Source organism: Elephas maximus, chromosome 8, assembly GCF_024166365.1.
Source record: "Elephas maximus indicus isolate mEleMax1 chromosome 8, mEleMax1 primary haplotype, whole genome shotgun sequence".
In the NCBI taxonomy this organism is placed as follows: domain Eukaryota; kingdom Metazoa; phylum Chordata; class Mammalia; order Proboscidea; family Elephantidae; genus Elephas; species Elephas maximus.
The window spans coordinates 94,168,233-94,300,106 of NC_064826.1; the positions used below are offsets into that span (position 1 = coordinate 94,168,233).

Genomic DNA, 131,874 nt, shown 5'->3' on the forward strand with positions numbered 1-131,874 from the left:
TGGGGCTTTATCTTCTGTTGCTCAGGAGAGGGAGCTACATGGTAAGAGCTCTTCTAATACCATGCCGTATAGAAATACACCTCCAGGAAGCTGTGCCTCTGAGAAGGAGGATGTGAGAACAGACTATGGCAGTGGATCCCCAGCAGTACAGTTCTTAGAGACTTTTAAAGAAACCATCCCTCTGTATGACTTGGCCTGCGGCACAGCCATGCCAGAGGACAGGGCACAGCACAATCTGATTTCAGGTGAAAACATGGCTGGTGTGCACTATAACCCTCCAGAGGATAAGGATGACATTACATACATAGATGAGCAGAGAGCCTCTGTGGTGTTGGAGCAGTGTCCTGAAGGAGTACGAGACAAGGAGTCAGGATCTGGCATGGAGATGAGCTTGGATATAGAAAAAATAGGGTATGGGGCTGTTTCTAGAATCCTGTCACTGCCAGTTAAAGTAGAAGCTGCAGGTGATGGCCAGTCGATTGAAAACCAAAATACCCCGAGGTCAGAACTGTGCAAGTCTACTGAAGATGTGAATGAGCTCCAGCAGGGGAGTCCACTCTGCTCCAACAAGAAAGGTGTTAATGACCTGAGCCTGCAGTCCAGCACCCAGAACCCCCTCAGTGATGGGATAAGAGTCCCGGACATCAGCGTTGTCGCCCCTGAGACAATTATGTCTTCACCTTCCTGGCTGGCATGGTTCAAGTATGTTGATGAAGCAATCTCTTGTGCTATGTCCCGGTTCTCCTGGAATAATCCCCCAACTTCATCTGAGGACATGTCCACTCAAAGAACTGCCTTGGATAAGGAACTTGAAGCAGCTTATTACAAGGACTTTGACAAATTTACAAAGTGTTTCCAGCATCATACAGAGTATAAGCTAAAGAATGGCAAGAAGCCAGACATTGAAAAAGAGAAAGGCAGGAAGTCTGAAGCCCCTCTTAGCTCTCCGAATGGAAGGGTAACTAATGTGTTAAAGAAAAATGGTGCCTTGGACTGCTTACTCTCTGAGGATTTAGAAGACTGGAAGATAGAAGAGGAAAGTGAAAATGATGATAAGGAGATGTATGAGGTAGAATGTCTCTTTGAAGAAGTTTATCCACAGCGTTGTCAGAATTCTTCCAAAAGCAGGCTTTATCAAGAGGTTGGCAGGAGAATAATCTGGAAGCCCTCCGAGAGCTCCCTCTCTCCCCAGCTCATCCTCTGGCCCACCAGAAATAAGCTGAAGTTGAAGCTTGGTGCATATGAGAGCATCCCTCTGGTATACCAGGTGAAGGAGCAGGAAAGCTGTGAAACCACTTATAGCAGGCACCAGAAGAAACATAGCATGGACAGGCAGGAGTCAAAGGGAGCTTCTCATAGGTCTCTGGAAAGTAAGTGATTAATGGGCTCAGGTATCTTACTTGGTTGTCTGTAGGAGTTCCACATTGGGACCTGGAAGAGAAGGCAGCCTTGGGTTAATGCCATGTTTCTCAGTTTTGAAAATAAGTTCTCACTTGAGCCACAAGTGCCCCGTAACCGGGGGGCATACAGATAGAATCTTAAGCTAGGGTTCCTGGCTTCTAGGAGGTTGTATTGTAGTTTGAGACAAAGACCCCACGTAGGTGATGGTACAGAGCTGTGTGATGGTGGTAAATGAGTGCTGGTTTCAGGTGTTCTGAAAAGGACAGGGACACAGATGTAGCTGGGGTTGCTGAGCAGAGGCAGTCCACATGAAGGCAGTGACTGGTATGGACTTTGGAGATGTGGTTTGGAGTGGAAAGGATGAGAAGTGGGCAGTGGGAATGGAGACAGTAGCAGGCGTGAAATGGGCAGCCTGGGCAGGGCAAGTGTGTTCCAGGGTTCAGCCTGAGACCAGCCGGTCAGAGGGGAGACTTTTGGGGTTGGAACAGAAGCAAGGCCAAGCAGAGTTCTCCTTTCACTTCTATGGAGTTCTATCCTGTAGGCAATAAAGGGCCAGTACAAGCAGGGAAATGACACCAGGAAATAAGTTTTAGGAGTGTTAAACCAGCTGTATTATTTAGGAGGGTTTAGAATGGAGAGTGCCTATATGCCTGGACCCTGTACCTACAAGTCTGCTGGATTAATTGGATATAAATCGATAAGGGTCCTAACTCAGAGCAGATAAAAGATAACAGGATTCATTTATAGGAATGGATTCTTATTAAAAACAACACAAAAACATAGAGCTTTGAACCAGAGTAATTAGATAAAATGATTAATATCCATGAAAAATAGAGTTAACTTGGGAAGAGAAGTTGTTTTGCTTCACTGTGTAGTTGGGGTGGGAGGAGCATGAAATGGTGAGTTGTGGGACTGAAAGAGCAGAGCATCCAACCCTATGTGCCAGGAGGCTAGAGCACAGCTTTTTGCAGCTTTGTTACTGAGCAGGGATGGCCAAGAGTAGAGCTTTGGGGGCGGGTGGCATTGATCACGTCTGGGGTGCAGAGGATGAAGACTGAGACATGGGTTGTATAAGGGCCCTAAAACAAAAAAGCCAAACCCTTGTCATTGAGTTGATTCTGACTCATGGCAACCCTATGTGTTAGAGTAGAACTGAGCTCCATAGGGTTTTCTTGGGTGTATATTATAGAAGCAGATTGCTAGGTCTTTTCGTTCAGGGTACCAGCTGGGTGGGTTCAAACCACCAGCCTTTTGGTTAGCAGCGGTTTACACCACTTAGGGACCACCATAAGGACCCCAGAGAGGTTTAAATTAGGTTCTGGACTTAGCAACAAAAACTTCAGTTTTTTGCCTACCCCTTCCAGTTCTTAAGCTGGTTTTCCCTCGTAAGGGGAATGCTGTTTATGTTCCTTGTTTGCTGATTTCTGTGTCCAAAGATGCAGAAACTGCTCTGTGAGAGTTTGGGCAAGTTTGTAAACTTTTACTGCATCTGCTTCATGGTACAGGTCCCAGCTAAGGATGAACTCAAGGAATTCAGAGGCCATAGTCCTAAAAGAAGTCAGACTGTCATTTAAACTCTCAGCTGTTAGTGTCGTGACTGATTTCATACTCAGTGATATAGAAAGGACTTTTTTAAAAATGCAGACTTTAGGATATAAACCAGAGTTGTTTTTTTCTCTTCTGGCTTTGTCATGATTACTCCCTGTTTAAAAGGAAGAAAGAAGGCAAAAGGAATGAATGTTCTGGCCACTATTTGTGGAAACCCCTCCTGCTCAATAATTGGAAGCATTTTTCATTGGGAAGTATTTGTAAACCCTAGTGCACAGTAGCTTACATCATAAAAAGAAATGGAAACTTCATTCTTTAATCACTACTTAAAACAAAAACACTGCCCACCTTCTTTACCCTTGGTCTTCTCAAAGTCTTTTTTGCCTCTGCTGACTTTCTCAGTGTGTATAAATAATTTTTTCCATAATTGTGGAATGCCATTGGTTCTTAGCTTTATTCTCTGTACTACCTTAGCACTGTAGTTAAGTAGCTTCAGCATTTTCTCCCTTGGCTGTGTCTGAGAGAACTTAGTCCTATCAATAGCAGTAACTGAGTAGAATGCTCAACCGTATTTACCACAAACCACCACCCGTCTGTTGGTAAAACCTTGAGTGTTATGCTGAACAGGTTTAAACACAACTTCCAGAAGTAGAGGGACTAGGAAGAAAGGTCTAGCAATCTACTTTCAAAAATTAACCAGTGAAAACCCTACGGATCCCAGTGGTCCATTCCTCAGCTGATCGTGGAGACGGCGCAGGACTGGGCAGCATTTCGTTCTATTGTGCATTAGGATGACAACAGTGTTCTGGTAGTTTCAGTTACAAGTTCACTTAAATCCTCACAGTAGCCCTGGGAAGAAGATACCAGGAACTGAGGTCAAAGTTAAATAATTTACTCAAAGTTGCACAGTCAAAATTTAATTTCCAGGTGTGAAGTTTCTTTTCCTTGGATAATGTCTATTAAATAGTTACTCTGTTCTGTCAAGTGAAAGCTTTTGATGCTAGGGTTGTAGGATGGAATATAAAGATAGAAAAGTATCTTGAAAATGTCATTTTCTTGAGGTCTGTTTTTTATTTGTTTTTCCCTTCGGGTTTTAAATAATTTAGATTATTGAATGTCTGAATGTTTTCTTAGATAACTCTGGGAGATCAAACAGGAAAGCGTGTTCTAGGCCAACAAATAAATCAGAAATTTGAGGTTGATGCTGTGGAAATTTGGGACATACTTAGTCAATGCAGAGGTTGGTATCTAAGCTATACTGAATTTTGATAAAGATTTATGTTCAGAATATCATTTGCTTGGTTCCTACCTGGTGTATGGTCTGCCTTCCAAAGCTAGCACTGCTGTGACCGATGAAAAGTGACAGCATTCTAACTGTAATAGACGTATCTATAAATAGATGCTACCTAGCTTACCAGAAGGTTGGAGTAAAAGCCAAAGCCTTTCAATACTGTGGAATACCCAGTATGTTTATACTGGTCTGACATTTAATTCTGGATGCTGTTAATGATAGTAAATTGTGGGGTAAATGCAGTTTTGCAAGCTACCCCAGTGTTTTTTCTATGAAAATGTCCCGGGTTAGAGGTGGTTACTGGAAGCTCAGCATTGCCCTTGAGACAGATAGTAGCAGGAAAGGCCTCCCTGTGAGGATCCCTGCCATGCCTCTGCAATCCTAACCCCAGGGCGTTAGGGCTAATGCTCTGGGAACAGTCTCTGTCTGTAAAGGCCACTCCTGCCCTGCGGTAGTCAGAAAGGTAAGACTGAACTCAGGCAAAATGACAAGACCTTTTGCATTATACTGAGGATGCTATACGAAATGAAGTTTTTGCTGTTAAGGGCTATAGGATGGAAAAGAAAGATAGAAAAGTATCTTGAAAGGAGATCATTTTTCTGAGAGGGCTGTTTGTGATGTATTTTGTTTATCCCTTTTAGTTTTACACAACTTAGTTTATTGAATCTTTCCTTTCTGTAGGTAACTGACAGGCCAAAGAGTAAAGCATGTTGCAAGCTGACAAGCAAACACAGATTTGAAGCAGATGCCATGGAAATGTGAAAAATACAATATTCATTAAAGAAAGACTAGTAACTTAGGCAGTGACAACGTACACCTTTAGGAATATACTGAAAAATAAAAGCTAAAGATATACTGATAATGATTCTCTGTACGTCTTAATTTCCTAAGTATGTTTTAAAGCAGACTTAAGGACGTATTTTATATGTTTTCATCTCATAGGAAACAAATTGAACTTCAGCTATAAAGAAAAGCTTATCATTACATATGACTTGATGGGAAAGAACATGTGATCTCTTTCTGTGTTGGACCTAATAAAACTCTTTTCTATTAACCAATAAGTTAACAAAATGTGACATGCAAAGCCACTGGAGTCAAGAGTTGTAACACAGGAAATAAATGACACTGAGTATATGTGTGATTCTTACGCATTTTCTTCCGTCATCAGTAGTGTTGGATAAAATTGTTGTGTGTTGTCGTGTCAATTCCAACTCATAGTGACCCTATGGGAAAGAGTAGAACTGCCCCATAGGGTTTCCTAGGCTGAAACCTTTACAGGAGCAGATTGCTAGGTCTTTTCTCATGCAGAGCAGCTGGTGGGTTTGAACCACTGACCTTTTGATTAGCAGCTGAGTGCTTTAACCATTGTACCACCAGGGTTCCTATTTTGGGTAAGATTAGGTGCTTTCATTTCAGTTTGCCATGTGTACTTCTGTCTTTCAGGGAGGGTTAGATAAGGGGTAGATAAGGCCTGTGTCTTACTCATTTTTATAAATAATGAATGACCAGACATATAGTAGGTCCTCAAATGTATTCAGGCTGGGTCATAGATCATATGGTATCTCATTCTTCACTTTCAACCATTGTTGAAATTTTGTCAATTTTATTGATCTTTTCAAAGAACTAACTTCTCGTTTTTCTGTTTTTGATTTTGTTTTTGCTCTGATCTTTATTTCCTTTCTTCTGGTAGGTTTATAAGGTTTAGGCTTAGTTTGCTCTTCTCTTTCTAGTTCCTGGTGGTAATGAGTTACGCTGTTAATTTGAGATCTTTTTTCATGTAGGCATTTATTGCTATAAGTTTACCTCTGAGTACTGCCTTTGCTGCATCACATGAGTCTTGGTGTGTTGTGCTTTCATTTTGATTTGACTCTGAAGGAATTTGTGATTTCTCTTTTGAGTCTTCCTTGATCCATTCGTAGTTTAATAGTGTATTGTTTAATTTCCATATGTTTGTGTATTTTCCAGGTTTTTTTTTTTTTTTTTCTCTTATTGATTTCTAGCTTCATTCCACTGTGGTCAGAGAAAATACTTTGTATGATTTCAATTTTTTTAATTTATTGAGACTTGCTTTGTTACCTAAAATTTCGTCTATCCTAGAGAATGATCCATGTGCACTGGAGAAGAATGTATAATGTGCAGTTTTTGGGTAGAGTGTTCTATATATGTCTGCTAAGTCTAGTTGGTTTGTTGTGTCATTCAGGTCCTCTGTTTCCTTTTTTTTTTTTTTTTAGGTTTTTTGAGGTTCCTCCACATGCTATGGGAATAACACTCTAGGTGTACTGACATCTGGGTGTATCTGCATCTTTTTTTTTTTTTTTGTATTTTAGATGAAGGTTTACAAAACAAACTAGCTTGTTATTAAACAATACACATATAGTTCTATGACATTGGTTAACGACCCCACGACATGTCAACACTCTCCCTTCTTGACTGTGGGTTCCCTATTACCAGCTTTCCTGTCCCCCCACTTCTTCTAGTTCTTGCCCCTGGGCTAGTGTGCCCCTTCAGACTCATTTTGTTTTATGGGCCTGTCTAATCTTCGGCTGACAGGTGAACCTTGGGAGTGACTATTTAAAAAAGGGTGTCTGGAGGGCCATACTCTCAGGGTTTCTCCAGTCTCTGTCAGGCCAGTAGGTCTGGTCTTTTTTGCGAGTTAGAATTTTGTTCTGCATTTTTCCCCAGCTCTGTCCAGGACCCTCTGTTGTGATTCCTGTCAGAGGAGTTGGTGGTGGTCACCGGGCACTATCTAGTTGTGCTGGACTCAGTTGAGTGGAGGCCATGGTAGTTGTAGTCCATTAGTCTTTTGGACTAATCTTTCCCTTGTGTCTTTAGTTTTTTCACTCTCTGTTTCCTTCTTGATTGTCTTTCTAGATGTTCCATCCAATATTGAAAGCAGTGTATTGAACACTTCATGTGTTACTGCAGTACTGTTTATTTCTCCCTTTAATTCTGTCAGTGTTTGCCTTAAAGTCTACTTTGTCTGATAGTAAGATTGCCACCCCAGCTCTCTTTTAGTTATTATTTACATGGAATTTTTTTTTCCATCATTTGACTTTAAACCTATTTGTATCCTTGGTTTTAAGGTGTGTCTCTTGTAGACAGCCTATAGTTGGATCATGTTTTTTTATCCATTCTGCCACTCTCTACTTTTTGGTTGGAGCATTTAGTCCACTTATATTGCCTGTAATTATTGATAAGAAGTGACATACTTCTGTCATTTTTTGTCTGTCTGAAGCCTTCTTCGTACTTTACTACTGCTTGCTTTTGTGTTTTGTTGGTTTATTGTAGTGATCCTTTTTGGCTCCCTTCTCCTTCTCTTATGTTTTATATATATATACATATTTTTAGTGGTTACTGTGAGTATTACATTTAACAGCTTGTATTTATGACATTCCAGGGTAAGTTGTTACCGGTTTCACTTCAGTAACGTCATGAAATTCTGTATCTATACCATCCCCCCCCACCTTTTGTTGTTGTTATCACTAATGATGTCTTTATATTTTATGTGCCCTTTTTTATAACATAATTTTATCCTTGCCTTTTATATATTTGTTATTAAAAAACATGAAGGACAGAACATTTAGAATTATCAAGCATGAATACCTTTTACTAGCTCTTATACTTGTATGCTGAACAAATAATCCAAGAAGCTGGACTATATGAAGAAGAACATGGCATCAGGATTGGTGGAAGACTCACTAACAACTTGTAATACACAGATGATACAGCCTTGCTTGCTGAAAGTGAAGAGGACTTGAAGCACTTACTGATGAAGATCAAAGACTACAGTCTTCAGTATGGATTATACCTCAACATAAAGAAAGCAAAAATCCTCACAACTGGACCAGTAAGCAACATCATGATAAAGAGAGTTTGCAGTCGTCAGGGATTTCATTTTACTTGAACCTGCAGTCAATGCAATGGAAGGAGCAGTCAAGATGGTGAGACTTTGCCTCACGTACTTAGGACGTGTTATCAAGATGGATCAGTCCCTGGAGAAGGACATCACGCTTGGTAAGGTAAAGAGTCAACAAAAAACGAGATAGACTGACACGGTGGCTGCAACAGTGGGCTCAAAAGGATGGCACAGGACTGGGCAGTGTTTCGTTCTGTTGTACATAGGGTCACTATGAGTTGGAAATGACTCAGTGGCACCTAACAACAACATACTTATCCATGCATTTCCCTTTATTAGGGATCTTTCTTTTTATATACAGCATTTAATTACTTTCAAGTGTCTTTTCCTTTCCATCTATAAAATTCCCAGTAGTATTTTTGATAGGGCTGGTCTGGTGGATATGAACTTTTTCAGTTTCTGTTTGTCTGGGAATGTTTTAATTTCACTGTTATTCTTTGAAGGATAGTTTCACTGGATATAGTATTCTTGGTTGCAGGTTTTTTTTCTTTCAGACTAAATATATCGTTCCATTGCCTTCTGGCCTCTAATGTTTCTGAGGAGAAACTAGCACTTAATCTTATTGGGGATCTTTTGTGTATGACTTTTCATCTCTCTCACTGTTTTCAGGATTCTCTTTAATTTTTGAAAGCCTAACTATGATGTGTCGTGGTATAGATCTCTTTGGGTTTACCTTGCTTAGAGTCTTTTGAGCTTATTTGATTTGTAGATTCATGTCCTTCGTTAGATTGGGGAAATTTTCAGTCATTATTTCAGATAGGAAGTTTTAGCCAAACAAAATTATTTTATATTCTGGGACCTAGATAGCCAGTTTAGGGAATGAATCTCTCAATAACTACCTAAATGCCTCACTAAGTGACAAAAAAGTTTTAAATGTAGTTGAAGGCTCTTCCAGGGTTATTTGAAGGAATAGGGCATGTTAGGAATCCATCCTTAATTTGGGGGTTACAGATGTGTGAGAGGTTGAGGGTGCTTCCTAGGCAGTAGTATGGCCATACATATGAATGGGTCCACCCAATGTCACCTTGAAATTAGGCTGTGATCAAAATGTCCTTACCATATGTATATATTTTTATTTTGTTGCTGAAAATGTATTCCTTCCATATTTTTACCTCACTACAGCAACCCAGTATTTCTGAAGGTAATTCAAGGAATGATAAAAAGTGATAGGTCTGCTGCCAGATGAGATCCAGAAGGGTAAACCAAAGGTAATAATTTTTCCATGGCTAGTCTTAGGGGAAGGTCTGTGACTTTGCCTAACTAACCCCTACTTGAGGACTTGATTTAGATACTCACGAGAGTATTCTCTGACCTTTATCTCCACCCAGAGATGGATTAGGTATCTCTGCTATGTGTCCCATAGCACTTTCATAATCCATTTCATGACATGACATATGAGACTTGCTCTCTAGACAGAAGATGCTGGACCCCAGAAGGTGAGCAAAAAAAGTGATGCCAGTAGATGCTTCTCCTACTTTGTAATTTTGTCCAGGGGCAGACCTTTATCCCAAAGCCTAGATGAACAGTCAAGCATAAATTTGGAAAATGGGGTCCAAAAGGAACGGTAGTTCCCAACTACACCTAGCATGTCCTAAGGTGTTACTGCAGCCCTGTGGCCGGTAGAGTTCCTAGGGACGTTTAGGAAATTTGTGTGCAGGAAATTTAATGGGGAGTGCTATTGGGAATACCATCTCTGAGGCAACAAAGAAAACTTCATTGAGTAGAGGGAGAAGTTTGTTTTGGGCTTTGATGCAGTCACAACAAATACCTCAGCCAATTCCATTTAACTCTGGAGCTGCACTGACCCAGAAGATTCGTCCCAAATTGGAGGAAAAAGGCCACACATTATACCCCTGTATTGACCAGTCATTTCCAGGATGGTCCAGGAAATGGGGTATGAGGGTTGCTGGGGTGGCTCCCCACAGGAAAAGGGCAATCCTTGGAATAGGAAGTCAGTCGCAAGGTGTTAGTTGACAACACAGTTAACAGCTGGGACCAGGGCCAGGTTAAGGCATGTGAGGGCCCTAAGCACTGATAATCTGTGGTGCCCCCTCTTCTTTTTACTCACACATTCAAACAGGATATGTGCATTATATATATACATATATATATGGGTGTGTGTGTCTTAGCTATCCATGATGTAACTTCTTTTAAAAAGTGATTATAGTATTAGCAATTGAATGCAAAAGTGGCATATGCCATTTCAGCAGAATAAAATGAACCAGATTATAAAACTTCTGGTAGATGCTAAAATTTTTACTATATACCACATTTTCTACAAAAAGAATATCCCACATATTCTACAGCAAACAAAATGAGTCAGTGAACTTAGCTGTTTCAACCATCAACATAAAATTCTTGATCTCCCACAATGAAAAATTGACTCTTACCAATTTTGCTTTAAACAGCCTGTACTTCAATTTTGATGCTTATTTTGTAATAAATGCTATAATTATAAATGAGCAAATGAAAAGATGTCACAAAAGAAAGTGATCAGAAAATATTATTACAAATTTTATTTTTAGATAGATCTTTCGTCTCTAACATGTTATAATTAAAAACATTTCTTTGCTTTGGACAACTGGTGCCCCTGTTTTGTTGATGCCGTAAGCATCTGCTTACCTTACTGGGAAATCAGTTTCAGCCCGGGACAATGAATATTTAAGTCCTAAAATTGGGAGCAAGGGAGGCAGATAACCCAGTAAGCAAGGTAAGCACGGGATAACTTGTGCCTACTTACTGATCTGTAGTGAATAATCTCACACAGAAACCCAGATGAGTAAGTAAGCACACGTTAAGCCCATGCTTACCTTGCGTACTGGGTCATGTGCCCCATCAGGGACTATAAATTTGAAAAGAGGCTTTGATTCTGCAGGAAGGTGCTATGGGGTTGGGAGTGAGACAGATGCCAGCCATACCCAGAAGCAGAATCTTTGATATTGTGAAAAATATGAAATTGTTCACTACAGATGATCTGATAAGCAAGGTAAATACTGTGCTTACCTTGCCTATTGGATAATCTACCCCTGGGCACAACACAGCATCCGCTATAACTTCAGATCATTTTTTAAATGGGGAATGTACCCATATATAGAATAAATTTGTACTGAACACCACTATGTGCCATGCATTGTGTTAGAAGCTGAAAATAAACCGAAAACAAATATGGTCTTTACCCTCAAGAAGTTTCCAGACTAATGGTCCATTTATTATCTCATAGTTCTATAAATCAGAAGTCTGGGTGCATATCCCTGGGTTTTCTGCTTAGTACCTCATAAGGCCAAAATTAAGGTGTCTGAAGATTGTGGAGAAGAATATGCATTCGAGGTCATTGAAATTGTTGGAGCAGATTCAGTTCCTTGTGGTTATAGGACTGAGGTACCCATTTCGTTGCCTGGGTGTTAGCTGGGTACTACTCTTAGCTCTAGAGGCTGCCACATTCCTTGCCACATGGCCCCGTCATCTTTAAAGCCCATAAGGGCACAATGAATCTCTTTCAGGCTTGGAATCTCTGGTTTCTTTTTGCTACCAGACAGAGAAAATTCTGGTTTTAAAGGACGCATGTGATTTAGTTAGGACAACACAGATAATCTCCCTTTGATAAGGTCAACCATCTTATAATCTAATCATGGGAGTAAAATGCATATAAACATCCTGGGATTCGGAGACCATTTTATTTTATTCTTTGGCTTTAAAGAACAAAAATTTATTTTTCCACAATTCTGGAGAGGCCACTTTAGAATTCAGCCTAACCATGATGATGGGTTAGTAGAAGTCTTGGTGAAAGAGGTCTGAGGGCTTGTATTGCCCTGCAAGATAGGAGTAAAGAGTACTGAGCATGAGGGTGGAGGTTTGAGGATGAAGAAGGTTTGAGTAAAAGACTAGAAAACTTTTAGTTTGTCAGCTTTATGGCCTTAGGTTCGTTTAGAGATGATTGTGGTACAGTCTACATGGCTGTGTGGTTTTCTCCAACAGTCTGGATTTAGGAGCATGAGAGAAAGAGTTTGGCTTGAAGTTCTTAGATGTAAGCTGGGCAACAGGACCACAGCTCCAGGGTGATGATAGGTAGAAGTGATGGATCATGGAGTCTAGGCCAGAAACAGAAGGCAGACAAAATGGAGTGAGAAAAGAAGGGACAACAATTACTTGAAAGGGCTTCAGAGGATGATGAGATTCTAGTTAAGGCAGGAAGTGGAGAAAGGCTTCAGTCAGAGGTTAAAGAAATAGAGCTGTGGTGCTCCAAGCATGGTTCCATACCAACACCATCATATGGGAACTTGGAAATGCAAATCCTGAGGCCCACCCCAGACATACTGAATCAGAAATTGTGGGAGTGGGACCAGCAATGTATATTTTAACAAGTCCTCCAGGTGATTTTGATGCCCCAGAAGTTTGAGAATCACTGATGTAGATTTGACTTCATTGCAGAATACCATGTTTATCAAACAGTAGGGGTCCAGAAGGGACAATAGAAAAGTTAAACATTTTGGAAGAACAGAGGGAGGCTGGGACTGGGTAGGAAACACTGAGACACATGTGAGAGGACAGATGGCCTGAGAAGCTATGTTCTGCATCATGCCAAGGATGACAATGATGAGCGTAAGGCATGACTAGATGAACCAGCCTTAGAGTGTTTTAAAAAAAATCTTGGCAATTCCAATCTGGACCAAATGTGTTCCTGAGATACTTTTTCACGGCCAAGACCGGAAGCATTTACTGATGAGAGTTGGAGAAGGAGCTGGCCTGGGCCTGGATTGGTTATTTCTTTAAGAAGGGCAATCCAAACTCCAAGGGAGAAAACAGTAAATGGGAGTAGTGAGTTTCTGGGCCCCTAACTGACTACCGAAAGCATCAGCAGCCCATGCTGGATAGTGAGGGACAGTTGCTTATGAGCAAGAACTGGCTCCACTTGGGCTCGGCGAAGAACTGACTGAATGTCCCCTGGCTCCAGGCAGCAACCCTCACCTGCTGAGCTGTCTTTGCTGTGGCAATGTCAAAGCTTGAAGAGCACAGGTGATGTGCTCTGCCAACAGGAAGAGGAAGGAAATAAGGGATGTATTTTGGAATGTGAGTAGTTGAGCTAGTCCAGTAATACAACTTGATGGCAACTGGTTTGATTTTTAGATTACTATATTTACTAAACTATTCCCAATATTGAAATGGCTGTTTTCAATTTTATGTAATACTAACCTGAACTAGATTGTTTTAAGTAGTCAACTGTAATGCCCAGGACAATCACTGGAAAATACTAAAAAAAAAAAAAGTAAAAGAATTAAAATGATAGTCTGTAAAATGTGTATTTGAGACAAAAGAAGGCAGTGGCGGAGGAACTGAGGGGGTAAGAAGGATATCCAAACCAAAACCTGTTGTCATCAAGCTGTTCTGACTCGTGGAGACCCTATAGGACAAAACAGAACTGCCCCGTAGAGTTTCCAAGAAGCACCTGGTGGATTCGAACTGCTGACCTTTTGGTTAGCAGATGTACCCTTAACCATTATGCCACCCCTGTTTCCAAAAGGGATTTAAGATATGTAAAAAACAAATAGCAAAATGTCAGATATAAGTCCTACCTTATCAGTAAAAAAAAATTAATTTAGATTAAATACTAAGTAAAAGGCAGTGATGGGCAGAATGGATAAAAAAATGTTATTCAACTATATGCTCTCTACAAGAGAAACATTAGATTCAGAGATACAAACATGTCGAAAGTAAAAGAATGAAAAGAGATATACCATGCAAACAATAAGCAAAAGAGAGCTGGAATGATATACTAATATCAGAAAAAATTAGAATTAAAGACAAAAATTGTTACTTCGGACAAAGAAGGACATTTTATAATGATACAAGTTCAGTCCATTAAGCAGATATAAAAATGATAAACATCTGTGTACCTACCAACAAAGCCCCAAAATACATGAAGGAAAAACTGACAGAATTAAAGGGAGAAATAAAAATTGCCCAACTAACAATAGTAGAGACTTCAATATTCCACTTTCAATGATGGATAGAACAACTGGAGAGAAGATCAACAAGGAAATAGACTTGCACAACACTATAAACCAACTAGACCTAACAGACATCTATAGAACATTCCACCCAACAGCCTGCCAATATAATATTCTTTTCAAGCACACAACACATTCTTCTGAATGCTCTATAAAACAAGTATTAAAAAGTGAAAAATGGCTGAAACCGTATGAAGTATGTTCTGCAACCACAATGGAATTAAATTAGAAATCAAAAAAGAAAAATTGGGAATTCCATAAAATAAAATTAAACAACACATTTTTAAATAATCCATTGTGTCAAAAATGAAATTACAAAGGAAACTAGAAAGAACTTTGATCTGAATGAAAATGAAAATGTAACATCAAAATTTGCGAGATGCAAATAAAGTAGTGCTTAGAGGGAAATTTATAGCTGTTAATGTCAATATTAGAAAAAAATCAATCAAAGCTTTTACCTTAAAAATCTCAAAAAAGAGCAATCCAAATCAAAGGCAAGCAGACGGAAAAAGTAATAATGAACTATTGACACTTCTACCTCACGCATGAACTTCAGAAACATTATGCTAAATGAAAGAAGCCAGACACAAGAGACCACAGATTACATGAATTCATTTATATAAAATATTCAGAAAAGCCAAATCTATAGTAACAAAGTAGATTAGTGGTTGTCTGGAGCTGGAATGGAGATTGGCTTTAAATGGCATAAAGGATCTTAATGGAGGGTGTTTTGTGTGAAAATGTTCTAAAACATGGAGATGGTTGCAGATATTTGGTAGTTAGTAAAAACGTTATACATTTGAAATGGGTGAATTTCATGATATGTAAAATACACCTCAATAAAGCTGTTTTTTTTTTTCTTTTAAAGTCAAATTGAAAAGGACTGGGAAAACAGGAATAAAGTCAACAGCAAAAAAAGGAAGTTATAATGCAGATCGAAAAATACTAAATGAATAGAAGACATCAAAAAACTGAATTCTAAGGCAGCAGATGAGAGAACTGACAGCCAACTCAATTACTATTTACAGGACCCCCAAAAAGCTCAGGAATTGGCAGCACCAGGCACCAGGTATCTCTGGAAGTAGAGGTGAATGAGTAGTTAAATAATGATGATTGGTTAAAAGTCCACATGCAACTCTCCCTGGATCTGGTAGGAGGTTTATTTTATGGAAAAAGTAAAACAGAGGGTCCCTGTCCAGGAGACAGCAGGTATATCTGTGGATTAGGTGCTACAGTGAATACAGAGGATTATGTGAGTGAAGGAAAAGTGGATGCAAGACTTCCCAGTCTTCTTCCTCCAATCAGTTCCCATAACACTGGTAGTGTGGCTTCATCAGGAAAAAATAACCTGTGGAAAGAAGAAAAACCTATAGATAACTGACTTCAGAGGTTCCCTGACTGCCTGGCCCCGAAAGATCACTGGTGAGATCCAACAAGTCCTACTCATACTCTCAGAGCTTCCAATCAAATTTTTATCTCCCACTCATAAACAAGAATTGGTGTGGTAGCCAGTCTCCAAGATGGCCCCAATAATTCCTGACTCCTAGAAAGCATGCCTCTTGTGTAGACCCTATCACCCTGAATAGGGCTATCTGGATTAGGATATTGCAAAAATGATGACGTATGGCTTCTGAGGAAACCCTGGCGGTGTAGTGGTTAAGTGCTACGGCTGTTAACCAAAGGGCTGGCAGTTTGAATCCACCAGGCGCTCCTTGGAAACTCTTACGGGGCAGTTCTACTCTGTTCTATAGGGTCACTATGAGTTGGAATCGACTCGACGGCACTGGGTTTTTTTTAATGGCTTTTGAGGCTAGGTTATAAAAGATCTTCGCCCTTGCTCTGCCATGGATCACTGGCTCTGGGGGAAGCTATCATGTTGTGAAAATATTCTAACAGTTCTATGGATAGATCCATGTACCAAGTTAAGGCTTCCTGCCAGAAGACAGCATCAATTTACCAGGCATGTGAGTGAGCCATTTTGGAAATGGATCCTATAGACCCATCCCAATCAAGCCTTCATATGACTGTATTCCTGGCTAACATATCTGACCGCAACATCATTAGAAATTCAAAGCCAGAACCACCCATCTGCTCTCAAATTCCTGACCTACAAATACTGTGAGGTGATATTTATTTTTGTTTTAAGCCACTAAATTTTGGCATAATTTGCTATATAGCAATAGAAACTATCATAATAGGCAACCAAAGATTACCAGACATCCAAAATTCTCTTAAATGAAAGATCAAATTAAGCAAATGAAGATTAAAAAAAAACAAAGCTGAAACGTCTCAAGAAGAAAGCTTAAAGTATATACATATTAAAAAAATTTTTTTAATATATATATAGGCATATTTTATACATATGTCATTAATATCCTTAGAAAGATAACATTGCAGCCATAAAATAAGAATAGAATACTATATAAAAAGAGAACATTCACAGAAAAAGAAAAGCTTTTGGATTTTAAAAATACAAGAACAGAAATGAAAAATTTAATAGAATGAAAAATAAAGTTGAGGATATTTTTTAGAAAGCAAAACAATATGCCAAAAGATAAAAATAGGTGAGAAGAGATAAGAACGTTAAAAAAAATCAGGAAGTCCACTATCTGAATAAAAGAACTGTAAACACAGACTTTTTTCTTTCTCTAAACAGAGGGGCAGAAATAATAAAAATTTCTCACAGTTACAGTAATCAAAGCAGCCTGGTACTGGTGTAACAGTAAACTCATGAACCAATGGAATAGAGAGTCCAGAAATAAACCCTCACATCTATGGTCAACTGATTTTTGACAAGAGTGCTAAATTAATTTGATGGGAAGAGTCTCTTCAATAAACGGTATTGGGAAGATTGGATTTTCATATGCAGAAAAATGAAAAATGCCTCCAGAAGAATGAAATAGGATTCATACACAAAACACACCATACACAAAAACAAACTCAAAATGGATTAAGAACCTAAATGTACAAACTAAAACAGTAAAATTCTTAGAAGAATATGAGGGGCAATGCTGTTGGGTCTAGCTTTTAACCATGGATTAATAACAAAAGCGTAAACAGCAAAAGACAAAATACGTATATGGGACCTTATAAAAATTAAAAACTTTTGTTTATCAAAGACTTTACCAAAAATGTGAAAAGACAAGCTACTGACTAGGAGAATATCTTTGGAAAACATATTCAATAAGAATCTAATAACCAAATTATATATAAAACAAACAATTTAACAACAAAAAGACAACCCAGTCATAAAATGAGCAAAGGACTTAACTAGACATTTCACCAAAGAGGACATTCGAATGGTCACCAAACACATGAAAAGATGCTCACATCGTCAGATGCTAATCAAAACCACAATGAGATACCATTTCACTCCAACTAGGATGGCTCAGAATTGACTCCACAGCAACAGGTTTGGTTTTTGGTTAAGGATGGCTAAGATAAAAAAAAAAAAAAAAATGTTGGCAAGAATATGGGGAAATTGCAACCCTTATCCGTTGCTGGTGGGAATGCAAAATGGTACAGCCATTGTGGAAAACAGTGTGGTAGTTCCTCAAAAAAACTAAAAATAGAACTGCCATATGACCCAGTAATTCCACTCCTATGTATATACCCAGAAGATTTGCAAGCAGAAATACGACTTAGCCAGTAAAAGAAATGAAGTCTTGGTACATGCTACAATACAGATGGAGCTTGAAGACACTGTGCTGAGTGAAATAAATCAATCACAAAAGGACAAATATTGTATGACCTCACTTATAGAAAAAGACAAGAACAGGCAAATGTAAAAAAAAAAAAAAATAGGGACCAAAATTTCTTAGTTGTTACCAGGGGTGGGAGTGAGGGGAAAAGAGGTGGAGGTTATTGTTTATGTAGTACTGAGTTTTGGTTAACAGTGATAGAAAAATCTCATTGATTAAGGGCAGGGCTGCACAGCTGATTAATGTAATTGCGTTCTTAAATTGTACACCTGTAAAAAGTTGAATTGGCAAAAGTTGTGTGATATATTTACAACAATGACAAAAAAAAGTAATTGCTGAGGCTGCTTATGTACAACCAAATACCTCATAGGATTTGGTTCCTTTGTTTAGGGTCATGGATTCATGGGACATCTCAGTTAATTGACCTAATAACACGTTTACTGCTTCTGTTCTACCTCCTAGTTTGTTGCATGGTGCCTGTGATCTTAAAAGCTTGCAAGCAGACATTGAAGGTACAACAACTGATGTCTATTCACCTGGAACAACAGAGGAAGAATGAGACTCAGGAATGGTGGAGGATATGGAATATGTGGCTAATTAACTTCATGAACAACTGCCTCCTTTGCCATGATTCCAGAAGAACTGGATGGTGCCCAGCTATGATTACTAAACACTTTGATCAAAGAGTCTATAAAAGAATCCTGATGAAAACAGGAAAATGGAGAACAGGACCTCAAATTCTCATGAATTCTGAAGCTATGGAGGCTCAATGAACTCCTGAAACTACTGCCCTGAGAAATTAAACCTTATACCAAAAATACCCTCTGAAGTCTTTTTAGAACTAAACAATAATTTAGCTTAAGTAGTTAAAAAATGTCTGTCTTGAGCATTATAGTCTTTTTTTTAATTAACTTTTATTAAGCTTCAAGTGAACATTTACAATTCCAATCAGTCTGTCACATGTAAGTTTACATACTTCTTACTCCCTTCTCCCACTTGCTCTCCCCCTATTGAGTCAGCCCTTTCAGTCTCTTGTTTCGTGCCAATTTTGCCATCTTCCCTCTCTCTCTATCTTCCCATCCCCCCTCCAGTCAAGAGTTGCCAACACACTCTCCAGTGTCCACCTGATTTAATTAGCTCGCTCTTCATCAGCATCTCTCTTCCCCCCCCCCCACTGACCAGTCCCTTTCATGTCTGATGAGTTGTCTTTGGGGATGGTTCCTGTCCTGTGCCAACAGAAGGTCTGGGGAGCATTGCCGCCGGGATTCCTCTAGTCGCAGTCAGACCATTAAGTATGGTCTTTTTATGAGAATTTGGGGTCTGCATCCCACTGATCTCCTGCTCCCTCAGGAGTTCTCTGTTGTGCTCACTGACAGGGCAGTCATCGATTGTGGCGGGGCACCAACTAGTTCTTCTGGTCTCAGGATGATGTAGGTCTCTGGTTCATGTGGCCCTTTCTGTTTCTTGGGTTCTTAGTTGTTGTGTGACCTTGGTGTTCTTCACTTTCCTTTGCTCCAGGTGGGTTGAGACCAATTGATGTATCTTAGATGGCCGCTTGTTAGCATTTAGGACCCCAGACGCCACATTTCAAAGTGGGATGCAGAATATTTTCATAATAGAATTACTTTGCCAGTTGACTTAGAAGTCCCCTCAAACCATGTTCCCCAGACCCCAGCCCTTGCTCCGCTGACCTTTGAAGCATTCATTTTATCCCGGAAACCTCTTTGCTTTTAGTCCAGTCCAATTGGGCTGACCTTCCTTGTATTGAGTGTTGTCTTTCCCTTCACCCAAAGCAGTTCTTATCTACTGATTGATCAATAAAAATCCCTCTCCCTCCCTCCCTCCCTCCCCCCCTTCGTAACCACAAAAGTATGTGTTCTTCTCAGTTTTTTCTATTTCTCAAGATCTTATAATAGTGGTCTTATACAATATTTGTCCTTTTGCCTCTGACTCATCTCGCTCAGCATAATGCCTTCCAGATTCCTCCATATTATGAAATGTTTCACAGATTCGTCACTGTTCTTTATCGATGCGTAGTATTCCATTGTGTGAATATACCACAATTTATTTACCCATTCATCCATTGATGGACACCTTGGTTGCTTCCAGCTTTTTGCTATTGTAAACAGAGCTGCAATAAACATGGGTGTGCATATATCTGTTTGTGTGAAGGCTCTTGTTTCTCTAGGGTATATTCTGAGGAGTGGGATTTCTGGGTTGTATGGTAGTTCTATTTCTAACTGTTTAAGATAACGCCAGATGGATTTCCAAAGTGGTTGTACCATTTTACATTCCCACCAGCAGTGTATGAGAGTTCCAATCTCTCCGCAGCCTCTCCAACATTTGTTATTTTGTGTTTTTTGGATTAATGCCAGTCTAGTTGGTGTGAGATGGAATCTCATCGTAGTTTTAATTTGCATTTCTCTAATGGCTAATGATCGGGAGCATTTTCTCATGTATCTGTTGGCTGCCTGAATATCTTCTTTAGTGAAATGTGTGTTCATATCCTTTGCCCACTTCTTGATTGGGTTGTTTGGCTTTTTGTGGTTGAGTTTTGACAGAATCATGTAGATTTTAGAGATCAGGCGCTGGTCGGAGATGTCATAGCTGAAAATTCTTTCCCAGTCTGTAGGTGGTCTTTTTACTCTTTTGGAGAAGTCTTTAGATGAGCATAGGTGTTTGATTTTTAGGAGCTCCCAGTTATCGGGTTTCTCTTCATCATTTTTGGTAATGTTTTGTATTCTGTTTATACCTTGTATTAGGGCTCCTAGGGTTGTCCCAATTTTTTCTTCCATGATCTTTATCGTTTTAGTCTTTATGTTTAGGTCTTTGATCCACTTGGAGTTAGTTTTTGTGCATGGTGTGAGGTATGGGTCCTGTTTCATTTTTTTGCAAAGGGATATCCAGTTATGCCAGCACCATTTGTTAAAAAGGCTATCTTTTCCCCAGTTGATTGACACTGGTCCTTTGTCAAATATCAGCTGCTCATACGTGGATGGATCTATGTCTGGGTTCTCAATTCTGTTCCATTGGTCTATGTGTCTGTTGTTGTACCAATACCAGGCTGTTTTGACTACTGTGGCTGTATAATAGGTTCTGAAGTCAGGTAAGGTGAGGCCTCCCACTTTCTTCTTATTTTTCAGTAGTGCTTTGCTTATCCGGGGGTTCTTTCCCTTTCATATGAAATTGGTGATTTGTTTCTCTATCCCCTTAAAATATGACATTGGAATTTGGATCGGAAGTGCGTTATATGTATAGATGGCTTTTGGTAGAATAGACATTTTTACTATGTTAAGTCTTCCTATCCATGAGCAGGGTATGTTTTTCCACTTAAGTATGTCCTTTTGAATTTCTTGTAGTAGAGCTTTGTAGTTTTCTTTGTATAGGTCTTTTACATCCTTGGTAAGATTTATTCCTAAGTATTTTATCTTCTTGGTGGCTACTGTGAATGGTATTGATTTGGTTATTTCCTCTTCGGTGTTCTTTTTGTTGATGTAGAGGAATCCAAGTGATTTTTGTATGTTTATTTTATAACCTGAGACTCTGCCCAACTCTTCTATTAGTTTCAGTAGTTTTCTGGAGGATTCCTTAGGGTTTTCTGTGTATACGATCATGTCATCTGCAAATAGTGATAGCTTTACTTCCTCCTTGCCAATCCGGATACCCTTTATTTCTTTGTCTAGCCTAATTGCCCTGGCTAGGACTTCAAGTACGATGTTGAATAAGAGTGGTGATAAAGGGCATCCTTGTCTGGTTCCCGTTCTCAAGGGAAATGCTTTCAGGTTCTTTCCACTTAGAGTGATATTGGCTGTTGGCTTTGCATAGATGCCCTTTATTATGTTGAGGAATTTTCCTTCAATTCCTATTTTGGTAGGAGTTTTTATCATAAATGGGTGTTGGACTTTGTCAAATGCCTTTTCTGCATCAATTGATAAGATCATGTGGTTTTTGTCTTTTGTTTTATTTATGTGATGGATTACATTAATGGTTTTTCTGATATTAAACCAGCCTTGCATACCTGGTATAAATCCCACTTGATCAGGGTGAATTATTTTTTTGATGTGTTGTTGGATTCTATTGGCTAGAATTTTGTTGAGGATTTTTGCATCTATGTTCATGAGGGATATAGGTCTATAATTTTCTTTTTTTGTAATGTCTTTACCTGGTTTTGGTATCAGGGAGATGGTGGCTTCATAGAATGAGTTGGGTAGTATTCTGTCTTTTTCTATGCTTTGAAATACCTTCAGTAGTAGTGGTGTTAACTCTTCTCTGAAAGTTTGGTAGAACTCTGCAGTGAAGCCGTCCGGGCCAGGGCTTTTTTTTGTTGGAAGTTTTTTGATTACCGTTTCAATCTCTTTTTTTGTTATGGGTCTATTTAGTTGTTCTACTTCTGAATGTGTTAGTTTAGGTAGGTAGTGTTTTCCCAAGAATTTATCCATTTCTTCTAGGTTTTCAAATTTGTTAGAGTACAATTTTTCGTAGTAATCTGAAATGATTGTTTTGATTTCATGTGGCTCTGTTGTGATGTGGTCCTTCTCGTTTCTTATTTGGGTTATTTGTTTCCTTTCCTGTTTTTCTTTAGTCAGTCTAGCCAATGGTTTATCAATTTTGTTAATTTTTTCAAAGAACCAGCTTTTGGCTTTGTTAATTCTTTCAATTGTTTTTCTGTTCTCTAATTCATTTAGTTCAGCTCTAATTTTTATTATTTGTTTTCTTCTGGTGCCTGATGGGTTCATTTGTTGCTCACTTTCTATTTGTTCAAGTTGTCGGGACAGTTCTCTGATTTTGGCTCTTTCTTCTTTTTGTATGTGTGCATTTATCGATATAAATTGGCCTCTGAGCACTGCTTTTGCTGTGTCCCAGAGGTTTTGATAGGAAGTATTTTCATTCTCGTTGCTTTCTAAGAATTTCCTTATTCCCTCCTTGATGTCTTCTATAATCCAGTCTTTTTTCACGAGGGTATTGTTCATTTTCCAAGTATTTGATTTCTTTTCCCTAGTTTTTCTGTTATTGATTTCTAGTTTTATTGCCTTGTGGTCTGAGAAGATGCTTTGTAATATTTTGATGTTTTGGACTCTGCAAAGATTTGTTTTATGACCCAATATGTGGTCTATTCTAGAGAATGTTCCATGTGCACTAGAAAAAAAGTATATTTTGCAGCAGTTGGGTGGAGAGTTCTGTATAAGTCAATGAGGTCAAGTTGGTTGATTGTTGTAAGCAGGTCTTCCGTGTCTCTATTGAGCTTCTTACTGGATGTCCTGTCCTCCGAAAGTGGTGTGTTGAAGTCTTCTACTATAAATATGGAGGTGTCTATCTCACTTTTCAATTCTGTTAAAATCTGATTTATATATCTTGCAGCCCTGTCATTGGGTGCATAAATATTTAATATGGTTATGTCTTCCTGATCAATTGTCCCTTTTATCATTATATAGTGTCCTTCTTTATCCTTTGTGGTGGATTTAAGTCTAAAGTTTATTTTGTGAGAAATTAATATTGCTACTCCTTTTTTGCTTATTATTTGCTTGATATATTTTTTTTCCATCCTTTGAGTTTTAGTTTGTTTGTGTCTCTAAGTCTAAGGTGTGGCTCTTGTAGGCAGCATATAGATGGATCATGTTTCTTTATCCAGTTCTTGACTCTCTGTCTCTTTATTGGTGCATTTAGTCCATTTACATTCAGCGTAATTATAGATAAATAAGTTTTTAGTGCTGTCATTTTGATGCCTTTTCACGTGTGTTGTTGGCCATTTCATTTTTCCCCATACTTTTTTGTGCTGAGACGTTTTTCTTAGTAGATTGTGAGATCCTCATTTTCATAATGTTTAACTTTATGTTGAGTCGTTACGTTTTTCTTGACTTTTTTCTTGAGTTATGGAGTTGATATTCCTTTTTGTGGTTACCTTATTATTTACCCCTATTTTTCTAAGTAAAAACCTAACTTGTATCGTTCTATATCGCCTTGTATCACTCTCCTTCTGGCAGTTCAATGCCTCCTATATTTAGTCCCTCTTTTTGATTATTGTGATCTTTTATCTATTGATTTCCATGATTCCCTATTATGTGTATTATTTTGTTTATTTATTTATTTTTTAGAATTAATCTTAATTTGTTTGTTTTTGTGCTTTCCCTATTTGAGTTGATATCAGGACGTTCTGTTTTGTGACCTTGTATTGTGCTGGTATCTGATATTACTGGTCATCTGACCAAACAATCTCCTTTAGCATTTCTTGTAGCCTTGGTTTGGTTTTTGCAAATTCTCTAAATTTGTGTTTATCTGTAAATATCTTAATTTCTCCTTCATATTTCAGAGAGAGTTTTGCTGGATATATGATCCTTGGTTGGCAGTTTTTCTCGTTCAGTGCTCTGTATACGTCGTCCCATTCCCTTCTTGCCTGCATGGTTTCTGCTGTGTAGTCTGAACTTATTCTTATTGATTCTCCCTTGAAGGAAATCTTTCTTTTCTCCCTGGCTGCTTTTAAAATTTTCTGTTTATCTTTGGTTTTGGCAAGTTTGATGATAATATGTCTTGGTGTTTTTCTTTTTGGATCAATCTTAAATGGGGTTCGATAAGCATCTTGGATAGATATCCTTTAGTCTTTCATGATGTCAGGGAAGTTTTGTGTCAGGAGTTCTTCAACTATTTTCTCTGTGTTTTCTGTCCCCCCTCCCTGTTCTGGGACTCCAATCACTCGCAAGTTATCCTTCTTGATAGAGTCCCACATGATTCTTAGGGTTTCTTCATTTTTTTTAATTCTTTTATCTGATTTTTTTTTCAGCTGTGTCGGTGTTGATTCCCTGGTCCTCCAGATGTCCCAGTCTGCATTCTAATTGCTCGAGTCTGCTCCTCTGACTTCCTATTGCATTGTCTAATTCTGTAATTTTATTGTTAATCTTTTGGATTTCTACATGCTGTCTCTCTATGGATTCTTGCAGCTTATTAATTTTTCCAGTATGTTCTTGAATAATCTTTTTGAGTTCTTCAACAGTTTTATCAGTGTGTTCCTTGGCTTTTTCTGCAGTTAGCCTAATTTCATTTGTGATGTCTTTAAGCATTCTGTAAATTAGTTTTTTATATTCTGTATCTGATAATTCCAGGATTGTATCTTCATTTGGGAAAGATTTTGATTCTTTTGTTTGGGGGGTTGTAGAAGCTGTCATGGTCTGCTTCTTTATGTGGTTTGATATGGACTGCTGTCTCCGAGCCATCACTGGGAAACTAGTTTTTCCAGAAAATCCACTAAAAAAAAATGCAGTCAGATCCCTATCAGAGTTCTCCCTCTGGCTCAGGCTATTCGGATGTTAATGGAGCCGCCTGGGGAGGATGGGGGAGGGATCAGAGAGCTAGGAGTGTAGCACCTCAGAATACAGCCAGAGTTGTTTGTCTTACTTGGAATGACTCTTATATCTGAGATTTCCGCGGGGCGCGCCGCCTATATGTACTGGCTGTGTGGAGATTGCCCCCCGGGGGTTCTGGCCCGCTGGCGTCACGGTCAGATCCTCCGCTGTCAGCCCCACCCCCAAGGTTAAGGCTCCCCTACTGGGACGGTGCACTCCCGTCTCCAAAATCAGTCGCTGCCTCCCGGGGACTCCCCGTCCCGCCAGCCGCATCGCGCGCCGCTCCCGCGAACCCGGTGGGGTCCCCCCCGCCGGGGTTAGCTCAGGAGAGCGGAGCAGGTCCCCGCGCCTGAGTCGCGACTGCGCGTCCCGGGTGGGGCGCCGCTCTCCCCGTTCCAAGACCAGCCACTGCCTCCCAGGGACTTCTTCCACCGGCTGCTCCGCCACACCGCCCACGCGAACTGGTTGGGACCATTCCGGGGTCAATTCAGGGGAATGTAGCTGATCCCCGCGCTCACGCCCCACCCTTGCCCGCCAAAATCCCGGTGGGACGGCTCCCCAGCTGGGACGCTGCTCACCCCGCTCCAAGACCAGTCACTTCCTCCCGGGGACTTCTCCCTCCGGCGCACTGTGCCGTTCGCGCGAACTAGGTGGGCACCTCCCACACGAACGGCTGGGTCCCCCCCCCGGGTCAATTCAGAAGAATGTAGTTGGTCCCCGCGCTCATGCCCCGCCCGCGCCCGCCAAACTCCCGGCGGGACGGCTCCCCGGCTGGGACGCTGCTCTCCCTGCTCCAAGACCAGTCGCTTCCTCCCTGGGACTTCTTCCTCTGGCGCGCTGCACTGCTCGCGCGAACTAGGTGGGCGTCATCCGCACGAATGGCTGGGCCCCCCCCGGGGTCAATTCAGGGGAATATAGCTGGTCCCCGCGCTCACGCCCCGCCCACGCCAGCCAAAATCCTGGCGGGACGGCTCCCTGGCTGGGACGCTGCTCTCCCCGCTCCAAGACCTGTCACTTCCTCCCGGGGACTTCTCCCTCCAGTGCGCCACGCCGCTCGCACAAACTGGGTGGGCGCCGCCCGCACGAACGACTGGGCCCCCCCCGGGGTCAGTTTGGGGAAATGTAGCTGGTCCCCACGGTCGTGCCACGCCTGCTCCCCGCCAAACTCCCGGCGGGACGGTTCCCCAGCTGGGACGCTGCTCTCCCCGCTCCAAGACCAGTCACTGCCTCCCAGGGACTTCTCCCACTGGCTGCGCCGTCACTCCGCCCGCGCCAACCGGCTGGGCTCCCTCCGGGGATGAGTTCAGGGGCTAGGGCTGGGCCCCTTGTCTGTGCCGTCTGCCCCCCTGGGCTCTGCCGCAAATCGAGCTCCAAAGGTCACCTGCCTGGTACGCTGGCTCCTGGCTCTGAAAACAATCGCTGTCTCCTCGTATTTGTTCGTTCTCCATCTTTAAATCTGTGTTTGTTGTTCAGAGTTCGTAGATTGTTATGTATGTGATCGATTCACTTGTTTTTCCGAGTCTTTGTTGCAAGAGGGATCCGCGGTAGCATCCACCTAGTCCGCCATCTTGGCCCCGCCTCCGCACTATACTCTTTTAAGAGCTATCTATATGGGATCAAATTGACAACAGCAACTCAAAAGATTAGGAACCTTAGGGGGCAATAAGTTTATGTTAATGGGAGAGGAACAACTCAGGAAAGGAGGGTGAGAATAGTTGAAGAATATAATCAATGTCATTGAATTGTATATGTAGACACTGTTGAATTGATGTATGTATGTCTTGTATACATTCTCAACAACAAAATAAATAAAATTAAAAAAATTCTCAGAGCTGAAAGACACACATTACCAATTTGAAAGGGCCTACCAATTACTGTACCTTGTAAAATGGTTGATAACAGATGTATATCAAGGCACATCACTGTGAAATTTTGAAACATTGGGAACAAGGAGAAGATTCTATAAATTTCCAGAGAAGAACGAATAAAAGCAACCTCACCAACAAAACACCAGGTCCTGTGAAAAGATCAGGAATTTGAATTGCTTTAGACTTCTCAACTGCAGTTCTGGAAATGAGAAGGCAATGGAGCAATGCTGTCTTAGTCATCTAGTGCTGCTATAACAGCAAAACTACAAGTGGATGGCTTTAACAGAGAGAAATTTATTTCTTCACAGTAAAGTAGGCTAAAAGTCCAAATTCAGGGTGTCAGCTTCAGGGGAAGGCTTTCTCTCTCGGCCCTATCAATCTTCCCCCAGACTAGGAGTTTCTCCACACACGGACCCTGGGTCCAAAGGAAGCACTCTGCTCCTAGCACTGGTTTCTTGGTGGTAGAACGTACCCCACTCTCTGCTTGCTTCCCTTTCCTTTTATCTCTTGAGAGAGAAAAGGTGGTGCAGGTCACACCCCAGGGAAACTCCCTTTACACTGGATCAGGGATGTGACCTGGTAGGGGTGTTACAGTCCCACCCTAATCGTCTTTAACACAAAATTACAATCACAAAATGGAGGACAGCCACACACTATTGGAAATCATGGCCCAGCCAAACTGATATGCACATTTTTGGGGAGACATAATTCAATCCGTGGCAAATGCTTTCAAAATTCTGAAGGAAACATTTAATTCAAGATTCTATAACCTGGCAAATTAAAAATCTGAAAAATGGAGATGTTTCTAGAAAAGTAAGGTCTCGAAAATTGTATCTCCCATAAGCCCATTTCTCAGGAAGCTACCAGAGGATGTGCTCTCCGATAACAAGAAACTGTAATCACAAAGGAATCTCAAAATACAGGAAATAGGAGATCCAGCACAGGAGACACGCTAAGGAAAACCACAGAATGATGGTGAGGGGAGATCTCTGGATGATAAACATGGGAGCAAACATCTTCAGAAATATAAAATTGAGAGAATATCTTAGGCATCTCAAGATCTTAAAATCCAGACAATTGTTTTGGGAATAATTTGGGTGATGAATTAGGAATCAGTACATGGAAGGCAAAAACAATACTAACAAAACAAAACACAATAATGACAACAAAAAATCAAAACAACTTAATTCTAGGGAAGGCATAAGTAATCAGCTTATGAATCAGCTTTAAATATAATTGTAATAAAATAAATACCAAAGACTTTAACAAAAATTATAACTATGGATTGAATGTGACCCACAAAAAGAAATGTCAGAGTCCTAGCCCTGTAAACATGACCCTATTTGGAAATAGTTTTCTTTTGTTATGTTAAAGAGGTCATACCAGAGTAGGGTGGGTCCTAAATCTAATCACACAGAAGTGTCATAAAAAGAGCAGAATTGACACAGACACACACACAGAAGGAACTCAAACTCCAAGTGAAGATGCATCTACAAGCCCAGGAATGCCAAGGACTGTTGGCAGTTACTACAAACTAAAAAAGACAAAGAAGGAACTTCCCCTAGAGCCAACAGAGAGAGGAAGAGAGCCTAGCCCTGCTGATGCTCTGAATTCAATCTTCTAGCCTCCAAAACTGTAGTCATCCACTTGTGGTATTTTTTGTTATGACAGCGCTAAGTAACTAAGACAACTATTATTGAGAAGATGGGATATTGTAAGGGTACACGTGTGGTAAGTGTAGGAAAGAGAGCTAAATTGTCATCTTCCATTGTACAAAGTCCACCAAAAATGCCCAAACTTGAAAAATCAAGGAGCAGCAATACAAGCATGATATTTAGACATATGGAGGTAAACATCAAATAACCAACTAAAATAGCTTCAAGTGAGGATGGAGAAAAAAAAAAGGCTGGGAATCATTATAATTATAATTATGTGCATAAATTATCTTTGTACAAATGTCTTTAAAATGTAGCAGCACCCTTTCTTCAAATACCATCTTAATCAGCATGAGGTAGAGGCTGTGGCCTGAGTCTCCTCTCAGGTTCCATGGATAAAAGCTTAAAACCACCAGTAAGGAGTGATCAGCTAGACTGACCAACTAGGGAATAACCCAGAGGGACCCATCCTCCAGTGCATTCCTTATATCCCATGGCATTTCTACCACGGAATATCCTTTGTGTTATAGGAGTGTTACCAAAAAGTGTACTCCAAAGGCAACTATGGAAAGACCACTGGACTTGGAGTCATAAGCCCTGGATTCAAAGCTTTGCTCTACCTCTTACCTTAGACAACAGTAACATCTGTCAGTCGGCTTCCTTATCTATAAAAAGGGAATCTTTAACAGGACTGTTATGAGAATGAATTAAATAAGTACAGGCACATCTCGGAGATACTGTGGGTTTGGTTCCAGACCACTGCAATAAAGCGAATATCGAAATAAAGCGAGTCATGTGAATTTTTTGGTTTCCCAGTGCATATAAAATTTATGTTTACATTGTACAGTGGTCTATTAAGTGTACAATAGCATTATGTCTAAAAAAACAGTATATATACCTTAATTTAAAAATATTGATTAAAAAATGCTAAGCATCATCTGAGCCTTCAGCCAGTTGTAATCTTTGTACTGGTAGAAGGTCTTGCCTTGATGTTGATGGCTGCTGGCTGATCAGGGTGAAAGCTGCCGAAGGCTGGGGTGGCTGTGGCAATTTCTTAAGATAAAACAGCAATGAAGTTTGCAACATTGATTGACCCTTCCTTTCACAGAAGATTTCTCTGTAGCATGCGATGCTGTTTGATAGCATTTTATCCACAGCAGAACTTCTTTCAAAATTGGAGTCGATCCTCTCAAACCCTACCACTGCTTTATCAACTAAGTTTATGTAATATTCTAAATCCTTTGTTGCCATTTCAACACTGTTCACAGCATGGTCACCAGGAGTAGATGCCACCTCAAACCACTTTCTTTGCTCATCCGTAAGAAGCAACTCCTCCTCCATTAAAGTTTTATCATGAGATTGCAGCAATTCAGTCACATCTTCAGGCTCCACTTCTAATTCTCTTGCCATTTCCACTACGTCTGCAGTTACTTCCCCCACTGAAGTCTTTAACCCCTCAAAGTCATCTGCGAAGGTTGGAATCAACTTGTCCCAAACTTCTGTTAATGTTGATACTTCGACCTCCTCCCATGAATCACAAATGTTCTTAATGGCATCTAGAATGATGAATTCTTTGCAGGTTTTCAGTTTACTTTACCTAGATCCATGAGAGGAATCACTATCTGTGGCAGCTATTGCCTTACAAAACGTATTTCTTAAATAATAAGACTTGAAAGTTGAAATTATTCCTTGATCTATGGACTGCAGAATGTGTGTTGTGTTAGCAGGCATGGAAAGAACATTAATCTTCTTGTACATCTCCATCAGAGCCCTTGGGTGACCAGGTGCATTGTTAATGAGGAGTAATATTTTGAAAGGAATCTTTTTTTGAGCAGTATGTCTCAACAGTGGGCTTAAAATACTCAGTAAACCATATTATAAACAGATGTACTGTCATCCAGGCTTTGTTGTTCTATTTATAGGGCACAGGCAGAGTAGATTTTGCCTAATTCTTAAGGGCCCTAGGATTTTCAGAATGGTAAATGAACACTGGCTTCAACTTAAAGTCATCAGCTGCATTAGCCACTACCAAGAGAGTCAGCCTGTCCTTTGAAGCTTTGAAGCCAGGCGTTGACTTCTCTCTAGTTATGAAAGTCTTAGATGGCATCTGTCATGGATTGAATTGTGTCCTCCAAAAATATCTGTCAACTTGGCTAGGTCGTGGTTCCCATTCTTGTATGATTGTCTACCATTTTGCCATCTGATGTGATTTCCATATGTGTTGTAAGTCCTATCACTATGATGTTAATGACATGGATTAGCAGCAGTTATATTGATGAGCTCTGCAAGATTAGATAGTGTCTTAAGCCCATCCCTTTTGAAATACAAGAGAAACGAGCAGAGAAACACAGGGACTTCGTACCACCAAAAAAGAAGCACCGGGAGCAGAACACATCCCTTGGACCTGGGGTTCCTGCGCAAGGTTTCTAGTCCAAGGGAAGGCTGATGACACGGACCTTCCTCCAGAGCTGACAGAGAAAGCTTTCCCCTGGAGCTGATGCCTTGAGTTTGTACTTCTAGTCTACTTGACTGTGAGAAAATGAATTTCTGTTTGTTGAAGCCGTCCCCTTCTGGTATTTCTGTTACAGCAGCACTAGAGAACCAAGACGGCATCTTGTCTAATATGAGGCTGTTTCGTCTCCACTGCAAGTCTGCCGTTTAGTGTCGCCGCCTTCATCAGTTATCTGGCTGGAGCTTCTGGATGACTTGCTGCAGCTTCTACATCAGCACCTGCTGCGTCACCTGGCACCTTTATGTTATGGAGCTGGCTTTTTTTCCTTAAACCTTACGAACCAACCTCTGCTAGCTTCAAACTTTCCTTCTGCAGCCTCCTCACCTCTCTCAGCCTTCACAGACTTGAAGAGAGTTAGGGCCTTGCTCTGGATTAGGCTTTGGCTTAAGGGAATGCTGTATTTGAATCTTCTATTCAGACCACTAAAACTTTCTCCATATCAGCAATAAAGCTGTTTCACTTTGTTATTACGCGTGTGTTCACTGGAGTAGCACTTTTAATTTCCTTCAAGGACTTTTCCTTTGCATTCACAACTTGCCTAACTGTTTGGCACAAGAGACCCAGCTTTGGCCTCTCTTGGTTTTCAACACACCTTCCTCACTAAACTTAATCATTTCTGGATTTTGATTTAAAGTGAGAGACCTATGACTCTTCCTTTCACTGGAACACTTAGAGGCCATTGTAGGGTTATTAATGGGTTTAATTCCAATATTGTCGTCTCAGGGAATAGAGAGGTCTGAGGAGAAGGAGAGAGATGGGGAACAGCTGGTTGGTAGAGCAGTCAGGACACACACATTTATCAATTAGTTCACTGTCTTATATGGGCATAGTTTGTGGTGCCCCAAAATTACAATAGTAACATCAAAGATCACTGATCACAGATCACCATGACAAATATAATAATAATGAAAGTTTGATATATTGTGAGAATTACCAAAGTGTGACACAGAGACATGAAGTAAGCACATGTTATTGGAAAAATGGCACCAACAGACTTGCTTGTCACAGGGTTGCCACAGTCCTTCAATTTGTAAAAAACGCAGTATCTGTGAAGCACAATTAAGTGAAATGCAATAAAACAAAGTATACCTGTATGAATTATAAATTATGTTATATAACTGTACATGTATTGGGTAGTGTTACTTGCAGCTCGTCCACACTCATTCTGCATAACTTTGACTTCTTTCCCCAGTGGCATCCACAATCCTTTAGCTGGCGCGTGAGCCAGAAATTCCCTGGCATGTTCATTGCCTGGTACATCTGGTATACAGTTTTCTGGCTCAGTCTCATCTTCCTAAACAAAAGGAACAATGTATAAACAATAAGGCAATAAGGCACTGGCATTCTCCACCTACTTCATTGCCTGGCTTTCTCACAGGCAGCAGATCCCAATGGCATCATCAATTACTCTGTTAGAGAACTAGAAAGAAAGACAAGTTATACCTGACAGAAAAAAAATAAGAAAAAAAAAGTACCATGAAGAACTAAATAAGGAGAAAATTTAGCTATTCTTAGGGAGAATTTACTAGTAAAGCAGAAATCTGTTCTTCATGTAGCAATGATTTCTGAGCTCCAAGTTCTAATATAAATTAGATTCTAAGATCACAAAACAGTTTTTACTATCTCAAAATCTTTGTGACATGAGGCAAGATTTAAGGAATTAAAGCAGACAAACTTTTCTGGAGTAATAAAAAATAGTATGTTATATTAAAATAGTTTATCATACCTTGAAGACCACTGTCATGTTCTACAGTCACACACTGCTGAATCTCTGAAATGTATTTCACCACTGAAAAACTGCATTTACAACTACGGTGCTATTTTTTTAAAATATAAAATCCATTGCCGTAGAGTTGATTCTGACTGATAGTGGCCCTACAGGACAGAGTAGAACTATCCCATATGGATTCCAAGGAGTGGCTGGTGGGTTCCAACTGCCAACCTTTTTGTTAGCAGCCGAGCTCTTAACCACTGTACCACCACAAAAAAAAAAAAAACGGCTCCTTAAGATATAAGTTTCCATGAATATTAAATTTATAATGGAAGAATGTCTTTTTTTAAAATAATTTTTATTGTGCTTTAAGTGAAAGCTTAAAAATCAAGTCACTCTCTCACACAAAAACCCATATACACCTTGCTACACACTCCCAATTACTCTCCCCCTAATGAGACAGCCTGCTCTCTCCCTCCACTCTCTCTTTTCGTGTCCTTTTCGCCAGCTTCTAACCCCTCCACCCTTTCATCTCCCCTCCAGGCAGGAGATGCCAACATAGTCTCAAGTGTCCACCTGATCCAAGAAGCTCACTCCTCACCAGCATCCCTCTCCAACCCATTGTCCAGTCCAACCCATGTCTGAAGAGTCGGCTTTGGGAATGGTTCCTGTCCTGGGGCAACAGAAGGTCTGGGTGCCATGACCACCAGGGTCCTTCTAGTCTCAGTCAGACCATTAAGTCTGGTCTTACGAGAATTTGGGGTCTGTATCCCACTGCTCTCCTGCTCCCTCAGAGGTTCTCTGTTGTGTTCCCTGTCAGGGCAGTCATCAGTTGTAGCTGGGCACCATCTAGTTCTTCTGGTCTCAGGATGATGTAGTCTCTGGTTCATGTGGCCCTTTCTGTCTCTTGGGCTCGTAATCACTTTGTGTCCTTGGTGTTCTTCATTCTCTTTTGATCCAGATGGGTTGAGACCAATTGATGCATGTTAGATGGCTGTTTGCTAGCGTTTAAGACCCCAGATGCCACTCTTCAAAGTGGGATGCAGAATGTTTTCTTAATAGATTTTATTATGCCAATTGACTTAGATGTCCCCTGAAACCATGGTCCCCAGACCCCTGCCCCTGCTACGCTGGCCTTTGAAGCATTCAGTTTATTCAGGAAACTTCTTTGCTTTTGGTTTAGTCCAATTGTGCTGACCTCCCCTGTATTGTGTGCTGTCTTTCCCTTCACCTAAAGTAGTTCTTATCTACTATCTAATTAGTGAATACCCCTCTCCCACCCTCCTCCCCTCCCCTCCTCGTAACCACAAAAGAATGTTTTCTTCTCAGTTTAAACTATTTCTCAAGTTCTCATAATAGTGGTCTTATACAATATTTGTCCTTTTGCAACTGACTAATTTCACTCAGCATAATGCCTTCCAGGTTTCTCCATGTTATGAAATGTTTCACAGATTCCTCACTGTTCTTATCGATGTGTAGTATTCCATTGTGTGAATATACCATAATTTATTTACCCATTCATCCGTTGATGGGCACCTTGGTTGCTCCCATGTTTTTGCTATTGTAAACTGTGCTGTAATAAACATGGGTGTGCATATATCTGTTCGTGTAAAGGCTCTTATTTCTCTAGGATATATTCCAAGGAGTGGGATTGCTGGATCGTATGGTAGTTCTATTTCTAGCTTTTTAAGGAAGCACCAAATCAATTTCCAAAGTGGTTGTACCGTTTTACATTCCCACAGCAGTGTAGAAGTGTTCCAATCTCCCCACAGCCTCTCCAACATTTATTATTTTGTGTTTTTTGGGTTAATGCCAGCCTTGTTGGAGTGAGATGAAATCTCATTGTAGTTTTGATCTGCATTTCTCTAATGGCTAATGATCGTGGACATTTCCTCATATATCTGTTAGCTACCTGAATGTCTTCTTTAGTGAAGTGTCTATTCATATCTTTTGCCCATTTTTTAATTGGGTTATTTGTCTTTTTGCAGTTGAGTTTTTGCAGTATTATGTAGATTTTAGAGATCAGGCGCTGATCAGAAATGTCATAGCTAAAAACTTTTTCCCAGTCTGTAGGTAGTCTTTTTACTCTTGGTGAAGTCTTTGGATGAGCATAAGTGTTTGATTTTTAGGAGCTCCCAGTTATCTAGTTTTTCTTCTATGTTCTTTATAATGTTTTCTATACTGTTTATGCCATGTATTAGGGCTCCTAACGTCCCTATTTTTTTGGAAGAATGTCTTTTAAAAAATGATTTTTCCTCAAAGTTACCAAATAGTTCCTTTGGCCTTTTACTGCTTCTCTAAGTCTCACACGCACAGAAAGATATCGAAACTCTGCCTGGATGATGGAGAAGGGGTGCCTGCACCAGGGAGGCTAGGCTGGACGAGTGTTTGTCTCCTCAGACACGCCTGTTCTCTACGCTGAGGACAACTCAAGATACCAGGAGTGACCGAGACGGCACAGGATGTACTGAGGGCTGAGCTGGCGAGTCAGACGACAAAAATGAGGCCGCAGAGCTTTGAGAGGATGCATTCGCACATGAGAGAGAAAGAAGGGGAGCAACACATGGGGGCCTGCAGCGATTCCTTGGGGAACAGAAACATGGCTGATTAAGTTTCCACAAAAGGCACAGGCTGTGATAAAGCCAAAAATGTATGAACTGTCTGGTATCTGCAGGGAAGACACAAGGTAATTAAGGAAGGAAGTTTATCATAGCTAACACCATATTTGAAAATTAACTCATAATGTATCAAGGACCTAAATGTGAGAACTAAAATCATAAAACTCTTAGAAGAAAACACGGGTAATGCTTTGGGACCTAGTTTTTAACAATGGATTCTTAAATATGACATCAAAAGCACAAGCAACATAAGACAATATAGGTAAATTGGACTTCATAAAAATTAAAGACTTCTCTTAAGCAAAGGACTTCAACCACAAAGTGAAGAAACAACCTACAGACAGGGAGAAAAAAACCTGAAACCATTTATCGGATAAGGATTTAACATCCGTAATAGATAAAGAACTCCTACAACTTAAAAAGACAAACAACCCAATGAAAAAATGGGCAAAAGATTTGAATACACATTTCACCAAAGAAGATATTACAAATGGCCAACGAGCCTCAACATCATTAGCCATTAGTAAGATGCAAATTAAACCCATAATCAGATATCACTTCACCCCATCAGGGTGGTAAGATTAAAAAAAAAACACAACAGAAAACAACAAATGTTGGTGAAGATTTAGAAAAATTGGAACCCTCATCTCATCCATCCACTGCTAGTGGGAATAGAAATGTACAGTTGCTGTGGGAAACAGTTTGATGATTCCTCAAAAAGTTGAATATAGAACTACACTATGACCCAGCAACTCCACTCCTAGACATATACTCAAAAGACTTGAAAGCAGCCATATTAACAGACATCTTTACACCAGTGTTCATTGCAGCGCTATTCACAATAGCCAAAATGTAGAAACAATCTAAACGACCATCACTAGATGAATGGATAAACAAAATGTGGTATATATGTACAATGGGATATTACTCAGCCATAAAGAGAAACGAAGTCCTAGTAAATGCTACAACATGGATGAACCTTGAAAACATCATGCTGAGTAACATAAGTCAATCATAAAAGGACAAATATTGTATGATCCCACTTCTATGAAATATCTAGAATAGGTAGATGTATAGAGACCAGAGTTTACTAGTGGTTATCAGAGGTGGAAGGGAGGGGGAAAAGGGAAGCCATTGTTCAGGAAGCATTGACTATCTGTTTACAATGATGGAACACCTGGCACTGGATACAGGTGATGGTTGCACAGCATGGTTCATGTAATTGGTGTTCCTGAACTGTACATGTAAAAAAGGTTGAATTGGCAAGTGTTGTGTTATATTTTTTATACTAATAAAAAAGGTGGTTGGAAAGCCTTATGCAACTGTGTATGACAGCTATTGCGATTACAAGTATGTCTAAGAGAATAACCAAGAGTACAAAATTCATACTAACTTTAATAAGTCCAGGAGGAGGTTTTTCAGAACTACAAAGAAAAAAAACTCCATCGGCCATATTAATAGGAACATAAAAAATATCAGTGAGCAAAAGGCAACTGTCAGGACAAAATAAAAAGGATATCCTTGGCAAAACCTTAAAACTACATTATATCTAAAACAGTTAAAATATGTCCAGCACTTAGGGATCACATAAGCGAATAATTAAAAGTTGGCAGTTCAAACCCACCCAGCAGCACTACAGAAAAGGCCTGGAGATCTGCTTCTGTAAAGATTACAGCCAAGAAAACTGAATGGAGAAATTTACTCTGTAACACACAGGGTCTCCATGAGTCAGAATCAACTAGATGGCACAAGGCAACAACAGCGTATTACACCTAGAACTTAAATCATTCACTAACTTTTTAGAACTAAGTTGATCCACAATCAACGCCCACGGGAGCGGCAGTCAAGAAATCAAATGGCATATTGCATTGGGCAAATATGCTGCAAAAGACCTCTTTCAAATGTTAGAAAGCAAAGATGTCACTTTGAGGACTTAGGTGTACCTGACCCAAGCCAGGATATTTTCAATAGCCTCATATGCATGCAAAAGCTGGACAACGAATAAGGAAGATTGAAGAAAAATTGATGAATTTGAATTATGGTGTTGGTCAAGAAGATTGAATATACCATGGATTGCCAGAAAAACAAACAAATCTGTCTTGGAAGAAGTACAGCCAGAATGCTCCTTAGAAGCGAGGATGGCTAGATTCCAAATTTGGAAAATCAGCACCCAATGTCCGTGTCCACCTTAAAGTATTGACTACTGGCTATCAAACACACCACGTGGGTGTTTGGCTTTTAATCATGACTGCCTAATGAACTTAAAAAAAAGAGTGAGAGTGAGACAACTGAACATCTGGGCTATGTTCAACGCCTCTAAAATCCATTGCAGTGGAGTCAACTCCAACTCATACCGACACTATAGGACACAGTAGAACTGTCCCGTAGGGTTTCCAAGGAGTGGCTGGTGGATTTGAATTGCTGACTTTTTGGTTAGCAGCCAAATGCTTAACCATTCTGCCACCAGGGTTCCTCAACACCTCTACAAGGGAACACTTTGCTGAGAGAGGGCATCTGGCAACCGTGGCTGGTTTACAAGTGTGACTTGCCATCACAAATTTAGAAATATGGGAGCCCCAAAACAGGGGTAAATTTCTGAATTTTCTACAGTGAAAATGCATTGCTTGTAGAATCAGAAAAATAGTAATAAATGTTAAAAGAGTGAATTGTTCTTAGGTGCCATTGAGTCGGTTCCAACTCACAGCAATCCTGTGCACAACAGAACAAAACACTGCCCGGTCCTGAGCCATCCCTACAATCGTTATGCTTGAGCTCATTGTTGCAACCACTGTGTCAATCCACCTTGTTGGGGGTCTTCCTCTTTTCCACTGACCCTGTACCTTACGAAGCATGACGTCCTTTTCCATGGACTGGTATCTCCTGACAACATGTCCAAACTACGTAAGACGTAGTCTCACAATCTTGGATTCTAAGGAGCATTCTGGTTGTACTTCTCCCAAGACAGTTTCGTTCGTTCTTTTGGCAGTCCATGGTATATTCAATATTCTTTGCTAACACCACTATTCAAAGGCATCAATTCTTCTTCTGTCTTCCTTATTCATTGTCCAACTTTCACGTGTATATGATGCAATTGAAAATACCGTGCCTTGGGTCAGGCACACCTTAGTCTTCAAGGTGACATCTTTGTTTTTCAACACTTTAAAGAGGTCTTTTGCAGCAGATCTGCCCAATGCAATGTGTCTTTTGGTTTCTTGACAGCTGCTTCCAGGGGTGTTGATTATGGATCCAAGTAAAATGAAATCCTTGACAACTTCAATCTTTTCTCCCTTTATCATGATGTTGCTTACTGGTCTAGTTGTGAGGATTTTTGTTTTCTTTATGTTGAGGTGCGATCCATACTGAAAGCTGTGGTCTTTGACCTTGATCAGTGTTTCGAGTGCTCTTCATTTTCAGCAAGCAAGGCTGTGTCATTTGTATAACACAGGTTGTTAATGAGTCTTCCTTCAATCCTGATGCCCTGTTCTTCTTCATAGGGTACAGATTCTCGGATTATTTGCTCAGCATACAGACTGAATAGGTATGGTGAAAGGATACAACCCTGACACACACCTTTCCTGACTAAACCACGCAGTATCCCCTTGTTCTGTCTGAACAGCTGCCTCTTGATCTATGCAAAGGTTCCTCATGAGCACAATTAAGTGTTCTGGAATTCCCATTCTTTGAAGTGTTATCCATAATTTGTTATGATCCACACAGTTGAATTCATGTGAATAGTCAATAAAACCCAGGTAAACATCCTTCTGGTATTCTCTGCTTTCAGCCAGGATCCATCTGACATCAGCAATGATGTCCCTGGTTCCACGTTCTCTTTGGAATCCAGCCTGAATTTCTGGCAGTTCTCTGCTGATATACTGCCACAGCTGCTTTTGAATGATCAACAAAATTTTGCTTGCATGTAATATTAGTGATATTTCGATAATTTCCCCATTTGGTTGGATCACCTCGGGAACAGGCATAAATATGGATCTCTTCCAGTCAATTGGCTGGGTAGCTGTCTTCCAAATTTCTTGGCATAGATGAGTGAACACTTCCAGTGCTGCATCCATTTGTTGAAACATCTCAATTGATATTCCGTCAATTAATGGAGCCTTGTTTTTTGCCAGTGCCTTCCGTGCAGCTTGGACTTCTTCCGTCAGTGCCTTTGGTTCCTGATTATATGCTACCTCTTGAAATGGTTGAACGTCGACCGATTCTTTTTGGTATAATGACTGTGTGTATTCCCTGTATCTTTTGATGCTTCCTGTGTCATTTAATATTTTCCCCCTAGCATCCTTCACTATTGCAACTTCAGGCTTGATTTTTTCTTCAGTTCTTTCAGCTTGGGAAATGCCAAGCATGTTCTTCCCTTTTGCTTTTCTATCTCCAGCTCTTTGCATATGTCATTATAATACTTTGTCTTCTCAAGCCACCCCTCGAAATATTCTGTTCAATTTTTTTACTTCATCATTTCTTCCTTCTGCTTTAGCTACTGGATGTTCAAGAGCAAGTTTCAGAGTCTCTTCTGACATACATTTTGGTCTTTTCTTTCTTTTTTTTTAATGACCTCTGGCTTTCTTCATGTATGATGTCCTTTATATTATTCCATAACTTGTCTGATCTTTGGTCATTAGTGTTCAGCCCGTCAAATCTGTTCTTGAGATGGTGTCTAAATTCAGGTGGGATGTACTCAAGGTCGTATTTTAGCTCTCATGGACTTGCTCTGATTTTCTTCAGTTTCAACTGGAACTTGCATGAGAGCAATTGATGGTCTGTCCCACAGTCGGTCCCTAGCCTTATTCTGACTGATGATATTGAGCTTTTCCATCATCTCTTTCCACAGATGTAGTCGATTTGATGCCTGTGTATTCAGTCTGGTGAGGTCTATGTGTATAGTCGCCGTTTATGTTGGTGAAAAAAGGTATTTGCAATGAAGGAGTCGTTGGTCTTGCAAAACTCAATCATGTGATCTCCAGCATCACTTCTATCACCAAGGCCGTATTTTCCAACTACCAGTCCTTCTTCTTTGTTTCCAACTTTTCCATTCTAATCACCAGTAATTATCAATGCATCCTGATTGCATGTTCGATCAATTTCAGAGTACAGAAATTGGTAAAAATCTTCAGTTTCTTCATCTTTGGCCTTAGTGGTTGCTGCATAAATTTGGATAATAGTCATATTAACTGTTCTTCCTTGTAGGTGTATGGATATTATCCTATCACCGACAGCGTCGTACTTCAGAACAGATCTTGAGAGGTTCTTTTTGACAATGAATGCAACGCCATTCTTCTTCAAGTTGTCATTCCCAGAATGGTAGACCATAAGATTGTCCAACTCAAAATGGCCAATACCATCCATTTGACCACACTAATGCCTAGGATATCGATGTTTATGTGTTCCATTTCATTTTTGATGATTTCCAATTTTCCTAGATTCAAACTTCGTACATTCCAAGTTCCGATTATTAATGGGTGTTTGCAGCTGTTTCTTCTCATTTGTAGTCATGACACATCGGCAAATGAAGGTCCTGAAAGCTTTACTCCATCAATGTCATTAAGGTCGACTCTACTCTGAGGAGGCAGCTCTTCCCCAGTCATCTTTTGAGTGCCTTCCAACCTGGGGGTACATCTTCTGGCAGTATATCAGACACTATTCCACTGCTATTCATAAGGTTTTCACTGGCTAATTCTTTTCAGAAGTAGACTGTTGGGTCCTTCTTCCTAGACTGTCTTAGTCTGGAAGCTCAGCTGAAACCTGTCCTCCATGGGTGACCCTGCTGGTATCTGAATATCAGTGGCATAACTTCCAGCATCACAGCAACATGCAAGCCCCCAGTGTACGACAAACTGACACATGCGGGGAGCCATCAATAAGTTATTACATTTATTTATTGTATGTTTGTTTACTGTGTCCTAGGTTCTTTTTTGTTTTGTTCTGTTTTGATATGCCCAAATAGGCCAGGCCTATGAGCTACTTTGATTACTGGTGTCACTGAAGCTCGCACGTCCTGTCACCAGGTGGTTAGAGCTGCTACTAGGTATGTTGGCTCAGGAGTCTGTTTACTTTTCTTGTCTGGATTCAGTTCAGCTGTTTGAGTCGTCAGTCACTGAGTGTGTGCTGTAGGCTCTCACTTACAGTCTAGATGGACAGGGCTACGTAAGGGTGGTTGGAGCAGGTATATACCCTGTTGTACTATGTTAATAAGAGCCTATGCTGTTGAATGGGCCCACAAAGGTCTAGGCAGAGGTGAAAGGCATTCAAGGACCATGGACCCTTTATGCCTGTGCCTAGGCAAAAGGTCAGTGCCTGCCCTGAGTTCCTGGCTTAGGGGGCATGGCGATTTTTTAAAGCCATCAGACTGATTTGAGCGATTAGCCCTGAGCTCCCAGCTTAGGCGAGCTGGCAGTTTATTTGTTCAGTGTTTTCCTTCCCCAAATCTGGGAGACTGGCTCAGGTGTGATGGGTCCCACTTCCGGCCTAGGGGGCGTGGCAACCGCTGAACATTGCTGGACAGGGACTGGAGCAGAGCGGGAGGGGGAAGAAGAAAAGGGTTATTTTGATCCTGTGCGGGAGGTTAGACACTTGCGCAGAATTTTCCAGATCCAGCGTCGCTTCACCCTGGCTCCACAGGCTTGCGCAGACTCTCCGCTGCTCAGTTTCTTCCAACATGGTAAAACATGTCCTGTGAGCTATTGCTTGCCTCAGCCCACGTGCACCAAATGATCCAGGCTGCAGAGTGATGGCTAGGTCAGGTCTAGCACTTCTTTGTTGATTTTGAACTGTCTCTCCTTCCTCCTCCCACTCAGTCTAACTCCTCAACTTTGCTTTGATGTTCAGGTCTCCTAGATTGTCATACATAATCGATTCACTTGTTTTTTTGGGTCTTTGTTGAAAGAGGGACCACAGGAAGCATCTGACTACTCTGCCATTTTGGCCCCACCCTCTGTATTTTGGTTTTTAAGTCAACATTATTTCTGTAATTGTTTCAGGAATAAAATTCCTACTCTACACTTAACCAATTTGATATTCTCCCCCCTACAAAAAAAAGGACAGGCACAGAAACTGGAACCCTCATCTACTGCTGGTGGGTTGTAAATGGTACAGCCACTGTGGAAAACAGTTTGGAGGCTCCTCAACGTTAAACATAGAACTACTGTGTAACCCAGAAGTTCCACAGCTAGGTATATACCCAAAAAAAATGAAAGCAGGAATGCATACAGAGACTTGTACACCAGTGTTCACTGCAGCACTATTTACAATAGCCAAAAGAGGAGTGGATAAACAAAATGTGGTACATACATATAATGGAATACTACTCAGTGTAAACAGAAATGAAGTTCTAATACATGCTGCAATACGGATGAACCTTGAAAGCATTATGGTGAGTCAAATAAGTCAGTCATAAAATAACAAATATTGTATGATCTCACTTATACAAAATATCTAGAATAGGCAAATGTATAGAGACCAAATATCAGCAGTTACCAGTGGTGGGAGGGCGAAGAATATTGAATATACCATGAACTGTCAGAAGAATGTGAGGAGCCCTTATGGCACAGTGGTTAAGCTCTCATCTGATAACCAAAAGGTCAGTGGTTCAAACCTACGAGCCCTCCATAGGAGAAAGATGTGGCAATCTGCTTCTGTAAAGATTTACAGCCTTAGAAACTCTATGTCCTACGGGGTCGCTATAAGTCAGAATTGACTTGAGGGCAGTGGGTTTTTTTTGGTTGGCCAGAAGAATGAATAAATCAGTCTCAGAAGAAATACAATCAGAAAGCTCCTTAGAAGTGTGGATGGCAAGACTTTGGCTGCTTACTTTGGACACGTCGTTAGAAAAGATCAATTGCTAGAAAAGGATGTCATGTTTGGTGAAGCAGAGGGTCAGCAAAAATGAGGGAAGCCCTCAGTGAGATGCACTGACACAACAGCTGCAACAATAGACTCAAGTGTACCAGCGACCATGGAGATGGTGCGGGACCAGGCAGTGTTTCGTCCTGCTGTGCACAAGGTTGCCATAAGCAGAGCCTACTTGATGGCAATTACTAACAACAATGACAATAGGGGTGAGCAAACCCAGTGCCGTGGAGTCGATTCCGACTCACAGCGACCCTATAGGACAGAGTAGAACTGCCCCGTAGAGTTTCCGAGGAGCGCCTGGCGGATTCGAACTGCAGACCCTTTGGTTAGTGGCCGTAGCACTTAACCACTACGCCACCAGGGGGAAATGAGCAGTAATTGCTTAAGGGGCACTGAGTTTCTGTTAAGGGTGATGAAAAAAATTGGAAACAGTGCTGATGGTTGCACAACATGGGGAATATAATTACTGAAATGTACACGTAAAAATGGTTGCAATGTCAAATGTTTTGTTATATTTTTACCACAAAAATGAAAAAAGGGACAACTACAATAGGAAAAACAAAACTTAACTTTTAGACAATACCAAAGTTTCAATTTAAAAACCATACTCCCTGCAGAAGTAACTGGTCAACAACGATCGTGTCAGGCTCCATGCTGGGCTCCAGAAGGGAGAACTAAGGGCATACAGGCATTCCTAATTAAATCCCAAAAAGGATAAGATTAAAAGTCCTCTCAGAAATACCCACGTAACTCTTTATTATCTCCTGATAAAAGGAGATATAAAATGTTTTGTTTTCTTGGAATAACTCACTGCCATCAAGTCGATTTTGACTCACAGTGACCCTATAGGACAGAGTAGAACTACCCCATGGGGTTTTCAAGGCTGTAAATCTATAGAAGCAGATTGCCACATCTTTCTCCTGTGGCGTAGCTGGTGTATTTGAACCAATGACCTTTTGGTTAGCAGCCAAGCACTGAGCCACCAGGGCTCCTTCCTTCTTGGAATCGTTGTTGTTAGGTACTGCTGATTCAGTTCCAACTCACAGCAACCCTATATACAACAGAATGAAACACTGCTCAGTCCTGTGCATTCCTTACTATCATTGGTGTGTCTGAGCCCATTGTTGCAGCCACTGTGTCAATCCATCTCTCTGAGGCTCTTCCTGCTTTTCACTGACCCTCTACCTTATCAACCACGCTGTGCCTTTCCAGGGAATGATATATGTCCAAAGTACGTCAGATGAAGTCTCGCCATCCTTGCTTCTAAGGAGCATTCTGGCTGTACTTCCAAGAGAGATTTGTTCATTCTTCTGGCAGTCTGTGGTATATTCAATATTCTTCGCCAGCACCATAATTCAAATGCATTAATACCTCAGTCTTATTCATTGTCCAGCTTTTGCATGCATACAAAGTGCTTGAAAATATTATGGCTTGGGTCAGGCACACCTTAGTCCTCAAAATGATATCTTTGTTTTTCAACTTTTTTTTTGGCAGTAGATTTGCCCAATGCAATACATCATTTGATTTCTTGACTGCTGCTTCCAGAGGCATTAATTGTAGATCCAAGTAAAGTGAAATCCTTGACAACTTCAATATTTTCTCCATTAATCATGATGTTGCTTATTGGTCTAGTTGTGACAATATTTGTTTTATGTGGAGGTAATCCACACTGAAGGCTGTGGTCTTTGATCTTCATCAGTAAGTCTTCAAGTCCTCTTCACTTTCAGCAAGCAAGGTTGTGTCATCTGCATAATGCAGGTTGTTCATGAGTCTTCCTCCAATCCTGATGCCATGTTCTTTTTCATATAGTTCAGCTTCTCTGATTATTTGCTTAGCGTACAGGTTGAATAAGTATGAGGAAGGGCTTTAGTGAATGGCGTCTGGGGTCTTAAAAAAAGCTAGTGAGTGGTCATCTAAGATGCATCAATTTGTCCCAACCCACTTGGAGCAAAAGACAATGAAGAACACCGAAGACATAAGGAAAACATTAATCCAAGAGACATAAAGTACCACATAAACCAGAGACTCAATCAGCCTGAGACCCGAAGAACTAGATGATGCCTGGCTACCAGCAATGACTGCCCTGACAGGAAACACAACAGAGAGTCTCTGATGGAGCAGGAGAAAAGTGGGGTGCAGAACTCAAATTCTAGTAAAAAGACCAGACTTAATGGTCCTCCTGAGACTGGAGGGAGGGACCCTGGAAGACATGGCCCCCAGACTGTCTGTTAGCCCAAAACTAAAACCATTCCTGAAGCCAACTCTTCAGACATAGACTGGATTATAAAACATAAAATGATATTCGTGAAGAGTGTGCTTCTTAGCTCAAGTAGATACATGAGACTAAATGGGCAGCTCCTGTCTGGAGGTGAGATAAGAAAGCAGAAAGGAACAGCTGATTGAATGGACACAGGAAATCCGGAATGGAAAGGAGGAGTGTGCTGTCACAGTATAGGGAGAACAACTAGGGTCACATAACCATGTGTGTATAAATTTCTGTATGAGAAACTAACGTGAACTGTAAACTTTCACTTAAAGCAAAATTAAAAAAAAAAAAAGCGTGGCGAAAGGATACAACTCCGATGCCCACCTTTTCTGTTTTTAAACTATGCAGTATCCCCTTGTTCTGTTCAAGTGACTGCCTCTTGGTTTATGTACAGGTCCCTCGTGAACACAATTAAGTGCTCTGGAATTCCCATTCTTTGCAACTTACCCATAATTTGTTATGATCCACACAGTCAAATGCCTTGGCATAGTCAACAGAACACAGGTAAACATCTTTCTGGTATTCTCTGCTTTCAGCCAAGATCCATCTAACATTAGCAATGATATCCCTCGTACCACGTCCTCTTCTGAATCTGGCTTGAATTTCTGGCAGTTACCTCTCGATGTACTGCTGTAAATATTCTTAAATTTAGCAAAATTCTACTTTTATGTGATATTAATGATATTGTTCAATAATTTCCACATTCTGTCGGGTCACCTTTCTTTGGAATGGCCACAAACATGGATCTCTTCCAGTCAGTTGGCTGGGTAGCTATCTTCCAAGTTTGTTGGCATAGATGAGTAAGCACCTCCATAGATGAGTAAGCACCTCCAGTGCTGTGTCCATTTGTTGAAACATCTCAATTAATATTCCGTCAATTCCCGTAGCCTTGTTTTTTGTTCAGACAGTGTTCCGCTGCTATTCATAAGGTTTTCTCCAGCCAATTTTTTCAGAAGTAGGCTGCCCAGTCCTTCCTAGTTTGCCTTAGTCTTGAAGCTCCACTGAAACCCGTCCATTATAGGTGACCCTGCTGGAATTTGAAATACGAGTGGCATAGCTTCCAGCATCAGAGCAACACAAAGCCACCACAGTACAACAAACTGACAGACGTGTGGTGGTTTCTACGGATAGAACCCAAAAAACCAAACCCAGTGCCGTCCAGTTGATTCCGACTCATAGTGACCCTATAGGACAGAGTAGAACTGCCCCATAGAGTTACCAAGGAGCGCCTGGTGGATGTGAACTGCCGACCCTTTGGTTAGCAGCTGTAGCACTTAACCACTACGCCCCCAGGGTTTCCGTCTACGGATAACAAAAACCCAGTGCTTTCTATGGACAGAGGACCTCAAATTCCAGCAGAAGAGTCTCCAGTTCTAAGTCAGTGTGAATGTGAAATCCTGTAGAAGTGAGGGAAAGCAGAGTGGAAACCTCATGGGCTTAAAAGGTAAAAAGTTTTGGTTTGAATTCTGATACTCCTCCCTACTCTGTATTTCTGGCAAGTTTCTTAACCTTCTGAGCCTCAATTTCCTCATGGATAAATATTCCACAGCGTACATGTGAAAGCACTCAACAACACCAGCTTCTGTCCCTTCTGTTGAAGACAAATTGATGCTCTCAGCAGCCTTATGAGGCAGTGTAAGACTAGAGCATTACCATCACAAAAGCCAACATCTGGACCCAACAGAGAAGCCTCACCAAACCCAAGCCAGCCTTCACAGCTTTTTATAGATGTGTAGCTTTGCTTGGGTATGCCAGCTGATCTTGAGGGGAGGCTGGGTACAGCAGGGCAGTAGACTTCCCACACACACCATCCCCAGGCTGGGCTTAAGGCCTTCCTGGGCCATGTGATTCAGAGATCCCCCTTCTGTGCCTGACTCCAAGAATAACTGCCGTTTCCCCAAGTCTATTCTCATCTTCTCTGAACCTCATAAAATATGCACCATCATACATAAAATTATTTGTTAGAACCTTAAGAACAAGAGGAAGGCAAGCCAAGAACTCGGACCATCATTTTATTAAGTCAATCAGAAGCTACACCTGTAAGAGAAAAAATGAGGACAATCGCCCAAGCCTCCCGACACCTAGAGTGCTTTCACTGAGTTCCAACCGCCATTCTAGGCCAGCAATGCACTTCCTGCACTACTGCACTTCCTGCATTTCTATCCATGAGGGACTAAATCACTTGTCCAAGGGCAAACAGCCAGAGTGAAGGAGCCTGTTGCCCCAAAGCCTATATGCCAGTGCCCATGTGAAGCCTCACGTGTATGGGATCATCAGTAAATGTTTAGCTGGAATCCAAGAATTATTCTGGTATCACTTTTGTGAAAGATGAGGGACAAACCAGCCCAGAAACACTTTCTGATTTGGTGACAGCTGTTGTTCTGAATTCAGCTTTCTGGAAGTTCCCCCCCCCCCATCACTGCTCATTTAGTCACTTTTTTTAAAAAAATTGAGGTATAATTCACATACCATATTTATCAAAGTTTGTTTCTTCTTCTTCTTCTTCTTCTTTTTTTTTTTAAAGAGTTCAGCTTTTTATTGAACATGTTACAAAAGGGGTTTAGTCAAAAAGACCAAAGGCCATGTCAATGTCAGACTCCTCAAATTCTTCTTTGTTTCCACTTTCTTCTCCTCAGCTAGAGCAGCAGTGGTGGAGGGGCAGGGCCTCCTGCTGATGCAGTGTCCCCTGCTGGGGCAGTTTCATCTGCCCCTTCATTGTAGATGAGGCTCCCAATTTGACACTGGACAGGGTCTTTGTAAACCAGCCAGGCCAGAAAGGTTCAACAGTTACCTTTGCTGCTTTAATGAGGGCATTGATCTTATCCTCCATGACCATCTCCTCATTGTTGTGCAGGATGAGGGCTGAGCAGATACAGGAGAGCTTCAACACGAACACTAAGGCCACAATGCAGGCGAGGGCTGGGCTGGTGGCTGCCAGGTGCAGATGAAGTGAGGGCCTCACCGGCAATGTGGCCTTAACTTCCTCAGAAGACCCAAGCACTTTAGCAGCAGCTGAGGAGAGGGGCTCATAAGTTTTGACACAACGTTCCAAAATCAAAATACCATGAAGCTGGGGGAGACAGCAACCAGAAGGATGGATCACTGCCAACTCTGTGGTAGGGTTTGAGGTTGAGGGTGTGCATAGCGTTAAAACCCAAAACCACACCTGTTGCTGTCTACTCAATTCCAACTGTGGTTATAATCCCATTTGGGAATAGGTTTTCTTTTCTTTGTTAAGTTTCTACATGTACAATTTATTTACATTGGTTACATTCTTCTAATTGGGCAACGATTCTCACCCTTCCTTTCTGAGTTGTTCCTCCCCAATTAAGATAAACTTACTCCCCTCTAAAATTCCTATCTTTTGAGTTGCTGTTGTCAATTTGATGTTATATAGATAGTTCTTAAAAGAGCATAATGCTCAAGGAACACCGTTTTTTTTTTTACTAGTTAAGCTAAATTATTGACTTAAGGGGATATTTTTGGTTTAAAGTTTGAAGATTATCGCAGGGCAATAGTTTCAGGGATCCATTCACCCTTCATGACTCCAGAAAGTCTGAAGTCGATGAGAATTTGAAATTCTGTTCTGCGTGTTCCCCCTTTTGATCCAGATTTTTCTATAAACTCTTCAATTAAAATGTAGCTCGGCACCATCCAGTTCTTGTCTCATGGCAAAGGAGGCAGTTCATGGAGGCAATTAGCCACATATTCCATACCCTCCTATTCCTGACTCTCCTTCTTCCTCTGTTGCTCCAGGTGAATAGAGACCAATTGTTGTGCCTTGAATGGCCACTTGCAAACTTTTAAGACCCCAGGCACTATGCAACAACAAACTAGGAGGTACAACAGAAGCACTAAACCATATTAGGCCATTTAACTGGGATGTTCCATGAAACCATGACCCTAAACCTCCAAGCCAAGAAACCAAATCCCATGAGGTATTTGGTTGTACATAAGCAGCTCCAGCAGCTACTCTTTTATTTTTATTATTTTGTCATTGTAAATGTATCTATCACACAACTTTTGCCAATTCAACTTTTTACAGGTGTACAACTTATTGATAGGAATTACAATAATTGGCTGTGCAACCCTACCCTTAATGTGATTTTTCATCATCACCTGCCTTTTGCCCCCTCTCTCCTGCCCCTGGTAACCATTAGTGAACTTTGGTATCTATATATTTGCCTTTTCTCATCTCTTTATATAAGTGAGGTCGTATGATATTTGTCCTTTTGTGATTGACCTATGGATTTTGGACTTGCCAGCCCCCACAATCCCCTGAACCAATTCCTCAAAATAAATTTCTCTGTCTTGAGCGTTATGATTAACCCTGCTAGAGCAGTCGTTAAGCTTGGCTGCTAACAAAAAGGTAGGCAGTTTGAATCCACCTTGTCCTATAGGATCCCTATAGGGTTGTTAGGAGTTGGAATCCATTAGATAGCAACGGGTTTGGGGTTTTGTTTGTTTGTTGGCTTTTAAATGTACACATATATCTTACTGGAAACTCTGGCTGCATAGTGGTTAAGTGCTACCGCAGCTAACCAAAGGGTCGGCAGTTCTAATCTGCCAGGCGCTCCTTGGAAACTCTATGGGGCAATTCTACTCTGTCCTGTAGGGTCGCTATAAGTCGGAATCGACTCGATGGCACTGCGTTTCGTTTTGGGGCTTATATATCTTACTGGTTCTGTTTGTCTAGAGAACCTAAGATAAAAAAAAAAAAAGATAAAAGTAGGGATGAAACTGACACAGACACAGAATCTCTACTCTGTTAAGTGTGGCCGCTCGGGAGCACTTGAGTGAGAGAGAGCTGGGAAGGAGGGTGGGGGAACTCGGATGCCTTCAAGGGCCTCGCAGGTTTGTCAAAGACAGAAGCATATCAATGGAGCCTGAGGAGTCCTGAAGGGGTCGCCTTTCTCCTCAGGAAGAGCCAAACCCACAGACTCACGTGGGCCTCGGAGGAGCTGCCCAGGGTTTAGCCTCCATTTCCCCCTCCCAGGCCGAGGCCGAGCGCCGAGGACGCCGAGGGAAGGGAACCTTTCTCTCCACCGAGGACGAAAGGTGAAAGGTGAAGTCAAAGGGCCGCGACACCCGGGCACCAGTAAACGGCGGCTGGGTTACCGCTGGGGTCCGACGGGGAGAGCGAGGGTGAGACTGCAAGGGGAAGAGACGGGCGGCCGGGCCCACCCGCCCACCCGCAGGGGTCCCCGAGGACCCCCACCTAACGCACCAACACGGAGCCCGGGCGACCCCCAGGCCCCACGCGGGAAGCCGACTGTAGGCCCCGATTCCTTCCAGAAGGTCGGGCGGGGACTCACAAGGACTCCAGGTGCTTGAGCTGCTGCAGCTGCTGCGCGTCGTGGCGCCGCCGTTTCTGCTCCCGGCGCCGCTGCAGCTCCTGCTCGGGCGGCTCCCGTGGCCGCCGCGCGCCCCCAGCCGCCGCGTCGTCGCGCCGCGGCCGAGAGGACATCGCGGCCTGCGCTGCTGAGCCGAGGACCGCACTTCCTCCGCGCGGCACCGGCTCGGCCCCGCAGCGTCCCTCCTGCCACCGTCCAGACCCCGCCCGGGCAAGGGCCGGCGACTCCGCCAAGGCCACCTGATCCGCCGCCGTTCGGCAGACGGGCCGTCCGCCTCCCAACAAAGCGGCCCCCCAATACTATGCCTTCATCGCTTGTCCACGCCGCCTGGCCACTGGTGCCAGAGGCCGGAGCGCACCCCTGTGGAGCCGAGGGGGTGCCGGACGCTCGTGGCCTGAGCCCTTCCTCGCACGCCTTGGGTTCCCTGCCCCGCACACATAGCTCGTGGGGCAGGTACAGCCTGCCGCGTTCTGGTCCCCAATCCTGTAGGCAAGGGACCGTGTCCCACTCATCTTTGTATCCTTTCCGTGGCTAGACACACAGGAGCAGCTCAATACCAGTTAGTAGAAGTCATCCATTTTGGGAAGAAAGCAAGATTCGCCATAAAAATTCTCCGATTTCCCAGATAATGTGAACCATGGTTAAAGCACATTCAATGTGTACTGATTTAGGCAAGATTTGGGTGCTGGAAATCAAAATGGAAGCTAGTATACGCTGAGCTCTTGTTATGTGGCAGTCATAAGCTAAGCCCTTAAAAATTTATTTTAATCTTCAAAAAACTTTATAAATACTGTAATTATCTGTATCTGTTACCATTATTTGGCAGAAAAAGGTCCAGAGAGTTAAGTGGTGGGGCCAGGATTCAAAGGTGTTAGGTGCTTTATTAGGTTTTATTCATAAAATATATCTGATTTGTGGAGCTATGATAATTGTTTTAGCTTTGAAATAATGGAGAAAAAACACAAAGGAAGCAAAAATAACAGCAGAAGGAAAAATTTGCTTCAAATGTGGTATTCAATATGGTTAATACCAAAAACAAATTAGTTCATTCAAATCTATTACAGAAATCCCAAGTAGGCAAACACAGAAAGGCTGTGGACAAATATAGGAAGTTATGCAGACATACCTTGCTTTACTGCACTTCACAGATACTGCGTTTTTTACAAATTGAAGGTTTGTGACAATCCTGCATCAAGCAAGTCTATCAGTACCATTTTTCCAACAGCCTGGGCTCACTTTGTGGCTCTGTGTCACATTATGGTAATTCATGGAACGTTTCAAACTTTTTCATTAGTATTATATCTGTTCTGGTGATCTGTGGTCAGTGATCGTTGATGTTACTATTGTAATTATTTTGGGGTGCCATGAACCACACCCATGTAAGACTGCAAACTTAAATGTGTATGTTCTGACTGCTCCATCAGCCAGTCATTCCCCCATCTCTCTCCCTTTCCTCTGGCCTCCCTATTCCCTGAGACATGACGATATTTAAATTGGGCCAGTTAATAACCCTACAATGGCCTCTAAGTGTTCAAGTAAAAGGAAGAATCTGTTTTTCACTTTAAGTCAAAAGCTAGAATTGAGTAAGCTTAGCGAGGGAAGCATGGTGAAAGCCGAGATACGCTGAAAGCTAGGCTTCTTGCGTCAGTTAGCCAAGTTGTGAATGCAAAGGAAAAGTTCTTGAAGGAAATTAAAAGTGCTACTCCAGTGAACACACAAATGATAAGAAAGTGAAACAGCCGTATTGCTGATATGGAGAAAGTTTTAGAGCTCTGGGTATAAGATCAAACCAGCCACAACATTCCTTTAAGCCAAAGTCTATTGAGACCAAGGCCCTAACTCTTCAATTCTGTGAAGGCTGAGAGAGGTGAGGAAGCTGCGGAAGAAAAGTTTGAAGCTAGCCGAGGTTGGTTCATGAGGTTTAAGGAAAGAAGCCATCTCCGTAACATAAAAGTGCAAGGCAAAGCAGCAAATGTTGATGTAGAAGCTGCAGCAAGTTACCTAGCTAAGACAATGGGTAAAGGTAGCTACACTCAACAACAGATTTTCAATGTAGACAAAATAGCCTTATGTTGGAAGAAGATGCCATCTAAGACTTTCATAGCTAGAGAGGAGTCAGTGCCTGGCTTCAAAGCTTCAAGGGACAAGCTGACTCTCTTGTTAGGGGCAGCTGCAGCTGCTGAGGTTAAGCTGAAGCCAGTGCTCATTTATCATTCTGAAAATCCTAGGGCCCTTAAGAATTATGCAAAATCTACTCTCCGTGTACTCTATAAATGAAATAACAAAGCTTGGGTGACAGTATATCTGTTTACAACATGGTTTACTGATATTTTAAGCCCACTGTTGAGACTTACTGCTCAGAAAAAAGATTCTTTTCAAAATATTACTGCTCATTGACAATGCAGTTGGTCACCCAAGGGCTCTGATGGAGAAGTGCAAGGAGATTAATGGTGTTTTCATGCCCGCTAACACAGCATCCTTTATTCTACAGCCCATGGATCAAGGGAGTAATTTCAACTTTAAAGTCTTATTGTTTAGGAAATACATTTCACAAGGCTGTATCTGCCATAGATAGTGATTCCTCTGATGGATCTGGGCAAAGTAAATTGAAAACTTTCTGGAAAGGATTCTCTATTCTAGATGCTATTGAAAGCCCTATGGAGTGCAGTTCTATTCTGAAACATTTGTGGTTGCCATGAATTGGAATCAACTCCACGGCAAATGCCTTGCAAAACATCAAGAAGAAGAAGATAGTCTTGGGAAGATGTGATTGAGAGGCAAAAAAAAAAAATGTGTTACAGAAGGAAGATGGTCTACAGAATCTAGGAAAGAACCAAGGAAAAACAATCAGGCACTCTTTGTCCAGTGTTGTCCAGTAGACACACAAACACAGGAGTGTTTGGTCACTAGAGAAATGTGCACTATTTGGAGAAAGGGGTAAAATTGACCAGACTGAAAGGAAATATCCTTCAAGACTAGCCAAGCCCCTGTGCTCTGACTTCATGCTCACCCAGCAACATCTGATAGTCTATCTGGCCTCTCTAGGGTCCTGATAAGAGGAAAAAGGTGTTCTAGTCAGATCTGAGTATAAGGTCATTGGAAAGGTGTGACTCTTAACTATAAATTAATAATTTGACAAGGTACTTTACAGTCACTTGTGACTTTATTGTAGCAGATTGCATTTTCCAACATGGTGGCAATAATATCTCCCATCCCACTGTTTTTTTCCTACAATGGGACCTCGACGTGCCTCCATGGAAAGGTGGAGTCTATGCCCCCTCCCTTAAATCTGGGCCAGTCTTAGTGACTTACTTGTAACCAGTTGAAAGCAGCAGAAGTGATGGCGATTAATTTCTGACACTAGGTCAGAAAAGGTCATATATCTTCCACCTGGTTCTCTTGGAATACTCTCTCCTGAAGCCTTCAGTGGCAATGTAAGCTATTTATCTCCCCTGAAGCCACTATGCTGCAAGGAAGCCCGAATTAACACACAGGAAAATATCAACATGAACAGACTGGAGAATAGATAAAGAGAGGCCGGTCCCACCCACCTCTGCTCAGTTTATCTGTCTGACTGCTACTACAAAAAAGAGCTCCAGTCAGAACCACAAAGCCAAGCCCTTCCTGTATCCTGTTCCACAGAAGCCATGAGAGATAATAAAATACACATTGTTTCATGCCACTAGGTTTAGGGTGGTTGTGATGCAGCAATAGGAATTAGAATAGTTCTCAAGAGTGCTGGGCTTTAGGCCTACAATGCTAAGGACCAGACCCTGAATGTTGGCACCCCCTACAGTTCTTGGGTAGGCACATGACTTCCTTCACATCTCTATTTCTTTGCCCTTTCACAAGATAATTCGTAAAGCAACACATAGAAAAATATGCAATGTCAATAATAAAGAAATGAAAACTAAAGCAATATTAATGTAGTGTATTGTTTCATATCTGCAGTCTTCAATGATCGCACCCAATAATGGTAAAAAACAAAAAACCAAACCTGTTGCCACTGAGTCAACTGTGACTCCTGGTGACTCTATAGGACAGAGTGGAACTGCCCCATATGGTTTCCGAGGAGTGGCTGGTGGATTTAAACTGCCAACTTTTTGGTTAACAGCTGAGCTCTTAACCACTGTGCCACCAGGGCTCCAGTAATAATGACCACGTTGTGGTGCAATTATTATATTTAGGTATCGTTGGTGGTACATCACTTTCGGAATGGAGATATTCATATCTTTCTACCGAATCCCCTCATTGTGTATGATAATCTAAAAGGAACTATGCACAAAGATATTTATTGCAGCAATATTTGTAAATTGGAAGCAATACACATCTGCAGTTTGGGGAATGTTTAAGTAAACATAGAACATACCCTGATGGAATGCTATGGAGCCATTAAATATCATAAACCCATAACACCACTGACATAAAATATCATGTGGTAAAATGACTTCCTTTATGTGGCCTTTTGCCTTGGATCTTTAAAGAAAAACAGCTTGAGGGATTTTTTTTCCCCTAAATCCTGAAGTTACCTTTGCTGTAGTTTTCTACCACAGAGGGTTTGTTACTTTTGTCCAGGTTGATTGACATTTCCTGGGTAAGCTGTAAACAACTTGATGGTGTGATACTTTTTGTCTGGCCCTGGGCTGCAGCCTGCCCTGTGATTGGTCTATTTTACACATCTTGCAGAGATTGGTCGATACACTTACGCAAATGAGTGACTATAGCGTACTATGCAAACGAAGTGACTGTTGCCCTCCAAGAGGTGATTGGTCAGTTTGTGGCCCTGGTGGAAGGGCCATGCCTTGAAATCAACCAGGAGCTTGCTTACATGTGCAGGCAACCCCACAAAGGTAAGCAAACAAAGAAAAGGAAGAAAGAAGCAAAACGGAGAAAAGACAAGAGAGGCGAGAGAGAAAGAGAGAGGAGGCAAAGAACCTCCTAAAAGAGCTGTAACACAGGTCACAGGCTGTAAAACTGAAGACAGCAAGAGGCCCAGAAGGGGCCCTGCGGCAGAGCCAGTGGTGACAGCAGAAACCTGCTGCTAGAAAGGCAACTAAGACAGTTGAACAAAACTGCTACACTGGCTACAAGCTGGGCCAGTTAGCGGTGGAGAGGCTGATGGCAAGAAGGCCAAAGGCAGAGAGGCCTCACCTAAGGGTGCTGGAAAGAGGCCTGTACTGAGGGGGCCGAGGGGAGGCCTGTCCTGAGAGAGCTGAGAAGAGGCCCCCACAGCTGAGAGGAGCTAAGAGAGCTGTCCTGCACTGACAAGTGCTTTCTACTTCGGGGGAGCCTTCCTGACTGCCCACATGCTTCCTGATCTTGATCCTGAGTTGTAGCCTATTGATCTCGATCCTAAGTTGTACCCTGTTACTTCCTCAATAAACCTGTAGCCTGTGAATTGCAATGAATTATTGAACACAGCAGAGAAGTAGAGAGCGCCATGGGGAGGACAGCTGGTGTCAGAATTGGTAAAAAGTTTGGAGAGTGGAGGTACCAACCTTGGGCTGATCTTAGTATGAATTATCCCCCCTGAAGTTAGATAGGTTCTGACGCTATTACTACCATTCACAAGTAAAAAAGTGGAATACGAAAATACATATACACTAGGATTAGATATCTAAAAATATCGATGTATGTAGACAGACTGGAAGACTGAGTATAAAAGAAAAATCAATCATTATTTTAGGGTGGTAGGATTAGGGGTATTTATCTTACACATTTATTTTAAAATATATAGCATGTTTACAATGAAAAATACTTTTTAAAAATTTTGATTGTGCTTTAAGTGAAAGTTTACAAATCAAGTTAGTGTCTCATACAAAAATTTACGTACACCTTGCTATATACTCCCGGAAACCCTGGTGGTGTAGTGGTTAAGTACTACCGCCACTAACCAAGAGGTCGGCAGTTCGAATCCACCAGGAGCTCCTTGGACACTCTGTGGGGCAGTTCTATTCTGTCCTGTAGGGTCGCTATGAGTTGGAATTGACTCAATGGCAGTGGGTTTGGTTTGGTTTGGATATACTCCTAGTTGCTGTCCCCCTAATGAGACAGCACATTCCTTCTCTCCACCCTCTATTCCCATGCCCATTCAGCCAGCTTCTGTCCCCCTCTGCCTTCTCATCTCCCTTCCAGACAGGAGATGCCAACATAGTCTCATGTGTCTACTTGAGCCAAGAAGGTCATTCCTCACCAGTATCATTTTCTGTGCTATAGTCCAGTCCAATCCCTGTCTAAAGAGTTGGCTTTGGCAAGGGTTCCAGTCTTGGGCTAACAGAAGGTCTGGGGATGACGACCTCCAGGGTCCTTCTAGTCTCAGTCAGACCATTAAGTCTGGTCTTTTTACAAGAATTTGAGGTCTGCATCCCACTGCTCTCCTGCTCCCTCAGGGGTCCTCTGTTGGGCTCCCTGTCAGGGCAGTCATCTGCTGTAGCCACGCATCATCTAGTTCTTCTGGTCTCAGGCTGATGTAGTCTCTGATTTATCTGGCCCTTTCTGTCTCTTTGGCTCATAATTACCTTGTCTTTGTTGTTCTTCATTCTCCTTTGGTCCAGGTGGATTGAGACAATTGATGCATCTAAGGCAGTCGCTCGCTAGTGTTTAAGACCCTAGATGCCACTCTCCAAACTGGGATGCAGAATGTTTTCTTAATATAGATTTTATTATGTCAATTGACCTATATGTCCCCTGAAACCATGGTCCCCAAAACCCCGCCCCTGCTATGCGGGCCTTCGAAGCATTCTGTTTATTCAGGAAACTTCTTTGATTTTGGTTTAGTCCAGTCATGCTGACCTCTCCTATATTGTGTGTTGTCTTTCCCTTCACCTAAAATAGTTCTTGTCTACTAATTAGTGAATACCTTTCCCTCCCTTCCTCCCTTCCCACTCTCATAACTATCAAAGAACATTTTCTTCTGTGTTTAAACTATTTCTTGAGTTCTTATAACAGTGGTCTCATATTTGTCCTTTTGCAACTGACTAATTTCACTCAGCATAATGCCTTCCAGATTCCTCCATGTTATGAAATGTTTCATGAATTTATCATTGTTCTTTATCGATGCATAGGATTCCATTGTGTGAATATACCATAATTTATTTAGCCATTCATCCGTTGATGGGCACCTTGGTTGCTTCCATCTTTTTGCTATTGTAAACAGTGCTGCAATGAACATGGGTGTGCATGTATTTGATCATGTAAAGGCTCTTATTTCTCTAGGATATATTCTAAGGAGTGGGATTGCTGGATTGTATGGTAGTTCTAACTTTTTAAGGAAGCGCCAAATCGATTTCCAAAGTGGTTGTACCATTTTATATTCCCACCAGCAGTGTATAAGTGTTACAGTCTCTCCACAACCTCTCTAACATTTATTATTTTGTGTTTACAGTGAAAATATTTTAAAGAACAAAAATGAATACCTTTTATTTCTATATTACAAAGGTAATTATACAGACAAGTTGCTCATTTTTTTAAAGGGCGTGGCAATAGGATATTCTGAGACAATAGGGATGAATATCAAGTTTTTTTTAAAGACTGAAAATTGGCTCATTAAACACCTACTCCAGTCCTTTTCTAGCTAGGTTAAAAAGCTAAAAACATTTTTCAAACTCCTTTGTAGCTGGGGTTCTGCATTCTGCATTGGGTTCTGCCAGTAATTCAGGCAAGAGATGAGAGGCTTGCAGCAGAGTGGAGAGGAGTTAAACAGAATAAACAGACCAGATAGCAATCGGGGGTGTAAAATTGAGAAGACTTGGTGATGAATTTGATGTGGAGAGTGAAGGAGGAGGTGTTCAGATGACTTCTAGGATGAAGGCTTGTGCAACTGGATGGGTGCTGCTCCTCACTGAGGAGAGACTGAAAGATGAAATTTACGATACATAGCTATTCTCTAATAATACACAAATAACATATGATTCCTCGATTTATTACTGTTTATTTTTTAAATCAAAGGTAGATGTTGAATTTTATCTCATACCTTTTCAATCTACAGCCATATAATCTTGGGTTTTTTCTTCCTTCTCTGTCCTGTTAATGAATTATATTACTAGAGTTTCTATTTCTGGAAAAACTAACATTGAGTATTACGTGTAATTTTTCATTAGACCCGTGGGATCTAATAATTAGCTCTATAATGGTATTATAATTATCAATGTTTTATCATCTTAAAGAGGATACTGAGACTTTGTTAATTAGTCCACGTAGTGGCATAGTATTACTTCAATGCTGAATTAATACTTCCTAAAAAAAAAATTTTTTTTTAATGTTTTATTTAGTATTTTTCCATTTATATTTGTAAATTAGATTGTTGCTCTCTTCCCCCTTCCCTGCCCCTGCCTTTTGTTACTATCTTTGTCAGGTTTGGGCATCTAATACAAGTTAAGAAATCTCTGGTGATTTAGTTTCATTCTTTTAGGGTCTTAATAAACATGAACAACCAGTTCTAAGATAAAGACGCATTTAACTACTATGATAAATTTCTTGCTGCATCTGGGTCTCTACTGAAGTCCAGCCTGGCGTAGTCACGTGTGGGGGACCGCGAGGAATGTTTGCTATTAAGCCCCAGCTCACACTGCATCCACTGATGGCCTGGGGAAGCTCACAGTTAGCAACCTAAAACTTGAGACTGGACAACTGTCAGGGCAGCCTCTTACAAAGCATGCCTTCTTCTTTAAGTATTATAAATGTTGGATGGTTTCAGATTCTTTCAATATAGATTCCATCCTTGTAACTTACTTTTGTTGTTGTTTGTTTTTTAAAATCTAAGTTCCCTTCATTCCCCAAAGCAGCAAAGGGTAACTAGATCCGCGGCCACGTAGGAGCCTCTCTTGGCCCTAAATCTGGATAATCTCGAGGCACAGGCAAACAACAGCGGAACGCTTTCCTCTCCCTACTTGGGACCGTCGTCTCTTTCGGAGGAGTTCACAATTTCTCGCTAGGGAACTGGTCCTCCCCAGGTCCAGATTTGGATCCACTCTAAAGTTCCCAGACCACTCCCGGGCGGGAAAACTAGGAGGGCCCGGTGGGGGCCAGGAGGCGCGGGACGCAGCAGGCCCGCCCCGACGCGCGACCGCGGCTCCTCCCCTCGTTCGGATGTGGCTGCGGGGCGGGGGGCAGGAGGAAAGCGGGTGGTTGCTGCTGCCTGGGGAGGGCCGGGAGTCTTTTCCACGTTTGCAAACGCCGGCGCGCGCCCAGGCCGGGACACACGCCGTCCGAGCTCCCGCGCGCTCTCTCCAGCTCCTCACCGCGCCCCCCCGCCCCCGGCTGCTCCTCGCTACTTTCCTTGCTGCCCCCAATGGCGCTCAGGGCCCGGAGCTGGCGGCCCCCGCCGCCGCCGCTGCTCCTGCTGCTGCTTTGGGTGACGGGGCAGGCGGCGCCCGTGGCTGGCCTGGGCCTGGGCCCAGACGCGGAGCTGCAGATCGAGCGGCGCTTCGTGCCGGACGAGTGCCCGCGTACCGTGCGCAGCGGCGACTTCGTGCGTTACCACTACGTGGGCACCTTCCCCGACGGCCAGAAGTTCGACTCCAGGTACCGCGCACTTTGCACCCAGCCCGGCCTCTAAGGGTGCAGCGTCCGGTCTCTTGTTTCTCAGCCTCCGCACAGGCCTTTCACTCCCGACGGACCTCCCTCCGCTCCGCCCAGAAAACCCCGCGCTCCTCCCTTTCCCTCCTGCCTGCTGGATTGCTCCCCCGACCCAAAATCTTACAGCCCTAGGTGTGAGCCTCCCGGCCCAAGGGCGCCCCTGGAACGCCCGCCCGCCTGGGCTGGAATCTTGGATAAGACCTTGCGCTGCGGGGTTGAGACAAATCACGTCCTCCCTCTCCTTCCGGCATATTTACATACGCAAAATCTGCATAAAATGGCTACTCAACGAAACCCACCCGAGAGTAGATGAAGTCGGGTTTCCTCCTCTCTTTGCTGATGACATGGAGCCCTGGTGGCGCAGGGGTTAAAAGCGCTCGGCTGCTAACTGAAAGGTTGGCGGTTTGAACGCATCAGCCGCTCTATGGGAGAAAGATGTGGCAACCTGCCATCGTTAAGATTACAGCCTTGGAAACCCTATGGGGCAGTTCTGCTCTGTCTTGTAGGATCCCTGTGAGTTGGAATCCACTCAGCAGCAAGGGGTTTGCTTTTTACTGATGATGGTGATGATGATGACGATAACGATAGCCAACATTTAATGAGCTATTACAATGCGCCAAGCATAGTTCTGAGTGCTTTACCCTTTGCTGTAGAGTCAATTCTGACTCACGTGTTAAGGAGTAGAACTGTTTCATAGGGTTTTCTTGGTTGTAAATCTTCACAGAAGCAGATTGCCATTACCGCTTTTTTTTTCACAGTACCGCTGGGTGTGTGCCAACCACACCAACTTTTCAGTTAGTAGTCCCTGGCAAACTTTGTGCCACCCGGGGACAACTAAGTGTTTTCAAGAACAAACAAACCCAATGCCTTGGAGTCGAATTCCAACTCATAGCAACCCTATAGGACAGAGTAGAACTGCCCATAGGATTTCTAAGGCTATAAATCTTTCGTTTTTTTTTAATTGTACTGTAGATGAGGAAACCCTGGTGACGTACTGGTTAAGTGCTATAGCTGCTATCCCAAAGGTTGGCAGTTCAGATCCGCCAGGCACTCCTTGGAAACTCTATGGGGCAGTTCTACTCTGTTCTATAGGGTCTCTATGAGTTGGAATTGACTCGACGGCTTGGGTTTGATTTTTGTTTTATAGATGAAGCTTTACAGAACTAACTTCTTATTAAACAGTACACGTATCATTTTATGACATTGGTTAACAAACCCATGACGTGAAAACTCTCCCTTCTCGACCTTGGGTTCCCTATTACCAGCTTTCCTGTCCCCTCCTGCCTTTCAGTCCTTGCCCCTGGGCTGGTGTGCCTCTTTAGTCTCATTTTGTTTTATGGGCCTGTCTAATGTTTGAAGGGTTAACCTTGGAGTGACTTCATTACTGAGAAAAAAGGGTGTCCAGGGGCCATACTCTCGGGGTTTCTCCAGTCTCTGTCAGGCCAGTAAGTCTGGTCTTTTTTGTGAGTTAGAATTCAGTTCTACATTTTTCTCTTGTTCTGTCCAGGATCAGTTACTGTGATCCCTGTCAGAGCAGTCAGTGGTGATAGCCTGGCACCATCTAGTTGAGCTGGACGCAGTCTGGTGGAGGCCATGGTAGTTGTGGTCCGTTAGTCCTTTGGACTATTTTTTCCCTTGTGCCTTTGGTTTTCTTCATTCTCCTTTGCTCTGAACAAGGTGAGACCAGTAGCTTAGATGCCTGCTCACAAGCTTTTAAGACCCCAGACACTACTCACCGAAGTAGAATGTATAACATTTTCTTTAAAACTGTGTTAGGCCAGTTGAGCTAGATGTTCCCTAAGACCATGGTCTCCGCAGCCTTCAGCCCAGCAGTCCGCCCCTCAGGGAGTTTGGATAAGTCTATGGAACTTCCATGACCTTGCCTTGTGCATAAACCTGTAAATCTGTACTGAAGCCAACTGACACATCTTTCTCCTGTGGAGTGGCTGGTGGGTTCAGACCCCCGACCTTTTGGTTAGCAGCTGAGAGCTTTAACCACTGTGTCACCATGGTTCCTCCTAAGTACTTTAAAAAAAAAAAGTACTTTACATATCATTAATTCATTTAATTCTTACAGCAATGCTATGAGGTAGTACTGTCAGTACCCCCATTTTACCAATGAGGTAACTGATGCCATGGAGGCTGAAAAAGCTTGTTTAAGAGGTGGAGTAAGATTCAAACCAGACAACCCATGTCCAGAGTCTGAGTGTAACCACCACATTATATTGGCCTCCCACTCAGGCCTTACAGAAACCTACTGGGAGAGAGAAGCTCTCTTGGGTAGGAGGTGGTCCAGAGCAGTCACCCAGCTTTGTCATAGGGCTCTGCACCATGCCTGCACATCGTCCAGCTTTGCCCTGGGATCACAACACCTCTCCCCAGTTTCTCTCCAATTTAGCTTTAGGGTTCACACCTCAAAGCAGCGGATTTAAGTCCACTTTTCCTCTAGCTCTAGGCCTCTCTCCTCCCTAGGACTTTTGCTGCTAAGCTCTGGTTTGTGCCCACAGATTTCTTGGTGAATTACTGCCTAGGGAAAGAGAACTATTTGTCGAACTTCTGTGTGCCTGAGATTTTGTTAGGCTCATTCATGAAGTTATCTTTTCTTTAACCTTCTTAGCCTTACCTGCCTTTTCTGAAATTTCAGGCAATGAATGAGTATACATAAACTGTTTAGCATACTGCCTAGCATATAGCAAGTGCTTAGAGATGGTCATTCTTACTATTGTTTTAAACAGCTTTGTTGAGATATAATTTACATACCATACAATCGATCTATTGAAAGTGTACAATTCATTGATTTTTTAGTGTATTTACAGAGCTGTGTAAGCATTGCCACAATCTAATTCCAGAACATTTTCATCACTCCTAAAAAGAAACCCCGAACCCGTTAGCAGTCAGTCCCATTTTCCCCAACTCCCCCCCTCCCCAATCCTAGGCAACCACTGATTTACTTTCTGTCTTTAGGATTTGCTTATTCTGCATGTTTCATGTAAATAGAATCATACAAATACGTGCTCTTTTGTAACTGGCTTCTTGCACTTAGCGTAACGTTTTCAAGGTTCATCCATATTATAGCATGTATCAGCACTTCATTTCTTTTTAATGCAGAATAATATTTTATTGTCTGGATTAAACCAAAACCAAACCCATTACTGTTGAGTTGATTCTGACTCATAGCAACCCTATAGGACAGAGTAGAATTGCCCCATAGGGTTTCCAGGGAGTAGCTGGTAGATTTGAACTGCCAACCTTTTGGTTAGCAGCCTAATGCTTAACCACTGTACCACCAGGGCTCCATTGTATGGATTAGATATCCCATATTTTATTTATTCATTTATCAGTTGGTGGACATTTGAGTTGTTTCCAATTTTTGGCTATTATGACTAATGAACATTCATGTAGAAGTATTTGTGTGGGCATATGTTTTCATTTTCTTTTGTGTATGTATCTAGGCGTGGAATTGCTGGGTCACATGGTAACTCTTTGTTTAAAAATTTTTGAGAAATTGCCAGACTGTCTTCCAAAGTGGCTGTACCACTTTACATTCTCACCAGCAATTTATGATGGTTCTGGCTTCCTCATCTCCTGGCCAACACTTGTTATTGTCTGTCTTTTTTTATTACAGCCATCCTAGTGGGATGAAATGGTATTTCATTGTGGTTTTGATTTTTATTTTCCTCACGATAAATGATGTTGAACATCTTTCCATGTGTTTATTGGCCATTTGTATATCTTCTTTCAGTTCCTTCTTTAGTTGGAAAACAATGAAGAATTTTCTGTTGGTGCTAATGATGATTAACATTTCCCACTAGAACAAGTTGTCTAATATTTTCTATCCTCTAGGGATGGCAACCACTGTGAGGCTGTGAGGGATAGTGGAAAGAGCACAGAGGAGCTGCTGTCCATTCAGCAAACGTTTATGTAGTGCCTACCCCTGAGAACTTGTACCCTTCCTGTACTTGTAGCTTACAGCCTAGGCAATTGCAACATAGTGTGAGAAGTATAGTAAAAATAAGAGCATATACTTACAGAACATTGATTATGTACCTTTAAATATTTTAATTCATTTTATCTCACAAAATTGTGAGCCAGGTGCGTTATTACAGACGAAGAAACTGAGGCTTAGAAAGTTCAAGTAATTTGCCCAAAGTACTTAGCTACTTAAATCGTGAAGTGGGGATTTGAACCTGGGACGTTTAGTGCCTGAATCTATGGTCAATGATGTATAGTCTATTCACCATACGTGATAGAAGAAAGGCTAGAGCTATGGAAACACACGGAAGACTTGATGTAGTGTGTGTGGGAGTAGGATGGGGAGGATTGTCAGGATGGGTTCTCAGAGCAAGTGAATGCTGGGATAAATCCTGAAGGATGGGTGAAATTTACCCAGGAGGAGTGGAAGGTTGAGGATTTGGGAAGGTGGTGGGGAGAAGAAAGAGTTTGGCTGGCAGTGGGGGGAGCATATGCAGAGGCCTGGATGTGCATTGGGGGAAGTGAAAGCTGTTCAGTGTGCCCAGGCTTGGGGTGGGAATAGTGAAGTGACCGAGGGGAAAAGGAGAGATGAGAGGAAGCTAGAGATTCCAGAAGGCTGGGGCCAGCTTTGAAGAAATCTTGCCTATCTGGCTGCGGAGTTTGGACTTTGTCTAAGGACAGTGAAAAGCCATTGAAGAGTTTTAATATGGAGGGAGTGATTAGACTTTCATTTTACAAAGGTCCCTGTGGCTGCGATGTGGAGAATGGAGTAGAGGGGGCAGGGAGGAGGGTGCGGAGACTGTGCAGGCCTCCTGAGAGCTGGTAGTGGCCTACCCTTGAGTAGTGGCAGAGGCCACAGAAAAGTATTTATTTAGGAGGTAGATCCGGTGATGGCTAGCTGGGAGGCAATGATGGAGAAGTCAAGGGCCACATCTAGCTGTCTGGGTCACTGAGTAGATCGTGGGGCTGTTAAAGAAATTGGAGCCAGGGGAAGTGGTGTGGAAGGAGTTCAGTTTTGGCCATCTGAAGTTTCAAGTGCTATATATCCCCAGATACTAGTAGATTGTGGATTTGGCACTAGAGAATGAGATTTGACTGGAGATGAGGATTTGGGAAGGTGGTAGATGACTGTGGGGCCTTGGATGATGTGCAGGTAAGAAGAGGGCTGCTATGGAAGGAGCCCCTGGACCCCAGAGATTTAGGGCCAAGTAGAGGAGAAGGTGTGGCCAAAGGACTTGACGTGACAACGATTTAGTGTGGTGTCTCATAGGCCAAGGGAAGAGAGGGCATCCAGATTGACTAAATAGTAACGGTGTAAATGGGAAAATGCCTGTGAGAGGTGGTGTTAGAAAGCATGGCATAGTTCATGTTGGATTTGACAAGAAGGAGGTCTCTGGTAACATTGATGTGAGCCATTGCAGTGGAGTCTGGAGTCCAGTTGAAGCCAGAGGCATTGAGTTGAGGTGGTGAAGGTGAGGAAGTGTGGACAACTCAAGAAGTTTGGCTGTGAAGGGAAGGACTGAGATAAGGCCGTAGCTGGAGGGGGATGTTTGGTCCAGGAAGATGTGTTTGTGTTTGTTTTTAATGATGGAGGGACCTGAGCATGATTAATGGTCAAAGAAGGATCTAGAGATGAAGATAGAGGTTGGAGATAGAAAAAAGGGGAGGGAGCCCCTGAGAAGCCAGGAAGGGGTGTGATCCAGTGGACAGATGGAGGCTTAGCCTTAGCCAGTGTTGTATCAAGAGGAAAGGATGGTGATGGGTGCAATGCAAGTGAATTTTCAATTTGGTGGTGATGGGCGTTAAGGGAGTTCCTATCAGATGCTTTGATTCCCTTCGAGTGACCTTAGCCATGTTAACCAGTCTTTTCACCAGTAGACTGAAGTTTACATTTCCCCTGTAGGCTTTGGCCAGGGTTAAGAGAGAGAGAGAAAATGGTTATACTTAACTAACATCTGTAATACAACCAGATCCTATGTACACCTCTAAGTATAGTGAAATTGCCAGTCCTTTAGACAGATTTTGAGGCAGACCTATGTCAAAGGAGAAAATGTACCACTGTTAAAGTAGACTTTATTTAAAGGGATTATTGTAAGGGAGGATAAAGGACTAAGGCAAGGGAGAGAAGGAACACCGAAGTAGGAGAGTTCTGCTGCTGTGGAGAGAGACCAGCTCCTACTCCCCCAGGCCAAACAACTATAAAGTTTTTAAAAGCAAGTTGGCGGTGCGGTCGGTCACTGGGATAGGTGAGTGATTTACTGAGTTTGCAATTAAGGCCAATACTGTTTTCTTTTCTTATGAAAAGGCCACCTGGATCCTGAGAGACCGTGGAGGAGGAAAAGGGAGATAAGGGATTAGGTACCTGGAGGTTGTAGATTGAGGGAGAAAGGATGGTCAGGAACATAAAGCAGGGAGAGACCTGTCTAAAGTTTATTTGAAGAAGCCCTGGTGGCACAGTGGTTAAAATGCTTAGCTGCTAACTGAAAGGTCGGTGGTTCGAATCCACCCGCCACTTCTCGGGTACAAAGACATGCTGATCGGCTTCTGTAAAGGTTACAACCTTGGAAACACTATGAGGCAGTTCTACTCTGTCCTGTAGGGTTGCTATGAGTTGAAATAGACTCGGTTGCAGTGGGTTTAAAGTTTACTTTGACAGAGGAGATCATTAAGTCTGCCTTGCTCAGTTGTTTGCTGCAAGCCATCCTATGGAACAAAAAAAAAGGGTGGGGAATTTCTTTAACCATCATTGTTCTCCAGGTTCATGTTGTTGGGTGCTAAAAGTGCCTATTGAAGTTAATTCTGACTCATAGTGACCCATGTGACAGAGTTTTCTTCACTGCAGTCTTTGCAGAAGCAAATTGTCATGTCTTTCTTCTAGGGAGTTGCTAGGTGGGTTCAAATCAGCAACCTCTTGGTTCGCAGCTGAGCCCTTAACCGCTGCACCAGCAGGGCTCCTTTCCAGGATCATTGAGCTTGGGTAAAACTTAAACTTAAAAATTAACAGGGGACTGGAGTAGGTAGCATTTATTTAATTAACCACACTTTGGATAGCACTTACTGTGTGCCACTGGGCCATTATCTCCTTTAGCAAAGGAGAAAATGGAGGCACAGAGAGTTTTAACTCTCCCAAGATTGCACAGCTTGTAAGTGCTAGAGCAGGGATTTGAACCCAGGTTGTCTGGATTCTGTGTCTGGGCCCCACGCTGCCTCTTTGTGCATGAGGGAGATAGCATGTGTTCATTGTCTGGCATATAGTAGGGGCCTATTATGGGTTGAATTGTGTCACTCAAAAATGTGTGTCAACTTGGCTAGGCCATGATTCCCAGTATTATGTGATTGTCCACCATTTTGTCTTCTAATGTGATTTTCCTATGTGTTGTAAATCCTATCTCTATGATGTTAATGAGGCAGGATCAGAGGTAGTTATTGAGGCAGGACTCAATCTACAAGATTAGGTTATATCTTGAGTCAATCTCTTTTGAGATATAAAAGAGAGAAGTGAGGAGAGGAGGGGGACCTCATGCCACCAAGAAATTAAGAGCCAGGAGTGGAGCTCATACTTTGGACCCGGGGTCCCTGCACTGAGAAGCTCCTAGACCGGGGGGGAAGATAGATGACAAGGACCTTCCCCCAGAACCGGCAGAGAGAAAGACTTCCCCTGGAGCTGGCACCCTGAGTTTGGACTTCCAGCCTCCTAGACTGTGAGAGAATAGATTTCTGTTTGTTAAAGCCATCCACTTGTGGCATTTCTGTTATAGCAGCTGTAGATAACTAAGATAGGGCCTCTAAGAGTTTCTTTCTGAGGCCTTCATTCCTGTGGGAATTTATGAAGTGTTAGGGCGTGACTTTGATATTCCCTCATAAAATGCTTGGAGAGGAGAAATCCAGGTGTTTTGGGCATCGTCTGCTGGCTTGAAGGTTTTGTTGGGAAGGAAACGGTGGTTGTCACCCTGGTCAGAGACAAATCATAAAGGAAAGCTCTCTTTCCACAGAGCGTTCTTCCTTCTATCTGGCACTGGGGGGCAGCTGGTGCCCCTTCAGCTCGTGGGCATCCTTAGTTGCCAGGAGGCCCAGCCGGTGAGCCCTTGGCTACTGGCGTGGGCATGCTTTGTGTTTCAGAGACTCCTGGGGCTCATTAATGTGCTCCTGTGGCTGCTGCTCCAGCCAGAAGGAGAAGAAGGCAGCTCTCCTCACTTTCCAGCACTGGGGGTCCTTCTCAGCCACTCCTGATTTCAGCTTTTTAGGAGTTCCACAGCATTGCCAGCAGTAGGGTAAGGGTGATGATCCTCTTTGCTCTGATTTTCTTCTGGGAACTCAGAGTTGGCATGTCTCTGATCTTGAAGCAGGAAAAACCAGTGCATGGTTGGTGCATTCATAGCATCCAGGACTGTCTGCAGGCAGTTAGGGTCTAGGCATTCAGTGAATATTTGTTGTGTGCCTACCACATGCCCTGCTGGGAACACAGAGTTGTAGATGCTCTAACACAGTGGTGTTCAAACTGTGTGCGTGAGAATCACTTGGAGGGCGTGTTAATACAAGATTTCTGATTCAGTAAATCTTGGGTAGAGGCTGAGAATTTGCTTTTGTAACAAGTTCCCGGGTATTGCTGATGCTGCTGGCTTGGGGACCACGTTTTGAGAATGACTACTAATTTTAAAACCCAGCCTGGGTGGCTGTCTTGGTTATCTAGGGCTGCTATAACAGAAATACAACAAGTGGGTGGCTTTAACAAACAGAAATTTGTTTTCTTACAGTTTTGGAGGCTAGAAGTCCGAATTCAGGGCTCTGGCTCTGGGGGAAGGCTTTCTCTCTCTTGTTGGCTTTGGGGGAAGGTCCTTGTCTCTTCTGAGCTTCTGCTCCTGGGTGATCTTCACGTGGCTTGGCATCTCTCTTCCCCCATCTCTGTTTACTGGCTTGCTTGTTTAATCTCTTTCATATCTCAAAAGAGGTTGATTCAGGATACAGCCTACACTAATCTTGCCTCATCAACATAACAAAGACAACCCTTTCCCAAATAGGATTATAACCACAGGCATGCAGATTAGGATTTACAACACTTTTTTTTTTTTGGGGGGGGGACATAATTCAGTCCATAACAGTGGCTCAACTGGTTTGTTCTAGACTACTAGCCTAAAGAAGGAGCCTTGCTCGCATAGTGGTTAAAGCGCTCGGCAGGCAGTTTGAACCCACCAGCTGCTCCAAGGGAGAAAGATGTGGAAGTCTCCTTCTGTAAAAATTACAGCCTTGGAAGTCTTATGGGGCAGCTGTACTCTATTATAGGGTTACTTTTTTTTTTTTTATGAGTCAGAATCGACTTGGCAGCAGCGGACTTCTGCTAGCCTAAAGGTTGGTGTTTGAACCCACCAATTGGCATGGCAGAAAAAAGGCCTGGTGGTCTGCTTCAGTAAAGATTACAGCCAAGAGAACCCTGTGTAGCAGTTCTACTCTGTAACACATGGTATTGCCATGAGCCAGAATTGACTTCACTATAGTGGGTTTTGGTTTGGTCTGGTTTAAAAGAATCAGGCTCAAAAAAAAAAAAAAAAAGAAAATCAGTCTTGTTAACAGAGATTGCCTTCTTTTACATATTCATTCATTCATTCCTTCAACAGATGCGCACTGAGTACCTACCGTTCTCAGTGCTAGGGATATTGTTAGCTGCCGTAAGTGGATTCTCATGCATAGTGACTCCATGTAACAGAGTAGAACTGACCCAAAGGGTGCAAACCCACTGGCCACTCATGGGGAGAAAGATGGGGCATTCTGCTTCTGTAAAGATTTATAGCCTTGGAAACCCTGTGGGACAGTTCTGCTCTGTCCTATAGGGTCACTATGAATAGGAATCGACTCCACTGCAGTGGATTTGGTTTTGGCTGGGTTAATCTTTAGGGGAGGAGATTGCCAGGTCTTTATCCTGCAAAGCCACTGGGAGGGTTCAAACAGCCAAGCTTTCGGTTAGCAGCCAAGTGGTTAACTGTTGTGCCACCAGGACTCCTTGCTGGGAATATACCAGCGAGTAAAGCAGAAATCCCTGCCCTCACGGAGCTTACATTCCAATGGGGATGTGGGGAAAGACACACAGTGAATTATATATGGTAGATTAGAAGTTGGTGAGGGCTGTGGTAAAAAACAAAGCTGTGAGGGGAGATGAGGTGAAAGGCCCAGGGAGGTAGATGATGTTGATCACACAGCTAATAACTGCCCTCCCAACTCTGGACTGATACTTCCTTAGGCCTCACACAAATCAGCCAGCACCCAGAAGGTGCAATGAAGAGTGGTAGACATGGATGCCTCTACCATTCCCAAAGAGAGAGGGATTCTTCCAGCTGAAGCCATAGGGAAGGCTTTGGGGAGGCGCTGACAAGTTGGTCTTTGAGCATGGATGAGATTTCATTCCTTGAGGTGGGGAGGGTGTTTAAGAAAGAGTAAATGGAGGGCCAGCGAGGCCTGGACATGAGCAGTGTGCTCAGGGAGCAGCAAGAAGCCCTGATGTTTGAGTCAGGAGGTGGAAGACCCAGAGCTGGAAAGGTGTGTGAGAACCAGTCCGTAGAAATCCACACAATTGGGCTGGGGATTTTGGACTTTATCTGGTACGTTTTGTATGTTTTTGTGCAGAGGAGTGAGTGGATGAATTCAGGTGGGGGCTTTGGGAAGACTGCCAGAGTGAGTAGGAACCTTAGAGATGAGCTTCACTGGGGCCTTATTTGTATACTCATGCATTCATTCAGCTTCTAGTGTTCTCACTTCGAGGCTATAAACCAAACCAAAAAACCAAGCCCGTTGCCATTGAGTTGATTCCGACTCATAGTGACCCTATAGGACAGAGTAGAACTGCCCTGTAGAGTTTCCAAGGAGCAGCTGGTGGACTTGAACTGCCAACCTTTTTGGTTAACAGCTGAGCACTTGACCACTGTGCCGCCAGGGCTCCTTGAGGATGTAGCAGAGAATAAAACAGACAAAATCCTTGCTCTCAAGTCGGGGTGGAGGAGGGCACAGAAACACATTCCAGCTGGCTTAAGCAGAAAGGAGAGGGAATTTATTGGAAGGATCCTTCTGATTCCTATTGAAGGCCCAGGATCATGAATTTTCTGCATCTCCCCAGGGGCCTTCATTCTTCCCCTGCCTCCCTGAAGGGAGAGCCCAAGCAGGCTTTCTGTGCTGTGCACGACCTGTTAGGGCCAGCACCCAACATGGACTTGGTGGAATTGATCCCAATTCCAGTTTCGGGGAGGGAACCTGACTGGTCCAGTTTGGCTCAGGTGTCCACCCTAAAAAAAAATACCAAACCTATTGCCGTTGAGTCGATTCTAACTCATAGCGACTCTACCGGACAGAGCAGGAGTGCCCCGTAGAGTTTCCAAGGCAGTGATCTTTACCGAAGCAGATTGCCACATTTTTCTGCCAAAGAACAGCTGGTGAATTTGAACTGCTGACCTTTTAGTTAAGCAGCCAAGCTCTTAACCACTACACCACCAGGGGTCTGGCATCTACCGTAGTTGAAGGCAAGTCACATGATTCTAAGGTGGGTCCTGGACTCACTCCTGCAGTATGGCTGGTTCCCAGTGGGCTGAAAGCACCCCTGATGGACCGGAGGGGGACAGTGGTGGCAGGGAGACTGGTCAGGACACTCCTGTCACGTGCAGAAAGTATAGAGTGTGAATCTGCACAGTAGCTCTTCTGTGAAAAAAGGCTATGATGAAAGAGAAGCTGCTGGTTGGATGTTAGTGAAGTGAGGCTTGGCCAACTTCAGGCAAGGAGCCTAGCCTGGGGCTGATTTTTCTTGTTCCCATCTCCTGAGGCCGTTGGCAGGCCTATCCAATGCCCACTGTGCGGACTTACTGGCAGTGCTTTTAATTTTCCTTTGTGGGTCATTGCGAGCAACTACACATTCTTATTGATGATTTAATTTGGCTACATTTTTCTGGGCTGAGCACTTGTATAAAATTAGAATTACTTATAGGGATCTGAGATTTTAATCTATGTGGTTGCTTAAAAGTAGAAATCCATAACAGCAATATCACAGTTTTACTTTGTTTTGTACTGTTTCCCTTTTAATGGTATTTTAACGTGCCAAAGACCAGCCAAGCCAAGTGTTCATATTTCATGGTCTGATTCTTGGTGGAGATATGAATGGGTATGTTCCCTCTCATCTCCCTCCTTTCCACTCCTGCTCTCTGCCCGTCTCTCTCCTCCTTCACCTTCTCTCTCTTCTTCCCTTGCAGCATTCTCACATTTGTCTATCTGGGTAGCAGACAGGTAGTTTGCCTGTCTCCCCCTGCCAGGTCTCATTAGCTGCTGGTAAAGATTGTTCTTTGAGGGAAATATTCTTGGTCTCAGAGGGTCTGGGAAGCCCAGAGTCACCTTTGGGAGTTTGTCGGGGTAGGGAGAGAGGTGGGAGACAGAAGAGCTAGAGTTGGCTTCCCCTCTTTCACGTCTGCAGCAAGGCCGGGGTTTAGGAGGAGTGTGGAACTCTGCCACGGTGGGTGTGAGTCTCAACTGGAACATCCCTGGGCTGGACAGCCAGCTAGAGTGAGTTTCTTCTTTTTTTATTAGATTTCATGCACGTTTCAGTCCCATTCACCAAGGGCTTCACGGGACCGCAGTCCTCAGGTCAGGCAGGTCCCATGTGAATCAAACACAAGTCGACCCGAGACTGGACCAACTCTGAAGCACCCAAAGGCAGGCTCTCGTGTCCAGCGGCCTTGCTTTGTTATTACTTCCTGTTAATGAGTTCTCAAAATGTGATGTCTGTTTAATGTATTCTGGAAACCCTGGTGGCATAGTGGGTAAGTGCTACAGCTGCTAACCTAAAGGTGGGCAGTTCAAATCTGCCAGGCACTCCTTGGAAACTCTATGGGGCAGTTCTACTCTGTCCTATAGGGTCGCTGAGTCAGAATTGACTCGACGGCAACGGGTGTGGTGTGTTTTTTTTTTTTTTTGGTTAATGTATTCTTTTTTTTTTTTTTTTAAGTAATATTTTATTGTGTTTTTGGTGAAAGGTTTACACAGTTTAGATTCTCATTCAACAATTTCTACGCAGATTGTTCAGTGACAGTTATCTTCTGCATAGTGCGTGAACATTCTCATCATTTCCGTTTATATTCAGTTTTTAATTGTTTAAGCTGAACCTAAAACTGGCATTGAGAGTGAGCTGACTTGCTCTTGATATGGGCTTCAATTCTGCTAACCACAGAACAATTTTCTCTGCCCTCTGTTAGGGCCATTTTCCCTTTGTCTCTAGATTTGAATTAATCTGGGCAGCAGGTAGTACAAATGTATGTTAATTTTTCCTAAGAGTTTCTAGATTAATTTAATGTTTAAAAAGTAATACATATACACAGAGTTTTTCTGGAAAAAGGTTAAATAATTGTATAAAGTTTGAAATGATGGTTGCCAATCTGCTAGGAGTGGGGAAGGGGCTCTGGGGTGGGGTCTAGCTGTTCTGAGTGCTGCCTTTGAACCAGTGCCCCCTTTTTAAGTACCAGACTCCCCCTCTCCCCCCGCACCAGCTCCCACCACTCTGGAATCTCTTGTGGGCTCTGGGAGGTACCCTGACCCCACCCTGGCCGGATACCGTGTTGCACACACCTAGATTCAGTTTCTTCCCTTCTAGGTCAGTTCCTACTCCTCCATTCCCTTTTCATCTTCCAGCATTGTGTTGCCATCTCTTGACTGCAGTGGACTCCTATCTAGTTCTATAAGTTTACATTTTTAGAAAGAGAAATTTTAGGAGCTTGGGGAAGGAATGAACTTAGGGGGCCTTAGGGAGAAAGTGTGTTCAGTTTGACACATGTTCTTTTAAAAGTTCATTCTCACTGGAGATTTAAATCTAGGTTTAGAAATAGAGCCATAGTATTTAGGCTTTAAGAATATATCCACAGGGGTAGTTACTTATCCTGGGGAATGTGCCACAAGATAATGTGTGTTTTTGTGTAGGCAGCTTAGTGAGTTGAATATGATGGGTTTTATTTACATCATGTCTCCTGTCTTAGTGGTCATTGGATTAATATTTTGAAGAGCCTCATTGGAGGGGAGGGTAGCCACCTCCCCTCAGGTCTTCCAGGGCAGGGGGAGGTAACATTGTCAGGGGGCGATTGAAGGGTCTACAGTGATGAGTGAGCAGGGGAGAAAAATAAGTAGCTGGAGAGGAAAGGGGGGTGTTGCATGTGCTGGGTAATTTCCGTTTGCCTCTTTAGGTCCACTCATTTACTTTTTCCATTTGCTCTTTGCTCTGGAATGCTGACTTGTATGAATATGTGTGTGTTGTCTTGTTGTTGTTGTTGCTGCCATCAAGTTGACCCTGACTCATGGAGACCCTGTGTAAAAAGGAACAACATGCTGCCCGGTCCTGCACCATCCCCCATGATCGGTTGTGGATCGAACCACTGTGATGCATAGAATTTTCATTGGCTGATTATCTGAAGTAGGTCACCAGCCCTTTTCTTCCTAGTCTGGAAGCTCCACTGAAACCTGTTCAGCCTTACAGCAACACACAAGCCTCCACTGACAGACGAGTGATGGCTGTACATGAGGTGCATTGGCCAGGAATCGAACCCTGGTCTCTCACATGGAAGGCAAGAATTCTACCTCTGAACCACTGTAGGGAATTGAGTTCCTTTATGTGGCGTTTTGCCTTGGTTCTTTGGAAAAACAGCTTGAGAGGTTTTTCCCCAAAGCCCTGAGGAGTTACCTTTGCCCTAGTTTCCTACCCCAGAGGGTTTGTTACTTTTCTCCAGGTTAATTGACATTTACTGGGTAAGCTGTAAACAACTTGTGCTTTGACCCTTTTTGTCTGCCCCTGGGCTGCAGCCAGCCCTGTAATTGGTCCATGTTATGTACCTTGCAAAGATTGGTCAATACACTTAGGCAAATAAAGTGACAATAGCCTACTATGCAAATAAAATGTCTGTGGCCTACTAAAAGGGGATTGGGCAGTTTGTGGCCCTGGTCGGAGGGCCACGCCTTGAGATTTATGGGGAGTTTGCTTATATATGTAGCCAACTTCACAGAGTTTGGTAGACAAAGAAACAAGAGAAAAGGCAAGGAGCGAGAAGAAGCAGAGAGAGAGAGGAGAGAAGAAACATCCTAAAAGAGATGTAACATGAGTCAAGTGCTGTGGCTTAGGCTGGGTCCTTTAGAGAAGCAAACCAGTGAAGTGTCTAAAGAGAGAGAGATTTTATATCAAGAAAATGGCTCACAAGGTTGTAGAGGCTGGAAAGCTCCAAGTCCGTGGGTCAAGCTGGAGGTCTCCGGCTCATGTAGCTTCAGGGGCTGGTGAACCCAAGATCCTGACTGTGGAGGCTGCACAGTTGAGAGGGGCATGTATGGCAAAGAGAAGAGACTGCTTTCTTGCATGGTTGAGAGGAACTGAGAGAGCTGTCCTGCCCTGAAGAAGGGAGACTTTGCCTATATGCTAACTGATTCTGAATTTTAGAGTGTTGGTCCTGTTCTGAGTTGCACCCTGTTACTTCCTTCATAAACCACTGAACTGTAAGTATGGTCTGTGAGTTCTGTGTGGACATTGCAACGAATTATCAAACCCAGCAGAAAAGTAGAGAGTGCTGTGGGGAGGACCGCTGGTGTCAGAATTGGCAAAAAGTTTGGAGAGTGGAGGTATCAGCCTTGGGCTCATCTTGATTCTCATTATCCTCCCAAGAAGTTAGGCAGGTTCTGATGCTACTACTACCATTTACAACCACCAGTGCCCACACATGTGCATGTTATATCGTATTTATCTCAGTGACCGTCTTGTCATCTGACCTCTGATGGGGTTCAGCCGATGGGACATCAGCAGGAGTTGGAGGAAGGGAGGTGAGCAAGGTGGAGGTGTTTATTCCTCTGGCTCCCTGCCTGTAAGGCCACCAGAGGCTGCACACTATGAGCAAAGGCACCAGCTCCAATCAGGTGGTGTTCAGCTCCTCTCCCTCTACCTGGGTCCTTCAGGCCCAGGTGTGGCAACAGCACCCTCTGCTGTAGCCCCAGAGGTACTACACTGTCTCTTGTGATCCCCTGTACAGCACACATACCTTTGCACACAACCCTTTGGTTAAAGTTTTTGACTAGAACTGCCCAGTTTGGCTGTACCATCTGTTTGCTGCAGGACAACTGTAAAGGGTGTAAATCAATCAGATGCTGGCACAGGCTGTGTAAAATGCTTATTCTAGTCTTGCAGAAGTAATTTTTATTGCCAGTTCTGGGCTTGATGCTGCACATGAATCTATGCCTGTTGGGCTGATCAGCGTAAGTTTGTGCAGAAAAATGATTTTTCCAGGTGATCAGAGGATTAAGCAATAGATAAGACTGGTTTTGTCTTGCTAGATCCTTGTGTGTTTAAATGTGTACCTTTTCTTTCAGAAAGGATTTTTTTGTTTTTGTTTTTAACACTTTGCTGCTTAGTTGTTCACAGTACATAGGTAGTCATCAAATGAAGAAATAAATACTGCGAGGTAACAGCAACTTGCATGTACCATCTAGGAGACCCTCTGATGGATGGAGGGTAAGATTTGATTTGGACAGTCCAGGGTCGAAGCTTTTTCACATTTGGTGAAATTTGTGAGCTTGAGAAATTTTTTAACCTCCAAGGAACCTGAGTATCATAGCGTCCACTTTAAATTGTTGTATGAGGACTGAATGAGGTGGTATACGTTAAAAGTTTTGTTGCTTAGTTTGCCACTGTGCCTGATACATAATAAGCACTCTCTAATTAGAAGTTATTATTAAAAACTCACATTAAATTAGGAAATTATATCCAGATTATGTGAATAGAAAACATAGCTTCTAGCCTGTGCATTGTTGCCGTTTGGACATATTCTTGGCCTGGGGAGTCTTTGAAGCCCTGAGTTCTAGTCCTTTATTAATGGTGCAGATGGTTAATGAGTTTGGCTGCTGAAGGTTGAAAGTTCGAGTCCACCCAGAGGCACCTTGGAAGAAAGGCATGTCGATCTACTTTCAGAAAAATCAATCAGTGAAAACCCTACGGACCACAGTTCTACTCTGACACCATGAGTCGGAGTTGAGTCAGCCGCAGCTGGTTGCTTAGTTGATGATGGTTCAGTGTATGGTGAGGCCTCAGCCAAGTGAAATTTAAGAGCTGGCATTCAGGGGGCCCCTGGACATACAGGGTGGAGGTGTAAAGCCCTCTTGGGCACAAAATTGACCATGTGTTTTTGTCCTCTGCTTTGTTGGCCTGAACTTGGAATCCTGCTGTTTACTGACCTTGGAGAAAGGAAGACTGCTAAAATGGTCTGTAAAACTAGGAGGAGAAATGGAAGCAGGGGGCGGGGGGCGGGGGCAGGTCTGAGGAAGCTGCCCTAGGCTGGGGTGGTGAGGTAGACCGTACTGTTCTCTCAAGCTGTTCTTTAGGGAAAATGAGGAAAAGGTGGAAGCAGGTTACAAGATGAAGGCTGGCATATTCTAATAAGGTAAAGCCCAGCAGCCCTTAAAATTTTATTGTATATGGGACAACCAGAACAGAATTAATGAAAATGTTGACATGTTGGGAAAAATGTAACCAACGTCACTGAATAATTTATGTAGAAATTACCAAATGGAAATCTAATCTTCTGTGTAAGCTCTCACCAAAAACACAACAAAATATTATTTACAAAATTAAAAAGAAATCTATAGCCCACTGCTGTCCAGTCAATTCCGACTCACAGTGACCCTACAGGACAGAGTACAACTGCCCTATAGGGTTTCTAAGCCTGTATCTTTATGGAAGCATACTGCCATATCTTCTTCCCTTGAAGTGGCTGGTGGATTGAAACTGCTGACCTTTCAGGACCTTTTGGTTAGAAGCCAAGTTCTTTAACCACTGAGCCACCAGAGCTCCTTAAATACTACAGAAAGAAAAAATTTTTTTTACTGAGCAAAGTTACATGATCATTTGTAAAGTTAGGAGAGAATAAAGGAGAAAACAAATCATCTGAAACCCCCTACATGTTGATTCCCCTTGATAATATTTTCATGAATTTCCTTGTGAGTTTTTTCATGTGCATTTATCTATCTGTAATTTAAAAGTGGATTATTTCCAAGGAGGTGGGGCCAAGATGGTGGAGTAGTCAGATGTTTCCAGTGATCCCTCTTTCAACAAAGACCCGAAAAAACAAGTGAAACAATTATACATATGACAAGCTAGGAGCCCTGACCATCAAAGGCAAAGTTAGAAAATGGACTGAATGGCAGGGGGAGGGAGAGATGGTTCCAAAGCGGCAAGTAGCTGCCGGACCTGACTCGGCGGGAACCAGCGACCCTCAGGCATGATCCTCTGGAGTGACTGCGGCAGGTCTGGCAGTAGTGTTCAGCTTGGGGTCTCCTCAGGGAGAGACAGTGAGCCGCACGGTCTGCTCACATCTCTGGAACTAGAGAAGTACTTAGCAAAAGTGAAGTACTTGCATTTATTTTACCTTGCTCCTAACACCCAAGCTGGCTTCAGTGGCTGTTGATTTCCTTGAGCCTGAGATAGGTTCTGCTGCACGTCCTGAGCCACTCTCCTAGCCTTGGAGAAGGAATAAATTAACAATTGGGAGGAAAGATAATCTGCTAGTTCCACTAAGCTGGAGAGCTCAGGACAGAAGCAGCTCCTGTCTATGCACAAACAATCCGTGGACTTTGAATATCTTTCACCCCTGCATGGACCAGTGTGGGCCCATTTCAGGAGATTAGGCCCTAGTTACTGAAACAGTATATGTGCTTGAGATCTGACTTCAGCTGTTACAGCTGTGTGGTGGAGAGGTGGGTTTTTGATGTTTGACACCACTTTGCCTGTTAAACAGGGTCCTCACCTACCCATATTAGGGAGCTGAGAACTGGTGGCTCCACCCACGTCACCCAGCCACCTGAGACGAGTCCAAGGATAGGTGGGGCCTCCCAGTCCTTACAACCAAAAGCATTGCATGCTCATGGTCTGGCTGCAGAACCCACCCACCTGTGTGCTCTAGGGAACAGGGACATGCTTTCCTCACACTGGGGGGCGGCTGTCAGCCACCTGTCTTGTTCAGAGTGTGATACCCTGCTGCAACCAGATACCTGTATCTACACCAATCACCCTGCCCCTCTAAGACTGTAGGACAAAACCTGTACCACACACTTGATCAACAACTACCTGGGGACCTGAGTTGAATCCATACAAGAAAAGTGAATGGACTCCTAGGCTGATATACCTGGTAACAGCTTTAGCCATCTGGTGACAGGACGTTAGAGCTTCAAAGGGGCAAATAATCCAGCTAGCTCACTCAAGCAGCCTATTTGGGCATATCAAAACAAAACAAAGCAAGAAGCTAGGATACACTAAGCAAACAAAGTAAATACAATAACTTATAGGTGGCTGAGAGACGATAGTCAATATCAAATCACATAAAGAAGCAGACCACGATTGCTTCAGCGAACTCTCAGAATCAAGGAATCTTCCAGATGAAGATGTTTTCTGGGAATTACCAGCTGTAGAATACAAAATATTAATATATAGAACTCTTCAAGAGATCTGGAAGGAGATCCAGCAAAATGCGGAACAAGCCAAGGAACACACAGATAAAGGAGTTGAAGAAATCAAAAAGGTTATTCAAGAACATAATGAAAAATTTAATAGGCTGTAAGAATCCATAGACAGCAATCGGAAATTCAGAAGATTAGCAATAAAATTACAGAATGAGACAATAGAACCTTAGAGGAGCAGAAATGAGGAAATGGAAGGCAGAATTAGTGAGATCGAAGATAAAACACTTGGCACCAATATATTCAAAGAAAAATCAGATAAAAGAATTAAAAAAAAATGAAGAAACCCTAAGAATCATGTGGGACTCTCTCAAGAGAAATAACCTACATGTGATTGGAGTACCAGAACAGAGAGGGAAAACAGAAAATACAGAGAATTGTTGAAGGTTTGTTGGCAGAAAATTTTCCCTGGTTTCGTGAAAGATGAGAAGATACCTATCTAAAATGCTCATCGAACCCCACATAAGGTAGATCTCAAAAGTCACCAAGACATAATCATACTTGCCAAAACCAAAGTTGAAGAGATTTTAAGAGCGGCTAGGGATAAACAAAAAGTCATCTACAAAGAGGAGTCAACAAGAATAAGCTTGAACTCCTCAGCAGAAAACATGCAGGCAAGAAGGCAATGCGATGACTTATGTAAAGCATTGAAGGAAAAAAATAGCCAGGAATCATATATCCAGCAAAACTGTCTCTCAAATATGAAGGTGAAATTAGGACATTTCCAGATAAACAGAAATTTAGGGAATTTGTAAAAACTAAGCCAAAACTCAAGAAATACTAAAGGGAGTTCTCCGGTTAGAAAAGCAATAATATCAGATATCTACCCAAGACTAGAACACAGGACAGAGCAACCAGATATCAACTCAGATAGGGAAATCACAAAAATAAATCAAGATAAAAAATGCTCAAAACAGGGAAACAGCAATGTCATTATATAAACAATGATAACATTAAAACAATAAAAAAAAAAAAACCTACTGCCATAATAAAGAGGGACTAAAAAATGTAATCATACATCTTTCATATGGAGAGAAAGTCAAGGCGATATGAAGAAGTAAAAGTTTGTTTTAAACTTAGAAAAATATTAAGGGAACCACAAAGGATACTAACAACCCTAAACATCAAAATAAAATACAAGAAAAACACTCAGCAAAAACAAAATCAACAGCAGCAAATAAGAGGAAAAGACAGTGTATAAAGATAAGTTATTCAGCACAAAATATTAAGTGGGAAAAAAACTGTCAATGACACACAAAAAAAGACGTCAAAATGACAGCACTAAATACCTATCCATAATTATGCTGAATGTAAATGGACTAAATGCACCAATAAAGAGACAGAGAGTGGCAGAATGGATTAAAAAACACAGTCTGTCTGTATGCTGCCTACAGGAGACACATGTTAGACTTAAAGATGCAGACAAACTAAAACTCAAAGGATGGAAAAAAAATATATGGAGCAAACAACAATCAAAAAGAGCAGGAGTGGCAATATTAATTTCTGACAAAATAGACTTTAAAGTTAAATCCACCACAAAGGATAAGGAAGGACACTGTATAATGATTAAAGGGACAATATACCAGGAGGATAAAACCATGTTAAATATTTATGCACCTAATGACAGGGCTTCAAGATACATAAAACAAACTCTAACAGCGTTGAAAAGTGAGATAGACAACTCCACAATAACAGTAGGAGACTTCAACACACCACTTTCAACGAAGGACAGAACATCCAGAGAGAAGCTTGATAAAGACACAGAAGATCTAAATGCCACAGTCAACCAGCTTGACCTCATAGATGTATACAGAACACTCCACCCAACAGCAGACAAATATACTTTCTTTTCCAACGCACATGGAACATTCTCCAGGATAGACCACGTTTAGGTCATAAAGCAAGCCTTAGCAGAATCCAAAACATCGAAATATTAAAGTGCATCCATAAAAGTAGAGATCTAATAACAGAAAAAGCAAGGAAATCAAACAGTTGGAAACTGAACAACACCTCACTCAAAGACAACTGGGTTATAGTAGAAATTAAGGATGGAATAAAATTCATAAAATCCAATGAGAATGAAAACACTTCATATCAGAACCTTTGGGACACAGCTAAAGCAGTGCTCAGAGGTCAATTTATAGCAATATATGCACACATCCAAAGAGAAGAAAAGGCCAAAGTGAAAGAATTATCCCTACAACTTTGACAAGTAGAGAGCAACAAAAGGAACCGTCAGGCATCAAAAGAAAGCAAATAATAAAAATTAGAGCAGAATTAAATGAAATAGAGAACAGAAAAACAATTGCAAGAGTTAACAAGACCAAAAGCTGGTTCTTAGAAAAAATTTACAAAATTGATAAACCATTGGCCACACTGACAAAAGGAAAATAGGAGGGGAAGCAAATAACCCGAATAAGAAATGAGTTGGGTGATATCACAACAGACCCAACTGAAATTAAAAGAATCATCGTATTACTATGAAAAATTGTACTCTAACAAATTTGAAAACCTAGAAGAAATGGATGAGTTTCTAGAAACATACTATCTACATAAACTAACACAGACAGAGGTAGAACAACTAAATAAACCCATAACAAAAGAAGGGATTGAAAAACCCTAACAAAAAAAGAAGGCCTGGCTCTAATGGCTTCACTTGAGAGTTCTACCAAACTTCCAAAGAAGAGTTAACACCACTACTACTAAAGGTATTTCAGAGCATAGAAAAGGATGGAATACTCCCAGACTCATTCTAGGTAGCCAGCATATCCCTGATAATAAAACAACCCCCCAAAATTTATAGACCTATATCCCTCATAAACTTAGGTGGAAAAATCCTCAACAAAATTCTAGCCAATAGAATTCAACAACATATCAAAAAAATAATTCACTGTGATCAAGTGGGATTCCTACCAGGTATGCAAGGAAACCTCGGTGGCATAGTGGTTAACAGCTGTGGCTGCTAACCAAAAGGTCAACAGTTCAAATCCACCAGGCACTCCTTGGAAACCCTATGGGGTAGTTCTGCTCTGTCCTATAGGGTCGCTATGAGTCGGAATCAACTCAGTGGCAAAGTGTTCATGCATGGATGGTTCAACATTAGAAAAACAATCAGTGTAATCCATCATATCAATAAAACAAAAGACAAGAATCACATGATCTTATCAATTGATGCAGAAAAGGCATTTGACAAAGTCCGACACCGATTGATGATAAAAACTCTACGCAAAATAGGAATAGAAGGAAAATTCCTCAACATGATAAAGGGCACTTATACAAAGCCAGTAGCCAACATCTTCCTAAATGGAGAGAGTCTGAAGGCATTCTCCTTGAGAACGGGAACCAGACAAGGATGCCCTTTGTCACCATTCTTATTCACCATTGTGTTGGAGGTCCTAGCCAGAGCAATTAGGCTAGAAAAAGAAAGAAAGGGCATCCAGATTGGTAAGGAAGCAATAAAAGTATCTGTTCGCAGAGATCTTATACACAGAAAACCCTAAAGAATCCTCAAGAAAACTACTGAAACTAATAGAAGAGTTCAGCAGAGTATCAAGATACATGATAAACACAAAAATCAGTTGGACTCCTCTACACCAACAAAGAGAACTTCGAAGAGGAAATTACCAAATCAATACCATTTATAGTAGCCCCCAAACAGATAAAATACTTAGTAATAAATCTAACCAGAGATGTGAGAGATCTACGCTAAGAAAACTACAAGATATTACTGCAAGAAACCACAAGAGACCTACACAAGTGGAAAAACGTACCTTGCTCATGGATAGGAAGAGTCAACATTGTAAAAATGTCTGTTCTACCAAAAGCGATCTGTAGATACAAATGCAATTCCAGCCCAAATTCCAGCAACATTTTTTAATGAGATGGAGAAACAAATCAGCAACTTCATATGGAAGGGAAAGAGGCCCCCAGATAAGTAAAGCATTACCGAAGAAGAAGAACAAAGTGGGAGACCTCACAAAGCCTGAGGTTAGAACATATACTTCCACAGTAGTCAGAACAGGCTGGTACTGGTACAGCAACAGATACATAGACCAATGGAACAGAATTGAGAATCCAGACATAAATCCATCTACATGTGAGCAGCTGATATTTGACAAAGGCCCCAAAACAGTTAAATGGGAAAAAGACAGTCTTTTTAACAAATGGTGCTGGCATAACTGGATATCCATCTGCAAAAAAAGGGAAATAAAACCCATACCTCACATCATGCACAAAAACTAACTCAAAATGGATCAAAGACCTAAATATAAAATCTAAAACTATGACGATCAGAGAAGAAAAAATAGGGCCAACGTTAGGAGCCCTAATACATGGCATAAATAGTATACAAAACATTACTAACGATATGCAAACACCGGAAGAGAAACTAGATAACTGGAGCTCCTAAAAATCAAACACCTATGCTCATCCGAAGACTTCACCAAAAGTGTAAGAAGGTTACCTACAGACTGGAAAAATGTTTTTAGCTAACGACATTTCCAGTCAGCATCTGATCTCTAAAATCTACTTGATGCTGCAAAAACTCAACCACAAAAAGACAACCCAATTAAAAAATGGGCAAGGGGTATGAACAAGCATTTCACTTAAAGAAGACATTCAGGTAGCTAACAGATACATGAAGAAATGCTCACGATCATTAGCCATTAGAGAAATGTAAATAAAAACTACTCTGAGATTCCATCTCACTCCAGCAAGACCGGCATTAATCCAAAAAACACAAAACAATGAATGTTGGAGAGGTTGTGTAGAGAGTGGAACATTTATACGCTGCTGGTGGGAATGTAAAATGGTATAACCACTTTGAAGATAGATATGGTGCTTCCTTAAAAAGTTATAAATAGAACTACCATACCATCCAGCAGCTCCACTCCTTAGAATATATCCTAGAGAAATAAGAGCCTTAACGTGAATAGATACATGTACACCCGTGTTCTTTGCAGCACTGTTTACAATAGCAAAAAGACAGAAGCAACCAAGGTGCCCGTCAATAGATGAATGGTTAAAGAAATTATGGTACATTCACACAATGGAATACTATGCATCGATAAAGAACAGTGACGAATCTATGAAACATTTCATAACATGGAGGAACCTGGAAGGCATTATGCTGAGTGAAATTAGTCAGATGCAAAAGGACAAATACTGTATAAAACCACTATTATAAGTTCTTGAGAAATAGTATAAACTGAGAAGAACACATTCTTTTGTGGTTACGAGAGGGGGAGGGAAGGAGGGTGGGAGAGGGTTATTTACTGATTAGTTAGTTAAGAACTACTTTAGGTGAAGGGAAGGACAGTACTCAATACAGGGAAGGTCAGCTCAGCTGGACTGGACCAAAAGCAAAGAAATTTCCGGGATAAACTGAATGCTTCGAAGGTGAGCGGAGCAAGGGCGGGGGTTTGGGGACCATGGCTTAAGGGGACTTATAAGTCAATTGGCATAATAAACTCTATTGTGAAAACATTCTGTATCCCACTTTGAAGTATGACGTCTGGGGTCTTAAATGCTAACAAGCGGCCATCTAAGATGCATCAATTGGTCTCAACCCACCTGGATCAAAGGATAATGAAGAACACCAAGGTCACACGATAATTACGAGCCCGAGACAGAAAGGGCCACGTGAACTAGAGACTTACATCATCCTGAGACCAGAAGAACTAAATGGTGCCCGGCCACAACCAATGACTGCCCTGACAGGGAGCACAACAGAGAACTCCTGAGGGTGCAGGAGAACAGTGGGATGCAGACCCCAAATTCTCATAAAACGACCAGACTTAATGGTCTGACTGAGACTAGATGAATCCTGGTGGTCATGGTCCCCAAACCTTCTGTTGGCCCAGGACAGGAACCATTCCCGAAGACAACTCATCAGACATGGAAGGGACTGGACAATGGGTTGGAGAGAGATGCTGATGAAGAGTGAGCTACTTGTATTAGGTGGACACTTGAGACTGTATTGGCATCTCCTGTCTGGAGGGGAGATGGGAGGGTGGAGAGGGTTAGAAACCGGCAAAACGGTCACGAAAGGAGAGACTGGAAGAAGGGAGTGGGCTGACTCATTAGGGGGAGAGTAAATGGGAGTATGTAGTAAGGTGTATATAAGCTTATATGTGACAAACTGACTTGATTTGTAAACTTTCACTTAAAGCACAATCAAAGTTATTTAAAAAAAAAGTTAGAAATAGAACTACCATACCATCCAGCAGCCCCTCTCCTTAGAATATATCCTAGAGAAATAAGAGCCTTTATGTGAATAGGTATATGTACACCCATGTTCTTCGCAGCACTGTTTACAATAGCAAAAAGATGGAAGCAACCAAGGTGCCCATCAATGGATGAATGGATAAATAATGGTATGTTCGAGTCGGAATCAACTCGACGGCAGTGGGTTGGTTTGTTATATTCACACAATGGAATACTATGCATTGATAAAGAACAATGATGAATCCATGAAATATCTCATAACATGGAGGAATCTGGAAGGCATTTTGCTGAGTGAAATTAGTCAGTTGGAAAAGGACAGATATTATGTGAGACCACTGTTAAACAAGAACTCAAGAAATAGTTTAAACAGATAGAAAATACTCTTTGATGGTTATGAGGCACTCAGCTCTGGTCTCCGAGTTCTGCTGCTGAGCCCTCACCAGGATCGTCGTTAATGTCCATAATTCCACCAACAGTCTTTTCAAGGCAATTTAGGCTTTTACTATTATTAAAAAAAAAAAAAAAAGGCAACTTAGGCCTTTACTATTAAAAACCTTAAAACTCTTCCAGCCTTTACTCATTCACGGTTTCAAAACTGCTTCCACATTTTAGGTATCTTAGAGCAGCATTCCACTTCTAGTCCCAGATTCTGTTGTAGTTATCTAGTGCTGTTTTAACAAATATCACAAGTGGGTGGCTTTAACAAACAGATTTATTTTCTCACAGTCTACCCGCCCACTGCCGTCAAGTCGATTCCGACTCATAGCGATCCTATAGGACAGAATAGAACTGCCCCATAGAGTTTCCAAGGAGCACCTGGTGGATTCGAGCTGCCAACCTCTTGGTTAGCAGCCGCAGCATTTAACTACTACGTCACCAGGGTTTCCTTTCACAATCTAGGAGGCTAGAAATCCGAATTCAGAATGTCTGCTCCAGGAAAAGGCTCGCTCTCTCTGTCAGCTCTGGGGGAAGGTCCTTGTCATTACTCCTCCCCTGGTCTAGGAGCTTCTCAGCTCAGGGACCCTGGGTTCAAAGGACATGATCCGCTCCTGGCTCTTCTTTCTTTGTAGTAATGAGGTCCCTCTTGTCTCTGCTCTCCTCTCTCTCTTATATCTCAAAAGAGATTAACTCAAAATACAACCTAATCTTGTAGATTGTGTCCTGCCTCATTAACATAACTGCTTCTAATTCTGCTGCATTAACACTATAGAGGTTAGGATTGACAACACATAGGATTAACAGATCGCAAAATGGTGGACGACCACACAGTACTGGGACTCATGGCCTAGCCAAGTTGATAGACATTTTGGGGGGACATAATTCAATCCCTAACAGGTGAGTTATGCCAATGCTTAACTAACTAGATTTTCTGGTAATATTTAAGTTAATTAAAAAATTCCAACACTGCAGGTACCGTCCAGTGACCATGTTTCTTGTGTCTGTAATTACTTATCAGGCTTTTTGTTTTGATGATTAAAAATTTTTTTTTGTTTATTTTGTTGTTTAGAATATATACTGCAAAACATACACCAGTTCATCAACAGGCTTTTTAATGTGCAGTGATCTCCCTCTGTCCACGGGTATGCTTTTCTAGGTTGGTTTCACCCAAGGGTACCCTCAAAAGAAACGCCTGGTGGTTTACTTTGCAAAAAATCAGCCATTGAGAAGCCTGTGGAGCGCAGTTCTACGTATAGGATCGCCATGAGTTGGAGTCCACTTGACAGCAGCAGGTTGTTGATTCACCAAGGGAAGGACTATTTATACTTTTCTTTCTTCCTGTCTTCTGGGTCTGCAGCTATGACAGAGACTCCACCTTCAACGTGTTTGTGGGAAAAGGACAGCTCATTGCAGGAATGGACCAAGCTCTGGTCGGGATGTGTGTAAATGAGAGGCGTTTTGTGAAGATTCCCCCAAAGCTCGCCTATGGAAGTGATGGCGTTTGTAAGTTTTTGTTCCGTATTTGTAGACGTATCTGCAGAAACAACCAGAGCATTTGCAAGCTGGTCAGTCAGACAGACTACAGAATCTTGGAAGGTTTAGACTGGGGAAAATGAAAAGCAGTGAATACACACACAGCTAAAATTTCCGTTTTAGGCTTATTTCTTCTGAATGTGAAAGAAGGTCTTTTGAATGTTACCCTTGTTGAGGGGAAATTTTTGTTTTCCTTTTTTTATCAATTTCATTTGGAGCAAAAAGGGCGGGAGCATGGTTCCCTTCTGGAATTCCATACAACTTGAACCCTTTTGGCATCCATTACCCTTGGCACCATCCTAGGCATTTATATGTCTGACCTGAAAGGCAGCACCTTCTCAGCATGAACTCCCTTTAATTTCCAGCTGGTGTGATCCCTCCAGATTCAGTGCTTCATTTTGATGTACTCTTGATGGATATTTGGAATTCTGAGGACCAGGTTCAGATTCACACTTATTTCAAGCCTCCCAGTTGCTCACGGACCACCCAGGTGTCGGATTTTGTAAGGTACCACTACAATGGAACATTCTTGGACGGGACACTCTTTGATTCGAGGTAAGTTCCACCATCCATGGTTGTATCAGTGAAGTGCTCACTGGTTCCTTCTGTCTTGCCTACTTTTTATTTTTATGCCCATGGGGAAACCAGGAGAGGTTTCATTAATCAGTAACAAACTGCTTTACTTTGGTCAAAATTTTAACATATCTTAGAGTGATCTAAGAGCAGCGTCAATCTAAATTAACAGTATTTTGAGAGCTCATTGTTAAGAGAAGGATCCTATTTGTAAGTAGGTTTATACATGTTTTGTTCATTATTATAGTTTCCCCATGGAAGGCAGAGGGGAAGGATGAAAGTATATGAAACTATGGAGAAGTGTAGGGGTGAAGTGAGGTGCTGAGCTGGAGAACAGTGAACCCTTTGAGCCTTCTTCTTATTGTAGTGTGTTTGGTTAGATGGAATAGCAGGCCTGTTTTTGTGAATCATTGTGGTTTAATTACATGCTCTTCATTCTTCTTCAACTTGAGGATGTCTGTTCTGTGTTTGGAAACCCTGGTGGTGTAGAGGTTAAGAGCTACAGCTGCTAACCAAAAGGTCAGCAGTTTGAATCCACCAGGTGTTCCTTGGAAACTCTGTGGGGCAGTTCTACTCTGTCCTATAGGGTCACTATGAGTTGAAATCGACTTGATTGCAACGGGTTTGTTTTTGGTTTTTGATTCTGTGTTTGGGAGCAACTGTAATGGCCCGCCTCCAGGGATGGGTAGGGGCTCATTGTTTAGCTGAGATTGGGGTAACAAATACCTCATAGAGGGATGAGTTGGAAACACCGTCATGGTACGGAACTTGTTCTCTTTCTCATTGGTTTCCAGTCACAATCGCATGAAGACTTATGACACGTATGTGGGGATTGGCTGGCTGATTCCTGGGATGGACAAAGGGCTGCTGGGGATGTGTGTGGGGGAGAAACGCATGATCACCATCCCTCCTTTTCTGGCCTACGGGGAAGACGGAAACGGTAAGCCTCCTCTGTCGGAGCCACCCTCATCTCTCCTTATTTTTATTGCAGTGATAAATTCAACTGTTACCACATGAAACCCACCAGACATTACCGTTAGACCTGTCCAATATGGTAACCACTAGCCATATGTGGCTATTTGCGTTTAAATTGTAATTAAATAAAACTTAAAATTCAGTTCCTTGGTCACAATGCCACGTTTCAAGTACTCAGTAACCTCACGTGGCTAATGATAGCACAGATATGGGAGTTTTTCCATCACTGCAGAAAGTTCTATTGGACAACACTAGTCCAGGTCATCTGTCTGACAGTTGAGTTGCAGAAACTTCCATTTAGTAATGGTTATTGGCATTCATGAGCAAGCCCTCTCTGCCCCTGCTGCACAAGCTGTGTCCCTGGGCACCAACCTCTCTGGGCTGTTTTCCCATCTGTGAGATGAGATTTGAACGAGACAGTCTAAAGGTTGTAGACATCAAGGTAGCAGTTTAGCCATATAATGTCAGAGCTGCCAATTTTTTTCCTGATTTGCTCTTTGCAATGGGTTTTATCTGTGATATTAGCTCCATGGGAACAAATGAAAAGCATAATGTTAGGAAATACGTTAATTAGAATTAGTGTCCTGCTTATGGTTTTACTGTGAAGGAAAACGTAGAATGTTGACTTATAAGTAGAATTTCTCAGTTACCACGCATACTTGAATTTCAGGCACATTGAATCATACTGACAGACACAAGGAGACCTTCAGGCATTTAAAAAGCAGATCTATATAGTTAAGAAAAGAAATGAAAATATGGTTCTAATTAAGAAGTTTATGATAGAGGTACCTGGCTTACAATAGCCCTTTAATATAAGGTTTTTCAAGCTATGTTTCGGGGCTCTGTGGGTCTACAGAGCAGGAGGAAAGGGAGCTAAGTGAAGGGGATTCAGTCTCCTTCCTGTCTACTTCCACAGAGGAGGATTCCTTGTGAAAAGAAAAATAAAATGTGACAAACGCCATCCTAAATATGTCTGAATTCTCCCTTCCCTGAGGTATAACCAGTTGTCATTGAGTCAGCGGCAACTCATGGTGACTCCACGTGTGTCTGAATAGAACTGTGCTCCGTAGGGTTTTCAATGTCTTGATTTTTTGGAAGTAGATCACCAGGCCTTTCTCCCAAGGCATCTCTGAGTGGAATTGAACTTCCAACCTTTTGGTTAGCAGCTGAGCATGTTAACTGTTCTCACCATGCTATAGGGTCGCCGTGAGTCAGGATCAGTTCAATGGCATACAACAACAGCAACAACATACTTACTGGTAGGATCCCTGGTGGCATAAGAGCTTGGCTGCTAACTGAAAAGTCAGTGATCGGAACCCACCCAGCAGCTCCTCAGGAGAAAGAGCCTGGTGATCTGCTTTCATAAAGATTACAGTCTAGGAAACCCTATGGGGCAATTCTACTCTGTCCTATAGGGTCACTGTGAGTCGGAATTGACCTGACGGCACAACAACAACGTACTTATTGATACTCAAATTGTCCCATCCTTGGCCAAAAAAACCCAAACCCAAGCCTCTTGCTATCAAGTTGATTCTGACTCATAGTGACCCTATAGGACACAGTAGAACCGCCCCATAGGGTTTCCAAATAGCAGCTGGTAAATTTGAACTGCTGACTTTTTGGTTAACAGCCAAGCTCTTAACTACTGTGCCACCAGGGGTCACACATCCTTGGCCAGAGTAAGTTTATTCATCTTGGCTCCCGAGTCTTTTGACATCACTCACATGTATAAGACACCGAGTCCTTTGACATCACTCACATGCATAATAAACCTTTAAAAATTGTTTTAAGGAAATTAAAATCAAAGAAGACACTTTAAATGGGTGAGTGGTATTATATGTGAATTAACATCTCAATCGAGCTGTTAATAAAAAACAGGTTCAGTTAGTTCTACATGCTAGAAAAATTAAAACCCTGGGGTTATTTTTAAGTTTTTCTTTTTTCTCTCAAACCATATAGAAAGGTACAAAAGATTAATATTCTGTCATGCACAGACCCGTACACACACACACACAAACTCAGTCCACACACACTTCAGGGATTGACCACGTTCCAGAAGCTGCTTTCAGCAGATTTAATCATTCCCCACAGGGGAATTACTAGATTTAGAGTTATTTATTGACTGATGTTAATCTTTGCAAGGAGGGCAAATGCCCAATGATGTCTCTGTGTGGGTTAGTCATTTTGCAGATACTCAGAAAACCCTCACTATGAGGAACATGTAAGAGAAGCAGAACCATCCAGAAGCAAAATAGAAAGTATTTGAGAATTATTTATGTTCTGGATTGTGGGTGCTATTTTTTCCCTCTGTTATCTCTGTTTAATTTTAGTTTTATTTAAGTATGTCTTGTTTGGGATGCACTGAAAGGATTGAATTTTGCCTTTTGCTTCTTAAAAAAATTGGCTCTTCTGAAGTACAAATTTGTGTGGTGTTCTCCTGAACCAAATCGGAGCTTTGGAATCTGTGTCTTTAAATGTCTGTAATTTGCATGTGTACACAAACAGAAACCCACAGAGTCGTGTATTGGGGTTTGCATGTGGGTATGTAACCACTCACATGGAGCCAGCATGAGCATCGAAAATAGAGGCACAGCAGTCTTTTATATTATTAATGGCAGTTATCTCTTTTTCCTGAGAGTCAGGCTTCAGATTGTACCCTCCAGGCCATGGTTGGACACCATGGTTAGACAGCGTGGTTAGACACCATGTGGGACCGCCCAGATTTGGAGGAAGTTTGTTTCCTTGGCTCAGAAACTTCACGGAATGAATAACACCAACACAGAGAATGTTGAGTTGTTGTTAAAGCATTTCCTACGTCTTGTGTCCTGATTTCAGCACCTTCCTCCATTCCACTCTAGGGAAAGACATACCTGGACAGGCATCTCTGGTCTTTGATGTTGCGTTATTGGATCTCCATAACCCCAAGGACGGTATTTCCATTGAGAATAAAGTAGTGCCTGAAAACTGTGAGCGAAGAAGTCGAAGTGGGGACTTTCTCAGGTATCATTACAATGGCACGCTTCTAGATGGCACCTTTTTTGATTCCAGGTAAGTAAATGGCTGGAGCCTTTCTCACCTGAATGTGTTATTAAATACTCTACCTCTGGTTGGACTGTTATCTGAATACTCTGTCGGAGCTGGTTGGTGGTTAGTATTTTGATATCCACTAAGGTTACTGTTTTTTGATACTGAATTCCTTCATGGACTATTAGAATGTTGTTGTTCTTTTTGAGGGGTATGGGAGATGGGTCTGAAGGAAAACAGGAAAGGCCTGCTCATGACTTCCCAGTGGCTTTCCATAAGGGAATGGAAAGCACTCCCACCATCTCATCTTCTATGCCGTGCTCAGCTATCCAAGTACAAACCCAGCTCTGGGGTCCAGATTAGGGAGTGGCTAGAAGTGAGGTCAAGGAGGCCCCGTGGAAAGAGCAGAGGAGATGAAGCTATATGAAAGTGCTTTGCAAACTTTAAAGACTGGTTGGATGAACTCACTTTCCTTCCTGATGCTGCAGAGGCTAGTTCCTGTGCTGCTGTTGTTATTCATAGTTTTGTTTGTTTATCCAGCACAGCTTGCAGTTTGTACAGATGGCTTGGGGTGCAAAATATGAGCAGGCAGCAGGCATTCAGTATGTCTTAGTCATTCAAGTGGCATGTGTTGTTTGGAAACCACTCCTTTAGCTTCCTGTAGAGCAAACAAGCAGTGACAGCAGCCTACCTGTCTCTCTGAGGTAGTAGGTAGACTTCGGTTTATTTAGTCATCCAAAACCATTACAGAAGAATTTTTATATGGTGTTATTTGAATAATTTGTTCTTCCTGCTCTTAGGGTTTCTTCTTTTAAATTTTTTATTCTATTTTTTGAGAAAAAATAGTATTCACATGACTCAAAATCAAAACAAAGTGTGTATTAAGATACTGTGTCTCACATGTCCCTGTCTGCCTCACGCCCGTACCTCCCCTCACCCCCTAGAGTAAACCACTTATATTAGTTTCTTGTTTATCCTTCTAGTATGTGGGTTTAAAAAAAAAAAATGTAAATCTGACCAAATACAGATGATACATTATTTTCTTCCCTTGTGTAACATATTACATACACTATTCTGCACTTTGCTTCTTTTTCACTTTGGAATTTTCTTCCTATCAATGTATAGAGAGAAATCATTCTTGAAAAAATTTTATATCTGTATAGCGTTCCATTGGATTAATATACCAAATTTCCTTAGCTATTCCCCTATTGGAAACCCTGGCGGCAAGGCGGTTAATACAGCTGCTAACCAAAAGGTCAGCAGTTCAGATCCACCAGGCGTGCCTTGAAAACCCCATGCGGCAGTTCTACTCTGTCCTGAAGGGTTGCTATGAGTTGGAATCGACTCGATGGCAACAGGGTTTTTGTTTTTTTTTTATTCTCCTATTGGTGAACATTTGAGTTATTTTTGTTCTTTTTCTATTACAAAAAAAAAAAGTCCTTTGATGTGTGTATGTGTTATTACTTGTTACTAGAGAGTTTGGTTCTGTCCTTTATTCCCTGGCATTATACTTCCAATTGAAAGACCATATTTCTAGTGTACACCAGATTTCATTCCTTGTTAATACAACCACTGTTTTCTTAGGCTTCAGACAGCTTTCCATGTTAGCACATTGGGATCTAGGCCATCCTAACAGCTGTGTAATAGTCTGTTGTGTAGATTTGCTTTTATTTAGGTGAATCAGTTCTCTGTTGGTCATGTGTGTTGTTTCCTGTGTTTTGACTTTGAGTAGGGCTGCCATAATTATTTCTGTAGCTGAACCTTAATGTCTGTGATTAATTGTTCATTTGGGATAAATTTCTAGAAGTAGAATTCCTGGATCAAAGGTCATGTGCGTTTTCACAGTTGCCCTCAAGGAAGCCTTGCTTCCCTTCACTGTCTATAGGATGCCCTGTTCTCTATAAGCTTAGTAGCATTGGGCATAACACTTAAAAATAAACTTTGCCAATTTATAGGAGAAAAGTCATCCTTTATGGGTTTAATCCAAATTTCTTTGATTGCTGTTGAGGTTGAAATTTTTCAAATGTTTATTGGCTATTTGGACTGCTTGTTTGGTGAATTACTTGCCCTTTGACTAATTTGGAAACCCTGGTGGCATAGTGGTTTGTGTTTTTTTGTTTGCCTAATTTTATATTGAGGGCATTTGACCTTTGCTTACTAATTTAGAGAGTTCTATACATTAAAGGGAGCCCTGGTAATGCAGTGGTTAAGAGCTACGACTGCTTACCAAAAGGTCGGCAGTTTGAATCCACCAGCCGCTCCTTGGAAACCATATGGGGCAGTTCTACTATGTCCTATAGGGATGCCATGAATTGGAATTGATAGCAGTGGGTTTGGTTTTTTATACATTAAAGAGGAGCTCTGGTGGCACAGGGGTTAAGTGCTCAGCTGCTAAACTGAAGGTCAGCAGTGTGAACCCACCAGCTGCTCCACAGGAGAAAGATGTGGTGGTCTGCTTCCATAAAGATTACAGCCTTGGACACCCTGTGGAGCAATTCTACTCTGCCCTGTAGGGTCACTGTGAGTCAGAATTGACTTGGTGGCAGTAGGTTTTTGGTTTTTTTGAACATTAAAGGGAGTCCCTGGATGGCATAAATGGCTAATGTACTCAGCTGCTAACTGAATGGTTGGAAGTTACAGTTCACCTAGAGGTGCCTCAGAAGAAAGGCCTGGCAACCTACTTTTGAACAATCAGCCATTAAAAACGCTATGGAGCACAATTATAACTTTGACACATGTAGATTGTCATGAGTCGGGATCAACTTGATGGCAGTTGATTTGGTTTCTTGTTTTTTATACACTAAAGACAATAACCCTTTTATGGTTATATTTTATTTTGCATTTTCCTTATTGTATTTTAATTTTAATTCTTTTGATTTTTGACTTATTTAAATGTAAACTGTTTATGTGGTTAAATACATTAGACATCTTTATGAATTCTGTCTTTGGTGACTTGCTACAAAGTCTCTCCCCATCTCTAGAATATATAAATATTTCCCCATATTTCCTCCAACCCCTCTAAAAGTTTTACTTTTTTACCCTTAAAATACTCTTTATTAGAATTTTTAGCTTCAAAAGTAGTGTGTTTTTATTGTATATGTGAAACAATCCAAAGATGTATAATGAAAAATGTAGTAATTTCCCATTCAACCCTTCCATTCTCACCACCCTGAGGTAACTGATACTAACAACCTTCCACACATAGTCTCTTTCCATGCTCATAAATGTTTTCATATTAAAATCTTTAATCCATCTGGAACTTATTGTGGTATTCAATGTGACAGAAAGGATTTAACTTTTTTTTTTTCTAGATGGTTAGCCAGTTTTTCCAACAAACTTTATTAACTCTTTTTTTTTTCCACGGATTTAAAATGTAACTTTTATTATGTACCAAATTCTTATATACAGTTTTGAGTCTTTGTCTAAAATTTTTATCCTTTTCTATTGATATCTATTTCTGGGCCAGTATCATACTTTTAATTATAATAGTCTTTTAATTTGTTGTGATTCAAAATCCTAAAGGGTTTACAGTGAAAATTTTCCCTCCTATTTCTGTCCCTCAGTCATTTAGTTCCCCTCCCCGTAGGGAGCTAGTATTATTAATTTTATAGGTCTTCTGTACATATACATTGAGAACACATATATTTATTCCGCTATTTTTATTTTTAATGGGAGTGATAGCTTGCTATACACTTTTAAAAACTTTTGAAACTTATGCTTTTAAAACTTTATTCTTAAAAACTTTTAGAACTATTCTTAATTATTCCTTTTTCCAAATGAACTTGAGAATTACTTTATTGAGTCTCCCCCTACTTCTGCCACAACCACACCCCACTGGGGTTTTGATTGAAATTGTTTTAAAACTCATAAATCAGTTTGGGGTAGCATTGACAACTTTACAATCCTCAACCTATCTTGTTGGAATATTTCCCATTGGGGAAACATGATGTTTTTTTCCATTTATTTAAACCTTCTTTCATGTTCTTTTGTTAAAGTTATTCAAGGTTCTCTACACCTCAGGCCCACCCTTCTGCTCCAGTCTCTTCCTTTGAGGCTTTTTCTTGTCTCTTGGCATGGCCCTCATTGTTACCCCAGAGGTCTTCACCATTCAGCTCCCCACATCCTCCAGTGTCTGCTGTTCCCCTCCCACCCACCATGGAACCTTTGCTGACTAGTCCAATTGGCATTTTTTCCCACCTCTTCCTCCATCTCTTCCCTCTTCTGAGGCAACTGCTTTCTCTCTTACCACGTGGTGTCCGTTTATAAGGGACCACATCTCATAGGGTATCTTTCTCCCTGAATGCCTAGCAGTGGGCTGCCCATTGCTGAAGATCACCAAGTACCTTCCTGAGAGAGGTGGTAACGTGGGGAAGGTGAGAGCCCTGCCCTTGGCTAGAGGATGCTAGAGAACCAGGCACTGCCTTCTCTTCCCTGCTGTGTTCCCTTCCTGGCCTTCCTGACTAAGCAAGGGGATGAGGTTTGAAGCTGCTCACTATGGGGCTGCTGCTCTCCTCAGTGAGGCAGGAAGGGGCACTTCTCCACAGCCTCTCCTGAAGGCTGATGCAGATAATCTCCTGCTTCCTGTGTGAGGAGAATCATCTATTCATAAGTATCATTTATTCATGTCCCTTGGCTCTGTGGTCTCTGAACGGCATTGAAAGGGAAAGCCCCTCACAGCTCTGCTTTCTCATCTCTGGCCGTCTGTGGCTGGCCATCTTCTCTGAGGCATATCCTCTGGTTGTGTCTGATGAGGTAATAGCAAAACAGACTGGCTCTTTCAGGACAGGCTTTTTGCCACATCTGCACCTGGTGGCGTTGATGATGGGTACAGGTCACTGTGGTCCAGAGTTTGGTAATAGCCTTGACGTGAAGTTTTATCATTTTATGTTGGAGTCATCAGGCTTTGGGGAATTGCTGTTTTAACCAAATGCATAGAAATCAGACTCAGTGGACAATCTATACAGAGCCTGGATCTCCCCATTGAGTAGAATGCTCGGACCTCCTGCCAGTGGCATTTGGAATGCCTAAGTGTTCACTAGAGGGAGGGTTGGTGAGCAGTGATTTGAGTAGGGATATTTCATCCAGGCTATGGTAGAGGCTGAAGAATGTATGGGCTCAGTGTATAGGCTATTTTTCTGGCAATCAGAGTATTCATGCCTCCATATAGACTTGGTCCTCTTGGGATACTGGGGACAGTCTCCTTGTGGTACATTCTGAGTCCCTGATAAGAGCTACCTCTGATGCTTTTTCAGTAACTTGACATGGTTTCCAAATACAGAGTCCAGTTCATATTAGCTACATTTCTGTGTGACCCTCATTGCATCGATAAACCTGATCAAGTCAGAGGGTTGGCGGCGTGTTTCTGGGAGCGTTTCTTTAGACGGCTGCTCAGACCCTGTGTGGATTCTTGTTTATCATTTCAGGGGAGCATGCCTGTAGCATGTCTCTAAAAAACCCCAGTGCCGTTGAGTCGATATATATGGCCTCTATTTTGGGGTCTGGAGGCCTGTATGTTCCTGTTGCTCTACAGGACCAACTAATTTATCCTGCCGCTGTGGTGTCCCTTGTTAGTAACCTCGCTTTTTTTTTCTCCTTTTTTTAGCTACTCCCGGAACCGCACGTTTGACACATACATCGGGCAGGGCTACGTGATTCCTGGGATAGATGAAGGTTTACTTGGTGTTTGCATTGGAGAGAAGCGGAGGATTGTGGTCCCTCCTCATTTGGGGTATGGAGAGGAAGGAAGAGGTGAGCACCGTGTGCACTGTGGCACTGTGTGTTGCTTCCACATTGCTTGGAACAAGGGCTTCTAGGGAACCAGCACAATGAAGTCCAGCTTAAGACTTGCATGCCCAACTAGCTTGAGTTTCTAGTGTCACTGTTCTTTGTCCTTGTTCCCTGCCCTTTTCTTCCTTTTCATTTTAAAAATTCTTAAACCTACACCACAGTTGAAAGAATTGCACAGTGAACTCCACTTAGATTCACCAGTTGTTAACATCTTACTATATTTATTTGATCTCACGCTATGACTTTTTTTTAAAATGTGAAGTATATGAGAAGTAAGCTGCAAAACCCTGTTCTTTGTTTTTTAATAAATTTATTGAGGTAAAATTTATATAGCATAAAATTCATCCATTTAAGCATACAATTTAATGATTTTTAGTCTGTTGACTAGGTTGTGGAACCATCACCATAATCTAGTTTTAGAACATTTTTGTCACTGTAACAACAAACCTTTTTTTTAAAATTACACAAACAATGTATACTGACCTTAAGAAAGAACCCATTGCCGTTGAGTTGATTCCAACTCACAGCGACCTTACAGGACAGAGCAGAACTGCCCCATAAGGTTTCCAAGGAGCACCTGGTGGATTTGAACTGCCAATCTTTTGGTTAGTATCCATAGCTCTTAACCACTTGACTTTAGAAAGAGAAAATATAGATAAAGAAAACAAAATCACCCATAATCCTACCACCCAGGGTTTCCATATTGACTTTAGAAAGAGAAAATATAGATAAAGAAAACAAAATCACCCATAATCCTACCACCCAGGAAATTAACAATGTTAACCATGAAATGAATGTCCTTCTATACTTTTGTGTACATATGAATCTTCGTAGGTAAAAAGAAATATGTATCTACAAAAACAAATACTGGGATTATCTATACATACTAATCTGTAATTTCTCTCTTCACCTCATTTATTGTGAACAGCTTTCCATGCCAACAGGATTTTTTTTAAATTGTGCTTTAAGTGAAAGTTTACAAATCAAGTCAGTCTCTCATACAAAAAGTTATACACACCTTGCTATGTACTCCTAGCTGCTCTCCCCCAATGAGAAAGCACATTCCTCCTTTCTACCCTGTATTCCCCGCATCCATTCCACCAGCTCCCATCCTCCCTGCCTTCTCATCTCCCCTCCAGACAGGAGCTGCCCACAGAGTCTCACGTGTCTACTTGAGCCAAGAAGCTCACTCCTCACCAGTACCATTCTCCGTCTTATAGTCCAGTCCAGTACCTGTCAACAGGATTTTTTAATGGCTGCATTGTATTGTGAATGATGCTTTCATCTTACATTGTTTTCTCACATACATTGTTTTTAATTAACTTGATTTGGAATAGTTGATGTAGTATTTATTTTGCTTTTGTATTCTTTTTGCTGATGGGATTCTGGCTGGACTTGCTTGCTGGACATGTTCATTTTGTTAACCTACTTCTAATTTTCATTAATGTATCATAAGGATCCTGGTAATTTTCTCAATAGGTTTTGTCCCTGATGATCAAGGAAGCATCTGATTGGTTAGAAACTAGAGTGTACAATGAAGAAATTTTTTTTTTTCTCACTGACTTAAATTTCTGATTTATTAAGCCACAACAGATCACAGCCCTAAGACACATTCAACAGGTCTTGCTTCATGTCCTGGACGCCTTGTTTAATGTCTTGATGTTCTGTTGTTTTCTAACGTGTAAATTTCTACTTCTAGCTAAATACATACAGAAATAGATAAATTATTTCTGAGTATTCTTATTTCATTATGACCTGAGGACTAATCCTTCCACTAAGAAGAATGCAGTGATGGAAAACATTTGCTTATTTTCCTCCTTTTGGCTTTCAATCAAGTATGAGACAGAGCTCTGCAAAGAATTATATAAGGCTCTGGGAAGCATCAGAGGCTCATAAATTTTCTGGGCATAAGCTGCTTCATTCTGAATCATGTGTTGCTGTAGGGGTGGGACACCCTGATGTGTAAAACCCAAGTTCTCTTGTGGAGCCTGCCTCTGTCCTCTCATGATTAGCATTGTGGCCTCTTTGTGGCGGTTGCATAGGACTGAATGCTCATTCTTGAGGAACTCACCCAAGAAGGGCACCAGGACACAGAATCTATCTAATTTGTGACTTCCTCACCACCTACCAGAGGGCCAGGCACATAGTAATTGTTCAGTAAACATTTGTGGAAGGAATGAATTGCTAGGCTCTCCCAAGGTTCTCACCTCTATCAGCATTTCTTTTTGTTGTAGCCATTTTCCTTGCACTGTTTGTGGAGAGGAAGGGGTAGGCCTCCTGTAAAGCTCTGGCTGCTTCTTTTATCATCACCTTTGTTCCGTGGAGGCAGCCCTGAAATTAGGGGACTTGGAAGTGTTTGCAACCCTGAAGAGGAAACTAGTTTCTACCCATGGGGTTGTGTAAATACTACTTCCTTGCTGGTTTCCTGCACCCCAACTTCCTTTTAAGCACTCCCTTAGGAAGGAGAAAACCGCTCACATTATGTGCTGAATGTCAGGCGTGCCTCCCACACGATACCATTCAAATCTCAAAGCAGTCGCCTGACAGTACACAATACTGGGGAGGCCAGTACAGCTTATCCAAGGCAAGGTCATGGAAGCTCCATAGGCATAATCCAAACTCTCTGAGGGACCGAATCACTGGGATGGGGGCTGTGGAAACCATGGTCTCGGGGAACATCTAGCTCAATTGGCATAACACAGTTTATAAAGAAAATGTTCTACCTTCTACTTTGGGGAGTAGCATCTGGGGTCTTAAAAGCCTGTGAGCAGTCATCTAAGATACTCCACTGGTCGTACCCCTTCGAGAGCAAGGGAGAATGAAGAAAACTAAAGACAGATTAGTCCAAAGAACTAACGGACTACATCTACTGCAGCCTCCACTAGACTGAGTCTGGTACAACTAGGTGGTGCCCAGGTATCACCACTGACTACTGTGACAGGGATCACAATAGAGGGTTCTGGACAGAGCTGGAGAACAATGTAGAACAAAATTCTAACTCACAAAAAACAGACTTAGTGGCATGACTGAGACTGTGGCCCCCTGGACACCATTTTATCTCAGTAATGAAGTCACTCCTGAGGTTCACCCTTCAGCCAAAGATGAAACAGGCCCATAAAACAAAACTAGACTAAAGGGGCACACCAGTCCAGGGCCAAGGACTAGAAGGCAGGAGGGGACAGGAAAACTGGTAGTAGGGAACCCAAGGTCAAGACGGGAGACTATTGACATGTCATGGGGTTGTTAAACAATGTCATAAAACAACATGTTAAGCAATGTCATAAAACAATATGTGTACTGTTTAATGAGAAGCTAGTTTGTTTTGTAAACCTTCACCTAAATTATAACTAAAAAGAGTTGAGGCATTATCATAACTTTTTTTTATAAAGTAAGAAGGCCTTGAGAGTTTGAGTCACTTGGCCAAGGCCACACAGCTAATTGGCGATGGAACCCAGTAAGTGGACCCACGGATTTCGCCCTGCCTACATATAAAACCCAGTGCCGTCGAGTTGATTCTGACTCATAGCAGACAAACAAAATGGATGAGTTTCCATGCAGTGACTTGTTGATACCCATATATGGAGAACCAAGAACTCAAACAGAAGTCCTAAGTCCTAGAACTCGCAGAGAAAACCCACGACCAACAGGAGGGGCAGAGTTTCCTTCCAGGCATGCTAATCGGCTGCCTTTATTTTTTTTGTCATCTGTGCCTCTTCTTTTTTTTAATATAATTTATTTTATTTGTGTTGTTGAGACTATACACAGCAGACTATACACACCAATTCAGCAATTTCTACATGTAGAATTCAGTGACATAGATTACATTCTTTGAGTTGTCCAACCACTCTCACTCTCCCTTTTGAATTGTTCTCCCCCATTAATATCACTGCCCCCTAAGCTTCCTGTCTGTCTAATCTTTCCAGTTGCTGTTATCAATTTGATCCCATATAAACCATATAGATAGTTCTTAAAAGAGCACAATGCTCAAGGTAGACATTTTTTACTAGTTAAGCTATCGTTTGGTTTAAGACTTCAAGGGATATATTTGGTTTAAAGTTTGGCTTAAAGATTATCTCAGGGCAATAGTTTCAGGGGTTCATCCAGCCTCCATGGTTCCAGAAAGTCTGGATTCCTGAGAATATTCGTCTTCTTGAGAAGGGATTCTAGTGGTAAAAACTGAATGAGGGTTTATTCGAGAGAAGTTTGGTTTTGGGGCCATAGTGAAGGTTATTTTCACCTGTTTGCTGGTCATCACTGATTCCTATACCTAGTCTGTAGGTAGCTTTGTGGAACTCAGGAGTCCCTGGGTGATGCAAATAGTTAATGCACTTGGCTACTAGCTGAGAGGTTGGAGGTTCAAGTTCACTCAGAAGTGCCTTGGAAGAAAGGCCTAGTGATCTACTTCTCAAAAAAATCAGACATTGAAAGCCACGTGGAGTACTGTTCTACTCAGACACACAAGAAGCTACCATGAACTAGAGTGAGCTTAATGCTTTTTATGGAACTCAGCAAGATGGAGGGGGTGAGGGCGGAAGGCCTGCTGGCTGCCTGGGGCAGATGAGATCTTATGGTTCAAGATCTGGTCCTCATCTGTGCAGGCCCAGAAACTCTATCTGCCCACCCATCAAAGATTTGGGCAGTACCATGACCAGGCACTGGGGATTCAGCAGAGAAAAAGACACAAGTTTCTGCCCACACAGAGATTACTTTCTTGTTGATGCCCTCGATGATATGTGTCTGCGTCTCAGAGTTAATCAGGCACCTGGTAGGACTGACTCACATTAACTTCCTAAGAGCTGAGACACACACCTGTCTGCTAAATATTTACTTGGTAAGGTGTGACTGACCGTACCTCTCCGCTGATGGGAACTGGCATCCTCAGGGTCTAAGAAGCTGAGTTAGCCATCAGGAAGGTTTTCAGCAAGCTGGAGACAGAGCTCAGGGAGAAGGGTTGTCTTGAGGCATAGTGCTTTTGGCCATGGAGAAAGCCCTGTGCCCAAATGCGCCTTGGCCAAATTTAGTGTCTGCCCAGCTTGGTCCAAGAAAGATGATGTCCTAGGCACCCTTTTCTAAGGCTCCAGCCACACATCCTTTCTTCAGACAGGTTGATATAGCTGATCAAGCTGCATCTTTCTTTTCCACCAATCATATCTGATTCCAATCATGCCTTGGTCATCTTGATTAGATATGGGGCTTCCCAAGGCTTCTCAGTTGCTTATGTATAGATTATTAAGCACAGTGTTTCTTAAACCTGACCCCCTATTAGAATCCCCTGGGAAGCTGATGAAAATGCCAATGCCTGTCTCTAGTCTAGCAGGTCTAAAATGTTGGTGCTCACCACAGATGAGAATCACCTGGAGAGCTAATGAGGTTGAGGAAGTCCAGAAGTGTTGAGGTGAGGTAGGGCCTGGGCCTTTGTATTTTACCAAGTTCTCCATGTGATTTTGATACCCATCGACGTCTGAGACCCATTGCTCTAGAACAGTTAAGTCTGATCTCAAGGTGTGGCCCAGGCAGTGGCAATTTTTTTTTTTTTATTTTAATCGTACTTTAGATGAAGGTCTACAAAACAAACTAGCTTCTCATTAAATAATACACATATTGTTTTCTGACATTGGTTAACAGCCCCAACGACATGTCAACACTCTCCCTTCTTGACCTTGGGTCCCCTATTACCAGCTTTCCTGTCCTCTTCCTGCCTTCTGGTCCCTGCCCCTGGGCTGGTGTGCCCTTTTAGTCTCGTTTTGTTTTATGGGCTTGTCTAATCTTTGACTGAAGGGTGAACCTCAGGAGTGAGACTTCAGTACTAAGCTAAAAGGGTGTCCAGGGGGCATACTCTCAGGGTTTCTCCAGTCAGCAGTGACAGTTTTTTTAATGCTCCTAGGTGGGTTTTTAAAAAGTTACTCTTTTATGGATGTGTAATTAATTTATACATCATAAAATTCACCATATGAAAGTGTACAATTTAGTGGGTTTTAGTATATTCAGAGTTGTGCAGCCATCACTACTAATTCCAGAACCTTTTCATTACCCCAGAATGAAACCCTGTGCCTATTAGCAGTGAGTCCCCATTTCCCCCTCCCACACCCCCTGGCAGCCACTCATCAAATTTCTGTCTCTATGGATTTGCCTCTTTTGGACATTTCATATCAATGGAATTATATACAGCCTTTTGTGTTCAACTTCTTTCACTTACCAGGTTTTGCGGGTTCATTCCCAAGTGAGTCTAATGGGTTTCCCAGGCTAAGAAATTACTGATGTGGCTCTATAGCTACTCACACCGTTAGTGTGTGTTAGTTCCCCAGGTAGAGCTGCCCTTGGCCCTTATTCTGAGCAAACTTCTGGCTGGTGGCCCTCTGCAATTTCTATTTCCTATGAGAAAGATCCTGCATCCTGTTATTACCCACATCAGCAAATCCCATTGCTAGTGAATATTGGGCACCTGTGTTCTGCTGTTAAGGTGCGTGCCTCTGTAATTACTACACTGTTAACTTCAGTCAAGCCCCAAAGTTTGTGCCTCAGTTTTCTTACCTGTAAATTGGGGATGTAGAATTATAGTGAAAATTCAATAAATTAATACCTATAAAGCACTTAGGAGAGTGCCTGGTATTTAATGAGCACCCATTTAGAGTGTGTGTGAGTACGTGTGTGTGTATGTGTTACAGACAGCACACAAACAAGAGAGACACAGAGAAGTACATGATAGATGTAAGGGATAGGGCAGGGCCACTGGTGTTCATATATCTGCTTGAATTGTCTATAGCTGTGTTGTGTTCTTGAGCAAGTTATATCTGAGTTGGTCTTCTTATCTGTAATGGTAATAATAATATTATACCTCCTTGATTCTAAGAAACACTATTTAAAATTTTTTTACACTTAAACTTTTCTGAAATGGAGCCCCAGAGTGGTGGAAATTGTTAACATGCTTGGCTGCTAACTATAAGGTTGGAAGTTCGAGTCCACCGAGAAGCACCTTAGCAGAAAGGCCTAGTAATCTACATTGTTTCAAACAGCCAGTGAAAACCCTATGAAGCACAGTGATCCCATCCTCCTGTACATGGGGTCGCCAGGAATCAGGGGCCAACTCCACCCCGACTAACAAAAACTTTTCTGATATGGTGTGGGGTGTGTGTTTTTCAACTGATACATGTGCTTAAGGTCTTTCCCCATGCCCTGAAAAGCTGTTGTTAAATTCATGGAGTGTCTGTTAATCCCAATTTATGGTAATACTTACTTCCCAAGGTTGCTTGCTATAGGGGTGTAATGAGATAATGTATGGGAAAATACTTTTATGAACTGTAAAACATTATCCAGATGTAAGATACTGTTTGAAGATAATGGAAAAGAATAGTAATAATTTTGTGTAGAACAAATAGGATGTGTGTAAAAGCATTTTGTGAACTATAATAAGGAGTGTATATGTGCCAATTTTGGCTAGTTTTTTCCCTTATGAAGTCAATGTTAGTTTTTTTTTTTTTTCCCCCTTGAGCAGTGGTAGGACACTGGAGTGAATTTCAGTCTACAGACTATTTTCTCATCCTACCTCTTCCGGTGGGTGAACCATAAATTGGCTGAACTTTGGTTTCCTCATCTGTGACAAATTTGACTATGAATCATCTGGGCTCAATGGTTCTGTGGGGTAATAGCCCATAGTCTTGAACTGGCTGTGTGACTCTGGGCAAATTCATGCCTCAGTTTCTTCATCTGTAAATAAGTACTGGGTACTTTTAAAGGCTCTTCTAGCTCCATTCCCATAGTATTCCCTAGGATTCTGTATCTGGGTCCCTGTGTTGTTTTCTGGAGGCCACGAGGACAGATGTTGGAAGGCACACATTCTGCTGCTTGAGGTTTTGTTCATTAACTCACCATGTCTGTCCTTTAGGGAATATTCCTGGCTCAGCCGTGCTGGTGTTTGACATCCATGTGATTGACTTCCACAACCCCTCTGACTCCATCAGCATCACCTCCCACTACAAGCCCCCCAACTGCTCAGTGCTGAGTAAGAAGGGAGATTACCTCAAGTATCACTACAACGCCTCACTTCTGGACGGGACTCTGCTGGACTCCACGTAAGAGCCACCAGGGAATGGCGTGGGAGTGAGCTTGGTGGGTAAACGTTGTGTGTTCCCATGAGTCACCTTTTTGTTTCATCAGATACTGGTTGAGGGCTTTTCTTGTCTTCATTCCTTCCATACTTCATGCCTTAAGCCTTCATCACTGCTCAGGTACATTATTCTAAGAGTTGCCTATTAATGGTTTCCCTTCTGCTCCAGGCCACTTCCCACCCTGTGAAAATTGTGTTTCTGAAAAGTAGATCTCTTCATATGACTTCCCTTTTTAAAAATGAACCCACAAGGGACACTGAGTTTCTATTAAAACCCACTGCTGTCAAGTCAATTCCAACTCATAGTGACCCTATAGGACAGAGTAGAGCTTCCCGGTAGAGTTTCCAAGGAGTGCCTGGTGGATTTGAACTACCAACCTTTTGGTTAACAGCCATAGCTTTTAACCACTATGCCATCAGGGTTTCCAGAGTTTCTGTTAAGAGTGGGAAAAATTTTTGGTAACAGATAATGGTGATGATTCCACAACATGGTGAATGTAATTAATGTCACCGAATTGTACACATAAAAACGGTTGAAATGGCAAATGTTTGGACAGATAAAGTCCAAACTCTTTAGTATGGCACCTAAGACTCTCCTTGCCTGGCTGTATTCTGCCTTGCCGGTCTCATTTGCTGCTGGAGCCCATCTTCTGCCTCCCAGGGCCACCAGGTACAGTGGTGCAGGCTGTGTACTGCTGCTTGCACCCTGTCTCTCTAGTTTACCTTCCATCTATCCAACTTCTTTCCTGGCTTAAACGTCCTTTTTCTTCTCAAAAGCTTTCCTTAATTCCTAGGAAGAATCAACTGCTCCCGCTTCTGTAGTCTCATAACACTTTTATTTTTCTGGTGGTGAAACATATACAGCTAGTCCTTGACTTACGACCCATATGGGTTATGACGTACTGCACTTAGGACTGTCCTTTTTTTTTCTCTACATCTTATCATTTGTAATATTTGCTACGTACAATGTTGCAGCATGTAATTTGCTAATGTTATCATTCTCGTGCAACCCTTGAAGACAAATACAGGTTGGATTTATAAAGAAACTAATAATAATTTGGTTATAGTGCAGTATAGTTTGTATGCAAGCAGTTTCAATAAAGTTCGATCTTCCTCTGCTTAAAAAAAAAAAAAGAAACTAATAATAAAAGGCAATAAAATGAAAACTGAAAAAAAAAATAGGTATTCTACTTACATCAGAACCGACTTAGGACAGAGTCCTTGGAATGGAGCCATGTTGTAAGTCAGGGACTACTGGTACAACATAAAGTTTGCTGTCTTAACCATCCTCAAGTGCATAGTCCAGTAGCATTAGTCACACTCACAATGTTATGCAACCATCACCGCTGTTTGTTTCCCGAACTTTTCATCACCCCAAACAGAAACTCTGTGCCTGTTAAGTGGTAACTCCCATTCCCACACCCCGCGCCACCCCCCCCCCCCGCCCCGCCCTGGTAACCACTGATCTACTCTCTGTATACATTTGTCTATTACTGGTGTTCATATAAATGAGATCATACAATACATATCATTTTGTCTTAGCGTAATGTTTTCGGGTCTCATTCATGTAGCATTTACTAGAACTCCATTCCTTTTTTTATGATGGAATAATATTTCATTGTATGTGTATATCACATTCTGTTTATCCATTCCTCTGTTGATGGACACTTAGGCTGTTTGCATCTTTTGGCTATCGTGAATAATGCTGCAAGGAAAATTGGTGTACCGGTCCGCAACACTTTGTATTACCTGTATTTTAGTTATTTATTTTTGTTTCTATCTCTGTCATTCGGCTGAATGCCTTGAAGACACCCAATGTGTTTGTTCATCTTTTTACTCCCTGCACTTAGCACATACTGTAGCACAAAGGGAGCATTTTATAACTGTTAATTGATTGAGGTACATTCTGAAAATATATTAAATAGGAATCAACAGTATAAACTAGTATCGTGCATATAAACGGAGTTTTGCTTCTTATGTATCTATATCTTCAGGTGAATCTATAAATTAACACAATATTCTTTTCATTGGTGAAGAAACATTCTCAGCTTTTCTTTATATTGCCATAATATAAGGCACCCTGGTGGCGCAGTGGTTAAAGTGCTTGGCTGCTAACTGAAAGGTTACCCAGTAGTTCAAAATCACCAACTGCTGTGCAGGAGAAAGACGAGGCGGTCTGCTTCTGTAAAGATGACAGTCTTGGAAATGCTGGGGCAGTTCTGCTGTAGGATTGCTATGAGTTGGAACTGACTCAAGGGCAGCAGGTTTGGTTTTTGGGTTTTGAAATATAAGTATATCCATTTTTGTCCTGAGTCTGATTTAGATTCCTAAGTTTGGTTTTGGAGAGAAAGGCTTCATAGATGTGCTGCTGCATTTATTCTAGAAGGGAAGGGGCCCTCTCCTCCTCTCAGCCACCCCACTACCCGCTAGCTTCAGGTGATGATGTGTGGCTGGGGAAGGCCAGGCATAGAGAGAGCCCTGAAGACATACTACTGCCATACCCTACAGAGTAAGCCCTTTGGTGTTCCGAGGCCCTGTATGTTAATACGTTTAATGTAGTCCATCAAATCTAAAAATACCTTTATTATTAGAAACATTATTATTTTATGTATGTCCAAGGAAGTCAAAATGCTGCCTAAAGACAGTGACACACTGTCATTTGTAAAGTGTATCTCGATTACAGAGCTGTTAAAATGTGAAAAGATAAGCATTTTAGAATGAAAGAAGTATGTACATAGCTCCTAGGACCCAGATTTACAGGGCCTTGGAGTTGGAATCCACTACATGGCAACGGGTTTAGTTTGTTTTGTTTTTTTTTTGGCTTTCAACAAAGGAGCCCTGGTAGTGCAGTGATTAAGCGCTCAGCTCCTAACCAAGAGGTCGGCGGTTCAAACGTGCTAGCTGCTCCATTGGAGAAAGATGTGGCAGTCTATTTCCATAAAGATTTACAAACTTGGAAACCCTATGGGGCAGTTCCATTCTGTCCTATAGGGTCACTATGAGTTGGAATCTACTCGACGGCAACAGGTTTGGTGTTTTGGTTGGCTTACAACAAATCTCCTTCCAAAGAGATCCCAACCACCAGTTATTAAATATAAGCATGTGGAGGGCAACAGGGAAGAAGCATGGCGTGTAGTTGTTTTGAGGGTCAAGTGAGTTTATGCTTGCGAAAATGGTCCAAAAGATTAGAACAGTCTATGAGGTTAGTGGCTTGCTGTCATTGCCATTGTTAACGCTCTTAAGGCTGTGGAAGGGGAAAATGGGGGTGGAAAACGAACAAAGGAATTCCTTCCCAGCGGGCTCAGGAAATGCTTTCCATGTGGGCTGGGGGAGACTCTGTCATCGTGCCTTCCTCTGAATGTGCGTGTGGTGGATTCACAGCATTCTTTGTCTTTTTTTAAATTGTTGTAAAAATATGTATCTAAAACACAACATCTGCCAATTCAGCATTTTTCAGATGTACAATTTAGTGCTGTTGATTACATTAGTCATGCCAGATGCACAGCATTCTTAAAGAGCATCGGGGAGCCAAGTGATGCAGGCTCCTTCCTCTCATCACAGACGCCATTTTGTACCTTGAGAATCATTTGTGTTACATGTAAATCAGCAACATCCTGGGCATCCCTGCTGGTCTCTTCTGAATAATGGGAAGTGTGGCAGCACCTGCCTACCTGTGTGTGGGAGAGAAGCCACTTCTGGAGCTGTGACCCAGTCCCATCTCTAGCTCCTTGGCAGATATTGCTGTTGGCACTTGTTCAGCGCTTGTTTGTCAGGGCTGAGAGGATTGATAGGCACGTGGGCCGGGAGCCAGAGAGGGCGGTGGTGCAGACAGGAAGCAGGAAGCCGGAGCGGATGGGAAGCTGGGAAGAGCACAGAAGGAATGAGGAGAATGTTTGAGGGAAAAGTTGGCAAAAAAACAGAAATAGAAGGGTGACATGAGGGGAAAAAAATTAATGGGGTTTTCAAAGATGACACAAGTAAACAAATTGTTTGTTTGGAGGACTTTCTTAATATATGTTTAAACTGGCCTGGGTAGGAAAAGTAAATATTGTTATTCTGTATGACTGAAACTGCATAGTCCCATGGGAGGTCCACAACGGCCAGCTCCTGGAGAAAGCAATGTGAGGGCATCTGTGCTGCAAACAAAGGAGGGATTGTGTGTGGGGAGGGACAAAGGAAGGCACCCTTTTTCGGTTTTGGTTTCATCCCAGGTAGGACAAATGCAAACCTTATTTTGGTTTTTTCTGGTCCCAGAGAACCTGCCTGGCCTTGGGAACCAGCTTGAGGAGGAGAACAAGCGGAGGTCCTGGGCTCAGGGGAGGCTGTGAAGTATGTGACCCAAAGGGGCCTTCCCTTCCACTTCGTCACTTCCTAGTGGTAGACATCAAGGGGCTCCAGACATCTTTGGCATTGAAGAACATACCTACGGTTGCCTTTAAAAAATGATAAGAATGCCATAAATTTTGAAATAGATTTATTTTCAGTAGTGACTGAGGTCTCAGAGACAGCTTTTATTTATCTGGGTTTCCTGAGGACCATGGAGATCAAGAGTAATCAAAATGGTACCAAAAAAACCCCATAACTCATTGCTGTGGAGTTGATTCCTACTCATAGCAACTCTACAGGACAGAGTAGAACTGCCCCATTGGGTTTCCAAGGAGTGACTGGTGGATTCGAACTGCTGACTTTTTAGTTAACAGCCAAGCTTTTAACCGTTGTGCCACCAGGCTGCAAGTCAAAACTCTGGCCCTTATTAAATTCTGTTATTTCTCTAGAGTCATGAACTGTTACAAACACAAGGACTTCACACCCTCGAGGCCGTCCTGTCACCGAGCCCTTAACACTCTGCACTTAAGTGTGTTATTATATTATTTAGTCTTCAGAATATCGTGGTGAGATAGGTCTTATTATCTCCATTTTATAAACGAGGAAATTGGTCCTGTGAGATGACATTTCCTGGTGTCAAAGTAAATAGCTGAACCAAGATTCAAACTCAGCTCTTGTTGAATTCAAAATTCAGGCTCTATATTTAAAAAAATTCTCTTGAAAAGCCCTGACCAGAACATTGACCCAATCTCTGAAAGAAACTCACACTTAGGGAAAATTTACAAGACTAGAACAAAGAACATTTTCCTCATTAATCATTGAAGAGTACGTTGCCAGCATGATGCCCCACCCCCGCTTGAATACATTAGTGTGCGTTTCACACAAAAACATTCTTTTATAATTTTTTTGGCTGTCAATTTGTTGTACTATGGTGGCTTGCATGTTGCTGTCATGCTGGAAGTTATGCCACTGCTATTTTAAATACCAGCAGGGTCACCCATGGTGGACAGGTTTCAGTGGAGCTTCTAGACTAAGACGGACTAGAAAGAAAGGCCTGGTGAGCTTACTTCTGAAAATTACCCTATAAAAACCTTAGCATAACTCAGTGTGGTTGTTGTTAGGTGCTATCGAGTCAGTTCCAACTCATAGCAACCCCATTTACAACAGAATGAAACACTGCCCCATCATGTGCCATCTTCACAATAATTGTTATGCCCATTGTTGCAGCCAGTGTGTCAGTCTATCTCGTTGAGGGTCTTCCTCTTTTTTGCTGACCCTCTACTTTACCAAGCATAATGTCCTTCTCCAGGGACTGGTCCCTCTTGATAACGTGTCCAAAATATGTGAGATGACGTCTCGCCATCCTTGCTTCTAAGGAACATTCTGGCTGTACTTCTTCCAAGATAGATTGGTTCGTTCTTTTGGCAGTCCATAGTATATTCAGTATTCTTCACCAACACCATAATTCAAAGACATCAATTCTTCTTTGGCCTTCTTTATTCGTTGTCCAGGTTTCGCATGCGTATGAGGCGGTTGAAAACATGATACAGCCATTAAAATCAGGAAGTTACATTAATAGTATCTAATTTTTTAATCCTCAAACCCCACTTAAGTATTGCCAAATATTTCCATAAGGTACTTTAGAGCAAAAGAATCCCATTCCAAGGTGCTCTTCCACTCTGGACCAGCTCCTCAGCTTTTTCTTGACTTTCATGACCTTGACACCTTTGAAGATTATAGGCTGGTTATTGTACAGAATGTTCCAAGGTTCAGCACCCTTGGCCGAAATATCGCAGAAGGGATAGTGTGGTTGTCACATGAGAGCACTCTCAAGTACCGATGGGTTGATGTTCTGATCAGACACTCCTCTGTTTCATTTTCAGGTGGAATTTAGGCAAGACGTATAATATTGTTTTGGGATCTGGACAAGTCGTGTTGGGAATGGACATGGGTCTCAGAGAGATGTGCGTTGGAGAGAAACGAACGGTGATCATTCCGCCCCACTTGGGCTATGGGGAGGCTGGTGTAGGTAAGTGACAGGATGAAAAGGCGTTGGGGCACATTCAGCATCTGAACTTTATGCTTTTGGAGGTACCATACTTAGAGCCAAACCAAAAAAACCCAAACCCGTTTTCGTCGAGTTGATTCCAACTCATAGCGACCCTATAGGACAGAGTAGAACTGCCCCACAGAGTTTCCAAGGAGCACCTGGTGGATTTGAACTGCTGACCTTTTGGTTAGCAGCCATAGCATTTAACCACTACGCCACCAGGGTTTCCATATTTAGAGCCACAATACGTTTTTTCATTTAAAACCAACAGAGTTTGTAGTTTTAATTTTTTAAGGTGTCTAATATTTTTGTTTGAAGGCTCCAGAGAATTCAGGGTAGCCATGTTAATGCCCCTCTGCCCTCTTGAGAAAGAAGGAGTTTCACTGAAACTAACCTGGATCTTTAAACTCCTGTCTGGAAAACATCCCTAATGGAGCTGTTCAGGTGATTTCTGTGGGTGAGGCCAAGCTCTTCCCTCCGGAACTGCTTCCCGGGAGAGCAGAATGCTGTAGGCCTTTGCTCTTTTTCCTTTCTCCTGTGCCCCTACGCTCTCCAGGATTTCCTTTTGGAAAAGATTAGTTTTTTAGTTCTGCAAGTACTGGCTTCACCTTGTCCTCACAGCTCTTATATTTTACTTTATGATTTTGGCTAGAATGAGCCCTTCACCCAGGGGATTCCGGAATCCCTTCTTTTCAGCATTTTTCTACTGCTGCTGTCTGGAAATGGAGGAGGTGGAAAGTGCTGGCTTGTCAAAGCGATTAGCATTTTGGGCTTTCTCTTTTTCACAACTTTTAAAATAATTGTAAAAAGTTAAATCTGCTCCCCCTACCAGTCCCAGAAGAAACCGTTTAAAACCTGTGTTATGTATCGTTTAAGACTTTGCCTGTGGTTTATAATTATATAATGTATTATAAGTAAACTATAATAATAATTTTAAGTAATATATATTACATTTATATAGTTACATAATTATATAACTTCTTTTGGACCTTACTATATATAAAACTAAAAACATGTTGCCATCGAGTCAATTTTGACTCACAGTGGCCCCTATAGAACAGAGTAGAACTGCCCCATAGGGTTTCCAAGGAGCAGCTGGTGGATTTGAACTGCCAACCTTCTGGGTTAGCAACCGCTTAACCACTTCTAACTACTGTGCCACCAGGGCTTCTTAGTATGTATGTGGCTCTCTAATTTGTATTTACAGTCATATCTTAGAATGTCATTTTAAGGTATACTACATTATTCTTAAAGTTCTGCTGTTTTGTTTATTAAGAAGGTCTACTAATTTACTATTGTAGTCTGTGCTAGCAGCTTTCAAACTTTTTCATCAAGATACATGACAAGGAATACATTTTATCTCCCCAGTCTGTCTTATACATAAACATACACTTTATACATATATACAAACACATTTAGTTATATATATAAAATGAAACAAAAGTTTCATGAAATGATGCCTGTCTTTTCAATGTGCAGTGCACCCTGATCTATTCTCTTCTGTTCTATTCCTTAACTACCCGAAAACTGATTTCATGACCTCATTAATGGGTCACTATCACCAGTTTGGAGCCCTGGTCGTGCAGTGGTTAAGAGCTACGGCTGCTAACCAAAACTTCTGCAGTTGGAACCTGCCAGCCACTCCTTGGAAATCCTGTGGGGCATTTCTGCTCTGTCCTATAGGGTTGCTATGAGTTGGAATCGACTTGACGGCAACGTTTTTTTAAACCAACAGTTTGAAACAACTACTTGCCTACACTAAATTTTCTTGCTTTCATAAGAAAGCAGCGGCCATTCACGAGGCAGCTAAACTCCATTTTGGGGAGAGGGTGGCTGAGATGGGTCTGACCACCGTGCTGTGGACACTAACACTGCCTCTCTCACTCTCATCCTGTGGTGTGGCAGATGGAGAAGTGCCTGGCAGTGCTGTGCTCGTGTTTGACATTGAGCTGCTGGAGCTGGTGGCGGGTCTCCCCGAGGGGTACATGTTCATATGGAACGATGAGGTGTCGCCCAACCTCTTTGAAGAAATCGACAAGGATGGCAATGGAGAGGTCCTCCTCGAAGAGGTAATTGGTCTTCGAAGGCAGGTGGGACTGAAAGAGCTCAGGGAGGTTCCCGTCACTGGGCCATGGGGCCCATTCTGAACAGGAAGCCTTCTTAGAGTGAGGAGGACAGCCGTGCTGTATTGTGACGATGACGAATAGCACACGTGCACCAAGTACTTTTACATACACTCTCTAAATTGAAGCTCACTATTCCTTTTTGGAGAAACTGAGCCCTCCGAGGGGTATACAGATTGCTTCTAGGGTACATCCATCTGGACTCCGTCACCAGTTACTGGTGCCCACTGGGTGCCTGCATTGTGCTGAACTTTCTCCCATGTAGTGTCTTGTTAAGCCCTCGCAACCATAGAATCACTCCTACTTTTCAAAAGAAGAATACTGCACAGAGAAGGTAAATGACTTGCCCGAGGTCACACAGCTACCCAGTGGTTTGAGCCAGGATACACACCCTGTCTTGATTATCCAGATCCGTGTTGTTTCTCCTGTACCACACGCCCCTTCGTGGCACAGGGCAATAGAGCCTTTTGTCTGGACACAGCCCCGGTGAATTCCATTCTCTGCCTCTTCCGCATATACTTGTTCAAGGACATCACTCCAGCCTTCTTCCCTTTCTCTCCTATGTTATCAGTTCCCCCCACGTACTGGATCATTTGTGTTGGCATACAGACATGCTACTGTTTTTCCTTCTCTTGATGCTTCTTTCCAGTTCTTTCATCTTTGCTCCTTTTACAGCAGAACCTCAGAAGAATTATCTGTCCTCTTTGCCTCCAGTTACTCTCCTGCCAATGTCTGCCTGTCCACCTCTCTTTTAAATTAATAGACTTTATTTTCTGGAGTAGTTTTAAGTTTACAGGAAAATTGATCAGAAAGTACAACATTCTCATATATCCTGCCAGGACCCTGGGCAGTGGAAATGGTTTATGCTCAACTACTAATCTCAAGGTTGGTGGTTCAAACCCACCTAGCAGCACTGCGGGAGAAAGGCTTGGCAATCTGTGTCTGTAAAGTTTACAGTCAAGAAAACTCTTTGGAGCAGTTCTACTTTGTAACACATGGGGTCGCAGCAGATTTGATTTGGGTTTTTTTGTTTGTTTTTTGCCCCTTCCACAGTTTGTCCCATTACTGTCTTGCCCTAGTGTGGAACATTTGTTACAAATGATGAACCAACATTAATACATTATTGTTAAGCCGATAGTTTACATGAGGGTTCACTTTTTGTGTTGTACAGTTCTATGAATTTTGTCTAATGTATAATGTCATGTATCTACCATTCTAATATCATACTTCATTCTCTCTTTCTCTTTATTTTTCCCCCCATTCTCTTTTAGACCTACTCCTGTCAGGTATTTGTCCCACCATGCCACTGAACCTGGTCTTACCCAGGTGGCCAGTGCCCTCCATATTGCTAAATCCAAAGGCAGTTCCCAGTTCTCCTCTTACTTCAATGCAGCTGACTCCTTTGCAGTACACTTTCTATCTCTGGCTTCCAAGACACCACACTTCGTTGGTTTCCCTTCGACCTCACTGTTAGCTCCTTCTCAGGCCTCTTCTCTCTGACCTCTTCATGTCAAGTGCCCCAGGCTAAGTCTGAACTTCTTCTCTTCTCCATCTTTACGTCATGCTCTTGGTGGTCTCGTCTTGTTCCATGACTTACTGTCTGTATACTGGTAACTCCCAAATTTGTAGCTCCAGTCCGGTCTTCTCCTTCCAGTTCACACTCATATATCCAGCTGCCTACTTGACACCTTCATTTATTGAACCCCTGATACCCCCGCAAACCTGCTTCGCCCAAAGCTTTCTCCATCTTGGTCAACAGCAATTCTGGTCTCAGGCCAGAGCACTCAGAAATCTCTGACTCTTCCTTTCATAAACCAGAAAAACAAACCTGTTGCCCTTGAGTCCATTCCAACTCATGGCGACCCCATGTATTACAGAGTAGAACTGGTCTGTAGGGTTTTCTTGGCTGTAGTCCTTACAGAAGCAGATCAGCAGATCTTTCTTCAGCAGCACTGCTGGGTGAGCATGAACTACCAACCTTTAGGTTTGGTAACTGAGAGCACAGTGTTTTAAATCCACCAGGACATCGCTCTGGCTCTCTCTTGAAAATATATCCAGAATCTGACCACTGTCTCCATCTCCAGTCCTCTGCATCCTCGTCCAGTGCCTGTCCTCTCTCACCTGGAAGACTACAGTAGCCTCTTCACAGATCTTTCTGCTTTCACCTCGGCCCCAAACAGCAGCGAGAGTCTGACCACGCCCCTCTTCTCAAGCCCTGCAGAGGCTCCCCATTTCCAAAGCCCTTTTAATGACCTGTCAAACCGTCTACCACCTGCTGCTGTAATCCCCTCTCTGCCCGCTCTCCCCCTTGCTCACTCTGCCCAGCCTCACCCTTTCCCTTGCTGTTCTGTGGGCAACCAAGCATGTGTCCACCTTGGGCATTTGCACCAGCTCTGCTCTCAGCTCAGCAAATGGCTCTCCCACATAACTGCTTGGCTCATTCCCTCACTTCCTCAAGCTTGGCACAAGCCTCCCTTCTTCATTGAGGTTTACCCTGACCACCCAGTTTAATGCTTCAACCTGCTGCTCACCTGTCCTCTTGATCTTCCTTACTTGGCTCTACTTTTTCATTTTTCTGCAGCGTTTTACTGTCTAACTTAGCACATAATTTACTTATTATGTTCATTTTCAGTTGTCTGTCTTTCCCACTAGAATGTCAGTGCTACAAGGGCAAGATGTTCTGTTTGCTTATTGATAGATCTATCCAAAGAATCCAGGATAGTGTCTGGCACATAGTAGGCACGCAGTAGGTTTTCATTGCATTCATAAATGAGTGAATGTATGAATGGATGAATCCAGCAATGTTTTCAGAGGCCAGAGTGGCTAGGGGGTCAGCCTTTGGTGGGAAACTAAACAGTGGTTTGGGGAGAAGGGATAGCTCAGATGGCTGCTGTGAATTAGCTGTCTGGATCCCAAGAGCTCTTGATGTCTTTAACCTGCATACGGAGAAAAAGTCCCTGGGTGGTGCGAACAGTTAATGTGCTGTTGGATTGAAGGTTAGAGCTTAGAATCTACCCAGAGGTTCCTGGGAAGAAAGGCTTGGCAATCTACCTCCAAAAAATCATCCGCTGAAAACCCTGTAGAGCACAGTTCTACTCTGACACACATGGGGTTGCCATGAATCAGAGTTGACTCAGTGGCAACTAGTGTGGTGTGTGATGGAGAAAAAACCCAGGTTGTGTAGCTCACAAAAAGGTTTTGTCTTTTTTGTTAGTTCCAATTCAATCTCCAGCCCCCTCACCCTCGGGCTGCTCTGTCTCGGGCCCTGTGCCCGGCCACCTGTGTGTATTTCATGTCTGTCCTGTCCCCTTTCTCTGCAGTTCTCCGAGTACATTCACACCCAGGTGGCATCTGGTAAAGGAAAGCTCGCACCTGGTTTTGATGCTGAGATGATTGTGAAGAACATGTTCGCCAACCAGGACCGGAACGGAGATGGGAAGGTCACAGCAGAGGAGTTTAAACTCAAAGACCAGGAGACCAAACACGATGAACTCTAAACTCGACACGGGCCGGTTGGTGCCAGGGAGAGCGTGACACCAAGCCACCTGTTGTGGCAGAATGTCCAGTGAGGTGCGAGCTTCTCTTAGAAGGCACATCATTAGCAAGCAGTAGATGGGTCACATTGTCCCTGGTGCATACATCAGGGCAGGGGCGATACACAGGGTGAGAATTTTAGGCCAACTGCTGGTAGTACTAAACAAAATCAGTGTGAAATGCCTTAGCCTGGGACGTGCCAAGTACGGAAAAGGCTGCACTGCCAACCTCACATTGCTTGGTGAGCCTTCTGGGTTATTTTGTTAGTAAAAGACAGTAGTGTCATACAAAAATTATAACCATCTTGGATGGCAGAGAAAAAAAGTGTTCAGGGTGTTTATGTAAAGAGGGTTTTTTTTTTTTTTTTTTAAACTTGCTAGTGTTTTAAACATGTTCTCCAGATGGGCAGGGATGACAAAAGGCGTGTCTGGCAGGATTCCCAGAAAACAGCTGTGGCCTTTACCAGCAGCTGTAAAGGCTCTGGTGATACCCGGCTTCCCCTGCTGGCAGGTTTGCTTTTCCAGCTAATCACACCCCTTTGTGGTCTCCAATTGGCAGTGTGACTTTGAGTTTAAGAAGAGTCTGCTGGACAGAAAAACCAGGGGACCAAACAAAAGGGGTCTTGGACCACAGTAGAGAATTTGATTCTGCATCTGCCGCATAGATCGTCCACTTGACTCTTTCTTACGTCATGGTGTCCTGTAGAGCGCTCTCCTCCAATCCCGAATGGGTTTATTTACGTAGATATAGGAGGCTGGTGGCTGGACTTCACTAGCAGTCAAAAAGGGATTTCACTGTGGCAGAGACAGACATGTAGCCCGGCAGGTGATCTCCTGGGGTCAACAAGGTGATATTTTTCTGCCATTCATTTGTGACCTGGATAAGGCCGGGGCATCTCTCTGCCATAGGAAAACCTCTGCCTTCCTGTTCCCACGTTGCTGTCTTGTGGCCCCTGTTCCCAAGAGGTTGTGGCACTTACCCTGAAGTCATCAATGATTTTTCCTTTTGAAAATGGCTTGTTTTACTAATTTAAACGATTTTGTACTGATGTAGCCCTGAGATAGTTCATGCAAATGCTGTGCACTTGTTAAGTGAAATAAATGTTGGAAAACTGATCTTTTCTTATATAAAATATTGAATTATATCATCTGGCTTTGTGGTGCTTTATTTGAAGGCTGAGAGGATCCCATGAAAGTGCACCATGTAGTCAGAATCTGCTTCCTGAAAACTTGACGGGACTGAATTACAGTTAATTGGAAACATTGCGCTGGACAGTATGTGAGGGCATGTCAGTCAGGGTCTTGGAAGGAAACAGAAGGCACCTCATTTGGGATTTTGGAAGAGAAACTAATGAGACGACTATTTACAAAGACGGAGCCCCGGTGGTGCAGTGGTTAAGAGCTATGGCTGCTAACCAAAAGGTCAGCAGTTTTAATCTACCAACTGCTCCTTGGAAACCCTATGGGGGCACTTCTGCTCTGTCCTATAGGGTCGCTATGAGTTGGAATCGACTCGACAGCAATGGGCTTTGGAGCCCTGGTTAAGAGCTATGGCTGCTAACCAAAAGGTATGCAGTTCAAATCTACCAGCAGCTTATTGGAAACCTTGTACGGCAGTTCTTCTCTGTCCTATAAGGTCACTATGAGTTGGAATTGACTCGACGGTGATGGGTCAAAGGGAAAGAAACTCAGGTGCTGATGTTTTCAGAGGTCAGCCTCTTGGGTCACATAGGTGGTGAATGAACCCATGGTAGGGGCTGGAGTGGGAGCAGGTGGAGAATAACTGACACATGGAGGTATAGGGGGAAAATATATATATATATAGGTATATTTGCCATCAAGTTAATTTTGACTCATGGTGACCTCATGTATGTCAGTAGAATTGTGTTCTTTAGGGTTTTCAGTGGCTGATTTTTTGGAAGTAGATCACCAGGCCTTTGTTCTGAGGCACCTCTAGGTGGACTTGAACATCCAACCTTTTGGTTAGCAATGAGCACATTAGCCATGTGGCCCACCCCAAGGACTCCATATGTGTTTATATATATGGTGCAATGGTTAAGTACTCGGTTGCTAACTGAAAGGTTGTCAGATCAAATCTACCCTGCAGCTCTGAGGGAGAAAGACCTAGAAATCTGCTCTCATAAAAGATTATAGTCTAGAAAACTCTATGGGGAAGGTCTCTCTCCTATAAGGGCACACATGTAACAATAACATGTATATGTATGCATGTACATAATTGTTTTTAAAAAGCAAATGTTCTTTCTTTTTGCAGAAGCAAGTACTTCAGGGGCCTTATGTGCTTTTGAGAGGTAAAAGACATGCCCATCCACCCTGTATCCTATCCAGGCCAGTCAGCTGGACTACTTGGGGCACCTCCCTGCTACCCCCAGAGATGGGAGACCAGGCAAAGGGCTTGTGGGTGATGGGTAGAGACAAGCATCTGCCTACATTGGTTAGTGAAAGGGTGAGGATGTGAGAGGGAAGTGTAATTGGGGAGGTGGATCAGGAGATTTAAGGTCACAAGGAAGAGAAATGGTGATGCCCTTTGGAGATAGAGTTTAAGAACACATGGGAACAAAGTGATCCGATCAGCCACAGGGTCACCTAGGGTCTCCATCTGCTGTGGATTGAATTGTCTCCCTCAAGAAGATGTGTCAAAGTTCTAACCCCTGTACCTTGTTCATGCATTGTCTTTTTTGGAAATAGGGTCTTTAAAGATGTTATCGATAGGTTAACACGAGATCATACCGGAATACCTCTGATTGTTCTGTTTTGTAAGGACAGTACTTGGATGGGATTAGGACCTATCCTACTCCTCAGACCTTCACCCCTCTTTACACTTTTCCTTCTCACTGGTGCTTCTGGGTTCAAGGGGATGCTTGAGGCGACTTGGAGTGGTTGTGGCTTACCTGCTTTTCTACTTTCTAGCTTGGACACTTGCCTTTCAGAGGTGAGTTGTAAGTGAGAGGTGGCTGGCAGTGTCCTGTTTTCTCCCCATGCCACATCTCCTGTCTGTTGTTGACTTTAACAAGCAGTGGATTTGGGTCTGGACCTGCTACTGGGTGTTCTTGATAAATCTCTTTATCTCTTTTCCACACCAAAAGAGGTCAGACCAAATCAATAACTAACAGGAACTTTTTTTGGGCAGCTTTTAGAAAAACAAATTGTATGCCTTGCCATGAGACAGCAAACAAAAAGCAGAACTGCCTTGTTCTGCCTCCTTCTTGACCAACAAGATTGTCTCTGAAGGTCCCCAGTCCCCAAACCCTAGAGCTTCACACAGAAGTTTAAAAACCATCAGGTCAGATGATTCGAGAGATCCCAAGACTGTGGCCTTAGTGAGATCCTAAGTCAGTATTCCCAACTTATTGACAATTTAAATTATTATTTTATGTATTGTTTGAATAGTGTTTGGGTGTTTTTTAGCTTTAACCTGGGAGTTGGTGAAGGAGATTCTTTAATAACGTGGGGCCAATCCTGGGGGAAGCATCGCTACTCGTCCTTCTGGAGCCCCCACAGCTCAGGAACTAGTACTTTTGTTAGTGGATTAGGGGCTCATGGATGCCCCTGTCTGGGAGAACCCCTTCCTGATCTCAGTTACAGCAGATAAGCAGCACTGAGCACCGTGCCACTGGACTGGAGTTTCAGGTGTTGGCCTTCATTTCTTGGGGTTGTACTGCTTGAAGTAAGGATAGGTCATTAAAGGGATTTTGGAGGTAGCCACCTTGAAGGGGGCACACGGGTTGCAAAAAAGGGATACAGAGGGCCCAGGGTGTCTCTCCCTTCCCTGAGGTACCAGAACCCACAGTTGGAATTTGGTAGCTGCCTAGTCACCCTCGCTGGGTTGGCTTCCCTATGGAGGAGGAAACAGCCAACTCTGGGGCGTGGTGAGATGTGCAGGAAGGTCTTTCTGCCTTCAAGACAGCTTCCTGGCCCAACTAGCCCAGAGCTGAAGGGCGAGAGCCATTCCTATGAGTTGCCTCTGACCTTTGAAAGAAGGATTCCTTCCTCATTCCTTTGGGCTATGAACTATATCTATTTCTAGGACAAGCAACATAGTAGCTGTTAACATTAATTTTACCGGTAATTCTAAACCAAGGCAGGAACCCCTGTGGAATGTAAAAAAATCTGTCTGCCTGGACTCCATATCAGATTTACCTGAAGCAGAACCATTGGGGTTGAACCTGGCAGGTGCACTGTATTTTTAAGCTGCACATAGAGCTTAATTTCCTGGTGGAGAGCTACTGATGTAGAATCGTAGACGAATCTCTGTGTCTCCATGCCTGTGGGTCAGGAGTCTGGGTGTGGCTTAGCTGCCTTGGCTCAAGCTCTCTCATGAGGTTGTTGGCCAAGCCTGTGGTCTCATCTGAAGACCTGACCAGGGGAGGGGAGATCTGCTCCTGCACTCACTTACAGGGTTTCTGGCAGGTCTTGGTCTCTCGCCACATGGGCCTCTCCTCAGGGCTGCCTCCTGACATGGTGGCTGACTCCCCCCAGGGCAAGTGATCCAGGAAGGAGCACAAGAGAGCACCCAAGATGGAACCCACAGTCTTCTACAACCTAATCTTGGAAGTCACATCCCATCAAATTTGCCCTATTCTATTCATTTTTTAGAAGCAAGTCAACTAGGTTCAGCTCACCCTCAAAGGGAAGGGATTGCACAAGAGTGTGAATACCAGAAGGTGGGATCACTGGAGGCCATCCTAGGCTGCTTACCACACCCTACGCGTATGTCTCTTAGCCCTGCTCCACCCAGCCCACAGTCACTCAGATTTGTCATTTAACAGATTTCATTAAGCACATTAGATAGGGTAATAATCCTACTGAATTGCATTGCCCTTTGGAATGCATTTGACCTATAACACCTCATTATTCTTACATATCTTCTTGAAGATAAAACCTTGTGCTTGCTCATTTCCTGCTCCAGATCTTTGTTTGGCACTATTTAAATTTCTGTACCTGCTGTTTTCTACAGTGGTAAAGACAGGTTGGCTGCATCAGAAATATGTTTCTCTGGGGAAATTAAGGACCATGGGGCTTAGAGCTTCAGGAATAGTAGGAACCTTTGGCTTGGTGGGATGAATGCTGCCGGGACACTTCCATTCTTCTTGTTGCTAAAGAAGAACATTAAGTTCCCTGTGACTCTGTCTGTGGCATTAATCTCTCTGGACAGGAGGCAGCTAAAAGGCTTTAGCTGGCCTCAATTTTTGATGGTGCTACAGTGCTTGCTAATATTTACATTATGATTATGGATTACAGGTCTGTCAGCACAGCTGTGAGTACTAATTATATATATAGACACACTTGTCTTAATCACATCTTGTACTCAAGGTTCCTGTGTTACTGCTGGAGGCAGCCTGGAAGAACTGGTCACAGGCTCTATATTGAGACCACCTAACTTAACTTCTGACCTGTACAGATTTTGAACTTTGGGACCTAAAGATGAACTAGGTCATTGACTCCCAGTGGGGAATGAGAGAGAGAACATGACAACCGACTACGCATGTGACTGGTGTACCTGAACCACCGCTGGTGACTTGCAAAAGTAAGCAATTTGCATTAGTTTGTTAAAACCCAGTGAGTTTTGATCTCTGATGATTTAGGAACTTACAATGTCTTTCAAAAACATTTTACTTAAAAGACAGGAAGGAAAAAAAAAAAGACTTCATTTTGACAGGGACATTGGCCTGACTGGAAAACTGTACTGGTCTCCTCCTCTCCCCCTGCTTAATATTTTAGGTTTCTAGGAACAAAGTAGCTTTCTTCGAAACCTTTTTCCCTTGGCTTTCTCCTGAGAATCTGGGAGTCTTTTCATAAAATAAGACTACTATTCCCAATTATTATTGCTAGGTGCAGATGTGAAAATTTTATGCTTATTAATATCCGATTGCGTGTGGTCTTCATCCTTAATGTTGGAATTTTGATAGGTCAGGGGTTACCTTCCAATTTATACTGACAATATTTAAATCTCCCTTAAACACAGACGCTGGCCAAATTTATAGTTCCTGCCAAATTTGTCCTTTGAGCTCAAGTCTGCCTATTTGGCATCTTCTCTTGGATGTATCTCACAGGCACCTCTAACTTTTCATGTCCTAAATAGAATTTATATTCCCACTCCTTACCCAATCTTCTCCATCCAAGTCTGTGCCTCTCCCTATCTTTCCTTGCACCCAGTTGCTCAAACCAGCAACCTGGGTGCCCTCTCCTATTCTCTCACCTGTGCATTTAATCCAAGAGCAAGTCTTGTCAATTCTCTCTCTCCTGGAAACAATGCACTTCTCTCCAGCTCCACCAGCTTGCCATCATTTCTACCTTGTTCTACTGCAGTAACCCTCTAACTGGTTTGCCCTGCTCCAGTCCATTCTCCACAGGTCAGCAAGTGATCATGGCACCTCTTCCTCCGTCTATGGCAGATTTCCCTTTATAGGGGGAAATAAAACCAAATTTCTCGTCATGATTTGCAAAGCCCTATGTGATCTGGTGGGGTCCCTGGGTGGTGCAAACTGTTAATGCATTTCACTGGCAGCCCAAAGGTTGGAGGTTTGAGTCCACCCAGAGGTGACTCAGAAGAAAGGCCTGGAGATCTACTTCTGAAAAATCAGCCACGGAAAACCCTACGGAGCACAGTTCTACTCTGACCCACATGGGGTCGTCAGGAGTTGGAATCCACTCTACGGCAGCTGGTTATGACATCTGGCACCCACCTACTTCCCAGTCGTGTTTTTTTGCCGTTCTTTACCTTGTTCACAATACTTTGATAAACCAGTTTTCAGTTGTTTGAACACTAAATGTCTTCCTTAGGACCTTTGCACCTGCCTCTTTCTCTCCTTAGAATGCTTCTCTCTCAGCTCCTCACATGGCTGGCTCCTCTTTATCCTTCAGGCTTTGGCTTCAACATTACCTCTTCAGAAAGCCTTCTTTTACCACCTACTATGGATCATTTTTTTTTTTTTTTATGGATCGAATTGAATTGAATTGTGCTACCTTAGAATACGTGTTGTAAATCCTAGCCTGTATGCCTGTGGTTATAGTCCCATTTGGGAATGGGTTGTTCATTATGTTAAAGAGGCAGGATTAGTGTAGGTGTACCTTGAGTCAATCTCTTTTGAGATATAAAAGAGATTAAGCAAGGGAGCAGAGGAGAGATGGGGTAAAACAGATGCCGAGACACACGGAGATCTCCAAGGAACCGGGAAGCAGAAGCTGAAGCAACAAGGACCTTCCTCCAGAGCCCACAGAGAGAAAGCCTTCCCCTAGAGTTGGTGCTCTGAATTTGAACCTCCAGCTCCAAATTAAAAAAAAATAATCTGTTGCCATTCAGTTGATTCTGACTCAGTGATCCTATAGGACAGAGTAGAACTGCCCCACAGGGATTCCAAGGAGTGGCTGGTGGATTCGAACTGCCGACATTTTGGTCTCATAACCACTGTGCCACCAGGGCTCCGCTAGCTCCCTAAACTGTGAGAAAATAAATTTTGTTAAAGACATCCGGTTGTGGTATTCCTATTATAACAGCACTAGATAGTTTTAGATAACTAACACATCACCTTACCTAAAATAGATCTCTCGTTACTTGTTTCTTCGCAGCATTTGTCATATTTTTAACAGCTCACTTTTTCTCCTTTTTATGAAGGTGAGTCTGCCTCATTCACTAGGGTGGAAGCTGTGTGACAGCAGGAAGCACATCTGATTTGTTATCTATCGTTTCTTAGAACCCAGCTCACAGTAGTAACAAATATTTGTTGAATGAATGACTCTTCATTTCATCTTCACCTCTTGAGTTGATACCCCATTTCACAGATGAGAAAACTAAGGCTTCGAGAAGTTAGAAACTTGCTCCAGGTCATAGAATCAGGACTCAGATCTTGGTTTAACTTCCAAGGTGTCCTTTATACCTTAGGCACTTTTTATTTTAACTATTAAGCTTGTACTGAAAAACCAGACCAAAGCAGCATGATTGTTGAACCTTGGGGTTACCTGGGAGGAGTTTCAGGATCAGTCATTCAAGAGCACACTTTTTTTTTTCCTTCCGTATTTTCTATAGGGTACACCAAAGAACATCTGGAGCTTGAAGGCTAAAAAAACCTTCAATAATCTACCTAGTAAACTTTGGTGTCTATTAAATATACCATATGATATAGATTTTTTTTTTTGTGTGAACTCACTCTGGAATGAGATAATATCTTTTTTTTTCTTCTGTTTTGCATTAAAAAAAAATTTTATTTGTGCTTTAGGTGGAAGTTTACAGCGCAAATTAGTTTCTCACTCAACAATTTGTACACAAATTGCTTTGTGACATTGATTGCAATCCCTGCAATGCGTTAGCACTCTGCCCCTTCCCCTTTATACCCTGGCTTCCCTGGGTCCATCCGTCCAATTTTCCTACCCCTTCTTGCTTTATCTTAGCTTTCCGGCAGGTGTTGTCCATTTGGTCTCATATACTTGATTGACCTAAGAAGCATGTTCCTTATGTGTGTTGTTATTTTATAGGCCTGACTAATCTTTGGCTGAAAGGTGGACTTCGGGAATGGCTTCTGTTCTGTTTTCATGGTGTCCAGGGGCCTTAGTCTCGGGAGTTCCTCCCATATCTGTCAGACCAGTATGTCTGGTCTTTTTTTTTGAATTTGAATTTTGTTCTACATTTTTCTCCTGCTCTGTCCGGAATGCTCTATTGTGATCCCTGTCAGAGGGGTAGTTGGTGGTTGCCAGGCACCATCTAGTTCTTTGGGGCTCAGGCTGGTGGAGGCTGTGGTTCATTTGGTCCATTAATCCTTTGGACTAGTATTTTCCCTGTGTCTTTGGTTTCTTTCATTCTCCTTTGCTCCGGATGTGATGGGACCAGTAGATGTATTTTAGATGGCAGATTGCAAGCTTTTAAGGCCCCAAATGGTACTCACCAAAGTAGGATGCAGAACATTTTCATTATGAACTATGTTATGCCAATTGACCTAGATGTCCCTGGAGACCATGGTCCCCAGCCCTAAGCCCCAATAACTCAGTCCCTCAAGGTGTTTGGATGTGTCTAGAAAGCTTCTATGGCTTTCCCTTGGTCACGTGCTGATGTGTGTTGTCTTCCTTTTACTAAAGTTAACACTGGTCTACTATCTAGTTAGTGATTTCCCCTCACCACCCCTCTGTTCCCTTGTAATGATCAAAAAGATTGTTTTTTTCTGTGTGTAAACCTTTTCTTGGGTTTTTATAATAGTGCTCTCATACAATATTTGTCCTTTTGTTATTGACTGATTTCACTCAGCATAATGCCCTCCAGATTCATCCATGTTGTGAGATGTTTCGCAGATTCATTATTGTTCTTTATCGTTGTATAGTATTCCATTGTGTGTATGTAGCATAATTTGTTTATCCATTCATCTGTTGATGGGCGCTTAGGTTGTTTCCATCTTTTTGCTATCGTGAATAATCAATGCTGCAACACACATGGGGGTGCATATGTCTATTCGTTACTCATTTGATGGCTGTTATTTCTCTAGGATATATTGCTAGGGGTGGGATTGCTGAATCATATGGTATTTCTAGCTTTTTAAGGAGGAGGCATATCGTTTTCCATAGTGGTTGTACCCTTTTGCATTCCCACGAACAGTGCACAAGAGCTCCAATCTCCCCATAACCTCTCCAACATTTGTCATTTTCTGTTTTGTTTTTTTTTTTTAGTGCCATTAATGTTGGGGTGAGATGGTATCTCATTGTGGTTTTGATTTGCATTTCCATATGTGTCTGTTAGCTGCCTGAATGTCTTCTTTGGTGAATGAAGTGTCTTCATATCCTTTGCCCATTTTTTAATTGAATAGTCTTTTTGTTATTGAAGTGTTGAAGCATTCTGTAGATTTTAGAAATTAGACCCTTGTCAGATATGTCATAGCCAAAAAAATTTTCCCAGTCTGTAGGGAAAATTACTCTTTGATAATTAAAAAAAAAAAAAAAAAATTATTGTACTTTAGGTGAAAGTTTACAGAGCAAATTAGTTTTCCATTTGAAAGTGTTCCATGACACTTGTTGCATTCCCCATAATGTGTCAGCACTCCCCATTTCTGCCCTGGGCTCCCCGTTTCCTTTCATCCAGATTTTCTACCCCTTCCTGTCTTCTCATCTTTGCTTTTGGGCAAGTGTTGTCCTTTTGATCGCATATAATTGATTGTTCTAAGGAACATATTCTTCTCGAGTGTTATTATTTTATGGGCCTGTCTCTTGTTTGGCTGAAAGGTGGTCTCCAGGAATGGCGTCAGTTCCAGGTCAAAAGGGTGTCTTAGGGCCATAGTCTTGGGGGTTCCTCCTGTCAGACAAGTAGGGTCTTTTTTGTGAATTTGATTTTTTGTTCTATCTTTTTCTCCTGCTCTGTCCGGGACCCTCTGTTGTGATCCCAGTCAGAGCCATCAGCAAGTGGCAGCCAGGCACCATCTAGTTCCAGTCTCCAGGTAATGTAGGTTATGGTTCCTGCGGTCCATTAGTTCTTCGGAATAACTGCTCCCTTGAGTCTTTGGTTTTCTTCACTCTTCTTTGCTCTGAACGGGAAGAGACCAATAGTTGTACCTTAGATGGCCACTCACAGGCTTTAAAGACCCCAGAGGCTATTCACTAAAGTTGGATGCAGAACTTTGTCTTCATGAACTACGTTTTCTTCATGAACTATGTTGTGCCAGTTGACGTAGATGTCCCCCAAGCCTGTGGTCCTTCCCCTTCAAGCCTAGGAACTTTGTCTCAGATATTTGGTTATGTCTAAGAGGTTGCCATGACTCTGCCCCTTGTGTACTCTATTGTCTATATTAATATACTTTCAGCACCTAGAGTTATGTATATAAAAATGTCCACAACCAAACCGCTATCTGCAGGTTGGTGTGCTCCCTTGTACCCTCCCATACCTCTTTAACATACCTAACTACCTATGTATTCATTTGTAAATTATTGCTTGTTAATACTATCGTTGCAGGGTTGTCTGTTAATTACCAAGGGAGAAAAAAAAAAAAAAAACCCCGAAGTTGCCCTTTATTCATGTGTTCCTCTCAGTGTCTTCCTTTGCTTTGGTCATGTTGTATTGACGTCCCCATATTGTGCTTTGCCTTTCCCTTCACCAATATTAACACGTCTTCTATCTAGTTAGTAGTTTTCCCTCCCTCCCCATCCCATCCCTGGTAACCATCAAAGAATTTTTTTTTTCTTTGTGTAAACCTTTTCTGGAGCCCTGGTGGTGCAGTGGTTAAGACCTATGGCTGATCAAAAGGTCAGCAGTTGGAATCCACCAGCCACTCCTTGGAAACCCTGTATGGCAGTTCTACTCTGTCCTATAGGGTCACTATGAGTCAGAATAGACTTGATGGAAACGGGTAAATCTTTTTTTTTTATAATAGTGATCTCATATAATATTTGTTCTTTTGTGATTGGCTTATTTCACTCAGCATAATGTCCTCCAAATTCATCCATGTTTGTGAGATGTTTCAAGGATTCGTTATTTTTTATTGTTGTGTAGTATTCCATTGTATGTACCAGTTTGTCTACCCATTCATCCATTGATGGGCACTTGTTTCTTTTTGCTTTTGTGAATAATACTGCAATGAACATGGATGTGTACACGTCTATTTGTGTCACAGCTCTTATTTCTTTAGAGCATATACCGAGGAGTGGGTCTGCTGGATCATATGGTATTTCTATTTTTTGCTTTATAAGGAAGTGCCATACCATTTTCCATAGTGGTTGTACCATTTTACATTCCCACCAGCAGCACATTAGAGTTCCAATCTTCCCACCTCATCAACATTTGTTATTTTCTATTTTTTTGATTTGTGCCATTATTGTCGGGGTGAGATGGTATCTCATTGTAGTTTAGATTTGGATCTCTCTAATGGCTAATGGGAGCCGTGGTGGCACAGTGGTTAAGACCAAAAGATCTGCAGTTTGAATCCATCAGGTGTTCCTTGGAAACCCCATGGGGCAGTTCTACTTTGTCCTATAGGGTCACTATGAGTCAGGATCAACTTGACGGCAAGGGTTTTTTTTTTTTTTTTTTGGAATGGCTTAAGATGGTGAGCATTTCTTCATGTGTTTGTTAGCCCCTGAATGTCTTCTTTGTGACGTGTCTGTTCATATCCTTAACCATTTTTAAATTGGATTGTTTTTCTTTTTGTTGTTGAGGTGTTGAAATTCTACATATATTACAGAATTGACCCTTGTGGGATATGTTGTAGCCAAAATTTTTTTTCCCAGTCTGTAGGTTCTTTTACTCTTGGAGAAACCATTGACGAGCAAAAGTGCTTAATTTTTAGGAGGTCCCATTTATCTAGTTCATCTGCTGTTTGTACACTTTTAGTTATATTTGGTATTCTATTTATGCCATGTAGTAGGGCCCCTAATGTCGTCCCTATTTTTTCCTTGATGATCTTTATAGTTAAAAAAAAAAAACAACAAAAAACCCTGTTGCCATCCGGTTGATTCCAACACATAGCGACCCTGTAAGACAGAGTTGCCCCATAGGGTTTCTGAGGAGCAGCTGGTGGATTTGAACTACTGGCCTTTGGTTAGCAGCTGAACTCTTAACCACTACGCCACCAGGGATTCTTTATAGTTTTAGGTTTTATATTTAGGTCTTTCATCCATTTTGAGTTAGTTTTTGTGTATGGTATGAGGTATAGGTCCTATTTCATTTTTCTACAGATAGACATCCAGTTTTGCCAGCACCATTTGTTAAAGAGACTGTCTCTTCCCCATTTAATGGACTTCGTCCCTTTGTTGAAGATCAGCTGTCCGTAGGTGGATGGATTTATGTGTGGGTTCTCAATTCCCTTATATTGGTCTGTGTGTCTGTCACTGTTCCAGTACCAGGCTGTTTTGTCTACTGTGGCTGTATAGTAGGTTCTAAGATCAGGTAGTGTGAGGCCTCCTATTTTGTTCTTCTTCTTCAATAATGCTTTACTTATCTGGGGCCTCTTTGCTTTCCATATAAAGTTGGTGAGTAGTTTTTCCATCTCATTAAAGAATACTGTTGGAATTTAGATAGGGATTTCATTGTATCTATAGATCGCTTTGGGCAGTATTGACGTTTTCCACAATGTTAAATCTTCCTGTTCATGAGAATGGTATGCTTTTCCATTTATGTAGGT

At 42.3% G+C, this 131,874-nt stretch overlaps 2 protein-coding genes and 1 pseudogene across 2 annotated transcripts; 1 reads left to right on the forward strand and 2 right to left on the reverse strand.

Annotated features, from left to right (window-relative positions):
• Positions 1-30,565: 30,565 nt before the first annotated feature.
• LOC126081591 (uncharacterized) lies at positions 30,566-51,549 on the reverse strand. Its single transcript, XM_049893559.1, has 3 exons — positions 51,396-51,549; positions 50,999-51,311; positions 30,566-32,525 (listed from the first exon to the last, which is right to left on the reverse strand). Exons 1-3 carry the CDS (start codon positions 51,547-51,549, stop codon positions 32,342-32,344), a joined length of 651 nt encoding a protein of 216 aa, XP_049749516.1. The 3' UTR covers positions 30,566-32,341.
• Positions 48,244-49,226, reverse strand: LOC126082089 (60S acidic ribosomal protein P1-like; annotated as a pseudogene).
• An 8,573-nt stretch (positions 51,550-60,122) lies between the features above and the next one.
• FKBP9 (FKBP prolyl isomerase 9) lies at positions 60,123-119,041 on the forward strand. The gene is made up of 10 exons (XM_049894067.1): positions 60,123-60,559; positions 88,098-88,243; positions 88,639-88,828; positions 89,641-89,786; positions 92,680-92,869; positions 98,448-98,593; positions 106,515-106,701; positions 112,946-113,091; positions 115,018-115,181; positions 118,556-119,041. Exons 1-10 carry the CDS (start codon positions 60,327-60,329, stop codon positions 118,730-118,732), a joined length of 1,725 nt encoding a protein of 574 aa, XP_049750024.1. The 5' UTR covers positions 60,123-60,326; the 3' UTR covers positions 118,733-119,041.
• Positions 119,042-131,874: the final 12,833 nt, after the last annotated feature.

Coding starts and splice junctions, on each gene's coding strand:
- LOC126081591 (XM_049893559.1), bottom strand. CDS start 51,549: ATGAGTGGGACACGGTCCCTTGCCTACAGGATTGGGGACCAGAACGCG. Junction 51,312..51,395: donor ACCCCCTCGGCTCCACAGGG/GTGCGCTCCGGC, acceptor CTTTGTTGGGAG/GCGGACGGCCCGTCTGCCGA. Junction 32,526..50,998: donor CTCAAGCACCTGGAGTCCTT/GTGAGTCCCCGC, acceptor CCTTTTGTTTAG/GAAGATGAGACTGAGCCAGA.
- FKBP9 (XM_049894067.1), top strand. CDS start 60,327: ATGGCGCTCAGGGCCCGGAGCTGGCGGCCCCCGCCGCCGCCGCTGCTC. Junction 60,560..88,097: donor GGCCAGAAGTTCGACTCCAG/GTACCGCGCACT, acceptor CTGGGTCTGCAG/CTATGACAGAGACTCCACCT. Junction 88,829..89,640: donor GGGACACTCTTTGATTCGAG/GTAAGTTCCACC, acceptor ATTGGTTTCCAG/TCACAATCGCATGAAGACTT.